Genomic DNA, 144,179 nt, shown 5'->3' with positions numbered 1-144,179 from the left:
CAACTGAATAAACGACTCACTTACTATTTTTTGTCAGTGTTGAACATCTCTAATGGTGAATAAATATGGAAGCATATGGGTATCAAAATTCAGTTTGAAATATACAAATATGGCAATGCAATACATAAAATGGTAATGTAGTTCTGTATTTTAAATGACATTTTACCATACATGTGTCCAAAATTTTGTTCAAAATAAAAATCATGTTATATAACTTACGTTTGCCCTTTTCTACATGTTTTTAAATGTAAATTAAAAACATTTTAATACTTTGTAAGTTGAAAAAATTGAATGTATTACCCAAATTGATTAGATATTTTTAACATGTCCAAGCAAAAACTGTAACAATTTAACACTCCGTGATGACTTTAGTTTAAATCAATGTGGAAAGCCTTTGGTTGACGGTGAATATTGACATATTGTGCATCTTTTTCCCAAGCCCCGCCTTGATATAGCCTAATGATTGACAAGTCAGGACATGTTACATTGACTTTATATTCATTGCAAGGTATTAAATGAAAACGCAATTGAAACATCTCATAAGTAAGTGTCAATGCATTTAAGAAGAATAAAATAAAATTTAAACCACTATTTTGCTACCCTTGTGCTACCACCAATGCATTCTGAAATTCTCACTGCATTTTGCTACAATTATCAACTATGTAAACTATATAATATATATTTGAATTTCCATTTTGCACTAAACATCGCACATATGTATGGAAAAATGTAAAATTAAATACAGAAATACATTGCCATTTTGCCCATTATATTTCTAAATTGATTTTTGATATGCATAGGCTTTCAGAAATTAAAACTGTTAATAAATAAAACAGAATACAAACCCATGATAAGAATGCAGGGGGTGCTTGGGATGAACAGTACAGCAATCAGCAATTACGACCTATCCTTAGAAAAGAAAAGAAACACCATGAACTGCTGTCCCTTTAAAACATGACTCACATGGACGGACATCTGACACATCCCAACTCTTTACATCAGTCAAGACTTTTTAACTTTTTAAATTAACCATTTAACTTAATAGTCATTTTGACAATGTGTGCTTTTGTCTGTTTAAGTGTGAGAGAGAAATAGACGTGCTCCTGGCGCACTGTATGAAGCGGCTTTCTCTGCGCATGCAAAACATGTGTGCATTCACAGACAGCGTGTCAGTAATGTTAAATAATTAACTTATCGTGTGTGTGTGTGTGTGTGTGTGTGTGTGTTTAACATAAACAAGCCAATAAAATGTCTAAATCTACCTCATTTGGAATAAAAGAGGTGTTATCCTTGAAGAACTCTCCAAAGTCAGATCCTCACCTAGTTAATGTACATAATCTTGTTTAAATAAAATAAAATAAAATAAAAAAGTCATAATGGTGTCTTCTTTTCTTGACAATAACTCTGCCAGCTCCTGTTGAAGGCATACAGCTCTCTAAACACAATTGTACAGCACTTCAGATTTATCGTTATAACAGCCGCTTAACATCACCTCAGTAATGTTGATATGCCGGATGCTTTATGACACACTCTTTAACAAATACACCGCATCAACAACAATTAAGTTAATAAACTTTTATATACAAAACTGAAACTGAACACTGTAGCACGTAACGTTATTTTCACATCGAGTAACGTTATGATGTGATAGTATGCTAAAAATGTTGAATGATACAGCTCCGACATTCATTTGCCAAACAAGCCAGGCAGCAACTAAGTTAACGCAACAGTTTTTTACATTTAACAAAATGTTCATTCAAAACAGAATGGTTCACCAAACCTGAAATCCGACTTTAAAGTGAATGTTTGACCGAGACTATCTCCAGGAGTAATGGAGCTTGATCAAAGTACTGTTTTCGCGCTGATTGTCGTCTGAGCTTCTTGTTGCCACAATGCAAGGCATAATTAAAAAAATACGGAAAAACACCTGTAAAAAGAAAATACAGAAAAATCCTTTCAATTATTATGGTATATTTTACTTTATTTTTACGGACTTTTTTCACAGTGTATACTGACCAGAGAATCATTTTGTCTGATAATATTGCAGCAATCAAGTCATGTGCGTTTTCTATCAGTGGTCAAACTTCAGTTTGGGGACAAATTCTCACTATTAATTATGACTTTTGCCTCAATAAACTCCTAATTTGCTGTTTATTAATAGTTAGTAAGGTAGTTGTTAAGGTTAGGTATGGAGAAGGATTAAGGGATCTAAAATATGGTCATGCAGAATAAGGTATTTACAGTACATATGTTTTAAATGTACTGATAAACAGCCAAAATGTTAATAATATGCATGCTAATAAAATTTAGTAAATTGTGACAACTGGTCCATAAGCTAAAGTGTTACCCTGTCAGCTATTTGTGACCAGAACTTACAATGCAAATGCGCAGATTAATCACTCTTTTGATTTAATTGCTCCAACAGGTTTTCAAAAGGGTCTGAAATTGTTTGCAGTTGAGTTGGATTCATTCAGACAGTTCACACATGCACTGAAATAGTAAAAGGATATTTTATAAGAGAGAAAACATTTAATTTTTTTTTTTTTAAAAAGCTAAAGAAGGCAAGAGTATAAAAATATGGGAACACCTTTTTGATGAGGAGCCTGTACCAAGTACTGATGAAATGCTAGAAAATTCTGAATCAGACCTGAGACATAAAAGTGTTGGGAGTGAATTATTTTGACTTGGGTGAGTAAGCAACCACCAAGCAGTGGCCCAACACCCATCCAGAACGCCTTAGCAGCTGCAGAACAATGTGCTAAAAGCAATCCTGAACACTAGAGAAACCAGAGAGCCATTTTCATTCATGTCAGCGGCAGGCCATTGGCTGCCATGTGACACCCTCAGAACCTGCAATATGCAATCTGCCATCTTTGCTAATGGGCACATTTGTTTTGAGCCAATCACCTGAGCTATAAATGCCACAAGAATGCATTCTGTTCCAAGCCCTTCAAGAACAACTATGCTGTTAGTGTATGAGCTGCCATCAAAGACAGCAGGGAAAAATATCAATTTCATACTTTCAATAGCCCTCTGTATTTAACTTGGCTACTGGTAAAACATCTATTATCATAAAACATTCGGAATTTCATCAGAATGCACATTTTTGAATTCACACTAGCATTGGCATTGCTATGCTTAAGCCCTGAATATCTTTACTGAATCCAGCAAATATTTTATTTTATTATTATTAATTACATAAGATTTTGATTTTGCAACAGGTTTTTCACAGATTCGCCATGGTGACCAACAGAAAGCTGCTTGGTGTATAAGTGACCACAGTCAGCTGTGCTTTTTGCATTGCTATACTACTGACAATAGACAGTTTTTTTTCACATCATTATACAGTGTACACCTGACTACGAAAAGCCTGAAAAGACAAACGCCTTGTGTTTTGAAGTTTGGCTGAATTAATTTTTGGGACCTTTGGGATTTTTTTCATTTTATTTTTTTTTATGTTATGATTACAGATTTAAAGGGGGGGTGAAATGCTATTTCATGCATACTGAGTTTTTTACACTGTTAAAGAGTTGGATTCCCATGCTAAACATGCTAAACATGGACAAAGTTTCAGAAATTAAGTTGTACGTTTGTTCCGGTTGGTCACAAGTTTCGGAAAGTTTTTTTCGAGTATGGGTCTGTGTGACGTTAGATGGAGCGGTCCCAGACATTCACAGAGCACAGAGCACAGACATTCACTGATCAGAGCGAGAGTGAAATGTCACAAAAGAAGTGTGTTTTTGGTTGCCAGGGCAAGACAACCCTGCAGTGATTACCCCCCCCCCCCCAAAAAAAAAACAGCATTAAGGGGTTGGAGTGGATGGAGTTTATTTTTACAGAGCATCAATGGAGCTGTGCAAGTGTTTTTGTTTGTTCCCTGCATTTCGAAGATGCTTGTTTTACAAACAAGGCCCAGTTTGACGCTGGATTTGCATATTTCTTAAGGATAATGCAGTCCCAACGAAAAAGGGTCACGATCGTGTGTTGGAACTGCAGGTGGTGAGTAAAACTGCTTCAAATATCTCTGTGATGTTAACTTAGCTATCGGTGTGTAAGCACATCAAGTAAACAACATGCGATGTTGGCATAAAACTGCACTTTCCGAATGTACACCTTAAAAAAAAAAAAAAAAAAAAAAAAAAGACGAAATAAAGTGAAACTTAGTCATTTTCCAAAACCGCTAAGCAAATATATACAGTTTCAGTACATACCACATAGAGACGTCCTGCTGTAGTCGTTGCTGCTGCTGCTATTGTTCAATTTCAGCCTCTGGATCTGATTCTGGATCATAAATAAACGGCTGAATCTGACTGTTAGCCATGGTTTGTTTTGGATGATGTTTTTTCCTCACGGTAATGTCACAGTTTCCAAACGGTCTCAACGCAAAAGCCTACTGGCGCTCGTGATTCTTTAGCTCCACCCACACGTCAATCCTCCAGCCACTCGTGTTTTTCCGGGAAAAAACGGTACAGACTATATTTCTCTTATAAATATAATAAAACTAAAGACTTTTTGGAGTTATGAAGGATGCAGTACTACTCTATAGGTACTCAAGATTAACAGGATATTGAGTGAAAACGAGCATTTCACCCCCCCTTTAACATTTAATGTCTATACAATTGTATTTCCCAGTGGTTCGTAAAAATTTTGTTTCAACGGCTTTCTGATATCTGCAGGCTATTTTCTGTTGTCATTATGACAAAGAATTGTATTAATATTTTGTATTTTTAAATTGCAATAATAATTATTTATTACAGTAACTGACCCTAAAACCCAGTGCCCAGATTGATGTAGTTATGACATCTACCAGCAGGGGCTAACGGCCCAAACCAGCATCCCTATGACCTGCTTTTTCTTTGGTGAGAGCAAGGAGAGCATTTTGGCCGTTTGGACCACACTTAGTAAAAGGGGCATTTTCTCTTTATTTAGAATTTGGGAATTTGGATTTGAGCCATTGGAATAAAAATCATGTGGCTCTTTCTTTGTTTGAAAGTCACTCTAAAGCCCAAGTAAACGCTTAACCTATTAATTTATCTAATGTAGTTTACTAAATCATTGCTTACAATTTTTGGAGCGAAATAGCGCAGACACTGGACAAGGATGAAACTTTCTAATGCACATGTGTCAACCTACTTTGGGCTGTCAGGCACCCAAGAAACTGCATAGACCTTAGTTGGGGTAGAGGCATATTTCATTTTTGACAGGAATGAATGATAGAAGTACAGTTTTTAATGGAGATTACAATTGTTTATTTCAGTGTATGTTTTAATTGTTCCTTTATACAGTGCCTGCCACAGTAAAGACTGTAAGTAAATCCATCCCTCACAGCCTCATTTTTATCCATGTTTAAGTTCATTATGGCATCTATACTGATTAATGTCAGTAGCAATGCATTTAAAACCAAATAGCAGTGCCTTGACAACCACAACACTACAGCAAGTTTCTAGAGATGCGGTCACATGGCAAAATGTCCATTGTCTATCGTCAAAAGCACAGCTCACAAGGAATTCACTTTCAAGCCAAACTGCTTTCTTGTGATCAATGAGGCGAATCGGCATGAACTTGAACTCATTGAAAAATTTGTGTAAGGAAATCTTTCACCCTTGTGTGAAATTCCCATTCGCATAAAAAGACTTGTAAGTGATAATTTGTCGAACAATGATATATGTGACAGCACCTTAAGGTAACATGCACAAGCACGCACAACTCAGAATGTCTTGTGAAACAAGAATAATACACTCAAATTTATTCTTTATTGTTCCGTTTGATAAATTATTTTATTTTTTTATTCCTAGTCAAATAATAATGGTAATATCGGGAAGACATGCTGAAAAGTCATACATATGTTGGCTCTTTCTTTGCCCCTTCTTTCTCTTCCCGTTATATTTGGTGTCTTTTTGCCAGTTGCTTTTGTCCCGTCACCACGAGGGTTCAGGTTTCCTCTGTTTCATCACAGTACAGAGACATTCACTTGATATTTGTGGCTTAGTGCTTATACAGGCCCTGCTGCCTTCTGTGCAGGATTAGGGGCCGGTTGTCAGACACACGTCTTGGAATAACAAAGAGGGCAGCGTGTGGGGTCACTGGAGCAGTTTGGGTTGCTGTACCCTCTGTAAGGCCAGGTGTCACTGAAAATCCCAGCACCACAGTAGGGGTCATGCTGTCATGTGTTTAAACAGAGGCCGGCACAGCCATGTCCAAAATCTGAGGAAGGTGAGGGGTAAGTGTCTAGATCCCTCCCTGACCCTTAGAACTACTGCCACAGACAGCTGTTACAGGAGACACTAGGTTTTTCTTTTAAGGGCGGTGGAGTGTCTCTGGTGTCTAAACAGGTTGTGTTTACTGGGTGTTCTGGCATTAGCACCTACGGCCTCTAAGAGTCTGTATTGTGGTTGAAGTTATGACAGCGAGAAAACATAAACAGCTTTAAAAATGTATTGATACAGCAGCTTTAAATATAAACAGAGACATTTCAAAGTGGTCTGGTGAATTGGAAATTAGTTTTATTGTGGAAAGTGTAAATTATGGCCGCTCCTTGTGTTCACTAGCTGGTTTGTTTATGATTCAACAAACACAGGGCCACATTTATAATTGCCAAATGTCCTTTTTGCTCATCTTTGTTTGTGCTTATGGTGAAAGTGTCTGGGTGGGGGTGTATGAGCTGTTCATATTTTTAGAATGATTGAAGTACATACTTTTTCTTCTTATGAACTCAGTTTGGCATGTTCATAGGTTATAAGAGTGCAGTTTTAGCCTTGGGGAGCACAGCCATAAGTCTGAATGTGTGTGTGTGCTGCAGTTTTAGCCGGCGGGTTAAAGAGACAGGACAGAACAGGTGTTTCTCATGTTTGAGTGAAGAGTTCTTAGCGTTAAACAAAAGGGAAAGTTGCATCCTTACAACACATGAGAACATTTCACAAGAATTATAGTGTCAAATACTTCTGTACTGCATATGAAAGTGACATTTTGAGTGCATACTGCGATTGTGTTCTCTGTAAAGGACACATTTGGCACAAGGCACTTTATAAGGCTAGCACCTTATGGAATGGCCTTTGTGCCAGGAGTGTGTCTATGATGCCTACAAATGCTGCCTAGATAGGCAGCTCACTGGGGTTTGGAATAAAACATTTTACTACAAAAATTAAAGGGGTAGTTTACATGAGAAAAAAAAATAATATTCTGTCATTATTTTTTCACCCTAATGTCAGACCCATATAAACCTGTAAACACTGGTCACTGCGCATATATATATATACCACGTCAAATATGGTAATTGAAGCTCAGTCGTGCAAACCTCATTGGTTACTGTGCATCAAACAAGTATGTTTGAGCTTCTGTTTACAATATTTAATATACAGTATGTGTGTGCAAACCATTTTTTGTTTGTGAATAAAAGCTTTAATTAAATCTGTTCATTATATAAAGTGAATGCATCTTTAAAGAAAGATTTAAATAAACCTAAAAAAGTTATTCAAATGGTTTACTTTAACAAACTCTTTTCAAATTTTTTAAAGGTCCCGTTTTTCGCGCTTTTTTGAAGCTTTGATTGTGTTTACAGTGTGCAATATAACATGTGTTCATGTTTCACGTGTAAAAAAACACAGTATTTTTCACACAATTCACCTATCTGTATACCGCTGTTTTCACTGTCACAAAAATGGGCTGATGACTTCCTTGTTCTATAAAGTCCCTCCTTCAGAAATACGTATCGAGTTCTGATTGGGCCAGTGGTTCCTGTGTTGTGATTCGACAGCTCAGCGCACGCGGCCCTCCTGCAAACGCGATTGGACTAGTTGTGGAGTAGTTTTGAGAAGCAAGTGGGCAGGAGCATGTGCTGGAGATGTACTTATAATCACAGGAGCGTTTTTACTAACCAGATGCACATGAAAATCGCATTCGTTTTTTTGCACACAGCCCTAACATCTAGTTAACAAAGCTACAGCGTTTCCCTTTGTGTAATAAGTTACAGAAACTGTTAAACCCACCAACTTAAATAATAATATACACTTACCGGCTGTGGGTCCATAAACAACGGCTTCTCCAGACAAAGAGGGAACTGCTCCATCTTTCAAGAATAATCTTTTTGCGAATCCGGCATTAAACTGATTAAGGAAGTTGTCCTCAGCAAGCTGTCCTCAGCAAAATGTGCTGCACATAGTTTTACATGTGGATTATAATTTTCGGGAACCGAGTTAAACATAAATTGTAACCATTGATCTCCGAGTACAGCATCCCTGGAAAGCCCAAACAAAGATGACTGAATCTGAGATGAAAATTTCAACGACATGGCAAACACAAACCAGCTCTTCCTTCTTCTCCGTTGGAGTGCAACAAGACCACGCCCCCTTTTTGTGAATTCATGTGGGCGGAGGTCAGTCAAAAAACTGTTTTAGTGATGTCATTGCTGCAGGAACTAGAGGGCTGTAGTCCAAACAGGTCGTTTTTTGTAGGCGAATTCTGTTAAATAAAATATCTCGCTTGGCATTGAACTTTGAGCTTTGGAATTTTACAGATATTATTTATACTCTAACAACAACATTACACACTAACTAAAGTTTAAAACATGGGATCACGAAGATGGGGACCTTTAAGCATGAACGTTTTGTTTGCATTGACTTTCAATTGATATATATATATATATATATATATTAGGGCCGGGACTCGAGTAAAAAAATTAATCTAATTAATTAGATGCTTTGTAATTAATTAATCAAAATTAATCGCATTTTAATCGCATATAAATATTTGACCTGAGAACAGTGAGAAGTATTTTTTTTCACATGGATTTATAGTATACCATTGATTAATGACTAAATACATAAGCTTAAGCAACAAAATATTGTTTATTTTTGTTCAACCAAGTCTAGCAGACCAGTGCAATTTTTGCCATTAAGTGTAGCAATAGCATATTTAGAAACAATTTAGAAATAGTATATTTTAGAAATTCAGGTAGCTTATAGGTGCTGGAACCTTCTGTAAACAGTTTTTTAAGTAAAACACAATACTGTCAAGTACATTCAGAACATTGGAAACCCTGACTATTAGAAAACATCTCTCTGTTGCTTCAGAGGCCATAACATACTCAAGGAACTTTCAATAACCTTGGCCAAAACAATAAAGAGTTCAAAATAATACATAGTTCAACATAAAGTGTGAAGTCCATGCTAGCTGCAATATGTTTTGCGCTGAGGTGATACTTGAGGCTCGATGTGCTGCGGTGATATGCGAACGCTAGTTGGTGCTCCAGTATAATCAGTCTGCCGAACTCATCCAGTGAGAAATGTTCCGCGGTGCAAAATTAAGTTATTAAAAATGCGGGAAATTTTTTCTGTAATTAATTAATCTCAATTAACGCGTTAAAGTCCCGGCCCTAATATACACATATATACTGTGACACGTGTCCACCTCACATCAACGCCAGTTCACCACCCCACCTTTAATAAAATCCACCCTTCGGGGAACCTTCATCCTCGAGTCGTGACCTTCTTCATCCCGCCACACTGGTGGAGAATGCGGGCAGGACAGTGAAGAGGACACCGACGACCCATCCCCACACGTTGTTTCTACTGTTGGACTGGTTTGGTTTATTTTTGTTTGTTTTTTTCTTGTCTCACGCATCTTCTCTGGTTCCCACGTGGCACTCCTCCCCCGATGATGGAAGAACTGCTGAAGCACTTCACCAAGGTGAGCATCCGCCAGCAGCAAATTATGGAGCACATGGCCTCCCGGCAAGGGGAAAACGAGCGTGAGCTGGCCGCGCTCCGTCTCGCCGCTGCCCCGCGAACTCCGCTACCTGACTCCCACATCCAGGCTATGCAGCTATTTCCAAAGATGACAGTGCACGATGACGTAACGATGTATCTCCAGATGTTCGAGACCCAAGGAGGAATAGGCATGCATTGTTGCCCCACTGCTTGCGGGAGAGGCTCAATGGGAGAGGCTCAATGAGCATACTTACCGCTTCCCCTGGAACAAAGCACCTCCTACAAGGACCTACGGAAGGAGATCCTGGGCCAGATGGGGCTATCTCCAATCAGCGCCGCCCAACTCTTCAATGAGTGGACCTTTGACCCGCAGCCGACCTGGGCTCAAGCCGCTAGCCTCTCCCGTTTGGCCCAGCACTGGTTACTGGGCGGGGGTTCCACCATACACCACGTAGCGGAGCGTGTTGTGGCCGATCGCCTCTTGCGGGCCCTTCCCGGCCCTTAGGGGTCCGAGAGATCCCTCAGGCCTCCACAGGCTTTACACCATTCGAGCTGCTCTTCGGCCGACAACCCCGCAGTATGCTTGACGTTGCCTGAGAGGCCTGGGAACAACAGCTGGTGGTACACTGCACCACCGTAGAACACGTGCGCGAGATGCCCAACTCTCGGCCGCCCAGAAGTCAGATCTGCAACACCTGGTCAGTCAGTTTCCGGATGTGTTCTCCCTCCAGCCTGGGCGGACACACGTCTTGGAGCATGACCTCTGCACACCACTGGGGACCATCGTCCTGCAGCAGCCCTACCATGTCCCGGAGGCTCTGTGACATGTCATCGAGGAAGAGGTACAGGAGATGCTGAGGTTTGGGGTAATTGAACCATCACGCAGCCCATGGTCCAGCCCCATCGTCATGGTTCCAAAGCCCGACGGCAACCTCCGCTTCTGTAATGACTTCCGCTGCCTGAACAAAGTCTCCGAATTTGACTGCTACATAATGCCCCATGTCAACGAGTTTTTGGACCACTTGGGAAGGGCCCAGTTAATCTCAACCCTCGACCTCACCAAGGGCTACTGGCAGGTCCCCTTAACGGTACAGGCCAAACCAAAGACGCCCTTCTTTACCCCAAGAGGCCTACCTCGATGATGTTGTCATCCATTCGGAGAATTGGGAGGACTATATCGAGCAGCTGCGGAGGGTGCTGATTGAACTACGCCGGGCTGGCCTGAACGCCAACCCCCGGAAGTGTCATCTGGCCCTCGTCGAAGTGAAGTACCTGGGGTACCAGGTAGGTCTCGGCCTCATCAGACTGCAAGAGAAGAATGTGGCAGCTATTCTCTCCGTGCCGCGGCCCACCTCCAAGACACAGGTACAGGCATTTTTTGGGGGGGTTGGCGGGGTACTACCACTGCTTTATCCCTTACTTCTCCTTCTTAGCTTCTCCCCTGAAAGACCTGACCAGGAAGGGGCAGCCGGAGAAGGTCCGGTGGGCCCCCGAGACAGAAGCGGCGTTCCACCGGATAAGGGCAGCCCTCACGATGGAGCCGGTCCTCTGAGCCCCCAACTTCAACCGCCCTTTCCTGCTGCAGACGGATGCATCCAACACTGGGTTGGGAGCCGTCCTATCGCAGGGCCACGATGGTGAGTAACACCTGATGATATTCATAAGCCGAAAGCTGACCCCTGCGGAGCAACGGTACACCACGGTGGAGAGGGAAGCGCTGGCCGTCAAGTGGGCAGTCCTGGAGCTCAGGTATTACCTTCTCGGCCGCCACTTCACCCTCATAACCGACCACACTCCCCTACAGTGGATGGCCTGGGCCAAGGAGATGAATGCCAGGGTGACACGGTGGTTCCTTGCGCTCCAGGACTTCAACTTTACCGTGCAACACCGAGCGGGAATGGCCAACGTCGACGGACTCCTCCCGGATTTGGCCAGCCTTCGAAGGTCTGTCAGGGTCCACTCCCCAGCCTCCCCCAATCTCCCCGCTTCTCCATAGGAACAGGACGACGCTTGGCGTGGGGGGGGGGGGGGGGGTTTGGGGGTGTGACACGTGTCCCGAGCTCTCGTCAGCATCGCCCTGGAAACAGAGCAGGCTCATCACGGGCTGAGCGGCCACACCTGCGCCCCATCAAGCTCTGGTTAATTAAACCCGGCAAACGAACGCAGAGGTGAGAGATGTCTCCGCTAGACTCGGCTAACCCTTTCTTTCCTTGTGCCTACAGAGAGCAGCGTGTGACCGCCAGCCCCATCGCACACGGGAGAGCACGGACACACACTGCACCAGCACACCACTGTCGAGGAAGCCGAGCACCAAGCCTCCTCACATCAACGCCAGTTCACCACCCCACCTTTAATAAAATCCACCCTTCGGGGAACTTACCTTCATCCTCGTGTCGTGTCCTTCTTTACCCCAACCCACTATATATATATATATATATATATACATATATATATACACACATATATATTCTGCCCATGTGTGGATTCTCTGAGCCCCTGTCCTCAAATAAAGATCTTGTTCTTCAGATACAATGCAAGTGTGTAGTGTGTTGTGTAACGGTGCCCTGCTAGTGTCCTGTTTACACAGTGGGACACAAGCGCTCGTAAATAAGGAGAAGTGGCCTTGCGAGATGAAAGCTACAGTCTGTTGTCTGTTCCCTGCCAACCTCTTATTAAAAGCCTTTTACATGTAAGCAGTCCAGCTTGTAAAACACAAAGCATACCCTTGCCTTTTAATTTGACCTGTTTTCCCCTCATACTAACTTACTTGCTTTTGTTCTTTCCTGATATTTGTAATGTTTGCTCATGGTAAGGTGCAGCAGGCCCTTGCTGGTATGCAAGTTAAAAGAGGGTTTTTAGACATGTATTAGTGGGGGAAATCATGTCCATAGATTATTAAACATCCTACTGATTATAAACTGTTTTTGTGAGAATTTTCTTCTGCTACTTGATAATCATCTGACAAATTTGCTAAGAAAATCACTGATACTTGGTGAACAGGTTTTTGAAAGTAAAGAAAATAAACTGTTTTGCATCTTGACTTTTTCACATGGTAAATTTGGTATGGGAAGAATCGTTTTTCCTCAGCTTTATGCAAAAGAGCCTTCTGCTACTGTCATATATCAAAAAGAAATTATGAATAATGAATATAATATAATCATGTGATAATAATCTATGTCGTTTCTTATGTTTATGGCAGAAGACAAGGCAAACTTGTGTGTAAAGAAAGAACAATTTCCGTTATCTCTCTATGTGTGTGTGGGGTTTTTTTATGCAAATGAAACTGTGAATGAAAGTCAGCAAGATGAGTTGTCAAATATTTTATTCCAATATTCTCACAGTGTCTTGAAGTGTTCATACTTTTCATAAATTCATACTTTTAGTCAATACCAAACCATTCATTATTTATTTCAATTCATTTAAGTTTTATTTTCCAATATATAATTTTCTTCTGTGGAACATCAAATTTGTGTGTGTTCCACAATTTGCTACAGGTTTGAAATGACATGAAAGTAAGTAAATGATAAGGAAATTAGATAATTAGCATTTTGAGGGAAATTTCTATAACATTCCTTTCCTCTCCTTTTTGTCAAAGCATACAACATAGAAATAGAAATAACAAAGGCTACTTACTTACTTAAAGTTTATTAACTACATGAGGACACGGATGTCTGTTGTTTTTATGTAAAACTAATGATAATGATCACAACTCTTACCCTTAATGAAAATAGATATCCTAAAGGGAGTTTTGGTCAGATGTAGGAAACTTCTGGAAACAGATTAAGTAAACCTCCATGCACACACACACACACACACACTACTAGGACTCAATAGGTTGTGTTTATGTGTATGTTTGACCTATATAAGCATGAAAGGGAAAGCATTGATTGGAGTTCACCTGCCCTGACCCATAACAGAAATCACCTTTCCTCATGAAAGCACTCAGTTTTCAGGCCTGGGGCCGAGGGACGTTCTTTGAAGTGACACTCTATCTGTGTATGTTTGTTGCAGGGAGAGAGTGAGAAAGGTAATACATGAGAACACACAAAAAATACATTCTTACATTCTTTCTAAAAGAACAATAAAACGTTCAGGTAAATGTCTTGTCACAAGGTGTATGTGAGTGTGTTGTGTGTGTGTGTGGGAGGTTTAGGGCCCTTTTGTTACGGGCTAATGAATGTGCTTTGTGTGTGGTGGTAGTAATCTGAGTATTTCACACTCTCACACAGGATTGTTTTGCAGAGGAAAATGGAGGTTCTTCCTCCACGTGACCCAGGGTTCACAGATTTCCTCTGATGTGTGTGGCACAATGCATGTGTCTGCCGTGAGTTCAGCCTTTTGCTCAGGCGTGATTAGCGTGATTAGTCAGTAATAGAGACACATCAGGGTAAGGACACATCACACCTGTCCTGAGGACAAGTGATCAGTTATATCAACTCTAAACTTCCAGGCTGACATCTTTCTCCTAGTGTCTGTCTCCTCCGGATGTGCTGATAGGGATGAAGGAGATAGATGGATGAGGGTCAGGAGAATGAAAGAAAGAAGGAAGTGTGTTTCTTTGCTGACAGAAGAGTGATGCACAAACTGAAAGGAGTGGACAACATATCCACAAAATGTGTTTGCATGATTGTTTTAAGTTTTAGTATTGTAGTTATTAGTAGTATTTTTTTTTTTCGTTTCAGGTAATAAAGCTGAATCATCCAGAATAAAAAAATAAAATACATGTGCAGAGTTGTTGTTTTTTATATATTGAAAGCATTATTATTTAAGTTAATGTTGTGGTGCAATTGTTCAAGAACCAAATAGAAATGAAAAATTACAAAATGTTTTTTTTTTCTTCGCAGCAAATGAAGACATTTGCTTAAATCAGATTTTTCTTCAAAGTCAAGATCTCAGTATGAACTCAAACATTTTAAGAACAATTTATTTCATTTGAGGATTTACTTGAAACATTTTTACTCCAATTTTGCTAGTAAATTTCACAAATAACTACAAAAAACTGCAAGTAAATGCATATTAAATGTATGATTTGAAATTAATACAATTAATTAAATGGATACTTACTAAAATAGTAGAGATTTTTTTTGTAAAACTTACTCCAATAATCTTTGTTTTATGTACTTTTCTCTCTCTCTCTCTCTTTCTCTCTCTCTCTCTCTTTCTCTCTCTCTCTCTCTCTCTCTCTCTCTCTATATATATATATATATATATATCAACAATTACCTTGATTTCTGTCTTTTTTGTTCAAACCTGATAATTTTAGAAACTTCTTAGACAAATCTGTTAGTGAAATTACTGGGTACTTTTTTAGCTTTAAACATGAAACCACTGAGAAATAAAACTATCCTTTGAAAAGTACAGTTAAACATGTTTTTGTCATTGTTCATGGTGATTCAAAAAAAGAAAAGCTTATATCTGAGCGCAAGTTTCTTGAGTGTGTGTGCAGTAGCTAAGTGTGTGTTAGTCGTCATGCAGAGATGAGTGTGTGTTCTGCTCTTATCTTAATGGAATCTGAGGGTGGCTGTTTGTTTAGCTGAGGGCTGGGGTGTGGTAGACTCTATTACAGGGCCTTTGTCATGTTAACCCGCGGCTCAGCGCTCAGCTCCCCGCTGGGCCGCAGCTCTTTTGTGTGCACTACACTCTCAGCGGGGCTGTCTACACTGCACGGCAGGGGCAGGCTGGGGGCCGTCGTGCCCCTGCGTCAGGCCCAGGGTCTTGTGTGCTCTGCGGGGTCCCTCTGATTAGCAGCCCCTCGACCTGCCTCTGTCCCCTGGCTCTGAGCGTCCGTGTCCCTCCTTTAGTACTCAGCCCATCCATCACACGCCCTGTTTATCCTCAGATCTCCCTCTCTCTCCTGCCGATCGAATGTGTGAGGTCACTCCGTATGGAGAGCGAGAGCTGTTCTCAGACTAATTTGAGCGATTTAGGGATAAGGATTTGTGTTTGGCTGGATGATGTGCCATTTGGTGCACCCCAATCCCCATTTTAATTCGGTCTGCTTAATAAAGCACAACCAAAACCCTTCAGGATTTGAAGAAGAAACTTTATGGTCTTCTTCACAACTGAGACGGCATATATACTCTAAAACCAAAAGAAAGATTGAACATTTATTTTATTTAAGGAAATAGTTCTTTTAACATTTTTAAATTCCAATTTTATTTGTTTTAAAACATTTAAATACATTTAACCCTCCAAATTATTTTTTCTATAAATTTGTTAAATTTTTTCTTTGCGCAAAACACGTCATTCTCATTACTTTGATGCAAATAATAATTATAATAATAGTAATAATACAATGTTTAAAGTATTTATTCATCATGGTAATATTTGTTGTACAGCAGTTGTTTATACTCAATAAATAAATAAAAACACTATAATACATTAATGATAACCTGATGAGATTCAGCAGTGAAATTGAATTCAAAAGTATTGAAAAGTGAAACAATGAAAAACATTACAAAATTTTAGGGGGGAAATATGTTTCATTTTATTGAAAATTATGTCATGTTACGATGCAAAAATAAAAAAATATATAAAAAATATATATATTTATTTATTTTTTATTTATTGTTTTTAGTTTGATTTGAATCATTTGACCTTGACATGTTTTTGTGAAATTCGTTCATTGTTAAATCCATTGAAAATGACAAATTATGATGCACCAGTTGCACAGATAAGGCCGCCTTATCATTCTGAGGTCGCATTGCTTTCTCTTTCAACTTTGAATTGGAGCAGAATACACAGATAGTGTGTGTGAATAGAACAGCTTAAACCTGTCTCATGGTGTCTATGACTGGAGTAACTGTGTTTGTGAATAAACTTATTTTGCTCTGTTGAATAATGTGTTGCGGTGATTATAATGAGAGGTGTGGTCTTAAGCCGGGCTGGACTGCGGGCCAGATTTGAGGGGGATTTGAGTGGCTGCAGACACTAAAACATATGTCTCTCTAGAGGAGGTAACAATGCTAATTTAAGAACAGTAGCCCATTCCTCGTAAGAGCCCTTTATGATGACCCACAGGCAAGGGACACAGTCAATAAGCCGAGAGAAAGGACTGAAATGAGAAAGAGAGGGAGAGACTATGTTAACAAGTTTCGTCTCAAGGGTAAAAACACCACATTTATTAATGTTTCTTATTATAAGCTTATATTTTCTCATGGGTAAATATCAGGATCAGCATGAGATGAGTAATCAGGCTAATAGTCATAATCCGTCATTTTAATTGAAATTATGAGTTTAAAATGATTTAGGGAAAATAAGTCCATATACAAAAATACACATTATACACAAAAATACTTTTCTGGGATAATTTGATAAAATTTTATTTAATAAACATACAGTATTGTTCAAAATAATAGCAGTACAATGTGACTAACCAGAATAATCAAGGTTTTTAGTATATTTTTTATTGCTACGTGGCAAACAAGTTACCAGTAGGTTCAGTAGATTGTCAGAAAACAAACAAGACCCAGCATTCATGATATGCACGCTCTTAAGGCTGTGCAATTGGGCAATTAGTTGAAAGGGGTTTGTTCAAAAAAATAGCAGTGTCTACCTTTGACTGTACAAACTCAAAACTATTTTGTAAAAACATTTTTTTTTTCTGGGATTTAGCAATCCTGTGAATCACTAAACTAATATTTAGTTGTATGACCACAGTTTTTTAAAACTGCTTGACATCTGTGTGGCATGGAGTCAACCAACTTGTGGCACCTCTCAGCTGTTATTCCACTCCATGATTCTTTAACAACATTCCACAATTCATTCACATTTCTTGGTTTTGCTTCAGAAACAGCATTTTTGATATCACCCCACAAGTTCTCAATTGGATTAAGGTCTGGAGATTGGGCTGGCCACTCCATAACATTAATTTTGTTGGTTTGGAACCAAGACTTTGCCCGTTTACTAGTGTGTTTTGGGTCATTGTCTTGTTGAAACAACCATTTCAAGGGCATGTCCTCTTCAGCATAGGGCAACATGACCTCTTCAAGTATTTTAACATATGCAAACTGATCCATGATCCCTGGTATGCGATAAATAGGCCCAACACCATAGTAGGAGAAACATGCCCATATCATGATGCTTGCACCTCCATGCTTCACTGTCTTCACTGTGTACTGTGGCTTGAATTCAGAGTTTGGGGGTCGTCTCACAAACTGCCTGTGGCCCTTGGACCCAAAAAGAACAATTTTACTCTCATCAGTCCACAAAATGTTCCTCCATTTCTCTTTAGGCCAGTTGATGTGTTCTTTGGCAAATTGGAACCTCTTCTGCACATGCCTTTTTTTTAACAGAGGGACTTTGCGGGGGATTCTTGAAAATAGATTAGCTTCACACAGACGTCTTCTAACTGTCACAGTACTTACAGGTAACTCCAGACTGTCTTTGATCATCCTGGAGGTGATCATTGGCTGAGCCTTTGCCATTCTGGTTATTCTTCTATCCATTTTGATGGTTGTCTTCCGTTTTCTTCCACGTCTCTCTGGTTTTGCTCTCCATTTTAAGGCATTGGAGATCATTTTAGCTGAACAGCCTATCATTTTTTGCACCTCTTTATAGGTTTTCCCCTTTCTAATCAACTTTTTAATCAAAGTACGCTGTTCTTCTGAACAATGTCTTGAACGACCCATTTTCCTCAGCTTTCAAATGCATGTTCAACAAGTGTTGGCTTCATCCTTAAATAGGGGCCACCTGATTCACACCTGTTTCTTCACAAAATTGATGACCTCAGTGATTGAATGCCACACTGCTATTTTTTTGAACACACCCCTTTCAACTAATTCAACTAATTGCCCAATTGCACAGCCTTAAGAGCGTGCATATCATGAATGCTGGGTCTCATTTGTTTTCTGAGAATCTACTGAACCTACTGGTAACTTGTTTGCCACGTAGCAATAAAAAAATATACGAAAAACCTTGATTATTCTGGTTAGTCACATTATACTGCTATTATTTTGAACAATACTGTAAATGATGATTGCTATACACATAAGATTAAAATAATATTTTTATTCATTTGCTAGGAAACAGTTTTACAAAGAAAAGTGCTGTGGACTTTTGTGTGTTTGTTTAATTGTGGCCAGTTCCCCATAGAAACTTACTTCGTACTACATCTCCTAAGACGCTATGGGAAAACTCCTTTTTCTCTGAATACTGAAGCCAGTGAATTAAAAACGAACCAATGGCTTGGCAGCGGATCTTCATGAGCCTATAGTGGCAGAGCCTGCCAAAATGGGCGGGGCAGCTGGCTTTATTAGCGGGCACTTTGCTATAGGATCCTCAAATCTTCGTAAGATCTTCACTCTACGAGAGAAGACCTACTTCCTACCCCTTCTACACTCTTCAGCCACCTTCAGCGTCTGCAGCAGCTGTGGTCTTCTCAGTCCCCTAACACTATCGGCTGATTCTTACAAGAGCAAATTTCTGAGCAATTTCCGGCACTGTTTCAAATGCTGTGCCGCTACTCTCACTCGTGCAGGGCTCCCCTGCACGTCACTGATGATCACAGCGAGACTTACTGAGATGGAATGTCCTCATTGCGAGGATATGGGCCTCAGTTAATAGTCTCATGCTCAGTGCTGACCGCTCTGCCCACTGCTTCAGTCATGACGGGCAGCCTTTTGAGGCTTTGGCCAGCTGTTTGCATTTTCTGAACTTTTGCGATAACCCAGGGCAAAGCCTAATCCAATCAGCAGAAGACCTGTTATCATGGTTCCGATAGGTAGATATCTTCAATGCCCTCCATGGAAAGAACCGCCAGAAACACGACCCATCACCTCTCCCATGCATCCATCATCTAGCCAGCTGTGGGCAGTCAGGTTCCCCCAAACCCAAGCTTCTCGTCGAGAAGATGATGTTATATGCTTTGAGAGACCAGTCGATCAAATCCATGGTTTTCAGTTTTGGAGAGCAGTGCAGAGAGAGTCTCTCAGAGACAATAAATGAGAAGAGAGAGAGAAAGCAGGGAAGGCAAGGTTAGGAGAGGGAGAGAAATGCGCCCGCCTCCATTGAGAGCAAAGAAGAAGAGCTTTTTGGACGATGCAGATGTACTTCCACTAATGCCAACAAAGTTTTCTAGTCTATTCAAAAGAATGTTGTAGTCAATAGCCAGTAGCACTAATAGAGAGATATAAAAAATCACAATCAGGTCATTTGTAACTCTAATGAGAGCAATCTCAGTACTATGATACAGTCTTAATCCTGACTGGAAATCCTCACAGATACCATTTTTTCTCTAAGAAGGAATACAATTATAAAAGGATAAGGAAAAGGATACTACCTTTTCTAGTAGTTTGGACATAAAAAGGAGAATTGAGATCAGTCTGTAATTAACTAGTTTTTTGGGTTCAAGTTGTGTTTTTTTAATGAGAAGCTTAATAACAGCCAGTTTGAAGGTTTTGGGAACATATCCTAATGTAAATGACAAATTAATAATAGTCAAAAGGGGATCTATGACTTCTGGAAGTACCTCTTTTAGGAGCTTAGATGGATAGGGTCTAACATACATGTTGGTTTAGAAAAAGTTTATACAGTTCTTTCTCTCCTATAGTAGACAATTAATGGAATTGTTCTTCAGGGGATCTATAGCACACTATCTGATGTGATACTGTAGCTGACAGATGCATGCATGGATGCAGTTTTATCTCCGATAGTATCGATCTTGGAAGAAAAATAGTTCATAAAGTCATTACTGCTGTGCTGTTGGGAAATATCATCATCAGGTTGATGCTTTATTTTTCATTAATTTAGCCACTGTGTTGAATAAAATCCAGGGGGTATGTTTGTTTTCTTCTTAAATAGACTAAAAGTAATCATATCTAGTGGTTTTAATGCTTTTCTGTAGGATAGGGTACTTTCCTGCCAAGCAATACGAAATACCTCTAGTTTTGTTTTCCTCCAGCTGTGCTCCATTCTCCAGACTGCTCTTCTTTAGGGTATGAGTGTGCTCATTATACCACAGTGTCAGACTGTTTTCCTTATTCTTCCTTAAGGATAAAGGAGCAACCGAATCTAAAATGCTAGAAAAGGGAGTAAAAGTACATAGTTTCTGTTACATCATCAAGTTGTCTTGAAAAAGTCCATGAGTTCTTCCTCATAGTACTTCCCAGAAACTGGTGGCAGCTCACCCTCAGCTGCAGGAGTGTGGGCAGTTGAGCTAAGCCCTTGATCTCCACCAAAACTCCCTCAGGAATGGATGATGTTGCCGGCTCATGCACTTGGTCAGACAATCCGAGAGGCTCTGGATCCAGGGCGACAATAGGCTCAGTAGAAGTTAAGTGAAGTGACATTCAGCCAAGTATGGTGACCCATACTCAGAATTTGTGCTCTGCATTTAACCCATCCAAAGTGCACACACACAGCAGTGAACACACACACACACACACACACTGTGAACATACATCCAGAGCAGTGGCCAGCCATTTATGCAGCTGGCCCGAGATTCGAACCCACAACCCTTGGGGTTAGGAGTCAAACTCTGTAACCACTAGGCCATGACTTCCCCACAGTAGTGGTGATGTGCGCTGGCTCACATGTTGCAGCAGGCTCAGGCTCTCTGTCTGCGGTGGGCTCTGGCTCCGTGCAGGATGACAGCTGGCTGGTCTCTGATTTGGGAGTGGGGTGGAGATGTCCTCACCAGCGGGGCAGACGGAGAAGTATAGTCCATTATTCTCCAGCACCCACACAACACATGCCATGAAGTTGTCCCAAGGACCACTCCCGGAGAGGTGTGCTTTGGACTGCTCGCCGAGGCTCGTGATGTAAAACACACAAAGCAAGTAGTCACGGTAGTGTGTTAGGCAAGCCAACTCCAAAAAATGTGAATCTCTAGGGAGTGGTACCTCTGCTCCAGGCGTAAAAGGGCAACATTTGGATTGTTCATGATGACACCAGGATGAGAAAAAAAAGGGGTGAAAACTGTAACTGCAGTGGGTCCATTCTTCTGTTATGATTTGGTGAAGTACAAATGTACAAGGATGAAGGAGATCAACAAAAAGATATTTTAACTATAATATTCAGGAGACAGATAAATAAATCCATATTAGATCAAGGGATAACCATTAATGAGAATGGACAAAATACCAAACAGGAAGAAGACATTAAATAAAGCAGCTTACGAGGGGAAAACAGGTGGAGGGAGTTAACTAATCATGACTAATGAGCAAATTAACCAAAAACCATAGAAACAAACAAGGCAGGAGAAAGGGAATCACAGAAAACTTAACCACAACAGATCATAACAATATGAAGACTAGATAGATTATGATCTGAGATATCATCACTTGGCTGCATATTTTTAACGCCATTGTTATCTATTCCCTGTGACAATATTTAATCTAGAGTATGAATTCGACAGTGAGTAGGTCCTGAGAAGTGTTGTCTAACCCCAATATAGTTAAAAATTTCTATGAATGCTGACCCCAATACATATTTTTCACTAAAAACATGGATATTAAATTCACCAACAATTAAAACTATATCTGCAGCCGGATAGAAAATCAGCAAATTCTCTATGGTGCCCTGGTGGCCTGTATACAGTAGCCAGTACAAACATCACAGGGGATTTACCATTAAAACTTGTTTCTCTGGATAATGTTATGTGAAGCACCATTTCTTTAAATGAGTTATGCTCTGATAAATACTGAAACTTTTTTATAAATCATAGCAACATCTCCCCTTTGACCTTTTGGACACAGCTCGTGTTTATACAAGTAATCATGTGGGGTAGACTCATTTTATTTGTTGAACATCAATTAAATCAGACAGAACTGAATTTATAATGGTAAATTTGATAAAAGTGTTAACTGTGTTAAACATATTAAAAGAGTGAAGAAATACAAACAAAATCAATGAAGTTGTAAAATAAATAGATAGCATAACTCAAATCTGCAGAGCGAAATGAGACAGAAGGAAAAAATGAGACACAAGGAAAACATTTGTTTCAATACTTCTGTGTTCTCTTGTAAAAGTATTGAATTCCCCTCAGACACTTTACATTTTCTCTCCAAACACTTGCAGTCTCTCAAAAGCATTGCGTGCGCCTGGACTGAAACATATTTTATCTCCCACATCATATTATTTCCATCACAAACATTTTTTTTTTTTCCAGGGAAATCAAAAGTTTTGCAAGAGAATGCAAAAGCACTGAAATTATAATTTCTAGCATTTGTAAATCGCTTCTGAAACTCTGATAAATACACATCTAGGACGTTTTTTTCAAAGCCTCTATTGTTTGTCCATTTAAGTTGTTTTTTGGGCTGTAAAGAGATCCCATTTATAATTGATATATAAATATATATATATATATATATATATATATATATATATATATATATATATATATATATATATATATATATGTGTGTGTGTATATATATAGATATATAGTTATATATATATATATATATATATATATATATATATATATATATATATATATATATAGATATATATAGTGTTTTTTTGTTTTTTTTACAGACAGCCTTGAACACTTTGACCCTAAAATGTCTATAACATTGTTTATTCTTGTAATCTGTGCATGGAGTCATTAGGAAAGCAGGCAGGGTCAGTTTGGGCTCAGTGGCAGTGGAATATTAACTCATTCTTTTGGCGTGTAATTGCACCAGACTTCCACTGTTGAATGGGTGGAGTTCATTGTCTTTGTTTGTCTCGCTCTGGGCATCTGCTTTCGCTGCAGTGTTTTACTCTTTTACAACTTCTGTGGTATTTACAGTGGAGCCACTCAATGCATTCACCACATTCGCTTTGCCACTCTCACCCCTCTTATCTTCCCTCTCTTTGTTTAAGCATTGATTTCAACATTTCTGTTTCTCTCTCACTCTCTTTTTTTCTCACTGTTTCTCTCTTCAGGGCAGGCATTTGGATTTATGGGAGCTGCTCTGTGCCCTGCTGGGCCAACAGCTTGCCCCAGTCTATGTCCACCTTGTCCCCCAGGCCTGCAATTGTCTGTCACTAATTGGACAGAAACTTTGATGCTCCGATCTACTATGGACAACGTAACCCATCCATTGTTCATCCGTCAATCAATACATCCATCAACGAGTAATCCAGCAATCAATCACTCCAGCTACTCACATTCACTCATAGTAGAGACAAACTATAATTTTCTGTCTGGCATTTCATAAGTGGGATGTTTTGCATAGTGGTCTGCTCACATTGAGAATCTTGCTCGTCCAGTGCTACAAATATATAATTAGAGTTTTCTCTTTCAAAGTGCAGACATCCTGGCTACACAGAGTGCTGGAACTATCAGGACAAACTCTTTCACAGTATCGTGTTAGATGTTTCCTGTGTGATTTCCAGTCTTTTTATTTAGAATTTTACTGCCAGTTTATTGAAGGAATACTTCACTCCAAAATGTAAATTCTGGGTAAAACTTTGACACTCACAATCTCACAATGAGACATTGTTAAACATATTGTATGTTCACGCTACATTGTGTCGTTTTGTTACAGATTTTTTTGCGCTGAATATTAATTTGAAGGAATTTTCCATCTTTTTTTTTTTTCAGGTGTTTACCTGTATTTTGAATTTAACACTCCATTGTATTGTGTTTTATAGATAACAGAAATGCACATAAAATTAACAGATAATTTCCCAGTATTGAACAGCCAGTAATTTTTGTTATTTTGTGGATTTATTTCTTACATTGTACTGACTATAGTAATTAAAGGGGGGGTGAAATGTTCTTTTTCACTCAATATCCTGTTAATCTTGAGTACCTATAGAGTAGTACTGCATCCTTCATAACTCCAAAAAGTCTTTAGTTTTATCATATTTATAAGAGAAAGATAGTCTGTACCGTTTTTTCCCGGAAAACACGACCGCCTGGAGGCGTGACGTGTGGGCGGAGCTAAAGAATCACGAGCGCGAGTAGGCTTTTGCATTGAGAGCGTTTGGAAGCTGTGACATTACCGTGAGGGAAAAACCATCATCCAAAACAAACCATGGCTTACAGTGAGATTCAGCCGTTTATTTATGATCCAGAATCAGATCCAGAGGCTGAAATTTAACAAGAGCAGCATCAACAACGACTACAGCAGGACGTCTCTATGTGGTATGTATTGAAACTGTATATATTTGCTTAGCGGTTTTGGAAGATGACTAAGTTCCACTTTATGTCGTCTTTTTTTTTTTTTTTTTTTTTAGCTGTACATGTGGAAAGTGCAGTTTGATGACAACATCACATGTTGTTTACTTGATGTGCTTACGCATCGATAGCTAAGTTAACAACACAGAGATATTTGAAGCAGTTTTACTCACCGCCTGCGGTTCCAACACACGATCGTGACTCTTTTTCGTTGGGACTGCATTATCCTTAAGAAATAAACAATGTGCAAATCCGGCGTCAAACTGGGCCTTGTTTGTAAAACAAGCAACTTCGAAATGCAGGGAACAAACAAAAACACTTGCACAACTCCGTTGATGCTCTATAAAAATAAACTCCATCCACTGGTCCCTTAATGCTGTTTTTTTTTTTTTTTTTGGTAGTCTGTGCAGGGTTGTCTTGCCCTGGCAACCAAAAACACACTTCTTTTGTGACATTTCGGTCTCTCGCTCTGGTCAGTGAATGTCTGTGCTCTGCTATACGGGAGCCCGCGCTCTTCCGGCAGAAGTGCGTCAGGACCCATATAAGGAAATTCTGCTCCATCTAACGTCACACAAAGCCATACTCGAAAAAAACTTTCCGAAACTTGTGACAGACCGGAAGGAGTATTTTTGGAATAAAAATACTCCTTCAAATGTACAACTTAATTTTTGAAAATTTGTCCATGTTTAGCATGGGAATCCAACTCTTTAACAGTGTAAAAACTCAGTAGAACTCAAAAATTAAATAAAATCAGCAAAAATTAAATGCATTAATGAGAATGAGATGCATTCATTAAATAATCAGTTTATTTATTATTTGCATTGAAATAGTATAAATTACAAAAAAAAAAAAATTAAACAAAAATTAAACATCCATTCAAGGTTTATGCTGTAACGGCGAGGGTCAGTAAATAAGAATTTTCATTTTTGTGTTAACCTTGGTTCCTGAAAGTATTGTTCACTGGAAATCTTCACAACATCCAACCTTAACAAATCAGCACAGCATCATTGACACACTTGAGTTCAATTGAGAAATAGCATTGCACTTTTTAGATCCGGTGGCATCGGTTAAAACAGCTCACAGGAGGGAAAAGATTGCCATTAATAAAGAACGTTGCATTTTTGGGAAGAAAGTAAGCCATGAAATGACATAAATAATGAAATAAATTGCATTTTTAAGTGAACGATTCCTTAGAATTAGACATAGATAAAAATGGAATCACACCACTTCCCCTTTGACCTCTCAGTCTGATGCAATGTGGACAGGAAATGCCAGAACAAGCAACAAGTGATAGATATAATCACAGGAGGACATAAACAACAAGCGTGGGAACAAGACGACAAAAGTCTCTCAACCTCATAGAAAGTTGGTAATGATGGTGACTCATTCCTGGCACACCCTTTTCCAAGAATCGTCGCTGTTTGCTGTGTCTTTAATGATGCTGCCCCCACCATCAACCCCGTCCTCCTCTACGTCCCACCCCAAACCTCTACCTCTCCAGCTCCGGGCCCTCGGGTGCGCCTCCAGGCCCCTGCTCGACAAACGGCCTTTTCTGATGTATTTTGAGTTGTCACACCAGCCCCCATTTATCTTCTCCTCTCCTTCCTCCAGTTGATCCATTAATTTGGGATTTGTTTGTAGAACAGGCCCTGTTCATTTCCTATTCTATGCAAACAAAATGTCATTCATTGAAATTAGAGATGAAAGGAAGGCACTTTAATAAATTATCCTTCTTTCTTTCAGAGATAAACCACATTTTTACATACATCATAAATCATTAAACAAATCTGTCCAGGTGAATCCTATAAAGAAGAATACAAATTGAAAAAGAAAGGCAACTGAAGGATATTTTTAGGACCATTACGAAAATTTGAATCTTATTATTTTGATGGCAGCTAAGCACATTCCACATCGAAATCAATTACTATCAACTACACAACTGTAAAACTTTCATTGTTACTTTTAGTATTTTTTAATTTTTTAATTTTATTTTGTATTAAATGTATATATATACTGTATATATATATATATATATATATATATATGTATATATATTTATAATATATATATATATATATATATATTGATTACAGAAAAATGAATTTAATGTGACATAAAACATAAACAATATATATATATATATATATATATATATATATATATATATATATATATATATATATATATATATATATATATATATATATATATATATATATATTTTTTTTTTTTTTTTTTTTTTTTTTTTTTTTTTTTTTTTTACAGTGTGTTTTATCCACAAATGCAGAACACCAAACACAGATACACTGACATACACACTTCATGCTCTGTGGGTGTTCAGGTCAATAGGTTCTAATGTATGAGGTAACTGGATTTAACACGGCTCATGCTCACGATTCTCTCTGAAAGCTTTAGCCCCTTAGCAGCTTAGCGGAGATCTCTTTTTCAATCCAACCGTCCCTCATGACAATGAGGGGCCACATGGGGCCAGCCGGAGCATATGGGTCTTTTTACGTAATAACTCATCCATTCTTTAGTTTCTTGTGATTAAGCTCAATTCTGCGACACAGGTCCTTCATATTTCTATTAATATTTGGTATGATTTTAAGTGGAACCCACTGTATTTTGTCATTGTAAAAGTCTAATAGCGTCTTCAGGCTAGATTTAAATGTTAACCAATCAGAATCCTAACTAGACAGTTATCATCAAGTTTAACTGCTTAATCTCCATTTCCATTTGTTTTTAGAAAAATCATCAGCTACATTTCTTAGGGAAGTTTGCTAACGTGTGTGGCAGTACAGTGGAAATGCAAAACAAGGCAAAGGGTTCAAGGGGTTCAGATGACCTCATGTGTCAGGTCATGTGACCTCTATAACCTTCCAAGCACATTAACCATAAAACCCAACACAGACCTGGTGACTGTTTCTCTCACACTAATCCACACATGAGGTCCATGTCCCTAAAAGTTTGGTTCAAATACAGTGAGCTTCTTGTGCATCTCTTTCCCCTTCATAACACGTATGCACACTCACACTAACTCACATGTGTGTTGTGTGGAGACAGATTGGTGCTTGGGAAGGTTGGGGTGTTTCAGAGGTGATGTTACTCAGATGAGTTTTAATCAGGGAAGGCCTTGTCCTGGACAAATTTGTGGCCCCTCGTCCTAATTCATCTCTCAGACTCCATCCTTGAGTTGTCTCTTGCTCTAATGAAAAGGTTCACTCCAACTGAAGGTCAACAAGACTCGCCTCATCACTCTCTCCTCCCCTCTCCTCTCCTTTCTTTCGCTAAAATGTTATTTTCTCATTTCTGTCTTAAATGCACAAACCCGTTTTTGAGGCTTATCCTGCCATTAAAGGGTTAGTTTAGTGGAATAAGAGACATTCATGAGCAAGTTCATTCGTTTAGCACATTTCCCAAATACCACTAGTTTCACTTTCACTTTGAATACATTTGTTTAGATTAGGCATTTATAATAATTCCACTTTAATATGTGTTTGTTGTATACTTTATTTTATATTCCTGTTCTAATGTAACAATAAAATGTGACTTATCTGTGTTTTGTGTTTTATCTGAACAATGCAATTTCGATTCATCAGCTTATTTTTCTAATAATACGGTAACTGAAATAGATGGAACAAATTAGTATACCATTGCCATGATTTAACTGCAATAAAGGGACAAACCATGGCTATTAATTTGTAAGTAGCCTAATGTAAAATTAATTTGTATGTGATATCTATTTACTTATTCTTTGTATTTTATGTAGGGCTTTGTAGATTTGAGAGGTGCAGTGGAGGGATTTTCAGTGAATAACAAGCAAAATGTAGTTTTGGTGAACACAAAAAATGTATTGTAAATAACGGATAATTGATATTACAATACGTTGTGCTTTTATGATTCATTTCAAATTTGAACTGCCCAGTGATTGTTTGCTTTAGTTGTATAGAAAAGAGATTGCACAGTTTTCAGGAAGATAACTTCAAGCAACATTAAATGAGTAAATAGTGACAGTTTTCATTTTTGTATGAACTATTGATCATGCTTGGTATAATTCTTATTAATGGTAATTGTTATTTTATCGAAGAGAAGAGAAGAGAAGAGAAGAGAAGAGAAGAGAAGAGAAGAGAAGAGAAGAGAAGAGAAGAGAAGAGAAGAGAGATTTCCCCAGAGTTCAATATTTGCTTGATGAACTCCTTAGGGGAGCGATACAGCATCACTAGGGTTCCTCCCACACACACACACACACACACACACACACACGCACACATTAGTCAATATGGCCGTGATAACTGCGGCCCCCATCTGTTGCAGGCTAATCAGACTTCAGCCCCCCTCACAGTGAGATGACTTTATCAATTAGGGGTAACCAACAGTTGTCAGAATGCAAATAAGGACTGGCATCAGAGTTGTTTGTATGTGTACAGTATGTGTGTGATCCCTGGATGATTTTCTGGAGAATATGACACATTATAACACATTGCTGCTGTGAGAAGATTATATTAGAGATTATATTCGTTTTGTCAAACCCTCCCCTTTTCAAATTCTTTACTGCCAGTGTGTGTGTGTGTGTGTGTGTGTGTGTGTGTGTTCAAATGTGTGTGTCTGACCTCCTCTTGACAGTAGGGATACTGATGAAACATTCATCAAGTCCTGCATCCGTCATGATGGCTTCAGAGTTTCTGTAAGGAGAACAGGGACAGGACCAATGAACACACACATCACTGCAGAATGATGAATCCCTGTATGAAACGCAAACACACACACACACACACACACATGCTGCTGCTGATACAGTTGTTTGGCTTGTTTTAGAGTTTGCAGCTTTTACTAAGACTTGATTACCAACCAGAAGAACAATATGGTGAGTCACAGACACCCGCTGCACACACACACACACACACACACACTCACACAATGTTATACACAGGTACATATATACGTGCATATGCACATACCAACAGAACTAGCTGCTACTGATTCCTCGAGCAGTTGTTGCTGGCACAGGTGTCGGTGATTCACGACTAAAAACACAACAGAAGTTTAAGCCGAAGAGTTTTGAACTGTCAACATGTATCTCTGTCATCTTCTTTGGCCTTTTTCTGTTTCACCTTGAGTCGTGGATTTAGTTTCAGTTTTATTGGCTCTAAATTTGGTGTGAAGTGCTGCTGACCTCTGACCCATGAGGTAGGAATAGAGCAGCTGTCAGGGGTCAGGTATTGCAGCTCTATTGTCCCTGTGAGCTTCTGTCTGTGTGGTAGGCCAACACACTAGAGTGTTCACGCTATGCTAAAGTTTTTTCTTTTATTTTGAGATGATGTTAAACATTTTTCAGAATATTCCAAATCGTAGTATTTTCCTATAAAAAAAACACTGTCAGATATTAATACATGTCGTACTGAATGAATGCCATAGTCATATACCATCGTATTTAAGCACTGAAATACCCTGGTTCATATCCAAAACGCCATGGTAGTACAATAGATCTTTTCATACTTTTTTGATTAATAGATAATTCCCAATGACATTTTAATTCCTTAGACATTACCAATAGTTTCATAACCAAGGAAACAAATTCTTAGTTATGTTTTATTCAAATCTCAAACATTTTGCCTAAATATTTTGCCTTAACTTGAGAGGGTGTTATCATTGGTGCTTTTCCAAAAACACCTCACAGAAAAACCTTGGATCAAACATTTGCTGCAAATTCATTCAAATTAACTTGGAACATTATTCCACAAGTTAACCACAAGTGGCTCAACAGAACAGTGCAAGTTTATGGTATTTTGTGTGTGTGTGTGTGTGTGTGTGTGCGTGTGTGTGTGTGTGTGTGTGTGTGCGTGCGTGTGTGCGTGTGTGTGTGTGTATAATGACATGGGTATGACACAGGTATTACAAGGAGAGGGTGACTCATGAGGACATAACCCATGTCCCCATTTTTCAAAACGCTTATAAATCTTTTTTTTTTTTTTTTTTTTTTGGAGAAAGTAAAAATGCACAAAGTTTCCTGTGAGGGTTAGGGTTAGGTGTAGGGTTGGTGTAGGGCAATAGAATATACAGTTTGTACAGTATAAAAACCATTACGCCTATGCCTAAATTGTCCAGCAAAAAGCTTCATTGGCAAACTTCTGTTAAAAATTAAGTTTGCTACTAAAACCTCCAGAGACGAACTTATGTTTGGTTTTCAAAAAGTCTGTAATATACCTTACGACAGATAAATAACTGATATACCAAACAGTCGATCAAATCGCCGTGTTGGTAAGCCTTGGTGTTATCCACCATTTTTTGGTCAAACTTACTAAACATTGTGAAATGTACAGTATATTAAATTTATTTAGCAAATTCCCAACGTTGTCATAAAAAAGTATTGGTATGATTAATAACATATTGCAAATTCTAGATATACTTTTTTGAAAAAGTATTGAAGCATTGCGTAGAACTATGTGTTAGACCACTTGAACAACTAAACTTAAACATTTTCAATGATTGTCCAAAAGATGTTTTTAGAAAGGGGAAAATTTTCATTTTACAATTTATTTTACACTTTTACACACCTTTAAACGAGACTATATACATGCAATCAGTTAACTAAAAAAAAAAAAAAAGCACACATTAATTACCCCATTTTCATATGCAGAATGTGTCTGTTACACAATTTTCAATATTTATGATTAGTCGACCATTCATCTTACTGAAAATTGGGTTGATTTCTTATTGTAAATTCACTGTTGTAAGGACAATTAATTTCAAAACTCTACTCAAATATATTCCAGTTTGTTCTGGCCATTCCAAACAATACCACCATTTTTTTCTTCTTTTTTTTCATGAGATTATAAACAGCATTTGAAGGTAAAATCACCAGGTCGTCATCCTTGCTCACATCAGTGAGCAAACCAACTCAAAACGGCAGTTTTTTTACCGAACATCGATCGAGGACGGACTTATAATCGCTGTCATAAGATCAGTTAACTGCAAAACTTTGCCAGTCTGTGCTAACCATTCCAAACAATGAGTGCCGATTACTCATCTTACTGATTACATAATGATCGTTGTTGTTATGATCCACAATAAAGTATATGATCCGCATTAGTGTACAGTATATTTGTGTATTTCCATGTGTGTTTTTATAATCTGAGCTCTGTAGTGATAACTAGAGGACATGCTAAATTGAAAGTTGATACCAACTGTGGGGTATAATGGTTAAAGAGAGAGAGCGGAGAAAGGAACTCTGTGCGTGCGCACGTGTGTGTGTGTGTGTGTGTGCAGCTTTCACTGCCAGTTATAAGTGTGTGTGAGGGATAGCAGCAGAGAGAGAGAGAGAGAGAGAGAGAGGATTGAAATGAAAAGATGAGAGCTGTGAAGGAGTTGAGTTACAGCACACAACGACAGAAAAGAGAGAAAGAAAAACAATGGCGGTCGTTAAAAGGGAATGTGGCAAGTGTGTGGCAGACGCCCGCTGAACCGGTGACCCTCAGCTGCTGTGGAGCTGGCTGTCTGAGGGCCGCGGGGCGACAGGTGACGCTGCTTACGTTTGCCAGTTTGGGATGGCTGGAGTGGCTCAGGTTTCACACCAATTCACACAAAAGGATGGATCCACCACACACACACACACACACACATACATGCGGGGTGACACTTTCTACAAGCATGGCAACACATGCTAAAAATATAAACATTCACATTAGAACGCGTATGCTGTGTTAATGTGCCACTGGTTTATGGATAGTAAAGCAGAATCACACTCACTTTCAACACCCACACACACACACACACACACACACACCATTGTTTGGCAGTCGTCCAGTGAATACTACAGCGTTTAGTGATAACATTATCACAAGTAGCTCTCGGCAGGGAAAACCAGAGGATGAATGACGTTTTATTACGCCAAAACATGCAGAGCCGTCAATCCACCGTATCTGTGTGTATTCATGTTGAGACACACCTACATGCTATTCTCCGAGAGTTTGACTCTTGGAAATGATGGCAGATAAGTGTGATTTCCTTTCGCAAATTGAAAAGTTCTTAAAAGAACCATTTTTCTAAGTGAAAAATACATGTTCATTATCTGTAAAACCCCCTTTTTTCACTATAAATATCCATTTAATTGAAAGGTTTTATGTGTGTTAAAGATGCCAATATAGAACATCTATTTTTGAGAGTTGTTATGTGTCTTTCTTTAATCAGGTCGTCCATTGAAGGATCTTGTCTTGTGCTCTGTGAGTCACGTTCTCAAGCCTCACTGTTACACGCAGCACACCCATATCACATCTGAGCATATAAAAACTCATGAAATATCTGTATTTCTGATCTTTAGGCTTTGAATCATCTCGGTGTGTGTTCTCTGTAACCATTTGCTCGAACTCTTGTGTGTTCCTCTTTGTGTTTGTCAATTTGAATCAATTTGTAAATTCAGCTGTCAGAGGCATTCTGCCACCCATCAGACACACACACACACACACACACCCTCGCTCTGACTGCCTGCCGGAGTGTGTCGGGCTGCTGTTATTCTAGCGCGTAATGACTTTGTTCAGTGTGTGGGGCAGTTGTCGTCTGTGTGTGGGGTTCTGTGCTGCTTCTGACACTTTTCTCTCTGATTTCTCAAGTTCAGTTAGCTTCACTGACTTGGTTAAATGCTTTGCATTGCTAAAACTTTAGTAGCATTACATAAACACTTCCATTCAAAAGTATGGGGTCAGTATGTGTATTTTTTAAAAAAAACAGTACTTTTATACAGCGAGGATGCATATAATTTAAAAAAACTCCTCATTGGAATTCTGAAAATCCACAAAAGTGTTCACAAAAATATGAAACGACGCAACAGCACACTAAGAAAAGCCATAAAAATATGCTGCATTGTACCGTGTTAATATGAAGGAGCTTTCTGTAGTTAATTTTAAATTTTTGCAGGTAATTTACCCATCATCAAATTTTGAATTACACATTTTATTGTGTTGTGTTTTAGGCTTAAAAAAGAAAAAAATTATTTGAAATAACCCCCCAACCACCCCACCCCCGCAAGCCTGGACATTTTATATGTAATTATCAATGAAGATTCGGGAGGAGCGCGTCAGATACTTAGCCTAATCATCACAGGTGGACCACAATCAAGTAATCAATCCCACAGTATAAATATCGCTGACTTACCTCTATCCATTGACGGTTTATCAGCATGCTGGTTCGCTTCGTCAGTCACCTTATCACAGACCCAATTTTCGTACCAACGAAGAGCGCTAAACAGGGGATTTATAAGACCTGCTGCTTTTGCCGGACCCGAGATCATTTCTACCCAGCCAAACACGGCCGTTGAGCAGCATTAAGCGTCATCGCGACAGCTGCTATCCTCGCCAAGCCACACATCGTGGCCAGTAGACCGTGCAACTCCGAGCTCGTCTTGCTCGATACACGATCGCGCCGCCCGAGACCGAGCTCTCGTAGAGCGCTGGATTGCAGCAGAAAGAATCCAACAACGGCTCAGTCTTTCACCACGGCGTTCCGGCCGAGCGGCAGTGTGAGGCCGCTTCCTCTAGCGGCGCAGACTAATACATTTCCAGGCGAAGACGCTAAAAAAACAGGTTCTTCTTTTTCTTCATTGGATTTTTACGGCAGTTCGCATTCAAAGTGTTGCATCTAAAAGCAGTTTTGCGGCTAAAGTTTTGTTAAACTACGTCTTGACGTAGTTCTGTCTTCTTCTAGTAGCGTTTTATGGCGGTTTTGGCAAACCAACGTAAAGGTGCATTACCGCCACCCGCTGATCCGGGGTGTGGATCCCGCATAGATTTGGACTACAGATCCACCGTTCCGTCGGATGATGATGCCACTTTTAACCACGAAGCCAAAGGCATTAGGTTAGATTATCGTAATGCCTCGTTCTCAGGCCTTCCAGCTAAATCGTTGAGCAAGCTTCAGTATTCTGCCGCACGCTTGTACTTCTCCTCGCGAACACATTACACCGGTTCTTTCACAATTACACGGGCTTCCCGTAAACGTGAGAATTGATTTTAAAATTTCTATCTTAACATACTAGGCACTTCATGGGACTGCACCTGAGCATCTTTGTGAAACTCATCAGTCCTTATATTCCATCACGCTCTCTTCGCTCTACTAACTCTCTTTCACTTCACCAGCCATAATGTGAGCTAAAGACCATGGGGCAAAGAGCCTTTTCATATGAAGCCCTTAAGCTATGGAATGTACTTCTTCTGCACGTCAGATATGCACCTATGTTGGGCGATTTTAAAAAAGTTGATTAAGTCACATTTATTCAAGACTGTCTGTCTCTAATGAATTGTTGTATTGCTTTTGGCGTTTGTTTCTACAAATAAAATGCATTATTATTATTATTATTGTTACATTCGCCTTACCGCGCACGTTTAAACCTCGCCGAAATGATACAGACATAAGTTCTAAAAAAAAAAAAAAAAAAAAAAAAAAAAAAAAAAAGTCTCTGGATAAAAGTGCCTGCTAAATGCTTAATTTAATTTCCATGCAAGTCTTCTGGTAGGACCAAATCATTTAGGGACCTATTTTACCATTCACTGGCGTGATCACTCAAAATTAATCTAAAACGCATCTGCCCTCGTGTTTAGATGCAGGATAGCAAGCGTGAGTAAAATTACCATCGCCTTTTAAGGACCGTAATCCGAAAAAACCGGAAAGTAAATCTCTTTAGAAACCACTTGGAAGCGAATAGCACATAACTGCTGTTAACCCATTTGCTGCAAGCATCGCCAACGGCCCCAGTCTACGTTTCATTTTCACAGCACGTTAAACATCACTCTCTTACTTGATCTGGATAAACCGCGCATCAATTGAAGTCCAAAGACCTTGGCTTTTATATTTGACCAATATTTCGCTAAAACATAATTCCAGTGATTAATTTTCCATCATGTCAGGAAAACTATTCCTATTCCTGAACAGTAAACGTCAAAGTGTTAGCTCGTGGACAAATGTTGATCATGGATCTAGTCAGAAAGAATCATGAAAAGAAACATCTTTTTGGGTATATAATTTCTGCTTCCATGCCAAAAAATGGGGGGTGTCTGGTAAGGGGTTAACGTTACTGCTATAATCATGTCTTTCGGTACAACGCCTTACAAAAAAAAAAAAAAAAAAAAAAAAAAAAAAACATGCTCAATCGTTTCCAAAGGCCTCTGTTTCCACAGTCCATAATACAACGTGGAAACAGCGTTCCAAACGTATCCGCTCGGGAGTCCGTCTAAAGAGCCCGGAGGCCAAATGAGAGGAAAGATGCTTTTCCAACAGGAACATAATAAGGTGGACAAGGCCTGAGGAATTGTCAAATCAGGCAACAAATTGCTAAGCTGGTAACACAGTAGGCTACCCATCCATTTTTAGCTTGCCCCATCAAATATTACTAACACGTTTTACTTTTCCCACAGCCAACATCTACAGCAGCCGAAGCAAGTAGCCTTTTATGTACCTCCTCACTGCCGCAGCGGTGTCTGCTCCCGCAGGAGCCTTTCCTGTACCTCCCCACCGCCACTGCAGTGTCTGCTCCCGCAGGAGCCTTTCCTTTATCTCCCCACTGCCGCTGCAGTGTCTGCTCCCGCAGGAGCCTTCCTGTATCTCCCCACTGCCGCTGCAGTGTCTGCTCCCGCAGGAGCCTTCCTGTATCTCCCCACTGCCGCAACAGTATCTGCTCCCGCAGGAGCCTTTCCCGTTCTCCCCACTGCCACAGTAGTGTCTGCTCCCGCAGGAACCTTTCCTATACCTCCTCACTGCCGCGCAGTGTCTGCTCCCGCAGGAGCCTTCCTACACCTCCTCACTGCCGCGCAGTGTCTGCTCCCGCAGGAGCCTTTCCTATACCTCCTCACTGCCGCGCAGTGTCTGCTCCCGCAGGAGCCTTCCTACACCTCCTCACTGCCGCGCAGTGTCTGCTCCCGCAGGAGCCTTTCCTATACCTCCTCACTGCCGCGCAGTGTCTGCTCCCGCAGGAGCCTTCCTACACCTCCTCACTGCCGCGCAGTGTCTGCTCCCGCAGGAGCCTTTCCTACACCTCCTCACTGCCGTGCAGTGTCTGCTCCCGCAGGAGCCTTTCCTATACCTCCACACTGCCGTAGCAGTGTCTGCTCCCGCAGGAGCCTTTCCCGTTCTCCCCACTGCCGTAGCAGCGTCTGCTCCCGCAGGAGCCTTTCCTACACCTAAATATATAAAAAAAAAAAAAAAAAAAAAAAAAAAAAAAAATACCACACATCACCTCCGCCTAAAGGCATGCCATGCATCCGAGGTTGCGGTGATAGCATCATGTATCGACAATAGCCAAGACGATATTAGGCCCATTTTCCAACCAACGTTTTTTTATAATAATCATTAGGTGGCCTACCTTAAATCGGCTATCAAACCGCTCCGTTATCCCATCTCAGCACTGCATTTCCCGCTCGCCCGTGCTCCCAAAGGATGATGTGAGCCCGTAGGTTTAAAAAAAAAAAAAAAAAAAAAAAAAAATTCACTGGACAAGCGAGATGACCGTAGTGCCGACTACATGAACTAGCAGTATTTAAATATAGTATTTATACTTAATACCAGCGTACCAGTACGTCCGAAAGTATATTTTTTGATTATTGGTGATTCCATAGGCTCTTTTCGTGCACCTGCATGGTCAAAATGGTAAATAGTAAGCTCAGACAGTATAAAGAATCTTTCTCTTACTCCACCCATGCACGATTACATCGTCGATATGTACCATCGATCTCACGTGCTGACAATGACCACATCGCCGATACATGGCACCTATTTGGGGTACACTGGCACAGGAAATCCAATTTATTTTTGCAAGCTTAATTTCGGATACTATGACTGCACCAAGATTTTTTCGGACTCATTATCGGAAGCAGCTCATTGGATTTGCTAAACAATTATGCAAGTAAGCCTCACAGCGTCTACCCTCGTAGACAAATAAATCATCTTTAGTATCGAACTCCCTGCCAGTCCCTGCAAGAGGGCTCCCGGTTGAACCAACCTTTGCCTTCTCCATTCAACTATCAGCAAAGCTTTCTCGTTTGACATCGCAAGTATTAAAATCCTGCCAGATGCTTTCCCACTTAAGCAATCTTGGACTTTCCATCCGACCACCAGCGAAGCTTACCCGATTAAAATAGGCCGATTAACCAAAAATAAATAAATAAATAATAATAAAAAAAAAAAAAAAAAAACGACATTTACCTATCGAACACCAATGAGTACATTGCAGCCCAAACAAATTTTCCCTCCGATGGCAAGATGTACCCATCCAATAGGCTACCGCAAGTTACGCTTTCGCCGAACACTAACAGGCTCTTCGCAGATAAAACAATCTAAATTTTCCCTCCGATGGCTGGAGAGACTACCCATCTGGTGTCGCAAATTTTAATAAATATAATAAATAAAAATAAATATAGAAAATAAATAAATTAATAAATAAAAAGACACCGGATGCTGGCCATAGCCTCCCGACCAGATAACCTTACCTTTTTCAATCCTATGGCCGGCAAGGCTTCTCTCTTCGATGCCAAGAGCTTGAGCTCCCATCGGATGCTGACGAGAGCCTCCCGGCCAGACAACCTCACCTTTTCCATTCTGCGGCCAGCAAGGCTTACCCGTTCGTTGCCAGGAGCTCACACTCCCTTCGGACGTAGGTGAAAGCCCCCGGCTACCTGCTTTGCCATTCTGTCTTACGTACGGAGAGGTTTACCCATCCAATGCACGGAGTCAGGGCTCCCATTGAATGTAGGTGAGAGCTTCCCGGCTAGACAACCTTACCTTTTCCGTCCTTTGGCCAGCGAGGCTTAACCGTTCTATCCGGGAGCTAAGCTCCTGTCGGACGAAGGTAAGAGCCTCCCGGCCGGACAACCTTTTCCGTCTTTCAGCCAGAGAGGTTTACCCGTTCGATTCCTGGAGCTAAGCTCCTATCGGACGTCGGTCCGAGCCTCCCGGCTAGACAACCTGACCTTTTCCACCCTCGGCCAGTGAGGCTTACCCGTCCGATGCGAGTGCTCCCATCGGACGCTGGCGACAGCCTCCTGGCCAGCCAACCACGACCTTACCGCGTGGTTTAGGTTACAAACCTACAAGCAAGCTGTTCAAATGCTGCAAGTACCAAACACACAATAAACTCTCCTTCCTTCCTATGGTCGCCAAGGCTAACCCGTCTCTTGCCGGGAGTAGCAAACTCCCTTAAAACGCCGACGACAGCCTAACGACCACACAAACTTACCTTTTCCATCCTACGGCCTGCGAGGCTCACCCAGTTTTGTCCCTGCCGGACGCTGGCAAGAGCCTCCTGGCCACCTATCGTTACCTTTTCTGTCCGCCATCCGGAGAGGCTTACCCGTTCGATGCGTGTGCTCCCTTCGGACGCCGGCGAGAGCCTCCCGGTTAGACAACCTTACCTTTTCCTTTTCTATGGTCAGCGAGGCTTACCCGTTCGATGTGTGTGCTCCCTTCGGACGCTGGCGAGAGCCTCCTGGACAGACTTGCTTTACGTTTCCACTCTACGGTCGGCGAGGCTTACCCGTTCGATGTGTGTGCTCCCTTCGGACGTCGGTAACAGTCTCTCGGCCACGCAACTTACCTTTCCATTTGACGGTAGGCGAGGCTTAACCGTCCGACGCTACGAGTCTCGTCCTCTCGCCAAATCCTGCAAAAAAAAAAAAAAAAAAAAAAAAAAAAAAAAAAAAAAAAGCTACCCTCAGCTACTCTCACATCTTTTAACCCCGTCTGGCGAGGCTTACCCGTTCGATGTTCTGAGTTAGAGGCCCCATCGGATGCTGCGAGAGTCCTCCCAGTCGGGTTTTCCTTTCCAACCCTCCCCGTCCGCCGAGGCTTACCCGTCTGTCGCGTGTGCTCCCTTCAGACGTCTGGCGAGAGTCTCCCGGACGGGCCTATGCTTGCCAGCCGCAAGCGAGTCTCATCCATCCGATGCCGTGAGTCGGGATCTCCCTTCGGATGTTGCCAGAGTCCTCCTTGTCGGCTAGCCCAAAAGCTTTTTATCTGCCAAACCGAGAGGACCCAGACGTCCGTCATCCTGAGTCTCAATCTCCTGTCGGAGGCTTCATGGGCCCTCTCGGTCAGCGTTAGGCCCTTTCACCCACTGAATAGCAGGGGCTATCAGCCAGTAGGGCCCGTACGCCGACACCGTGACCTATTCCGGTCGAGGCAACTCGGGTCCTCCCGGTCGGGCACCACAACCACGCTGCTCCTCCTCATCGGCCGGTAGGGCTCACCGTTCCAACGCCAAAAAGCTCCAGTTGAGCATCGGCCGAGCCCTACCGACCGGGCGCCAACAACCACGTAGTTCACTAGCTGCAGCCGGTAGGGCCTACTCTCCCAACTCCCATGTCGCTCCCTCCGGAGTACGTAGGCCCTTCCAGCCTGCCAACGAGATGACTTCTCAGAAACCAAATCAGCCCCCGCCAGTACTCTGCTTTTATGGGGGGGCATTCTTTAAACTGGCGGCTGTCCTCTTGTACATTTGCCTTTTTGGGGGGTACTCTAGTTTCGGGCAATTCCCGAGCTCGGAGCCCTTCCCCGGACAGCACGCCAAATACGCATACCATACCTCAGCTAATTATATGTAAGCGTGAACTAGTGAAATGTAATTATCAATGAAGATTCGGGAGGAGCGCGTCAGATACTTAGCCTAATCATCACAGGTGGACCACAATCAAGTAATCAATCCCACAGAATAAATATCGCTGACTTACCTCTATCCATTGACGGTTTATCAGCATCCCTCCTCCACCCCATCTCCTTACTTCAAGTTCACTTTACAATATACGGGGAAGGGGGGGTACTCTAGTTTCGGGCAATTCCCGAGCTCGGAGCCCTTCCCCGGACAGCACGCCAAATACGCATACCATACCTCAGCTAATTATATGTAAGCGTGAACTAGTGAAATATATACTGTATACACACACACACACACACACACACACGTATATATATATATATTATTTCATCTTCTTCAGAATTTTAGTTTTACAGTGCCTTTTCAAAATGTATAATAAATAATACAATGAATATAAATGTTTCTTGAGCAGCATATCAGAATATAAGAATGATTTCTGAAGATCATGTGACACTGAAGACTGGAGGAGTGATGCTGAAAATACAGCTTTGCATCAAACAAATAAATTACATTCTGAAATATATTCAAATAGAAAATCTAATACATTTTGATATTTGACAGTGTATATTTCACTATTATTTCTGTATATTGATCAAATAAATGCAACCTTACTCAACATAAAAAATGTAAATAAACTTTCAAAACCATTTTAAAAAATGTACAGACCCCAAACCTTTAAATGGTAGTGTACACACATATTTATAGATTAATTGTACAAAAACTGTATAGGTGATATTTAACCCTAAAATTTAACTTATGCATATATTTGAATGATACATAACATTATATTTTTTCTTGGAACAATTCTCAGTATGCTGTAATGAGGTAAAATAAAGTAAATCTCCCCTGTGTTACGACGGTAAGTAAGGATAAGCAATGATAAATACATCCAGTTCAGCTGTCAGGTCAAAGGTCACTTTGTTACAGCGTATTAGGTGGTTTATTCCTGATACTTTTGTTTCAGTAAAGAGATCTTTATAAGTGTGTGTTTGTGTGTATGTGACCACAAGCTTGCATTTCTTTGCTCATTTGATCAGGCTTTTGTGAATCACGTCGCTGTAGGTCTGAGCCGCTGACTCACGGGAGATAAAATGGGTGTGTTTTTGTTTTCTGAACTGGTTGCAGGATCAGAATCTGTGTGTTTTTGTCTCAGAGGTCAGACTTCCCTCTGTTCTTTGTTGTAAGGAGTTACATTAATGATTATAGGTTTGCTCCCTTTGACTTCCTGTGTAATTAGGTTGCGGCTAAATCGCCACCAACCATCGGCGTGCGTGTGTGTGTGTGTGTGTGTAAGTCGTCATTTTGTCTCAGATGAGTGGCGTCACTGAGCTGTTCAGGTGAGGTGTGACTCATTCAGAGTCAGGTAGAAGGATGTGTTAAACACAGGGGAGCTGTCGCGTCCAGTCAAACAGTCTCCATGTGTTTGTCAAAGGCTGTCCTCCAACAAAGCAATCAACACTCAAACACACTTACGCTCATTTTCTTCTTTAACTACTGTGAATGCGAGTTCATGCACTGTTGTCCTCAGGTTTTAGAGTCCTGGGTGTGTGTTTGCTGTGTGTTTGACATTTTCCTCTTGTACTGTTATTGATTTTGTCAGGTTAATTGAGTTTTAAAGGGACAGTGACGCTCTATGTCCTCCTCCAGGGCTTACGCTTGGGTTGTGGAGTGCCGCTGTAATTACAGGTCTGTTGTCAATTTTCAACAAATTGTGGGGATCGTAGTCGCTCTCTCTGACACATGCACGTTTATAGTCACGCATGCACACAAATGAAGACTTATGCACACACACAAACAGATATTTTTAGCTACTTGGTTATGTAGACTCTTACTAGACTCTAGAAAACTTTGGCAATCAAAAAAAACCTTGTTCAGACTGTCAGTCCAAGTCTGAGTATTTGTGTATCTGATTGTAATTTGATTTATTTGGTTTGCTGTCCAAACTGTATTGCAACTGCTCAGATTTTAGTCTTTGATGAGTTCATCGGCGTATTCGGTGCGACATTTAGGATATTTCAGCATTTCTAATTGTTTATCTGAATGAGGGTTGCTTCACTGCAGTGTTTCACAATTCCCATTTTATTGTGTCTGTGACAAGGAAATATATTTCTGAAAAATGTGGGTTCAGATCAAGGACAACGAAAGAAGTGGGCAACAAATGGGAGTCACCATTGCACTGTGTGTGTGTGTATCAATGAATTCTTTTTCTGCCATTGCCCGCTAGATGCTCATGATTTGGGGTGACCTGTCGGGTCATAAAGAGGGCATCCAGAGGTGGATGGTGGGGTAAATCAACACCCCACTGCTCCACGCAGCACTTAGAGAGACCCTCGCTGACCACCCTCAGCAGCTGATGGATAGCAGCTATCTGTCTTTATGGTGACATGAGAGTTCCTTTGCATGCCCTCTAAATATTTACTACACCGGCGCCAATCAAAGGACAATGTCACAAGAGCTCCATTGTGCCCATAGAGAGAGAGGATATGGAGTCTGGTTGAGGAACGAAAGGTCACTGATATCATATTAATTAGTTCCTCCTAATTCTGTTTTACAACCCCTAAATTCAAAGCTTGCAACTGTTATAAACACTTTCCCGTCGTAAAAAAAAATCAAAAGTGAGATCTCTAACATCTCAAATATTTCTCCTAGACAGAAATGAGTTTACATTAAGATCAAATGGAGCTTTTTGCTTGAGTGTCCTTCTTCTCAAACGTGTCTCCTTTAAAGATTCAGAAGAGACACACTGTGCTCAGATTTGATGTTTAGGTAACCTCATGTCTGTCTAGCAGAAACATTAAAGAGACACAGATGTGTCCGTGATTGGCTACACTGATCAAAACTGCACAAACACAATGAATTAAAAAACGATTTACAGAATACAAACCATAATGCACTGCATAGTTTTTTTCAAAGAAATTCTATAATTACAGCTTTAACTGAGGGTGCTATTGATTTTGTTTGAGCACTCTCTAGCCCCGCAGTTGAACCGGGCAGGTACACTAGTGTTACATTTGTTAAAAAGAAAGTATTGATCTTATACTAAACATCTTGCCCTTTTAGAAATGTGCTGGATATACAATCGCTGCTATTGTGGAGGAGACATGGAGACGAAGGAGCACGGAGACAGATATGAACAATTAACAAACCAAATATGGAAGTGCATGGAACAGACAGAAACACACACACACACACACACACACACACACACATAGCAGGAGAATTAGACATTCAATTCCTGATAAAGACAGATTGCACAGACTCGAAATTAAATGCACAGGGTACAAGGATAATAACTAGACACACCTGGAACAAATTAGAAACGATTAGGACAGGAACGGGAAGGACCAAATAAGGGCATGGAAACACATGGGGCGTAAAACACACAAAAAACAAGGAACAGAGTCTGACAGTAACCCTTGATTTTCTGAAATGTTCAAATACTATTTTAATTACATAGTATTTACAATATTGGTAAAAGTTTACCGTTTCTCCTAAAATAAAATGGAAGACATCTTAAGACGAAGCTGATTATCTGACTGAGACATATAAGAGATTCAGCTCTTAGTGTCTTGAGTGTAGAGTCACCTGTCAGAGTCAGAGTCTTGTGGGCAGCACATCTGTGTGAAGGCACATCTGTACTGCAGATAACATGAGTTTGAGTCCAGCTAATGGTACTTTCCTGTTCCTTCCTCACCTGTCCAATCGTTTTCCGTCTCTTCTCCTACTGTCCTGACCATGAAAGGTGAAAAACACCAGTGTGATCAAGAGAAAGAGCAACCTGTAAAACATTTTTATAATGGGTTCTTGAGAGAGAGTACAGCAAGACAATGAAGAGATCTCCCGTGTTTCTCTCAGTGCATTCTCATTTTGGATTCCTTTCACTCAGATATTTCTCATGTCTCAGTTGTGTCTACTTTTATTTCTCCTAAAGAATTTGAGGAGAAACATCCTAGACACAGTTGATACTAAAATGAGAAATACATGAGAATCACAACTAAGTCTCCTGAGTTTAGAAAGAGCAACCACTGAGCAATACATTTCTCCTATGGGTTCTTAAAAGGGCATAACATTTATTCAACTCTGCATGGAATTTCTTTATATGTATAAATATATATGTCAGACGTCAGAGTTCATGCCTCCAAAAGGTCTACTTTCCTCAATGACAGAAATGGTCAAAATTGTTTTTGAAAGAACAATCCATAATGATTCAGGCTTTTATAAAAGATCGGCAGGAGGAAGGTTTTACTGAATGGATGGAAATTTACCAGAAGAATTAACCAAATGAAACATTTGTCAAGCAGAACAATGCTGAAGACTGGTTCAAAACACACCTCTGCAGTGACTGATCACATTAAACAGTGCTTGTGCTCATGATTTAAATACAGCCAGAGTCCATTCATTGCCATCAAAACAGTAAACCTTGTGTTTTGCAATGTCAGATGATCCATGAGTGTGTGTGTGTGAGAGAGAGAGATATTATCATTAAAAAAAAAACAAAAAAAAAACAGAAACACATTACTCCAACGTGGAACGTTTACGTTTACATTTCATGTTTTAATTCTATTTTATTATGATTTAATTTGTTAGCCATAGTTTTTTTATTACAATATTATAATCATAATTCTTTTTATAACGTAATGCTGTTTTCTACATTAAAAATTAATACATTCATTTATCACTGTATAATTAGCATATGTTTTAACAAATTCAGTTATATTGGCTAATTAATTTGTTCTATGTTATTGAATAAATCCTTAATCAGCGAGTTGGTGATTTGACGTAGTAGATAGTGTGTGTGTGTGTGTGTGATCTCTCAATAGGAGCCAACGGTGGTTTAAATGGACTCATTGTTCTGGCCATGCTGATGAAACGTGGCTCCTGGTTACACACACACACACACACACTGTCATATCCATCACTTGTTCCATCTATCACACTAACACACAACTCTGATCTCAAACACTCATCATATGTCATTTTAAGCTGATTAATGTGATCTACACTACTATCTACACCAGGAGACTAACAGTAATACTAAACATGTGACATGCAAACATGCAAACAGTCAGCATTTTGAAAGCAACACACGCAAGACACTTCAGAAGATAGTCAGGGACATCTGCTTGATTGCTTTGTGATATAATATAAAGGACATTAAGATTTTGCAGAATTCTGCTTTAACCACATAGTGTAGAACGTATTTGTGACACATGGTTGCTAAAAGAAAACTCTCTAAAAATAAATCTAAAAATAAAACTGCTAAAATAAATCTGTCTGTCTGCAGTGCTTTAAAACCTTTATTGATATGTGACAATGAAAGCCATCATATTTGGTTATCATGGGGATTTGTCTCAAGGCACCTGATCCATATTAAATTAAATTAAAACTAAATGTATGCATTTAGCATATAACAAGTGATGTTTTTTTTCTCACACATGGATGTATTATTTGAACTACAATAACCAGGCAGTGACCCTGAATCCTTCAAATGTGTCATCTCTTAATACTTCCAAAAGTTATAATATACCTCAGTTATTATATTTATTTTAATTAATTCTGTTGCTTTTAATTTCTATTTTTAATAGCTTGCATACAGCATGTTCAATCAAAAAATAAAACATTAAATAAAAGGATCTGGAGTTTTGAGAATTCATTTTACATGTGCACATTGCAACACAAGCGCGCTCTGACTCCATGTCTCAGGTGGAGGTGTGCAGACAGCTTCTCCAAAGACTTGTGTGGCAGAGATCCAAACTAAATATTTCCCAACATTCGCATTCACAGCACTTCACACGGGGTGCTGATGGGCCAAAGGGCTTCCCTACTCACTGTATGAGTGTGTGTGTGTTTTCAGATAAACACTGAAGATAATGGCAGGTCTTTTTCTGATCATCTTTTGCTAATCAGATCTTATTAAAAGGTTAAATGGTTAAAAAGCATTTCCTCCTGAATGTTGATGAAGTCACTGGTGAGTAAAGAGAAGAGCATGTGTGCTTACAGTGTGTCTGACTTTGTTCATCCTACATACGTTTCTCTGTTGCTTTGATGGGGAAGTGTGTGTGTGTGTGTGTGTGTGTGTGTGTGTGTAAGGGGGTGGCCAGGAACATTATGTCTGTTTCGTGTAAAGATCTTAGACGCAGAGAGGAGGGCATGTGTGTCGGTGGGGCAAACTCATTCAACATGAAGTGTATTATCAGCTCAGCAGAACGCTGCAGTTAATGCCTGTGCCAATGTTTGTGTGTCTACAACAAACTCATTTCAGTCAACTACTGTCGGGACGGATTTACATGCCATCATGACAACAATAAAAATGCTAGAATAACTATATATTATGTTTAATACATTATACCAGGTATTGATGATATTTTGTTGATTGTTTTCTCTGGAGCTGAATGGGAAGATAAATGCCTTCAACATTTGCTTTAGCTTGGATTTTGTTCTCCTGCTGAAATGTTTGCTTTCGTAATGTCTTCAGATAATCCTAATGAGGCTGATTTGGGTGGAGGTTTGTGTGTGTGTGTGTGTGTGTGTGAACAGAGATCTCTGAACTCTGTGTATATCTGTAGGATTAAAGCATCGCTATCATTCACCGACGTTTCTGGAAACCAACAGGTTAAACAAACAGATTTCCATTCATTTTAAATGTACTTAAAGTATAAATATATCTATTATTCATTTTATCAATGTGTCAAGTCAATAAACTGATCAAAGCCTAGACACATTTCTAATACTTAATTTCATTTGGTTTTCTAATACATACTATTGAATGGCTTCCTGAAATTAATCATATATAAATGTCATTAAATAAGTGAATGTGTAGTCTTATTTTTGTAATGATTCTTAATGCATGTTACATACATTCCTGACTGTTAAAACGGTTTAATGCACGTCTCACTTTATAAAGATATCTAGAATAACAGAATCAATTCTCCCCAGAGTTTAATGTTTTTATCCCTGGATTCTCTTGAAAGAAGTTTAATTTTCCGTTATCATTACCGTCTAATAAATGAATCAACTGCAATGATTACAATTTCCATGTAGCAACTGTATAAAGTCTAATAATCATTATAGAATGAACGATCTGATCTATATCCATTTACTCATTGTCAGTTACTGGAGCTGATTCATTTATTTTACTATTATTCATTTTTTCCATCTCTCTGAAAAGCAGTAACATTTCCCTGATTTCTGGTTCTTAGGTTCTACCCAAATGGCATGGCATGTAAGCAAACCCTCAATCCACTGTCGCTCTAATCCTGAAAATTGAATCATTAATATAAACAGTTTAATAACACATGTGCCACATTTAGCATGGTCCTCTCTGAGTTTAGATAGTCTCTGTCTGGTTACAGTATTAATCAGCACGCCGCCCCCTCTGCGGTGAACGTTGTAAGGAGACAGACATATCTCCAGATGGCTGGTTTGAGGAAGTGGAGTTGAAGCGGAGGGATTAGAGCTCTGTTGCCCCGTTCCCCCACATGAAAAGGGCTGGGAGGGGTGTCATCTGCGGAACGTGCGGCACACGTGCAGATCAGCTTCTCTGTGGCACGTGTGCACACACACACACACACATGCTCGAACCTTCAGACTTCAGACAGGCTTAATACGCCTTGCCTAATATTTCATTTGTGGTGGGATGTGCTTAGAATAACAGCCACACACACAAGCAGAGGAAACATACACTAGTTTTCTTTTAACTAAGTCATCACTCTATTTAGAGAGAACCCTGATTAAATGATTTAAAGGAAGATAGCCCTGTTTACACTGTTTTAGAAGGGCTGAGAGAAGGAAATTAGATTAAAAAAGCACATTGGTTTCACATATCAGTCTCTGGCTGCTGAGGACTAGCAGAAGATTGGATGTGGTCGTCAGCAACTCCTATGTTTGCGGCTTCAAGGATGTGAGCACTTACACTGCACAAATTTGTCATTCCTAATCTCCAATTGGAACATTTCTATTTGAGCTGCAAGAACTTTCTGCACTTCGTATCTTCCGTTTTTCTTCCTCTGCGGTGCGGGGATGTTATGAGCTGTCTGTAAAACTAACAGCTCTGTTGATGTTCCTCTGCCCGCTATTGTTTTCGCTGGTTTTCTTTCAGGCCACGTTAAACCCTTTATACAGACAGTATAAAGGTCCATTTGAATTCGACTTCAGAGATGAGAGAGTCCTCCCTGCCCCCTGGCCTCAGCTTGTCCAGAGAAAGAGAAGGTGTCTGATCAAGCCCTGGAGGGTTCAGCCCTTTTATGAGTTTGGAGTCTCTTAAAGTGGATCTAATTGGGGATGGCCTTGGCCGAGACCAACTCTCTTCTCTCGGATCCAGCTTTCTGGCAGGTCCCCGTTTCAGCTCTTTCGTTTGAAGGTGGATTTCAGTGTTTTGGTGCTGGTCCTTCCTGGACTTCTCATTGAGTGGGTTTCAGTGTAAACAGCTGTGGACCAGATTGGGGCGGGTTGTGGGCTGAGCGGGTTCTGGGCAGCCCTTGGGGCTACAACAATCTTCTGGGTAGTCTGCTGCCAGGAAATAGTAGGCTGCGACTGATGTGGTCAGCACTTTGTCACCAGCTGAATTTCGGGTGGGTGAGAGTGTTTTTGTGTGTAATGAGGGTTTTTGAGCATGTCTGCTGAGGGACAGGCAAGAATCCTTCAAGAATGTTTCATTACAACTTCATATCCACCTAGAGAAAGAGAAAAGTTTACAAGAGAATGTCTCTGATTTTAAGACTGATCAACATAAGATCCCAGAAAACAGGTTCCTATGAGTTTGTAGTAGCGTTCTTAAGAATTAATAATGTACCGGAGGGGGTAAGTATTGTGGGAAAGAGTGTAAAATGGGAGGTAAAAAAGGAACAGGGACGTCAGTCGGCTCCCAGTAAACGGCCTTAGTGATTGAGTCACCGTCACAGGACGTCCTTCCTTCACAGGATGAGAGCGAGGAAGACGCATAAACATGTTCACTTTCCTCTTCAAACAAGACTTCTGGGGCTTGGGCCAAAACAGTGTCGTGTTGTGCATCGCAATAATTCAAAGACTATTTTGGTCACTTTTTTCTCTTTCATGAGGGTCTGTGTTTGAATTGACTGAATTAAAATGGTACTAAAATAGAATATAATTAATAAAAAAGAAAATGCACACCGATAATAACTGATTTTAATAAGGATTGTTTAGAAAGTACATTTTATAGAAGTATATTTTAATAGAAAAATGCAAAAAAAAAAAAAAAGGTGTCAAAAGAAAGTAAATGTAAAAGAATCTCAGAGATGCAGGGCGGTTAGTGCACACATTTGTTATTATTTGTTATTTTCTCTAATTATTTATCTTCAATAATGTGTGTGTGTGTGTGTGTGTGTGTGTGTGTGTGTGTGTGTAGCAGTGGAGTAATTCTAAGATCTATAGGCGGAGTCAGTAACACCAAGGTGGGAGGAGATAGTGGGCAGGGCCAAAGTGCCTTCAACAAGTCAAACATACATTCTCAGTCAGTCAGTCAATCTCAGGCAGTTGCAGGAGAAGTCACTTACCATCTGGACTAGCAGTGGGACAAGACAGGAGAACTGTGAGCTGCACCTGTCCCATACACACACACAAACTCAGGGGAAAGATCACACACAGCCTCTATGTGTGGCTGGGACCAGAGCGTCCTGGTAAGTGACATTTCTCTAAACTGTATTTCTGTGGTTTTTTTGTTCGTTTGTTTTTTTCTGGTAAAGCAGAGCATGCGTTTTACAATGGAACCAGTTGTTTCTATTATTTCAGAAATGAAATATTTAGTGCTTATTTAGTTATTTAGCAGTTATTAATTATATGTGGTGCCACTGTTTTTTTGTTTTTGTTTTTTGTGAGGTAGAAAAATAGTTTTATTGGTGCTTCCTAGTTTCTAGGTGTTTTCATTTAAAATTCTTGACTGTGATAATTTAGGCATTTCCATTTATTTCAGTTAATTAAAAAAATCGTAGACATTTTTTTCTGTTATGTAATTCTTAGAATTTTTTTTTGTATATTTAATAAGTGTAAGTTTTCAGCTCGAATAAATGTAAACTATACATATTTTTTAAGTATGTTTTCCCTACTCAACATAAAATATAGTGTTATATTATGCATGTATATTTAGTATACATACATCTGATTTCCATGTTTGTTAATGAGGTGCTTTTTAGTTTCAATATGAGTTTTGGTTCTACAGCTGTCCTACACACACGATTCTTTCTAACAAAAAAAAACAAAACTGTTTTCTGATCTTCAAGAAAATTATAAAGTGTTAATTTAATAGACAATGCTCAGCTACAATTTATATTGATCAAAAATCTACTTTTTTTTTTTTACAATCAAATTACAGCTTTGTTAAGTTCACATTACTGTTTGTTTTGGAACATAAATTCTGAAATGATTAATTCTGTAAACTTTAATAAAATGAATTAAAACACTTTGCAATTATAAATACAAACAGTTTTAAATTAAGTTTTTAGTTTAATTGGAAATGTAGTTTTAAATTAAATTAAATTAAAACACTTTTAATCATCACTTTTAAGTGGTTTTAATAAAACAATCTCAAAAAAGTCCTGAAGAGGTAACTACATATTTTACCATTTGAAGTTTGGTTGAAGTTTGGTTGGTTCGCTTTGCGTCAAAGTTTTTCCTCTTTTGTTTCTGTTTCTCACACACACATTCTCTGGGATGGATTGATGTTCTGTTGCTATGCCACTGATTCCAATTTTAGCTACATTCAGATGTAGACGGACTTCCTTCCTCTGTTTTCCTCCATTTGTGACTATTTTTTCACTCAGAGAAGAAAACAGGGAGAGGGTAAGGCGCGTGTTGATAGACAGAAATAAAGAGTAGGACATGAGAAGAGAGATTGTGATCAGTTCTGACCTTATGAACGGCTCGGGACGGCTGTTGTCTTTAATTGACTTCTTTCTAGTTTTTATGGTGTAAACAATTAAGCTCTGATTTTGTCAAAAGTATTTCAATTCTAATGAATTATATGTTTTGGTATAAAAGAATATTTGTGCATCCCGAAAGTTTTAAAAAAACTAGATCATTTATATAGTTTAACCTTCTGATGAGACGACACATTTAATTCCAATGCTTTTTCTTTTCTCAGGCTGCTTCTCATCACAGCTCGGCCATGTTGACTACTGAGGGAGCACCCTACACCGTGGACAATGAGGAGCCCAAGATGGATGTAGAGGATGTAGATATGACAAAATGGACGGAGGACGAGTTCAAAGAGAAGTGCACGTACATTGTAAAGGACCATACGTGGGAGGGTCCTCAGGAGAAGCCAGAACTCACTCGGGCCGAGGCGTCCTTACCCAGAAACCTGGCCTTCAAACACCCAGCAGACTCTAAAGAGGTATGACATGACGCCCGGCATTACGCATGATGAACTCATGGCCTCGAGGCTTCCTTTTTGAAATGTGCCACAAGATTCATCAGGTTACAAACTGCAGTCCTGCATGCATGCCATCTGCTAATAATTGTTGTCTGCTCGTATGAATGTACTGATGATAAATCTACAAACCCGCCTTAGAGTGTCACATTACCGAGAAGCGGGTTTAAGCAGAACTTTGGATGGTTGTGATTCTTGTTTAAACAGCGTGTCCATAAAGCTGCACCTACTGATCATATAACTGGTATTAATCTTCTTTATCAGTACTGTCAGGCCAGTTTTTAAACTTGTTTTGTTGACACGTCTGCGTCCGTGCGCTTTATAATTTCTAGCTCACATTGTTTTACTCAGCTAACACAAACATCCATACATCAGAGCAGCACGTGACAAGCTCCTCAAGCGCCCGAGTGCCATCTATCACACTTGTTTAATCTGCGGCAGACTGCCATGTCTGTGTCCGTGACAATCCACAAACACACTACTTTCCACCTTTCTAGCGCTAATGACGGCAGGAGCTTTGAAAGGGATTAGGGCTCTCTTGTTTTGAAAGTGTTTATAGATCAATGCGAACAGGGTTATAGATTTTTTCATCAGTCGCTCTGTCCGTCTTATCTCTTCCTGTGAGGAAAAAAGCGTGCCTCTTTTATGAGCACGTACTTATGAGGTGATAAAGAGTTGTTCAAGAAACACCTGAGGTTCTTCACCTGAGTGAAGTCATGTGTTTCGCAGACGGAGATTATGATGATGAGAGAGTATTGATGGAGAGATTATTTCATTTAAATTCTTCAGATCTTCTGATAGAAGATCCAAACATATCTATTTAACATATTCAATATTTTGGCTTTGATTTGAAAACTCCCATCTATGTTTAACACATTTACTTATTTGAATCGATTTTGCAGAATCAATTTCATCTAGAAAATCCTGTCTGGTCTAAAATATAGTGATATTTCTATCAAACAAATCACCTGTATGGTTCGGTGTTGTGAAGAGAGGTCAAGCTTCGGCGATCTCCTCAGAAGAAGTGTCTGTGTGGTTAATAAGAGGTGAAGCGGGACAAACCAAAAGTCTCTCTAAGCCTTAGGACACAACCTCGATGACCTTTAGCTTCCTGTAGCTGTCAGGAGATGTGACGGGTGAAGAGAGGCATGGCTCCATGTCTTTCAAGTGCACACATCTGGCTGACTGTCAATTAATTACCCCTCACACACACACACACACACACACACACACACACACTCCTTGTCTTGCTAATACTGTCAAGCTAATTTAATGATGCTTGCAAACTATTTTTCAGAAAATGATCAAATTGTGAACTGTACTGTAACCTACCTCTTTTTTTTAACCACCTGTTTACCTACCTCTTTTTTTATTTTATTTTTTTAACCAGGTTATTGGTGTAGTCAGCAGAGAATACATTCCCAAAGGCACACGGTTTGGCCCCCTTGTGGGAGAAAGTTACACTGCAGAAAATGTCCCCAAAGATGCGAACAGGAAGTACTTCTGGCGGGTGAGTTGTTTGGTTTCAAAATCTTTTAATAAAGTAGGAGCGGACAAGAAAAAAATAAATACCAGGTCACTTCCTGTTCCACTGACTGACTTCCTGTGTGACATCATGGGCTAGATGGTTATGTAGAAGCAGTGAGTTTATATTCTCAGAGCGACCAGAAACTGCTGAGTAAAGATCTGCTGTTTTGGGAACTGCATTGCTGCCCTGGTGCTGAATGACTGAGAGAGCACTGATACGTTCCATCATCTTTATTTGACTGTGCAGCGCTCTGAGCGTGTGGGACAGGAAGTGCTGAATGACTCGAATGCAGTTCTGCTGCTGTGAATATATCTTAAGAATATTTCTGCTTTACAGATCATCTATGTCACTGCAGTTATCCAATGAGTTTGACCAGTGAAAAAAGAGATCGCATTAACTGCTACTACAATTAAAACAAAACAATTCACTCTCACTCCTCTGTGACTCGAAACTGGCGTCACGGAGAAAGTGCAAAGTCAACCCGCTCTGGTTTTGTGTTGACTTGTTTTCTGTCACTTCCATATTGTTGCCAAATCGAAGATCCCCAAGTGGAACAACTCTGGTCTTTACCTACAAGAAACAGAACTGATATCATTCTTTCCTGTGTTACTGTCAGTCCTTAACCATATGGTGCAGGGCAGGTGATTACATAGTCACCGGTTAGAGAAAAAGTGCTACAGGAAGTGTAGTGTCGACATTTCAGAGGGGAACCTTGTTTGTGACGTCTTGAAAGTGTTCCTGGAACTTGAAAGCTTAGTATAAACAACATACTAAGACAGGCGTCCCCCGACCACACTTTAGATGAGACCCAAGATTGCATTAGAGAGCTGGATGGAGATACTCTGAGTCTGTGAATATTAGTGTGGGGGCATTTGCTGACTCACTGTGAGACTTTAAAAGAGCAAACCCCATTCGTCTGTCATGAGAACCTCACTAGAGGACTATAGAACAGAATAGTTGGTAATTCGTAGTAATTGGTCTTAATATATATATATATATATTTTTTTTGTAGATATACTCAGATGGAGAGTTCCATCATTTTGTGGACGGACTGGACGAGGAGAAGAGTAACTGGATGCGTTATGTGAATCCAGCTCATTCCCAGCATGAACAGAACCTTGCTGCCTGCCAAAACGGCATGAACATCTATTTCTACACCGTGAAGGCCATTCCTGCTGATCAGGAACTACTGGTGTGGTACTGCCCTGAGTTTGCCCGCCGTCTCAACTACCCTGCCTCTGGAGAGATTATGATGAAAAAACTCAGTAAGTTCACAAAAATACATATATTTGATGCCTCCCTATTTGCCATAGACCTAAACACAGATATTTGTTCCTTGTTATCTCAGTTTAAGTCAAGAAAAACATGCCTTTTCCACTATAGAGATGGACCCTGTAAGCATGGTGCAAACATACCAGCTTCTTACCTTTCATCTCTGTTAAGATCGGAGTTCTTTGAACTTTTCTCTGCTTTCTTCCACTACAATGTTTTTGTTCAGACTAATTACTAAGAATGGGAGTGTAATGTTGCAGCCATTGGTGTTTGAGAATGTCCTTTAAACATGAAAGTGCAGACTAAGGTTTGTTTTGCCCAACATACGAAACCAGCAATAAAAGTCTCGAAGCTGAAAAAGACAAGACAGAGGGAAAGATTGATAAAGAGGTGAGGGGGGGATTATAGGTAGGTGAACAGGCCAGTCAGTGTGACTCCTCTCCCCAGAGTCATGCGCATACCCTGGGGGCCACTGGATGTAGCCGACCCCTTGAGCTCAACACTCACACATACACAAGTATATAATTACACCTAGTCAGTCATGTCTGCTGCCTCTCTACCTGCAGCCTTAGGAAGGAATAATAGCCACTGCATCTCAAAGCAGAACCTACAGAAACCTGGTGTCTGACTCACTGTAACAGAATGGGCTGATCTGACTGACACAACCTGCCACATGAAACTGATTTAGACACTGACCTTCTATTTCACTAGTCCTGTCTGGTGTAAAATGACGGCAACACCAACATGGATCTTGAGTCCTTTCATTCCTTTGCCTCATGAGGTGTGGGAGGAACCTCTTCATTTGTTTGCCACTTTAAGAGTAAAGAGAGGCTAGTAAGAGCACACAGGAGAGAGAGAGAGAGAGAGAGAGAAAAAAACTCCATTGACTAGTTGAACTTCCTAGCGGCAGGGCTTGTGCTGACAGATTGATATCTCTGTGATCGCCGACTGTTTGTTTTTGGCAAGCTCTCTAGGGAGGAACAGAACTCATACTATCTGTGGAAGAGAGGTGGGAGGGGAGAACTGATAACCTCTCGGTTTGTTTACACGTAGATGCCGGGACAGAAGGATAGGGGAGTAAAGGGTACAGATCTTCTTTTAAGGGATACTTATCATGCACACACTCACATTCACACTTGAATTCTACACAATTAAAGTTCAGTGAACAGGAAGCAGGAAGTTATTTAATTGTTTACATCCTTTTTAAAGAGATTAACAGTGAAGCATTTCAGATATATGGAAAAGTAATTTTCTAATAAGCTGCCCACCTTTCATCAAATGCGAGTGGGTGGAAGGGTCAGGGAGGTTTATGATGGGTCTATTTAGCCTAAATCTGATAAATGTATTACTCCATATATGTTTTATTCATATTTTACTCCTCATCTGATTTTTTTTATGTGAATTCTGTGAAACCTTTTAAGTTTGAGACTTTGCAGAAATTTGGGAACTCTTTTAAGATTAATCACTAAATAGAATCCATCCATGGTCTCTGTGGATAGTAAAAGGGAGGAGATCTAGACTTGTAGATCCCTATTAGCAGGACGCCATCAGTCCCCCAACACCCACCCATGAACCCCATTAGATATTATCAGTGCCTCCATCCCACCCTGGCCGGGGCGGCTGTCAGGCCTCACATCCTGTCTGTAGACCCTAACACAGGATAATTTATCAAACTGTCACACTAAGTGAACCACTGGGGTGCTTTGTTGAAATTTGGTTAAAGAAGAGCTGTATCCTCTGGGACAGTAGAACTGATGTGCCCCTTAAAATAACATTAACTGGAATTGGTCAGGGATTGTGATTGTGACAAGTAATATATGTAAAACATATCACAAACAGACCTGTATCAATGAATGTGAATTAGTGAGAAAATGATTAACATATTGTTTTTATTGTGTGTAAACAGAGCAGAGCCTGATCGAAGCCACACAGCAAGCAACTGAAGTCAAGCACCCAGTGAAAAGAGAGCACAGTGTTTCAGAGATTTTGAAAGATGTACTGAAAGAACCCAGCAGACCACTTCCCACCCGTCCTTGCTGCCCCAGCAGCCCAGACCGACCTCTTTACCCGAGTGCTGTCTATCCACTCCGCCCTTCCCTAAATGGAGACTTTGTAAAGACAACCACAGTATTTGGCCTCCCAAACCGCTCACACAGACAGTGCACAGTGACACCCAGCCCTTCAGCACACAGCAGTCCGGAGAGCAGTCCAGAATGCAGTCCCAAACCAGCATCCCTTGATCCAAGAGACACCCTTCTCTCCTTCTCTCCAGCACTCTACAGTCGTGGCCTGAACCACTACCCAGGCTACTCACCAGCAGGCTCAATGCCATTTTACCCTAACCCGCACTACTCACGCTACCTCATGCCCCATTACCCTGTTAGTAGTTTAAGTGGGTCACCTACTTTAGGTGGTATATTTCCACACATGTACCCCTTTTATAGCAGCATGGTACCTTCTCATGTTCCCTTCCCACATGGCATGCTTCCATCCGAGGGTAGTCGACAATTTCTTCTTCCACCTGACTCTCCGGTTCCCAAGGACATCCTGCTCCCAGCGGCCACTAGTGCCTTTTCTGCAGCCACTTCTCTGAAAGACAGACCGGTCCTTGGTCATGGGCACCCTTACGCTCCCGCTGGTAGGTCTCCAACAGCCGGCTCTGCAGCCTCTACAGGACGTGTTCCTACCAAGCCTACCTCAGCAATTCTGAGTGGCAGCCGCTCAGATGATGAGGTGATCAATCTCAGCAAGATGAAACGAGGTTCTGCAGGATACAAAAGTCTAGATTACCCACTTAAGAAGCAGAATGGGAAGATCAAGTATGAGTGCAATGTCTGCACCAAGACTTTTGGTCAACTTTCTAATCTCAAGGTAAGCAAGAAAACCGTGTCTCCCTTTTAATGAAAAGCATATGTGTAGTACCCAGCTTACCTGTCTTTATTTTCAGGTGCACCTGCGAGTCCATAGTGGTGAACGACCCTTTAAGTGTCAGACCTGCAATAAAGGTTTCACTCAGCTGGCCCACCTGCAGAAACACTATTTGGTCCACACAGGAGAGAAACCCCACGAGTGCCAGGTAAATGATAACAACAATTTCAGTTATAACCAGTCATTTCCTTCTATGAGTACATTTGTAAGGTCTCTGCTCAAATAAGGATGAGATTCTAAAATTCTGCTTTCACCTCACAGGTGTGTCACAAGCGTTTCAGCAGCACTAGCAACTTGAAGACCCATCTGCGACTGCACTCTGGTGAAAAGCCTTACCAGTGCAAGATCTGCCCCGCCAAGTTTACACAGTTTGTCCACCTCAAGCTGCACAAACGGCTGCACACGCGAGAACATCCACACCAATGCCCGCATTGCCACCGCAACTACATCCACCTCAGCAGCCTGCGCCTCCACCTCAAAGGCTACTGCCTAGCAGTCTCTCCTTCTCCCAGCTGCAGCCTTGATGAACTCCACCGCGTCAACGAGGAAATTGAACACTTTGACATCAGCGATAATGCGGACAGACTGGAAGAAATGGAGGGGTTTGACGTGGAGAGCATGGTAGAGAAACAGATCTTTGGCCTGCTCTGGCAGGAGATGGATTTTAAGACGTCTTATCACAAAGGTAGCACTGGAGGAGACCTGCACCCCCCAGCACCTGCATTATCTACATATCGTCTGAACGAGCATGGCAGTGAGGCCTCTGTCATCAAGGTTCATTGCAGCAGCCCTATCCAGCTCCAACCTATCAAAGTTAAAAAGGAGACAGAGGAGGCCATGGAAACCTAGCCAGCTAGAGGCTTGCTGACTGTTTTCCTGACTAGCTGTCTAGGCCAGGTTATGGACAGCCACAAATATACATAATTCTTCTCGAAGAATCAGGCTATGTCCTTTATGTTCAGGGACTTCAGTACTCAGGGCTAAGACATTGATCCAGTTCACCAATGGTCCAGTATGTCCTACACAAATTAAAAAGACAATCATATTCTTTTATTAATATTATTATTATTGCTATTAATATTATTTGCTCTTCTTTGTGTTTATTTTAGTTTGTTAGGTAATCTATTTAATTTATTGTTGAACACGTCATCTTTCGCAACCAATACATGAAAATAATGTTTACAATGACTGGTTAATTTGTTGTAATTTACTGTTTTATATATTTTCTTTTACTATATTCTTTTGTTTATAGTAATTGTAAATAGTGTCCCAGTTGACTGTGATTTCACGTGTGACTGCAAAGAGCTCACCACATTCAGGTTTATTTTTAATGTGGACTGAAGTCAGAGGTAGACCTTTTGTTGAAGGCATTTCTTTTTTCTTGTCTTTTTCTTTTTTTTTTACTATAGGAGAGGTCAGAGAATACATATCTATGTGTACATGTTTTACATAACATTTATAACCTTAATGTTGAGCTCTACACAATTTAATGAATACAAAAAGGGCATATTGTGTATTACCAACAACTGTTACCTCAAATGTCAGAGTGTTTGTGTGTGTGTGTGTATGGTGTGTGCTTGAATTGAGAGACGTCAGAGGCATATGTGATGTTTGTTTTGCTACTTGAAGAGGAAATCAAATGTCCCAATGTGCAGGTCTACATGTGGTCCAAAGAATAGCAGTCTGTCTAGTTGTCACACACAGGCTGTGAGACTGACACCGACTCTGCATTTTCTTACTTATGCGTGGCACATTACTAAAACCAAAATGATAAAGAAATGAGAATGTTGAAAAGATAACCAAAGTGGACTCTATCTTTAATTTTCAGAGATGTGTGCAAATGCAGTGTGTGTTTCTGCAACTGTCTGCTCTGCGGGTCTGTGATGATGTTTATGGACACTCCACATCACTTTGGCCTTTGTATGCACTGGTTCTTTTTTCTTATGTTTGTACTTTTTTCCTTGTTTTTTAATGCGATTCTGTCCAGTGGTATTAGTAGGACAGTTTATCAGCAGCATGTGCTGTGAGGTAGTAGTATCTCATACACTTTCTGTCCTGAAGTATGACCAAAGTCTACACCTCATCTTCAGCTTTAAATTAAAGAAAGAAAGAAAGAAAAAAAAAGACTGTCTTTGTTTACATTCTGGATTATGTAGCTATTTAAGTACAGTTTTGACGAAATGTAAATTATAATATAAATCTTCACTGATCGAATGCATTTTTGTCACTTGTGTGTTTTTTCATTATACATGTAAAACAGGGCTAAAGGCACATATGGCACAAAAACTCACCGCTGTACTTTCTAAAACATCTGATATTCATAATTCATGTGAAAATTTGATGGATTCTTGTAGCGATTGCAGGTAGCAGCATAGTCTTTCTGTGCTAATTTGATCTATTTTAAGTGTATTTATGTAGCAAATGAGAATTGTTACCATTAAAGAATACATTTTGAGGCAAATTCCTTTTTAAAGTTTGTTCAAGTTAATTTAACCAAGTTTTAATAACTGAAGAATATGTAAAAGTATGGTATTTGGGGTAAAACACTAGATATAGTAATGCTAGATATAGTGCGATAAAGTGTAAAAATGATATTTGGCAATTTATCAACCTTTAAACAATTTTCTTATCTTTTTTTTTTCATAATAACACTTCATAATGGCAATTATTTCCAGTAAATGTGTATTTATAAAAGAAACTAGCTAAATAATTTTTTTAATGTATTTGCAATTAAGTGCAATATAAAACACCCACAAATAAATTCAATTTTGAAAATACGGAATGGTTCTGATTCTTAGGTACTGACAAACTATCCTTAACGGTACATTAAAGCAATAGTTCCCAACCCTGGTCCTGGAGGCACCCCAACACTGCAAATTTTGCATATATCCTTTCTCTGAGTCTCTACTAATGAGCCGATGATCTGAATCAGGTGTGTTTGATTAAGGATACAACATGCAGTGTTGGGGTGCCTCCTGGACCAGGGTTGGGAACCACTGCATTAAAGACTCTGGGGTCTGCGGGAGCTCCAGGGGTTAAGTAAGTAAAACAACAACCCCACGATTACAAGATGCTTCATTTGCACTTCCGATGAATAGATCCATGACTAGGCAGACAAAAGAAGTAGTCACCAAATCCAAAGTGTAAAATTCCACACCACACAAATCATGACACTCTTAGTAACACCAGCCACAACAGGCTTATAAATATATCACACTATACACACACTACGTCACTGCAGTAATGAAATATATTAAGAGATCAAGATCTATTATTAATGTAAATAACTGTTTGTCTAGCTGTATAACCATGGAGGTTAAAACAAGAAGTCTATTTCAAAATGTTTTCTGTTTAATGAAAATCTGTCATTTAGCCTACTGATAAAAACTTTCGAATGCTTTGAATGATCAGTTCTAAAGAAATCCAGATAGTAATACAAGTGTAAATAATTGGGTCAGTGACGTGCCGCACTGATTTGGACTTCCACAAGCAATAAATATCATATATTTATATAAAATAGGTTTAAAATTATATATATGCTTTAATCTCACATCATTTGTCCTCCTCACTGTTCATAATTGTGTGAAAAATTCAAAAATAGGTAACTTTTAGACTATTAATGTGGTCAAATGTCATACAGTCAAACGGAATTCACTTAAAGTTATTTAAGAGAATTGCATTTAAAATGATTAAAAATATTAAAAAATTATAAAGTTTTTAATTTTGGCATATTTTTTTAAGTCTTAAGATAAGCATATTAAAGTATCAGTAAGATAGACCTTTAAGAAATGTCATTAGTATCTAAAACAAATTGTTCCGCAAAGACACATTTTCCCTATGTCATACAGTAAAAAAAAGTTTGGAAGCCATTTTGGAACTGAATATTAATGACTTAAGTCATGTGTCATGTGATGACATCACTCAGAGGACCCCTGAAGACCAGCTAAGTTGAATTTAAGTTTAAGATTTTGCTCCCAAATTTCAGGTAATTTCACCTTTTCCAAGTGTGTTACCATGTGTCACAGATTTGGGTGTCATATGGTCAAACGTCAAAAAAAAAATTAAAATTGGAAAAAATATTGATTTACAGATGAAATATAAAGTTTAAAAGTCAAGGTAAAGTGTAATGGTGGAAGGAGGTGGCCAAGCAACTGCCTGTTATAAATGACAAAGCATGAAACTGTCATAAGGGCAAACAAAAAATTTTGTCATGTATTACATACAGTCTTGCCCACAAATATTGGCACCCTTAGCAAATATGATCAAATAAGGCTGTGAAAATTAATCTGCATTGTTAATCCTTTTGATGTTTTATTTGAAAAAATCACAAAAATGTATCTTTTCATTGGATAATAAGAATTTAAAATGGCTGGAAATATCATTATGAAATAAAAGTTTTTCTCTAATACACATTGGCCACAATTAAGGACACCCTTTTATTGAATTATTTTTTAAACCTCCATTTGCCAGTTTCACAGCTCAAAACTGTCTCATATAATGCCTGATGAGGTTAGAGAACACCTGACAAGAGATCAGAGACCATTCCTTCATCCAGAATCACTCCAGACCCTTCAGATTTACAGCTTCTTCTCTTCAGTTCACTCCTCTCATGTTCTGTAGGGTTCAGGTCAGAGGACTGGAATGGCTATAACAGAAGCTTGGTTTTGAGCTCAGTGACCCATTTCTGTGTTGTTTTTGAGGTTTGTGTTTGGATTATTGGACGGTTGAATGATCCAAACATGGCCCATTATAAGATTTCTAACAGAGTCAGTCACTTACTGATTTTTTATCTGTTGGTATTTAATAGAATCCATGATGCCATGTGTCTAAGCAAGATGTCCAGGACCTCCAGCAGAAATATAGGCCCACAACATCAAAAATACAGCTGTATATTTAATTGTACACATGGGGTACTTTTTATCCCTGTTTTCACCAAACCCATCTTGAGTGTTTGCTGCTAAAAAGCTCATTTTTAGTTTCATCTGATCATAGAAGCCAGTCCCATTTGAAGTTCCAGTCGTGTCTGATAACTGAATATGCTTTAGTTTGTTTTTGGATGAGTAGGGGAATTTTTCTTGAAACCCTCCCAAACAACGTGTGTTGATGTAGGTTCTGTTTGACAATTTTTTTAAAGGTTTTCTGAACCAGAGACTCAACTATTTTCTGCAATTCTCCAGCTGTGACCACTGGAGAGGCTTTAGCCACTCAAACTGACCTCCTCACCATGCATTAGGACAATATAGACACACGACCTCTTCCAGGCAGTTTTCTAACATTTTCTGTTGATTGAAAATTCTTAATTTACGTCCTGATGGTGGAAATGGGAATTGTCACTGCTCTAGCTCTTTTCTTAAAGCCACTTCACCAATTTGTGAAGCTCAATCATCTTTTGCTGAACATCAGAAATATATTCTTTGGTTTTTCTGATTGTGATGGATGATTAAGGGTGTTTGGGCTTTGTTTTCCCTCCACTTTATATTTCTGTGAAACAGGAAGCAATGGCTGGATAATTTCATGTTTATAATCATGCTGGAGTGCTCAAAATTGTGAATATGAATGGGAATATACTTCAGAGACATTTTACTCATAAGAATTTCTAGGGCTGCCAATAATTGTGTCCAACAAGTATTTGAGAAAAACATTAATTTCATAATGATATTTCCCCTCCATTTTAAATTCTTATTATCCAATGAAAGGATACATTCTTGTGAATTTTTTTAATAAAAAATCAAAAGGATTAACAATGCAGATGAATTTTCACAGCCTTTTTTGATCATATTTGCCAAGGGTGCCAATATTTGTGGGAATGACTGTATAGCACCGCCTATGTGTTCCTTGTACTGAAAGAGAGTTGAGAAAAGAAATGTTCCAAGTGTTGGGAATATATATTCTATTGTTAATAAAAGGTTCACTTGAGATGCCTTGTGTTTCTTTGAAATCATTCTGAATTGACCTACATCAATTTATTACATTAAAAATGCAATGAAACATTGAAATTGTACTATGTCATACAGTAAAACAAAATATGTCATATGGTAAAACATCGAATTTTAAAATAAATAAAAATAAATACTTTGTTTGTTTACATGGTTCATGAAAATAATGGAGGAGAGCTAGTATGATATATATATATATATATATATATATATATATATATATATATATATATATATATATATATATACATAAGTTCAAGGCATTTTTGACTAATTTCTAGCAAAAGAAAATAGAACAAATGTCCATAGATGACATGCTGTAGTCGTTAAAAAACAAAATATGTAGTATTTGTGGTGTAGGTGTTTATATTTTGCAACTTTTTATAGAATACTTACTGATCAACTATTACATTCTTGGTTGTATTTATTTTGTCATGAATATCAATATTAATTTATTTCTAAAAATCACTTCGTTTTACCGTATGACATTTTCAAGGACTGTATACAAAGAAACACATTAAAATGTCATATATTGTTATTTTTTATAAAGAGCACTTATAAAAACAAAAAATATACACATAGATTTACACAAAAAATGCTAGATTTAATTTGTCTTTTCATTTTTATTTTTTTACTGTAGAATTTTGAAATTCTAAAACGTCACTGACCCAATTGAATCTAGGCTGTGAAACCTGGCTGTCAGAATGGGATGTTTACAATGCGATTTCATTGTTAAGCAGATGTGGTTATACAACGCTTATGCAGTTCTGGTTCATGCGTGTCCTCTTCCTAATCCAGTTCTGAGAACGCTGACTATATCAAATGGAATCCCTTTCAGCTCTACCCAAATTGTACATTTATAGGCCCCATGTGAGTATGTGGATTACATGATAATTGGCTTTCTTCATTTCCCGCTGTAAGATGATGTCTGAACCACTAAAGCTAAAAGGGGAAACACTCAGTTACAGATACAAGCTTGGTTTCAGAACATCAACCAAAGTGAATGAACAGAACAGCAAGTAAGAATCTACTGATGTGGTCATACTGTTTAAACCTAGAAAAACATAAAAAGACAGCACAGGCTTACGGAGTAAAAAAAAAAAAAAAAAAGAGTCTCTACCTGCATTTCTGGAAAAACTCCAAAAACATATCTCCTTTACATAAAAATAACTGCAGTTTCCATCTTAAATGAAGACTAATGGCAATAAACACTTTCATTTCTTTAAAACACAAATTATGACTACAGGGGTAGAATACTCATTAATAGATTTAGTGTGTTTTTTTTTAATGTACTACAAACACTTCCATTTCTATCAAAGAATAAAGCAAAGGAATTACTTTCTTTAGCCAACTATAATAACTGCTGTTAGTTAGCACTGCTTTATTCAGATGTTTTTTTTATTACAGAGATGATTGAAAAACCTATGAACAATTTTTTGTCGCAATCATGTTTTTACGGTCTTCACATTTCATCAGTTCCTTTTTATTTAGCTAAAGCTGTGATTGCTTTGGCTACGGTGATAGGGGAATGCCTTAATTCAAATTTGTTTAGATATACGTTTTTACTTCTACAAGTACGTTTTGGACTTTCTTCCAACTGCAGCTACACCACTGCTTATTTTCACGACTGAATATTAGACTTGTTCTTTTTCAAATTGCCTTGGAATATACAACTAACGTAATAAAACACTGACCATGCTTTTAGTGCCACTCACTAGACAGTTCACTTTGAAAGTGTCACAAAACCTGCAGAAGCAACGGTTAAACAAGTCTTTATACGTAGAAGTTTCAGTGATGTTTTCAAATGGATTTTGCCGTCGGCCCTTGGTTTTAGTGACAGTTGGAATACAAAAACATAATTAATAAATGGATAAAAACATGTCAGCTAAATGGTAAGACTTTTGTAAAACAAATAACCATCTTTGTCTTTACACAACGAGAGTGAACAAAAAACACATCAGGATTGCTGTAAGTCACTTCTGATGAATAAAAAAGAAGGAAAAATGGAAAAGGACATAAAAAAATGCCCAAAATGATCACAGCACCTTGGGGTCCCTCAGCACCTGTCCATTAGGAGCCAAGGTTAATGACAGGTTGGCTCAGTGTGAGCGAGAGGATGAAGGGGGTCTGGAGAAAATTAGAGGGCAGCTCATGTTAAGAGAAGAGAGAGTTTTGTTGTTTGTTCACCAGTGATAACCCCCATCCTCCACTCAGCAGCTCAGTTCCAGGTGTACTTTCGAGTACAAGAAGGCCGTTCTGATCGGACAGAGGGGAAAGTTGTCTTCTGACACCTCATATAACTTAACAGGGCCTGACTGAGTTATGGCCTTTGAGTTGTTCTTTTATATCCCAATCAGCAAGCGTAGGGGAGTGGACGACGCAAGAGTAATGTGGATAAAGTCTGTAAAACACATATGAGAGAGCTGAAGGAGACATGAACCCTGTCCGCTTCCTCATTAAATTAACTTCAAAGCGGGTTCACTGCCTAAAACGGTCAAGTCTTCACCTACTTCCCATTGAGGAAACCAAGAAATGAAGGGAAGGAAGAAATTAGTTTAAAAACAAAAGCAGGACACTTTTACGACATGCATCAGAACAAACGTCTGAAGGAGAGATGACAGAGGAAGACGCAGAGGAGGAGAGTGGCTCCTCTGATCTTTTAAGTGAGGGGTTTACTGGAATCAGCGAGTGGGTCTAGGATAGCTCTTTATTTAATGAACACATGAAGAGTGCTCGGCTTTACTTTGATGTCCACTCCGCCGCCACACAGGAGAGACCGCCTCCCAAGCCTTCTTCCTGCGTGCCTGAGAAAACTAACGGCACTCGGTCCTGCCCCCAGATGAAGACCACGACACTGAATGAGACTGAACTGTAGGTCAGAAAAACTAAAAAATAAAACTGACAGTACACATGGGATATTCAGGAGATTCTTCCCATTGTGAACAACAGAATATGAATTCAGAGCTTTTGTTTTGCAAACCTCAGATTTTTAGTATTATTTTCACACAGCTTGGTAATCTACAAAACGTAAAACTTTGCCATTAATATCACAAAGAATCTGGAATGAAAAGAATCAATAATCTGATTTTACATAGATCAGCATGTAGATTTTCTAAAAAAAAAAACGTAAAAAAAACTTAAGATACTTAATTCGCTAGTTTTAGTTCAATCATGGCCACATTGTAACTAAGTAAAAATGAAGGGAAAAATGTAAAGCATAGCCAAAATTTGACTAAAACAATGGAACAAATTAGTAACACAAGTTAATAAATAGTTCAAACAAATCTGTAGTTAAAGTACTTTTCATGAAATGAAAATGGTATGAGTTAACTCTTTTTAGCTACTACAGACCTCCCTGAATTTTTTTTTTTTTTTTGAATCTCCTTCTTGACCCATTACTTGTGGGATAATAATATAATTAAAAAAAATAATAATATTAAAAAAATTCAGGGAGGTCTGGATGGAGGCAGATCCGAATTTGGCCTCGTTGTCAATTGTAGGAAAGGAGCAGATTTAAGCAGACTAAATGATTGGAGAAGTCTTGTCATTTTTCTAGAAACTGATCAAATTATGAGGTCAAAGAAAGAAAGAGCAGCTAAAATTTTTTACAATAATATAACATTTTATAGAAAGCATATGGTGAATTTTCATTTCATTCAGAAGAAATGACCATTTAGAGCCAACACTGCATAGCTATAAAATATTGTTTTAATTAAATGCATTTAGAATGAATTTAGCAAAGACAATTTAGCAATAACCGCAATTAAAATGGTGCAAGAAAAAGCACATTTGAACCATGTTGTTAACCGTTATTAGTAGTGAGGAGTTGCAGCGTCTTTATTTCTGTGATTATTCAGAATCATACAAGGAATGATATAAACATCTTAAGTTTGTACACAAACAGCACAGTCTGCTGAGAAGTCGCCTGGTGGTGGCGTAAGCTCTGTGGTTTTCCCCACTTCTCGGTTTGGGGTAAAACACTCACCGATTCCTCTAAACGAATAATCACTATCAGCTGTGTGTTGTCTGCAACACTGATCTACAGTCCCCACATCCCCCTAAACACAGACGGCCAGTCTGCCTTCAGGTTGGAAATAAAGGGGGGGAATACTGTAAGGTTAATTTGCTGGAAACAGTCTGAAAATGAAAATGTATTTGTACAGGCTCTGACTTTTATATTATACATACCCATTTCAAAAATCAAATATTGGCTCTAAATGAATAAAACCCTTTCACCAAGCAGATAAAGCCCCCCAGCCACCGGAAATTAGAAGAAAGTAAAGCATATCTTTAACAGTGTCCGGGAAAAGAGTTTCATTTGTGCTATATCCCACCAACATATGTCTGGGACTGTGACTAATCGGCTCGTGGTATCATCACTTCCACCATGTGTGATCCCCAACACAGCTGCCAAAACCAGACACTGACGCATTTAATCCAGTGAATCCAGTCACCGATATTTGTCCCTCAAGTCACCATTTTTCCTGCGTTGGTTTTTATGCAAGAACTCCATCTAAATTTTACACCTCATCTGACCCGGATGCTTGCATAAAACATGTTGATGATCAAGCCCCATGTTGGTCGTGTAGTAACACCAAACAGGATTCCTCCTAATAATGAAGAGAGCTGAGAGTCCAAGCGTACGTTACTCATAAATTTGAGAGTGGGAACGGGAAAGTCAAAGAGTTAATGTGGGAGTATAATCACATCACAAGCTTGTGCAAATGTAAGAATGTAGGAATATTAAAGGCAGCGAGAACACGGGACCAATCTGAGAGCTGGAAATGAACCAAGAGCGTCTCCTTCATGTGAAGTGCACAAGATTCTGATGTTTAATGACCATCACTCTATAAGGCCACTGCAGGGATGAGAATGAGAAAACAGGTGTGCCATCAGAACATTTCTGCAAATCTTTTATCCCTAATTCTCCATCACCGGACGACTGGATCCTCTGGAATCAGTCACTTGGTGCTGGGATGATGCTGATGTGGAGAAAGTTGTCTGGGTGGCTCAAGTGTTCGCTCAACCACTGGATGGGTGTTTCCAGCAGCGGTTCAATGCCGTGAATCATAACTTGGAATTTCTTTGGCTCGTCTGGAATGAGTGTGAAACAGAGAAAATGACAATTATTCATCAAGGGAAGTACTATTCAAGTAAATATGTGTGTTAAAGCTCAAATATACAAGAGGTGCACAGTGCTGCTTTCATGTACAACAATGTAACTCACTGCTTCATCATAGTACGATGCATTTTTTTGAGAAATTAACTAGTTAATCAATTACAGCTTCGATATTAATTTGTTCTTCGTTGAATTTCTATATTTACAGATTTTTCGTCCAATCACAGGTTCCCTCTTACGTCATACTCCTGGTTTCCACCAGGGTAATAAGGCACTTTTATTTTCTTGACAAACTAAAATATGATGAAAATTTGTATCTCTATGGAATGAAAGATATACTGTAGATTACACTGCATCTTAGCTTAACATATGATAAAAACACAATGAGTGTTTCAACAGTGATCAACAAACGTCTTGTTTGTAAAAAAAACAAAAAAAAAAACAAATCCAGCAAGATGTTTTTAACGTCAGACTCTAGCTTCTGGCTAATATACGTGCCCTCTATCCATAATATTGCTTTCTCCAGCTGTCTTGTCTGAATCAGGAGAGAAATATGCACAAGTGAAAACAGTCGAAAAACCGTTCTAGACAAATATGTCCGTGGATTTTGGTGTGAGACAACAACAGGACATTTTCTCTAGAGGGAGCATTATTATCGAATCAAATTTTAGCCAGGATTATTTGGGGATTATTATGATTTTAATCAGCTCTTTGAACTCTCATTCTGACGATACACTTACTCATCCACTGGAGAGAATCCAATGGTGAACAACTGATGTAATACTAAAATTCCCCCAAAACTGTTAAAATGAAGAAACAAACTCATCTACATCTTGGATGGTCTGAGAGGGAGTGCATTTTTAGCACATTTTCATATTTTGTCGAACTATAAATTCTGAACTTTTGACTGGTAATATCATTTTTTGACATTTTACAATTGTTATTTCATGAAATGTGGAAACTGCATAACCAGATATTGTGAGAGGTTCTATTGTCAGAGGAACCGCAGCATGGTAATTACTGCTATTCTCCACTAATTTATCATCTCATGCACAGAACAAATTGACCAAGTTCATACTGTGTAGCTAGTTACATACGACTGGGAAATTGAAGGAAACGCTAGAGGCAGTAACATTACCCTGTTGACCCATGGAGGTTAAATGACTAATGCAGTTGGACGGAAGGAGTTTCAGTTTGACAGCAAGTGATGGTTCAGGCATCAGCATGTGCGCTGGATGACCTTCTCACACTACTGAACTGCACTGTGACCTACTGGATCATTTGCATATTAACACATACAGAAAGTAATGCTGTTTGGCCCTTGAAATCTTTCAGATAAACAAGACACTATCTCACTGCATGAATCGCCATATGAAAAATCATAAAGTTTCACTATAGGACACAAAAAGCGCAAGTAAACACTCTCTCTCAAACACACACGAAAGCAATTCATCATGTCTGCTCAACTTAGTCCATTTATCATGAGTCTGATGAGTTTAGCTCTGGGCTGGAGAGGTTGGGGACACAGATAACGTGGGTGCAGGAAGGAACTTCTCATAATAATGCATTCTTTTGTTTATTAAATGAGTGGTCAAAAAGGCATGGCCTCAGCTTTCCCTCTGTCTGCTGTCAGCTCAATTATCTTTAACTAGATTCATGCATCATTTGTGCTTTCATTAGGCAGAGCTGCCAATAAGGTCAAAAATACAAGTATTTTTCTATTTCTGCATGAATCAAGTAAATCTCTTCATCTTTCAACTAAGGAAATGGTTTGGAGAAGATACTTAAACCTTACTGGATCCCCTGTTTTTTTTTTTTTTTTTTTTTTTGTGACTTACATATAAAAAAAAAAGTAATAATACATTTTTTTTTTTAAAAGATCATCATCATCATAATTAGCAAATCCAATCTGGCCACTATCAGATTTCTATGCAATTATTTATTTCATTACATATTTTACTTTCTTATATTACCTACTGACATTTAGCATTTTTTATTAGGTAATTTGCTATATATACAAATATCTTTAATAATCTTTATTATTTTGGTCAAAATTGAACATTAAAATGTCTTGATGGATTTCTTTCTTCTAAAAACACAACTATACACTTCACAAGATGTTAAATAACGGACACAGACATCACTATACCAATAAATATATATTTCTAATAGCAGATCACATCTGTCCAATATAGGACTTTATCTATATGTCCAATGTTGTTATTTTTATTTATTTATTTTTTGCTGGTGCATATTTTTCATTCTGACATTACTTACAGATAGTTTTTTTTTGGTGTGTATATATATATATATATATATATATATATATATATATATATGTTGCTGTTTTCCATTTAAGATTAGTGGTGGTTGTTAATTACAAAAAGAATGAACAACTAAAGTAAATAAAAGTTTTGTCATATCTTATTATTATTGTTACAAGACACAAAAAGATTCCATGAACAATGTAAGTGAATAATAGCCCATTTAATAAAATCAACTTAACGAGAAACAAATGAGCGTTTTGGTAGGTGTTCATTGTACGCGTTCTTTAAAGTGGATGAAATATTTATTTGATCCCCTGCTGGTTTTGTAAGTTTGCCCACTTACAAAATACATTTTTATGGTAGGTTCACTTTACAAATAGAGACAGAAAACCAACCAAAGAAAAAAAAAAACATAATATAAAGGTTAGAAATTGATTGATGAGTGAAATAAGTATTTGATCCCAAAGCGAAACATGACTTAGTACTTGGTGCAGAAACCCTTGTTGGTAAGCACAGAGGTAATACGTTTTTTATAGTTGGTCACCAGGTTTGCACACATCTCAGGAGAGATTTTGACCCACTCCTCTTTACAGATCCTCACTAAATCCTTAAGGTTTCTTGGCTGTTGTTTGTCTACTCACAGTTTCAGCTCCCTCCACAGATGTTCTATAGGATTGAGGTCTGGAGACTCCATGACCTTAATGTGCTTCTTCTTGAGCCACTCCTTTGTTGTCTTGGCGGTATGTTTCGGATCATTGTCATGCTGGAAGACCCATCCATGACCCATCTTCAGTGTTCTCACTGAGGGAAGGAGGTTCTCCTCCAAGATTTTACAGTACATGGCCCTGTCCCCTTGATCCTCATTGCGGTGAAGTCATCCTGTACCATTAGCAGAAAATCAACCCAAAGCATAATAATGTTTACACCTCCGTGCTTGACTGTAATGATGTTGTTCTTGGGGTCATAGTCAGCATTTATCTCCCTCCAAACACGACGAGTCGAGTTAATGACAAAATGCTGAATTTTGGTCTCATCTGACAACAACACTTTCTCCCAAACCTTCTCTGAATCATTTAGAGGCAAACTTTAAACAGGCCTGTACATGTGCCTTCTTCAGCAGGGGAACCTTGCAAGCACTGCAGGGTTTCAGTCCATTGTGGCATAGCGTGTTATCGATAGTTTGCTTGGGGACTGTGGTCTCAACTTCCTTAAAGGGATCCCAGAGTATTAAGACATGTATAGCTTAATATAACATAAATTATGTCTCTTATTGAAATATGTAATAGAAAACCCATAAAAGACCAATGTTATTTAAAAAAAACGACATCGTTTTTACACTATGGGGGGCGCCATTATTTTATGTGCTACCCTACAACAGGTTTAAATCCTTCTAAGGTCAGAATATACATTTTCTGAGAATATACATTTAATATTAGAGTCATTTGCCAATGATTTTGAAACGATTTGTTCCAAGCAAGTTCGGAGCAAACCCCTCCCTTCCTTTCTGATTAACAACATTACAGATTGTTTAAAGGGTTAGTTTACATACAAATTTTACTCACCGAGTCATCCTAGGTGTATACTACTTTTTTCTTTCAGACGAACCCAGTCTGAGTTATATTAAAAATTGTCTTTGATCTTTCAAGCTCTATCACAGCAGTCAGCGGGTGTTGCATTGCTTCAGTTAAAAAAACGTGAAATAAAAAACGCCCTTCCATTACAAAAAAGAAAAAAGAAAAGTGTCTCACACTGCCCCGGGGGGTGAACAAAAGCCTCCTGTGGCGAATTGATGCATTTTTGTAAGAAAGATATCCATATTCAAAACATAATATAATAACATTGATAACATAATCACTTGAATCTAGCTTGCGCTCACTTTTGTAAACAGAAGCAGTTCCTGGGGAATGACGTATGAGGTCAACTTTGTGCATACGCCGCTCAGAAGTGATGCACTCAGAAACACAGCAGAGAGATCAAAACAAAACAACGGTCACTAATTAGAAGTACAAAACGAGGATTCGCGGATGTTGGTATTCACGAGACTCACATGTGCATGTGCAACACTGACCTTATACATTATCCACCTGGAGCTGCTTCAGTGTACAACTTTTGGCGCAAGCTATTAAAGTGATTAATACGTTTTGAATATGGATATTTTTCTTACAAAAAAGCTCTTTTTATGAAAGGGCGCTTTTTATTAATATTCTTTTGGACTGAAGCAATGCAACACCCCTGACTGCAATGAAAGATCAAAGACAATTTTTAACCCTGACAGGATTCGTCTGAAAGAAGAAAGTCATATACACCTAGGATGCCTCGGGGGTGAGTAAAACGTAGCCTAATTTTAATTTTTGGGTTAACTAACCCTTTAAGGATAGCTACATTTTAAACTGCAGAAGAGATATTTACAAGCTCCTTCTGTGTATTTCTGGGCTGGTCCTTCACCTTTCTCATGATCATCCTTACCCCATGAGGCAAGGTCTTGCACGGAGCTCCAGGCCGAAACAGATTGATGGTTATTTTGTATTTCTTTCATTTCCAAATAATCACACCAAAAGTGGTCTCCTCCTCACCAAGCTTCTTGCCAATGGTCTTGTAGCTCCGTCCACCCTTGTGCAGATCTACAATCTTGTCTCTGACATCCATTGACAGCTCTTTGGTCTTGCCCATGGAGATGGAGAGGTTGGGTGGAAGATACAGATTGTGTGGACAGGTGTCTTATACACCTAACAAGCTGATATTAGGAGGAACTTCTTAAAGTGGCAGGACTAATCTGTGTTCCACTCGCTCACTTCACCAGTCTGTGAGAGCCAGACTTCTTGCTGGTTAAATACAAATTGTCAAATACCTATTTCACTTACTGAAATGGAAAAATAAATCTTTAACCTTTATAGAATGTGTTTTTTTTTCTGGATTTTTGGTTGGTATTCTCTCTCTCTTTATGCATTAAAATAAACCTACCGTAAAAATTACAGACCTTCTTTTTTTTTTTTTTTTTTGTAAGTGGGTAAGCTTACAAAATCAGCAGAGGATCAAATAAATATTTTCCCACTGTATAAATGATGACAGTTGTAGATGTTAATTAGTTTTCTGGGTAAGTCAGCATGGTCTTTTGTGCCTCGCATTAATACCAAGAACATTGAAGCAACAAACACACTGGGACGGAGTTCTATATGTTCTCATATGACTAAACATGACCATTTCAAACACAAGCACACACACTTCCATGAACAAAACATCCACGTAATAAGAGAACTGACTTGAAGCCAGTTTAAGCTGCAGGGCTATTTGGAATTCCTTAAAAAAAATGAGGTTTGGAGATATCTAAAAACCTTTACATGATAACTAAAAACCCGAACACAGCTCTGACCTTGATTTTTTTTTTAATTGTTAACGGTCAAACAGGACTCTCAAAGAGAGGACTAAACAATCCACTGACCCTGATTTTTAAGTCACACAGTAATAGTGTGAGCAGAAGTAGTAGCTCATTCCTTGAAGTCCTGTTTGTGTGTCTGCCCCCGTGGAGATTGTAGGGGTGTAAGGTGGGTGCGTCCCCAGTGAAGTCTCAGAATGACTTTCAGAATGAGGGGAATTCAAACAACACAACCTCAAATAGTAAATGAACACAACATGCTTTCTTCTGGCAGTTATAACATACGCCCACAGAAAAGCCCTAGCGTGGGTTGGCTCTGGACCTCTGCCACTTTGGGAGTATTTCACTCAACCATGACCAACTTCTTTCAAAGCTGGTAGTGAAAAAGCATACATTTCATCAATTCTCGTATTATCTTCTTTGCTGATAAAATATTAATATCTGTTGTAGTGACCTGGCCGTTGACAGTCCCATAGTTTTCTGTTTGAGTTAGAGGGTTTCACTTGGTGCCTATGAAAGATTATGCATGGCTCAACTGCCAAATTTATCCCATTTAACAATCTCTTCTTCACTTTTGGCTTCTAGCTCATTAGAGACGTTCTAATGGGCATAGTACAGGGAGCTGTTTGGAAAAAAGTTACCCCCAGCACTAAGGCGCCATTCATTTATAAATAGGTGGCCACAATCCTTTAAAGCTGCTGGGGGGAAAAAAGAAACATTTTTATATTTATATATATATATTTATATATATATATATTTATATATATATATATATATATTTATATATATATATATATATATATATATATATATATATATATTTATATATATATATATATATATATATATATATATATATATATATATATATATTTATATATATATATATATATATTTATATATATTTATATATATATATATATATTTATATATATTTATATATATATATATATATATATATATATATATATATATATATATATATATTGCTCAGTGTTGTCTGGAGTCCAACATTCTGTGAAATATCTTTGTGTTTGACAGACTTAAGAAATGCAAACAGATTTGGAACGACATGAGGGTTATTTTCATATCTGGGTGAAATGCCCCTTTGATAATACTGTTACATGACTTTTGTCACAGGTTTCTGTAACAACATCCAGTGCAGTTTTTTCTTTCTTTCTTCTAATTATTTTAAAGAGGCAAAAAATTTAACATGACATCACATGAAAACAAAGGGCTGTAAAATCAATTAATCGTGATTAATCACATCCAAAATAAAAGCTTGTCTGTTCATGATTCAAACATGATTTATCATCTGAAACCTGAATAAATAAGCTTTTGATGTATGGTTTGTTAGAATCAGACAATATTTGGCCGAGATACAACTATTTGAATATCTAGAACCCGACGGTGCAAAAAAAACAACAAAAAAAACAAATTGAAATATTGAGAAAATTACCTTTAAAAGTTGTCCAAATGAATTCTTAGCAAAGCATATAACTGATCAAAAATTAAGTTTTGATTACTACAGTTAGAAATTTACAAAATATCTTCATGGAACATGATCTTTAACTAATATCCTTATGATTTTTGTCATACAAGAAAAATCTATAATTTTGGCCCATACGGTGTTTTTTTTTTTTTTTGTGGCTATTGCTAAAAATATACACCAGCGACATGGCACTGGTTTTGTGGTCCGGGGTCCATTATGTGTACTTTGTATATTTATATGTATATATAAAAACACACATACATGTATATATTTAAGAAATTCAATATTTTTATGTATATATATATATATATATATATATATATATATATATATATATATATATATATATATATATATATATATATATAAAGAAATATGTAACATATTAATAACATACATGTAAATATGTCTTAAATATACACATGTGTATGTATTTATATATTCATATAAATATTGACAGTACATACAAATATATTATGTAAACAAACTTTATATTTGATGCTATTTATCAATTTGACAGCCCTAGGAAACATTAGTTATTGAAAATCCTTTCTGGTAAATCTTTTAAGTCCATGACTGAGCGTAATTCTTGAAAAAGGTTTTCATGTGGTAAACAGAAACTCGAGCATGCTTGCCTGACTCACAAGAACTAACAAGATTTGTTCTCATGTAACACAAGTACAGCTGAGCTTCCGTTTACCAAATGAGATGTGCTCGATCTATGTGAACTGATTAATTTTTACATGTAAATAAAAGCATAATTTACACCTGTTCATCATGTAAATCAGCCATGGCTCTTTCTGAAGTCTTGGATTAAATATGGATTACGTTTACAATGCAATTATGAAATCAAAGTTTTTAAGAGAACGGATAGGCAAATTGATCAATGGATAGACAAAGCTCTTAGATTTCAAAAAGATTTCTAAATCTTTGGTTCAAAGATGAACAAAAGTCTAGAGTGAGACTATGACAATTTTTACTTTTTCAAAATATTGCAAAATATGACCTAATGTATTTGCTTTTCCATTCATTTATAGTTAATAATAATAATAATAATCCATTAACACATCGTATAAACTGCCTAGAAGTACAAAGACCTGTATATCCAACATATCAACTTCCTTAATCTAAGCTATTCAATTCTTAAAAAAGGTCTCTGATTTCTAACTTTAAGATGAATCAGTCATTAATCAGTCTACAGAGTTCATAAATTTTTGAGTCACTGACCCTTTTTTTTAACCACGGGATCACAGCCACTGAAAGTGTTATTCAATGTCTGTAATGGGTTGAGTAGCGAGATGTGCTGGGGGTGATGGAGGTGGGCGGGCCAGCTGGAGGTTTCCCCACTCGCAGAGTGGGTTGACACGAAGGGCTGATGGGTGGGGGTTTTCTAAGCAATTCATTTATTTGAAATAATACCACACATACTCTTCTTCACTATAAAACCTCTAAAACAGAACACGGGGAAATTTTAGACTACCATGTATTGCCGTTTCGATATATATATATATATAAAATCTTTATCTTATTGTGAAAAGCGTAGGAGAGACAGCACCATATGAGCATGTCTCCATGTTTACCAAAAGTTGTCAAAATCTAGCGATAGATTCCATTCCACTCAGTGTCTGAGACATACAGATCGCTATAGTATGGCACTGACAATACATGTCAGTCTGGCTAAAGCATTTTCTTTCGATTTGTGGGAATCCCCACTTCATTGCAACTATAACAGTACTGTAAATCATCTGTGGCATTAAGCCTTTATAAAACAGAAAACCTCATCTGCTGATAAAAGAGAACCTTTAAGTCACAAAATGCAGTTTTTCACTCATGTGTAACTGATAAATGATTAATCAAGTCAACACTGTGATAAGCAGCTATGATTCGAGACCATCTCGAGAAAAGGTATTTCCCCAAGCAGAGATGTATTTCCTTGTAATCTCAACACTTCGCTCTGAGCCGTTGTCAAAGCAAATCCCATATCTGGAAGAGACAGACTGATAACAAAAAAAGAGCAGCACTTTCTCTTCAACCAAACCACCAGGCTGCTCAGACTAAGCATGCAGGTCTTGAATTGGGATGGAAGCAGCACAGGTGTGCTCCGTCATGCGGGCATCTCCACCAGCAGGTGCTCTGTTTGTCACTGCTATTGTCTGCTTATCTACTTTTCTCTCAGGAGAAACCAAGACTCCCCCTGTTTTGGCTGTGGATTTCATTCATGCAACCCTGATTTTTCTTTTTCTGTCTTTTCCTATTTCTCATCTCTACTGTAAATCTCTAGATGTTAAAGATTTGTTTTCCTCTGGTGTCTTTTCCTCACATCTCTGATTCCAACCTCCTGTGAGATGTAAGTCTAAGCTGCAAACACGTTTTCATCAAATAATATCAGTGTGAATTTTTGTCATGTGGATCACCTTCCGCACTTATGGCAGCAGGAAACAGCTCCTTCAGCAGGTCTCCCAACGTAAGCGTGTGGCCCTCAGGAGACACTGGTCGGAAGAGCTTTTGGATGAACGGTCTGTCACTCATCGTCTAAAATGAGACAAATATGAAACCTGTTAGAATGATTATGACAGTGCAAAGTTCTCAAAAAATACAGGATCTGAAGATTGTGGAAGAATGCCTATAATGGCATTTTTTTATTACTTATTTTGATTTCGTTTTTAAGGCATCTGTTTGTATTAGTGATGACTGGATCCTGGTTATATCCACAGATGATATACGGGGTTGGGCGTAATTGTAATAAAAGTATGAAAATATAACATTCTCATTAGTTGCAGTTCCCGGGTGCATGAGACAAATTATTAAAAGGGTTAGTTCATCCAAAAATGAAAATAAGGCTGCATTTTACTTCAACCTCGTGGCATCCTAAGCCCATTTTACACTGCACGTTGGACCCGGAAAATTGCCAGGTCGCCTTCTGTGTGAACGCAAACACCTAGTAACATTGCCGCGTTCAGTCCCGGAATGAGCGCAGTGTGAACAAAAGCCAGAACTAATGCCGTAAAGGGTGTGTCGTAGTGATGACGCAGGTTATCACGTGACTCTTTTACCAGGTGTTTTGAAGTAAGATCAACGTTCGCGCTTAAAAAAAAAATATGTGCAAACTGTAATGAAGCAGAGATCAGTTAGTTCCTCACTTTCCACGCTGACGCTGAGATTGTTCACCAGCTTAAGTGAAAGTTAACGTGTCTAGCGTTTTCGACTCGTACATTACATGTCACATCCTGATGTCACGTGTCGTTACGGGACCTTTATGGGTTGAGTGTGAACGCACGCACATATTCCGGCTAATCACTGGCAGTGTGAAAGTGCAAAATCTAGCCACCCGGGAATAATTTCGGGGACGCATTATCCGTGCATTTTCAGGAATCGCAGTGTGAAAGGGGCTCTAGATGTATATGGCTATCATTTTTCAGATATATTAATACATGCGCAAAGCTGAACTCAAACATCATGCTCCCGGAACTACTGTTGTGCACAACTGTTGGCGCACGCTAGATTAAAGTGATAATTACGTTTTGAACAAGGATATTTTTCTTACGCATTTTGTAACGTTTTTTTAATGGATGGGTGATTTTTATTTAACTTCTTTTGGACTGAAGCAATGCAACACCTGCAGACTGCAATGACAGAGCTTTTTTTTTTTTATATAACTCCACCTAGATTTGTCTGAAAGAAGAAAGTCATTTACACCTAGGATACCTCAGGGGTGAGTAAAAAGCAGCCAAATTTTCATTTTTGGGTGAACTAACCCTTTAATAATGGAAATATTAACTACATTCTCTAAAACTTAATTAACTATTGCTGCATAATAAATTCATCAAAGTGGTACTGTAATAAAGTAATTTCATGTCAACATTTTGCTTTACTCATCACATACCAGGGCATGTAGGTGGCACTTGGATTCATTTAACTGTGATCGTTCATCAAACAGTAAACAGTAAATCAGTATGCATGTAAAGTATGTAAATCATTCAATTAATAACTTCTGCTAACAAAAAACTGAAAACACAGTCTACATATGTCTACACAGTTTTCAACCAGACTGGGAAATTACCACTCCGCTTCACATTATCAATTGAAAATGAAATTTGAGCTTATTTGAGCAAGACGCACCCAACCCACAGCAATGTGTAAGGCCAACAGCATCTCAGAATGACTGATCCGAAAAAAGAAACAGGAATTTTCAGACTGTTGAGCGATTCGTTACTGTTTTTTTACACACTGTCATATTAAATATAAATCAAATACATTTTATTGAACACAATATTACTGTGAGACGGGATCTCAAGAACTATATATAACTGTAATGTGATGATCATAAAAGGGTCTGTGTGGATATCTAAATCAGAGAAAATCATAGGTTTATGTGGGTGGATGATTTATTTTCAACAGAGGAATTGGGTGATGTTAAAAATGAACGGTGCATCTCTAGTTTGTATGTATCTATGCCCTGTATATGCTGAAATTCTGAAACAATAAAAATGGTGATCACAAAAAATAAAATAAATTTTTTTTTACCGGTATATTTCTTACCAATATTGGAAAGTTAAACTTTCAGATCATCAAATAGCACATATATATAGCACACCCTAACACAATGACTACACACACCGACCACCTACACTCAAGTGAGTACACTTTTCCTTTGAGTTTTTTCTCAATTTCCATTTAGTTTATATGTTATTATAAGCTAGTCAGCATCCGAGAAATGGCATCTACATAATTTCAGGGTACCCACTGTTCACACTAATTACAAAGTGCTGACAGAAAAATAATTCATTCGTTAACTTCGACAGTTAGAGCTGTTTTTAACCCACACTAGTTGGGTGTAATGTTGTGAATTGCTGAATAAGATATTGAGTGGATTGACAGCCGGCAGTCACGCATAGTCTTTCCTATGGCCTTGTGCGAGCAGGCAAGGTGTCGAATGCTGGACAGGATCCAGTTTTCAAACACAACTTGCATGTGGTCATTGATGCAGGGTATCATTCTGTAAGATCTGGACCTGTGGTGACAAACAGCGGCCTGACGAACAATAGGAGTCAATCTTGGGGCTGTGAAAAGGAAACTAGTGACAACGGCTCAGGTAGTCCAGCTGACACTGACACCCTCAGGTATCAGGAAGAGAAGGTGTCTCAGGATGCTACGGTCTCGATCAGGTTACCAGAAAAACTGACTCACTGCTCACTTGCACCAAGATCATCTCTACAGTCAGAGAAGAGAGAGTGTGAGAAGTGACAGCTACTACGTTGCATTTTTAAACAGCCGCATTAATTATTGACCCCAGCATTATCCAAAAGGCTCCTGATACTGATGAGAAGTGTGATACTCTGGGTGCCGACACTTTCTTTTCAACTCCTCTGACACCCTAGCTGGCAAACCAGCACATGAAGCACACAACAGACATCATTAGCCTTTCTCCAAAAGCAAGAGGCCAGAGAAGAGAGATGCTCTCAGGTCTCAGAGCTTATGATCAGAGGCTGTATCTACATTTTGAGAGTATGCAGATAGTTATAGGTTCTTTAAGCAGTAATCGGACTGTAAAATAAAGTAAGTCACTCAGGCAAGGCAGTACCCCTGAAACTTGTTTTAAAGGAATACCCCACCCCATAATGAAACTTTTGTCATCAATCACTTTACCGCCATGTCGTTCAAAAACTCATAAAAGCTTTTTCCTTATCGAAACACAATTTAAGATATTTTAGATGAAAACCGGGACTTTCTGAGAGCTTGTGACTTTCCCATGGATTGCCAAGTAAAATACACTGTCAAGTAGGGCTGCACGATATTGGGAAAAATTTACATTGCGAAATGTAATCTAATTTTTTCTTACAAACAAAAATGGGGTGAACACACTTACATTCTCATTTTAAATGATTTAAACATTGACACCATCATGCCAATTGATTAATATGCGCGAGGGAGAGAGAGCAAGACTGTTGTTTGAAGATGGTGAGCTTGCGGCCGGAGCTCGCTCGCTCGCTCTCTCTCTCTTTCGCACTCTCTATCTCTCTCTCTCTCTCTCCACGAATCACATTCGCCAAGGGCCGGGGAGCAGCTGGTCCGTACAGTTAATGAATAACGGATCAACTACGACAGCCTGCATCGCACATCCTGTGATGTGACTATCGTGGATTCGTACATCACGATATCGATGCTTAAACGACACATCGTGCAGCCCTACTGTCAAGTTTCAGAAAAGTATGAAAGACATCGTCAGAATAGTCCATCTGTAGGGCTGGGATAAACTATTATTTTTTAAACGATTAATCTAGCGATTATTTTTTCAATGCATCGATTAATCTAACGGTTAATTTTTCCAGACCGATTCGATTTCGATTATCTCCCCATTAATTGACTACTTAAAATTTATACATGTTGATTTTCATATCTGAATGAAAAAAACATGAATTCCTTAACATTGCAATATATGTTTATTGCTCTTAAAATTACAAAATAAAAGACTGACTAAGAATGCATTACTTTGCACTTGTATAGAGATAGCATTCAATAAAACCTTGAAGCCTTGAAAACACATAGTTACTGAAACAAGCTTACTGAACACATAGGGCCTAGGTTACTGAAAAAAAGTTCTTCTTTCAGTTGAAAATAACAACAACTCGATGTCTAGCATTCAATAAAAAAGGTCATCCAAAATACTTGTTTAGAGCAATTGAAAGAACACAGTAACCAATGTAAACCTGAGGGCTTTAAGCTAATACGGAGAGTGCTATTCCCAAAAAAAAAAAAAAACAGTGGGAGCCAGCAGCCTGTCATGGAGAAGAAAAAAAATCTCTGAATGCTCCACGTGAAACTTTGGCGTTCCGCCCTTTTTCTGTCGTGTTTAATGATTTTGATTAATATGCACAAGGGAGAGAGAGAGAGAGAGACTGCCATCAGTGGTTCAACTGTAACGTTATGAAGTGACAAGAATACTTTTTGTATGTGAAGAAAACAAAAAATAATGACTTTATTCAACAATCAGTCTCCACTGTGTCTCTCCACATCAATGTAGTAACATTTTGGAGAATATGAGCTGAACGCAGGCAGTGTACGCTCTTCTGTGTCAGCCGTGCCACAAGAATATGTTTTCTGCAAGTATTTATGCTTTAATTTTAATGAAAAGAGTGCAGCTGACAGATTTCTCGCCGCTTCATAACGTTACGGTTGAACCACTGATTTTGGGGTGGAGTATCCCTTTAGTGAGATGAATGGTAATAGTAAACTGAAACAACCATGTCATTTTTAAACATCAAAGTTAAAACATTAAAGTGCTGAATTATTTGAATATTAAATATATATATATATATAAAAAGACATACATTTTGAATGGAAATATTCAAGTTCATATATATATATATATATATATTAGGGGTGTAACGGTTCACAAAATTCACGGTTCGGTTCGATACGATTCACTGATGTCACGGTTCGGTTCGGTACGGTTCGGTACGTTTTAGATACAGCAAAAAGAACAAATTGGCAACAAAGTATGTTTTTTGTTTTTTTTTACATTTAACAATGATCTATTCTTTACCCATCTTCTATGGTGTTTTCTTAGCAGCATACTGTATAAAACAAAAACAGCTCCTTATTAAAAAAAATTGTAAATGTTATATTGTTGTAGTAGTTATGAACAAATACAAAGATGTAACTTTTCATATGGAACTCTATAACTCTTTATATTGAGTCGTGTGTTTTTACTCAATTGGTTCTCTATAGGGCTTATGTTTTTTGGAACAAAGCAGGAATTACGGTCTGGCTGAAATGGGCTCGTGAAGGAATATAGTAACGGGGCGAAATTACATTAAGAATGTTCTTAAAACATGCGTTTTCCACTATAGGCGCTCGCTCACTCAGCACACGCTGAAGGCTCGTTGCAAAATGACTAAAGGGTCTTTCACACAGGACGCGATACGCGCGGCGCTGGATCCTGGGCTCAGCGTTGCCCTTCAGATACAACGCGATTTGCGCTGCACTATGCCAAGAGCAAAGTAGGTGGAGTTTTCAAAACTGCCCGTGCATACGTTCTATTTATAACAGTTCTTCTATAACATGCAGGCCTGTTAATTGAATCGTACTGCTCAGGAAATTCCGACACAGTACAGTACTAGTCCATTTTGATTACCGTTCTTGTTTGGATGCCCCGATCGATTGGTAAAGTGCACCCAAACACCAGACCTGTTGGTTATTGGAGGATCTTCTATTTGTGGTCTGTTAAACGCATTGGCCATTTTGCAACGAGCCTTCAGCGCGTACTGAGTGAGCGAGCGCCATAGACAGTAAAAGAAATGGACACAGCGACCCCATTGGAACTTAATTGAGACAAATGAAGCCCAGTTTTAGCGTTTTTTAGCACTTCCGTTTCTGACGCGCAGACTCAAACTAAGCTTGACGACGTCAGCAACCTGTCTGCCAGATGTAAATCTTCTAGTAGCTGTGCGTGAAAACTGCCATCGTTAATCTTGCAGAGACGGCGAGCTTGAGCGGGGAGTTCTTTGTTGTGAGTGAGCAGGAGTAAGTATTCTGATTAATTATTTTGTATAGTATTTTAAAATGTAACGCCAGTACGCCATATTAAGTTAATTGTCTGCGAGCTTCTCCTCCTGTCTGTACGGTAATGCGACAGAGAGCCGAGTGGTTATGACGCAATCGTTAGCCTATTTTTTACAAAAACTGTTTATACGGGGCCATAATGTAACATAGAAGTTAATGGAGCCCTTTATACATTGTCGTGTATCTTTAGAAATAAATAATGGACAAACAGAGTCTTTAAACGCCTCAGATGTAAAGTTATTCGCTGTCAAAGTGACGCCAAAATGAATGGGAGTCAATGGGAATGCTAACGCAAGTGAAGTTCTGCTAAAAGATGGCAGCCCCCACCCGACTTCAACTTCCGGTCGAGTTCCTTGCCCCTTGGCGAGCGCCTGCTGAGTAGCCTAACATAAACATATAAGCTGGTGTTTTTTTTTCTTGTTCGGGAGTGTCAGGGGCGTTGCCTGTTACGTCGTTTGGGTTATTGGGCTACCTTGTTGAACGCATATCATTATATTTCACAATTTTTTCTTTATTTTCCAAATATAATTAATTAGTCCAACGAACCGTTCGGTACATAATGCGTACCGCGTACCGAACCGAAAGCCTCGTACCGAACGGTTCAATACGAATACGCGTATCGTTACACCCCTAATATATATATATATATATATATATATATATATATATATATATATATATATATATATATATAGGTTCATATATAAGGTGTTTAATTCAAAAACAAACAAAAAAATTGTTTGAAAATGTCAACCAAAATATCAATCCATCATTAAAATGTACAAATTGTGAATTCAAATATTCAAATAAACATTTAAATGACTATCAAATAAAAACAAATGTTTGCACTGTGGATTTAAAATATTTAAGCTCTCAATTTAATTAAATACTGAAATTGTCAAATCCAACATTCTAACGGCTGACTTCAAGGTAATTAGCTGAATGTAGCATTCTGGGGCAATTCATTTAACTACAATTTAAAGAATTCATTTACAACAGCTTTGTTTTAAAACATAACCAATAGAGCAGGGCTACAGGGTATAGATATAAATATATCTTTGCAATTGTTATATATATATATATATATATATATATATATATATATATATTTTTTTTTTTTAGATTTATGTTTGCTATGGTCTCCCACATTCTCCTATAGAAATTTACCCTGCTATAGTTTACTAACCTGCTCCAAATCTGGGCATGTTAAAAGGGTCTAAAGGACAAAGTAATCAAAAGCATTTGAAAACATTTTGATCATTAGGTGGTGTTGCCCCAAATTTTTCGGGTACTTTCAAAGCATTACACATGAGTTTCAATATCATGATTTTAGGCCAAACATTTTAAGCTATTTGCCATATTTTTTGAACAGCAGGTGATGATTTTCCAGTGTTTAGAAAATGACGAAGCTGGTAGAAACAGACACAACATGATAATTCCTTCAAACATAAAAAAAATGAATAAATAAAAAAGCAATTATTTTACATCTTTTACATCTACATACTGCTGTTTATTGAGTTCATTGTCATTTCATGTGTCTCCATTTTGTTGCGGCCAAGATTTCAGATCATAAAAAATAATAAAGCCTTTCAAACTAAACATAACTGTCATTTATTATAATAATAATAATAATAATAATAATAATAATAATAATAAAAGATCACTCTCCTAAACGTTTTTGAATGTTTTTCACATACACAAAAAAACATGTTAAAAAAAAAAAACCTCATAAATTGTGACCCTGGAGCACAAAACCAGTCTAAAACTGCTGGGGTATATTTTCAGAAATAGCCAAAAAGAAAAACTGCAACAACATTGTATGGGTCAAATTTATGGATTTTTATTTTAAGCCAGAAATCATTAGGATATTAAGTAAAGATCATATTCTATGAAAATATTTTGTACATTTTCTACCATAAATATATCCAAACTTCATTTTTGATCAATAATATGCATTGCTAAGAATTCATTTGGACAACATTAAAGGTGATGTTCTCAGTATTTAGATTTTTATGCACCCTCAGATTCCAGATTTTAAAACAGTTGAATCTTGGCTAAATATTGTCCGATCTTAATAAAACATAAATCAATGGAAAGCTTATTTATCAAATTGATAAATCATATCATATACATTATGATGTATAAATCTCAATTTTGAACAACTGACACTTAAGTCTGGTTTTGTGGTCCAGAGTCACAATTGTCTTATAAAGTCATAAAGATTTCCAATTCACTTAAAATTTCTACCATTTCAGCTACTTAAGTAACTTTTTGTCCCATCAGTGTAACCATTTACCGTACTGTAGAAAGTAAATAAATGAGGAAATACCTGATATATTCTAAAGGGGATATAGCGGAAGCCTCCCTCTTCGGTAGGATACTCCATGAGTTTACGATTCATGGCCCAGAACTGGTCGAATTTATCTGATAAAAGCAAGCAATTGTTTTAGTCAATGACAGTAACACATGTTTCACGTTGATTCTCTTTCAAATTATGCAGCACAGTAATGTACAAACCCCTGTGAATTTCTTTCTTCCGTAGGACACCCTTAGTCACCATTTACTTTCAATGTAAGGAACCAAGATGCAATGTAAGTGAATGGTGACTAAGAGTGTCAGTCGCTAACATCTGCTTAGCATCTCTTCTTGTGCTCCACAGAAGAGTCAAAGTGAGTCCGAGTCAAGGCCCATTAACAATACAAAATATCTTCAGCTATTTTAGCATCCACAACAACGGACAATAACATTCTGTTTATTATAAGTGCATGGGGTAGTTTTGCTGTCTGGCCCTTTAAACGCTTGAGCACTCGGACAAACTCTGACTGACTGTCACTTAAACAGCTAACGTGTTTACTGTTAATCAGCTGGAAAAAATCACTCTGAAAATGATCCCAACATTATCATTCCTCTGTGTTATCATCATTACAGCTGTGATGAACAGAACTGTAATGATTTATGAAGTTGTATATAATAGCGTCGAACTTTAGAATAAACAGGCATGAGATTTCTGAGCAGAGCCGTGTGTGTTCGGTCACATGTGCAGGTGAAACTGTTACTTTCTCTCATCAGAGAGGACAGCTGTGACAGTGCGTTATCAAAACATCTCTGCTTCTGAAACTTACACCTCTCTCAGTTTATCTGCAGCTTCACATTTTCACCTTTAAATTAACTACTGAAACCACTGCCTGCATCGCACACACTAATTTTAAGATGAAAGTGTGGGTTTGAAGTTACTGATGGCATTATGTTTAAAAGAACACTCCACTATTTTTGAAAATAGGCTCATTTTCCAACTCCCGCTAGCACTTTTAACTTAGCTTAGCATAGATCATTGAATCTGATTAGACCGTTAGCATCTCGCTCAAAAATGGCCAAAGAGTTTCGATATTTTTCCTATTTGTCGCACCCATGGTACAGCAGCCAGAAAATGTTTTGTTACCCGCATTCTTCAAAATATCTTCTGTGTTCAACAGAATAAATAAATTCATACAGGTTTGGATCATGTTAAGGGTGATTAAATGATGACAATTTTTGGGGTAGCCTATACCTTTAAGGCAAGACACTACAAGTAAAACCTTTTTCTTTTCAGAAACAAGACAATTTTAAGGGTTTTGGGCTATTTTGCTTCCCTAGCATTTCTTTTGTACAACTAGTGGAAAGACAACATCCACTTTGCACATTTCAGTGATTCTTTTATTACACTATCTATTTGGATCTGTAGATTTCTATTGCAATACATATTTTTAAAGGCAGTTTTCTTAAAATAAGTATTTTCTCCTGCACTAAGCCAGAAATCTCCTTTTCCATAATGCAACAAGCTTTACAGTTTTATATATTATGAAGGTTTGTACAGATTTGTTATCTTAACGAGGTTAAGGTTAAAAATAATAAATTTTATATATATATATATAAATATATATATATATTTTTTTTTTCCAGCTGTTGAAAGTGTTCATGAAACACCCTATACCCACCCAAGCCCCCCACAAAAAAAAAAAAAAAAAAAAAAACACAGACCAACTTTAACTTTAATAGGCAATCAAAATGAAATGAGTTGAATTTTGAACCTGGCTTTATCCAATGTTCAGATTTCTGTTCAAATTAGAGCATATTTAATTAAACAATGTCTAATTTCTGTAACATTTCAGAAAACCTCAAAAAAAAAAAGAATTGTTTTACTCTACAGTGATTAACCCACTGGGAAAACGTGGTTGTGTCTTGCCTTAACACAGAGTATGTGAATGAGGAGTGTTATCCGGTCAGCAGTTCTTACCGTTCTGCAGACCCATCCACAGTTGTTTATGGTCTTTTTTCTGCATGTCGTTGATGACCTGGCTTTTGTGTTTGAGTGCATCTGCCTCTTTAATGCATGACATGAAATGCGCTTCTATCACTGAGTTCGATGCGCAGTGAAGCAAGTCGCGTTCTGGGAAGTTCTGCAAAATAAAGGAGATCGCAACTGTGGCATATCAATAACATAACAGAAAAAAAAACTGAATGAATGAATCAGTCTACACACCTTAAAGTGCACTGTGACGTTCCAGGGCAGAGCTGTGTTTGAAGCATGAAGATCGAACAACACGCCAATGGGATAGTGCCTTCAAATGATGAAAATAGCACGTTTATAGTCCACAAAGCAAACACATGAGCAAAATCAATCACTGAGTAACTCAAAATATGGCAAAAATCAAACAGCTCTCATTCCTCAAGCAAGCAGATCTCATCTATAAGCCTTGTTTTATCCTGCCACCTAGTGGTGCAAGACAAAAGTACACCTAAAACTCAGAGTATAAACAGACTAACAAATAAAGAGCTGCAAGGATTTGAGAGTTTATAAATCTATAACAAAGAATAAACCAGATCTATTAAAAGTGCTGGGTGAGATTTTTTGTAATAATTACATCTATGCACCAGCTAAGAAACTGCCATTGAGACAGTAATGTACACGGCAAAAACAAGTCCAGGGAGTAGGGAGGTTCATTTCTGTTATTTTTCCTAACCGACAACCGACGCTCATTAACTGATTATTAACCATTAACCGACAAGATTATTTTAAATAAGAAAGGATAAGTGTCTGTGACCCATTAAAAATACGAACGTTTGTTTCCCGGGGATAATTTTACATGCGCAAAAAGCAACAAACAACAGAAAATGAGGATTCAAATCACATCACGCACCTACAGCGCTTCTGCAAAACATTTAAAAGCTAGGCTATAAATAGCAAATAAATAGGCCTATACAAGAAATATAGTTTTACTCAAATAATAAATTACGAAAATGAGCGAAAAACAAGTCAAGTGTTATCACCTTACTGCCAAGATGTAATGAAAAACATTTTGTTTAACGTGGATACTGGAACGCGAGTGAAGAGGGGTATAATAATAATTTAGTATTCAAATACATTGCGATTATGGAAACATTTGATTTTGTGTCGAATGAGAGACACAACGTTGGTTTCAGCTTCATTTTAGCCTAAAATTGAATTGTTTTGGCTTTATGTAGCTATAATGTCTTATATTTTTTAGATAGGCTGTTAATTGAAAGGATTTGTTGTGGAGTGAGGGGAACTAAAACAGCAGAGCTATGTTTACAGTGTTTCTTATAATGTTTGTAAACATTTCATGTTGGCATTAGGCCTATTTATGAAATAAATAATAAAATGTGACTTATTAATAGGCTTATGTTTTTCTTTCTCTCTAAAACCAATTTTTTTATACACGTACCGTAGCCTGTTTTTGACTATGCGGCAAACCTTTATAAATATTTGGATAAATTGCTGAAAATAAATAAATAAATGAGTTTTTAAACCATTCAACTGATTGTATTAATTGGTCAAAATTCTTTACGCTTTGTTAACGGTTAACTGGTTAAAATGAACATCGCTACAAGGGAGCGTCCCACAAACCAAAATCTATATTGTGGTTTGCTGATATGTTTTCGGAGAGTAGCCAGTCTTGTGTAAGTTGAAAAGCTGAAATTGCTTACAAAACCTTTCATAAAAGTACAAGAATGTATCAATTATATTGAACATAGTAGACTTTTAATTTTGCTGCAACTTATTAACCCTATAAAGCCTAGTGTATCATATTACACACATTTCTAGGGCCTCTAATCAAATACGTCCATCAGGCTTTTGAGGAACATATATTTGTACACCTCTCAATCATCAACGTACTGCGTCACATTATGTGTTTTGAAACTACAAAACTTTGATCATAAAACGAAGCATTTCTTCTTAACAAGACGTATTATTGGGAGTAACCGATTGCTTCTGTACCTCAATTAGCTGAGTAGCTGTGTAAGTGGTTTTGGATAAAATACATGAATGTGGAAATGAAAGTCATGTGCAAAAGTTAGTTTAGATTAAACACATTGACAACTCGACTTACCACTTGAGAGGCGTTCCCTCATATTCAAACCACATCTCCTCCACGTCTTCAGTCTTCATGACTCGGAGGAAGTGTTTCTTGACTTTATCAGTGACTAGCGTCAGGTAACTGACCCGTGGGAGGAGCAGCTGACAGATTGACAGAGAGAAGCAGCACAGGTCAGGTGACATGAGACGAACCGCTCTACAGCTGAGAGAAAGAAAGTCGGACACTTAACTGACATAGTAGGGTTCAGCCTCTCTCTCTGTGGTTTCCTCTGGAGACAGGGTGAAACAGGCCGGGATCCTGCCGAACCACACATCTCGGAGCACATCCTTGTCATCTGCCATTATCGTCTTTCTCCAGGTGACACATATAATGTCTTCAGGTGCCGAGCTGTTTGAAACACAGAACTTCATCAAGATATCAAGCCGTTCTGACACTAGGTGTTTATATATGATTAAACACTTTATCTGTCTAAACATGCAGAAACAACTCAAAGGAAGCCACGTGCACTTAAGAGTCCCAAAAGCAGATAGGTGGAAAAGTGATTCTTTTTTGCAACTCAGATTTCTAAATAATACAGAAAAATATTAAGAAGTAACCTAAGAACACCAATCAGAATCTGAAAATGGTTATTCATATGGCCACGAATAATTTGTGCTTGATAATTAACAATTTTATTTTTTATTAACTTTACTACTTTTTTTTTTTTTTTACTACTGATGGAACCTTTGAGGAATTGTACACATACACACACACACACACACACATATACATATATATATATATATAATTACATTTAATTTAATAGAAGGGTTGTCAGAGTTGTTCATTTGAGATATTTAGTCAAATGTTTTAACATTTTTACTGAATTTCGACACTACAATTTTATAAACACTCATTGAAAACCATGGCAAAAGCAATTATTTTATTCTATTGATAACCCAAGTCTTTAAATAGGCTAGATGATTTTAAACATAATAAACAATACCTTTCTGAGACAAAAAAAAATTATCTGGGAAGAGCCATAAACATAAATACGTATAAAAGTCTATTTTCATATCTCTTCACGTGCTCTAAAGAATACAGAAAGCACATAACGTATTCATCTAACGTTAAATGGCTGCAGAAGTTGTTATGTTTAGAGGAAATGAAATGTAACGTTAAACATCAGATTTAATAAGTGAAATAGGCCTAACGTTACTAGCTCTGCTAACATTTGGCTAATGTTAGCATTTAACACTATTTACCATGACAATCGACAAACTGTAAATATATCTTCTGTAATCAGTTATTAGAGATATTTACTCGTCTTTCTGAGGCTGTAATTATGATAATGTGAGTAAATAAAGCTAGCACCGACAGAACAGCATTACACACGGTGAGACACCTTTGGAGCTATAAACGATACCAAAACTGTCTCGAATTCATAAACTACTGCATCCAAACCTTAATAACAGACAGAAAACAAAATAATAAATTACATTCATTAGATGTCGACAGAAAGCACTGGAGTTGAGATCATCTTCAACGCCAAGAAGCGATGTCAAGATGGCACAGAGCTTCAAATTAAAAGTCTCTACATGTTCATTTATTTTCTAAATAAACGTCACGGTGCGTTCAGTGTGTTTCACAATAAAAGTCCCAGCCGGTGCGTTCATTATAATTGTCTGCCATACCTTTACACAGTTCTGTTCTGCATATAGTGGTTGTTTTATTTATTTATTTATTTTTAAAGGCGCTGTCGAATGACTGATTCAGTACCGATTTGGATGAGACTAACATCTCACAAGAAGTTCATGAGCTATGATTGCTTGAATGTTTTAATGACTTTTAATTATTTATCTATTTTAACAGATAATTTTAATAATAATTATTATATATATATATATATATATATATATATATATATATATATATATATATATATATATATATATATATATAATCGTACCCATGAGCATCAGGGAAAGTAAGCCATATCCTTATATTTCCCATCATACCTACAGGTTTTAATTTAGTTTTAACCTAAAACTTATTTATTTCAGTTTTCTAAGTTTTTAAGTTCACATTTTTCATCTAATATTTACATTTTTATTTTATTTCAGCTTTATTCCAATTATTTAAAACTGGTTTAATATGTTTAGTGAAGAAATTATACAACAACCTCCAATGTTAGATTTTAATAATGGATTTCAATAATAAAAAAAATTATTAATCAAAGTATTTTCATTTTGAGAAGCTGTTACTTTTAATTCTCTACAGCTCAAAGCAAAAGATCTGACATTTATAAATTATGATTTATTTTTAGTGGGCAGAACTGATTAAAACTGACATGCGTACCTTCTTCAACAGGTAAAACTACCAGAATTGTTTCATTTATGCCTATTAATATTTGTGCAACACTCAACATTATGTTGGAGAACGTAACGGAGAACTGTATTAATATTATAAAGACATAAACATAAAAGTCTCATAAATGTCATTTGAGTAATAAATGTTGTAAGAATTAATGGTATGATGAGATCCCTTCAATCCGGGAGATGGCGCTAAATGAATGGATGAAACAACCATAGACAGTAAAAGAAATGGACACAGCGACCCCATTGGAACTCAATTGAGACGAATGAAGCCCAGTTTTAGCGTTTTTTAGCACTTCCGTTTCTGACGCGCAGACTCAAACGAAGCTTGACGACGTCAGCAACCTGTCTGCCAGATGTAAATCTTCTAAGTGGCTGTGCGTGCAAACTGCCATCGTTAATCTTGTAGAGACGGCGAGCTTGAGCGGGGAGTTCTTTGTCGTGAGTGAGCAGGAGTAAGTATTCTGATTAATTATTTTGTATAGTATTTTAAAATGTAATGCCAGTACGCCATATTAAGTTAATTGCCTGCGAGCTTCTCCTCCTGTCTGTACGGTAATGCGACAGAGAGCCGAGTGGTTATGACGCAATCGTTAGCCTATTTTTTACAAAAACTGTTTATACGGGGCCATAATGTAACATAGAAGGTAATGGAGCCCTTTATATATTGTCGTGTATCTTTAGAAATAAATAATGGACAAACAGAGTCTTTAAACGCCTCAGATGTAAAGTTATTCGCTGTCAAAGTGACGCCAAAATGAATGGGAGTCAATGGGAATGCTAACGCAAGTGAAGTTCTGCTAAAAGATGGCAGCCCCCACCCGACTTCAACTTCCGGTCGAGTTCCTTGCCCCTTGGAAACAACGAGCATGCGCTGTAATTTCAACCGACACTGCGCATGCGTGTTTTGCACATGGAGTAAATTGCCGATAGTATTTTACCGAAACATAAGACGTTCCGATTTTGTTTTCTAATAAGAGATCAAAACATTTTATTTTGCATTGAACATTCAGACTGAGTATTTTATTGGCTGGGGTGTTGTGTAGTTAATATCTTACTATCTCTGCAGGTCTTTTGTGCGCATTGATCTACGGTTCATTTGAATTTCTGTTTTAACCAGCTATATTTCACTAGTAAGAAAGTTCAGAGGAGTAATGGAGGCTCCTCCGGTCACCGTGATGCCCGTCACGGGTGGAGCCATTAATATGATGGAGTATCTCCTGCAAGGTAAACTTTTACTGGTTTAGAAATATAGCCTCATTACTGTTACTATATACTTCTCAGACTTCTAGAGATTATACTGTTCTGGACAATATTTCGTGTTATTGTTTTTTTTTTCATTTGTAAATATTTTGGATAAAAGAGTTATAAAGTCATTTTATGCACCTATTAAGACTTTTTAACCGTGATTGGTCATATACAACTTTAATTTAATGTCGTTATGTTGAGATTATATGAAAATAAATTTTGGATTGATTTGAACAGAAGCATGTATGGAAGCCTGTTTCCGCCCTGGGGGAAAAATACATTCACAAATAACTAAATAAAGCCAATTTTGACTTGTCATCTCACAATTCTGACATTTTTTCTCTCAAAATGTTTTGTTTATATTTAATTCTGCAAAACATTTAATTTATTAAATTCAGAGAAGAAAAGCCAGAATTGTGAGAGGAAAGAATCAGAATTGTAAGTTGAATTGGCTTTATTTATTTACGTTTATTATTATTATACTTTATAGTTTTGATGTACTCTGCTTGACTGAAACCTGGCTAAAACCAAATGATTATTTTGGTCTAAATGGGTCTACTCCACCAAACTACTGTTAAAAGTATAATAAGTATAATAATATATTATTATTGTGAAAAATTAACTTTTAAATTTTTATTCTGTTGCCGAAGAGAGAGTGAGAGAGTACGAGAGAGATACAAAAAAAAAAAAAAACAATTGTGAGATGTAAACTTGAAATTGTGAGAAAAAGTCAGAACTGTGAGTTTATATCTCACTGTTAATTTTTCGCAGAATTGCACACCAGTAAGTTGATAACGCACAAATATCAGCTTATTAAAATAACCAGGTTAACATGACTTTATCAGTTTAAATTAGGTTATTTCCCTTTAGTGATGTCAAAATATAATCCTTTGCGTTTCTGACTCTGACAAATAAAACTTGTAACATGTCTGCATGTAATTTACAGCTCATATTATCCTCTCATTATATAGCAATGTTTTGACTGAACCACTTCTACTTCTGCTGCATGAGAGAACACTTTTATCATTTTATGAGTCATGAAAGAGTGCTTTTGTGATGTACTGTATTTCCTTCTTTAATTTCTGCAAAACTTTTGCTATATCTAGATGCACTTAAATCTGCACTAACAAATGCGTTCCTTTATCGTATCACACATGCTAACTTCAATAAGCCGACAGAAAGCAGGTTATTGCATTTACATGTTGGGCAAAATCGGGGTAAGAGGCAAAAATATTACCTGTGTTGACTGGTTTATGGTTAAACCATTTATGAGCTTACTCTGATAAAAGAAAACGGGTTACTGTGTAGGGCTGCACGACAAATTGAAATGGAATCGAAATCGCGATTCGGCAGAAGCTGATATTGTCATGCGTATCTTTCAGTGGCTATGTTTACATGCACAATTTTTGGTTCAGTCGGATTGGATTCATTCCGATTGATGAATCTAATTGTAGTGTTTACATGAACACAAAATAAAGTGATCGGGTTGATGTGCGCGTTTATATGTTGCAAGCTTCAAATCTGAATGTTGTTTTTTTTTTTTACATGCTCACACAGCACAAATATAGATTTTCTCACTGTTTGCAGATAACCACTCTCCTACACGGATTCTTTATTTGTTTTTAACAGCAGAATTAATATTTATTTATTACAAGAAGGATTTTTATCCATTTATGGATAAATATAGGCATGTAAACCGCCATGCCCTGCTGCTTATATTTATCACGCAAAATAAAAAAAAAATCAGTTTGGCTCCACTTAACAGTTGCCAAGTAATTGGAGAGTTTTATAATGACAGGACACACATTTATACAACACTTTATTCAAAAGTAAGAGCGCTTGTTTCGCGTGTCACATGCGCAGACCTTTCAGTTTCGTGGTTCAATCCGATCGAGTGTTTACATGCACTCAATCGTATTAGAAGAGGAATAAAGCACCCCCTTCAATCCGATCAAAATTGAATTGAATTCGGATCGATTAAGGTGTTTACATGAAGGCTTTTCAGTCCAACTGAGCCGTCAATCTGATTACAAAGGGATTATTTGGTTGCATATAAACGTAGCCAGTGAAGCACAGTTCTGTGATCAGTTAATCTCCCCCAAAGGCCAGAGGGCGCTCTCCCACTGAAACTCCAAATACACCTTGCAGAAGAAACCCAGGAAATGCCTATAGCGGTAGCTGGATTAACAGAAGATTTAACTGCTTTTATTAATTCAACGTGACTAATAAACACACAATTATGATAACATTTGATTAATTTGAGTTATTATTGTTATAACTTTCATTAAAATAAAGCATATTTATAATGCAATGCCTTTATCACAGCTTAGAATGCTATCAAATATGCTTTGTGCCTTATTCTATGTAAGAAGCCACATCATCTCACAGAAAGGTTTATTTCAAACACTCGATTGACGTTATGAAGTGAGTTTGAAGTAAAAATATGTTATTAAATGGGGTATTTTCACATGCTTTCAGATGGAGCAGCATTTACCACACAGAGCCGTAGTTCACGGAGAACCTATGCAAACCGGTGTCATTATCGCGAACAATTTCTTAGATTTAATAATCGTGCAATAAAATCTTTTGCGATTTGTTTTCCATGCAACTTGTCAGTGAACTACGTCTCTGTGTAGTAAATGCTGCTCCATCTGAAAGCACATGATGATGATGATTTACTGTTAATTACAGAACCGGCTTTTCTAACAAAATGTGCATGACAATCGCATTTGTTTAATCATACAGCCCTATTACTGTTTACATGACCATGTTTATGCTTCATAACCGGTTTAAGAAGGTGCATGTAAATGTGCTCACTGTCACATTAGTTATGTGCTTTTAAATTTAAGTAAGCTGTGTTAAGTTATGTCTTCTGATTTACCATTATGTTGATTTGTTTGGCACAGGCAGTGTACTGGATCAGGCTCTGGAGAGCCTCCTACATCGACTCAGAGGTCTGTGTGATAACATGGAGCCTGAGAGCTTTGCTGATCATGAGCTGGTGTTTCTGCTGAAGGGTCAGCAGGGCAACCCGTTCATGCTGCGTGCCCGCCGCTCGCTTCTTCACCCCACTGCCCCTTGGCATCTGCGCTATCTAGGTCAGCCTGAGGTGGGCGACAAAAGCCGGCATGCCCTGGTGCGAAACTGTGTGGATGTGGCTGCATCACACAGCTTACCGGAGTTTCTCAACGAGATGGGTTTCCGCATGGACCATGAGTTCGTGGCCAAGGGTCAGGTGTTCCGGAAGGGTGCGATGAAGGTGGTAGTGAGCAAACTGTTACGTGTCCTTGCGTCAGGAAACACGGAGAACACAGAGCCGCTGTCTCTGTCGTATCTTGTGGAGCTGAGCGTACTGGCTCCTGCGGGACAGGACACTGTGTCTGAGGACATGAGAAGCTTCGCAGAACAGCTGAAACCTCTGCTGCACCTGGAGAAAATTGACCCTAAAAGACTCATGTAGTGTGACTTGGCTTTTGCTTGTATTATGATGATAATGGGTATGTTATGCTATTGATTGATAAACATTCAAAAACATTTATTTTTAGTAACGAAATCAAATTCCGTAATAAGGAAAAAAGTGACAAATAAACCTCTCATTTGATATTTTTCAGGGGAGAAATGTAGTGTATTAAAAACTAAGTAAATAGTATGGTTTGATAAAAACACTACATTGTTGTAGTTTTTTGTAAAAACAGTTTTGTTTGGTTCAAATCAATGGCATGTATTAAAACAGTAGAGCTACAGCGCCCCCTGAATGATGTCAGATAACTTGCGCTGGTGTTCAGAAAAGTTGTGTTAAGTCTGTTAATAAATTTCACATTCTTGACATGAAGCTGCTTCAGTGAGTTCTTAAACTGACTTTTTCTCATCCCAGGAAGAAAATTTGGCTGCTCAGCCACAACAGAACATATACATTGTTGTATATTGTATTTGATTTTCATTTTACATTAGATTTTATGTAGCTGACGTCAGTTAATAAATAATCTTTAATTTATTTTGTATGATGCATGATAAGGTTCTTCACCTTATTATTTGCAGAGAAACAAAAGTACCATTCCATAAGATGCATTCCACGGCAAAACCCAACTTAATCAATTGAGTTTTATTTATCTAATACATTTTATTTCTTTGTCTTTCAATGTATTCATTTAGTTGTTTAATGTTTTGTTAACAACATTTCTTTTATTACACTTGTGTGTTCCTTGTGTTGATAATACAGTAAGAGTCTCTACAAGTCAATGATATTGCTTCATAAGTAAAGCGTGATTTAAAGTCAGAACATCATTGGTTACGTGAATACCAATTGATACAATGCCCTGAGCAGGATAATATCATAAGAGTGAGATCACGGTTATTGGTGCACATTTCTTGGTTTCTGTGGGTGTATTGTGTAATGTTAATGTGTTGGGTGGAGACAATAAAATACTTGTATGTGGATGTTTTAAGGATTTGGATTGTGGTGAATTATGTCACTCTTGGGATGTCTAATTGTGTTTCTACCCTTAATCCTTTAATTCTATCCTTTTTTGCATGACTGATCTAGATGTTAAACAAGGCCATCTTCTGTTTTAGCAAACAGTAAAGACTGTATTTGGAATGAACACAACTGTCATGCCAAAACAAAGAAGAAATTGACTCACATTTCCTCTTTTTTCTCATAAATGAACACATTGGATCATTGTTTTCCTTAATAGCACAAAAATGTATTACATGTTCCATTTAACTGAAATAGGTGACAACTGAGAAAATGTGTGTATTTTATTAGTATCAACACTATATATAGAAAAGCAGAATTACACCAAAATTGTTAGTTATTTGATTTTATAGTTATAATATCTCTACTATTATAATTATATGATTCCATACCTTTTAGGAATTCTATTGTGACACCATGAGAAACAGGTAAAGAAACACTGAAAGGAAGAAGCTGAATGTTTAGAAATGATCATTTCAAGAAATCTGAAGCACTCTTGCATACTCCTCTATTTGTTGAGAGCTGTGTGTGTTTTTCTGAATGTGTGAATGTGTTCATTAATTTGTACTCATTGATTTGAACTATGCTGAACTATCCAAAATGAGTTACATTTTAATTAAAAAAAAGTTTTATTTTGTACGAAAAGTTAAAAAAAATTTTTTTAGTGTTTTTTTTTATTTGTCTTGATATATATATATATATATATATATATATATATATATATATATATATATATATATATAAATCAGACAACATTTTAAGCTGTCAAACACATGGGGCATGTTGTCACATTTCACTTTCATTCTTTCAATTTCTTTAAATTCGGGATTAATAAAGAAAAAGTATACACTGGTGAAATAAGACCACAGACATGCGAAATTAATGTGGAAAATACTTTGAACTTAACTTACACAAACTAAAAAAAAAGCCAAAAAGGTGTTATGTGTATTACTGGAAAAGACACAAATCTGACACGCACCTTTGACCTTTGACTAAACATCGTCTCAGGTCCTACTTTGTAGTTTAGCCTATTTGTGGAAAGTGCCAGAATATAACAGAATATATACAACTGAAACAATGCAACAGAACCGGTTGCCTTGATCTGAAAATAAACAGAATCAGGTTAACGCTAGAAGAATAGCCTGCAATATAAATGAGTAAAACAGAATATGTTGGGGACTTTCCCAAATATGCACCACTGTTACGACTTTCATGATGCATTGTGAAGTTTTTAGCTCTCAGTACAATGCGAAGATCTGTCATCTGTTGCTGCTATAGTTTTGCTTGTAATAACCTCCATCGACGAGGAGGAGGACTCTGCTGCTGCTGCGGTCGGACTGAGTTAAAGCTGGGATGGAAATAGAATACGAGCCGCTGTCTAAACACATGCATCCATTATTTCTGCAAGCCAGTCTCACTTCAACATGATGCGCGCTCGTCTACAGCATCCTTCTCTCTCCTCCTCTGTGAGGTGGACCCAATGAGGCGTTTCTGAGAATACAGTATCACCTGACGACGTCTACCTGGCATCGGCTTATTAAGAACAGATGAAGATGATGATAGAGGAGGATGAAGCGGAGGCTCATCAGGTGGATATGGAGTCGGATTTGCTCAGCAGACCTCGTTCATGCATCTGGACGAACGACTTCTCATGTGAGGTGAACGCGGATCTGTCGCTTAATTTCTCCATATTTAAAGTAGATTCGGATCATGTTCCGCCACCGGCGTGCAGAAGGAGGAGGATGATGCTGGACGCCGGAGGATTTCACGACTTCACGGGAGCCGCGCTGCGCAAAACCAAGGCGTCCTCGCGACGCAACGCGTGGGGAAACCAGTCGTACGTGGAGCTCATCACCCGAGCCATCGAGAGCACACCCGAGAAAAGACTCACCCTGTCTCAGATCTACGACTGGATGGTCCGATATGTGCCCTATTTCCAAGATAAAGGAGACAGCAACAGCTCTGCCGGATGGAAGGTAACGCAGGATACATGCGTGCACACAACAACCCCAAGTCACGTTTGCAGGTCAACTTACACTAACAAGGTTCTTGACCTGATGATTTGCTCTAAAAATAGTTAACACTCCACGTGAATTTGCCATACAATTACATGAAATGTAATACGTGCACTATTCAATATGTATTTTATATAAACTCACATACTACTGTATATAATAATACAGTACACAATTTGTAATAATACAGGGTGCATAATGAGTAAAAATTGTTCTTACCGTATTATTGTAAACTCATCTGTATTAAGAACCCCATATATTCCAGAAACTTTTATTCATTTGAGATTCATTCATTCTGGATAGATTGAGTCTTGTTCTTAAACTCTGCTTGTTCCATACAGAGAGAAAAATATAGATATATATAGTGGGTGTTAGAAAGATAGGATGTATGCAAAATATTGGAGTATGATACAATGCATATTTTATGATACACATACAATTGTTCGAGTATGTTTAAGTGGATGATGATGGAGGACAAAGCATTTCAGGAGGGAAACCTCTGCATAATGCACTCATGCACTGTCAGTCTCCCACTGCTCCAATACTCTTCGACCAGACTGATTCATTCCAAACACGTTATAATGTGACACCTTTGTAGTTTTCTTTTATTTCATATTGGAACTTCACACTTTATTGATTTACAGTTACAAGCACCATATTTCAATTATAATTTCAATAATTCAGATTAATAATTCAAGTGCCTCTCAGTTAGAATTTTCCATGAGAAAGGATTTTTTTTCTAAGAGTTGTAGGGCTGTCTGTTGTTTGTTCGGTTTTATTTTGTCTGGCCCGGGTTGTCTTTTGGCACTTCTTCAAAACAAGAATTTCAAGAATTTTTAAGGCATAGTTTGTAAAGTTATGTAACCCAATCCAAATGGTCAGCTAACGTCTTTTGTAGTATTTGAAAGTTGCACTTTGTCAGTGTTTCATCCAATAATGATTCTAGCAGAAAATATTTGAGCATGTTTCAATTTTAAATTAATTAATAAATTAATAGCACACTCGGAAACTAACCTTTATGCAGGTAAGTGAAACCCTATTGAAGCATTTAACCATCCAGTTTCCTAACGATTGTTCTGTGTTGGGTTGTAAAGATGCTGGAGCCCATCCTAGACAGGGAAACACCATGGATAGGCTGCTATTGAATCTTATTGCCAATCATATTTGTGGTTGCATGTAAATAATAAAAAGGTTTACTTTTAAAGCTCTCCTAACTATTTGTTTTGGCTTAATTGCGATGGGGAACAATTTGCATCCCTGATATATTGTGAAACAGGCCACAAATATAACATATTATATTATTTCATATGCTTATGACAAAAGTACTGTTTGTCAGAAACACATTGTCTTAGATTAACTGTGCTGAACTGAGTGTCAACAAAAGACACACTGAGGATCCCTTGATAGCATCAATACTATGGTTCACCACTCGGAATGTGCTAGAAAAAGAATGAGTTAGTAGCCTCACAAAGGATCCTCAGTCTGCTCAGCCCTCATACAGTAGTTCAGGGCTAATGTAAGCCCATATCATTAAAATGAGGTCTTCAGAGGCGTGTTGAGAGGGAATTAGCTGCATTATCATAGTATCAGCCACTGCCTACACTGTAAAAACCTGATGAGACATGTCCCACATGATGGAGGCGATCTTTATGCCTTTCTTAGCTCAAACCTGACATAAAAAAGCATATCCTACTGTCTTCAAATTTCATGAAAATACATTTTTTAATCACACAGTGACTATACATTCATAGACAGTTCTTGTTTAGGTATCAATATATCATTGAAAGTCTCATAGATATTACTTATTAATAATATATATACATACAGTGCCAATGTGTGAACTGCCGACACAGTTCTACTGATTTAAGAGGAAAATAAAAAAAGAGATAAAAATGTTTATTTTAATTAACACATATTTTATATTTATTTAAATCGTTATAACAGTGTTACTATTATATTTATAAAAGTGTTTTTTAAATATAAAAATGTTGTCCTGAAAGAATCAGAATGACAAACAATAATTTTAGTGACAGCATCTGATTATAAAACAGAAATTAGACTTGTGTTACCCGAACCAGTTTTTCCTGAATATTTTTGAATATTGTGATGAACTATAGTATAAAACAATTGGTCGTAGTTTCTAAATAATTAGACATCATCACTGTTATGAACTTTAAAGTCTGTTGAGTGATACTTTCAAATACTCGTAAATGATGACAAAAAGATGCTCTTTCATTTATTTGCTCTTTCGCTGTGGTCTGGTTTAGTTAGTTAAATAGTATATGAAGAGAAATGATAACATGACTTGAGGCTGCTATAGCAAGCGGGCAAACCCCATATGATAGAGACAGAGACTATAAGTTATTTTGCTCTGTCTTGCCTCATTGCCTCAAAACAGTGATTTTGGGGCACCTTGTACAATAGATTTGTGTGAGGAACAGATGCCTTCAGTGCGATGACACTGAAGAAGAAAAAAAGAGGGCACCACTAAATAATGGCAAGAAAACACATCTTTCTATAAGCTGTCCTTGTGTGCTGCACATCCACGCACACACTTGTCCAGTGTGGTCAGCTTTACTGACTCTAACGACTCCTAAATGAGCCAGTTCTTTTTGGTGAGTCAAAAATGCACATTGCAGTCAGTATAGCCCAATTCCATTCATTTGTGAATCATAAAATTACTACTTCTCAGCTTATTCAGAGGAACTCTGGGAAATCTAATCCATCTGTATAAGATGTCTGGGATTGCCTTATTATTTTCTACATTCTGTTTATCTGTACCTTTGTTGAGTAAAGTAACATTTGCGTGATAATTCTCTGACTGCCTGCTCCAATTTATTCAAGGATATAGACTTTTCTAAAAAATAAAATAAAAAACATTGCTATCATGGGAATTAATAACAGAATTAGGTAATAACAGAATTAGGTAGACTCTACGCTTCATTTATTAGATTGAAACGTTTGTCAAACAAATTTTATGTTGGTTTGGAAAAATATTTTCTTAAAATGAAAACAGTTTGATGTTAAACTGTCTGGATAGATAGATAGATAGATAGATAGATAGATAGATAGATAGATAGATAGATAGATAGATAGATAGATAGATAGATAGATAGATAGATAGATAGATAGATAGATAGATAGATAGTAAAACAGTAAAAAAATCTAACATTTTACAGTCTGATTTTTTCTGCAGCTATCACTCGTTTTCTTTTTGCATTTTTAATAATTATTTTTATTTATGTATTGAGAAATTAATACTTTTATTCAGCAAAGAAGCATTTAGTAGATTAAGAATGACAATAAAGACACTTACAATGTTACAAAAGGTTTGCATTTCAAATAAGTGCTGATCTTTTGAACTGTCTATTTGCAGAAAAATACTAAGAAGCAACAACTTTTATTATTATTATTATTTAAACAGTTTTAATTATTTAAATAAAATGATTTATTCATTTCAAACTAAGTGCAAAAAAATGGATATGCATAACAGTAATTGCCTGTCACAAAAGAAAATTACTCTCTCCTCATTATTGCATTTAAAAAAAATGATTTTAATGCCCTTGTGGGTGTGTGCATTAAGGCTTTTGTGATTTTTAATCCACCATTTGAAAGAATGTTATATTGATATTCTTTTCAGAAACAGGGAAGGAAGGTGTCAGTGTGTGTGTGTGTGTATGTGTGTGTGTGTGTGTGTGCGTGTGTGTACGTGTGCGTGTGCGTGTGTGTGCGTGCGTGGTGCGTGGTGCATGCGTGCGTGTGTGTGTGTATGTGTGAGAGAGATGGCTGGTAATGTGCTGCCAGGGTATTGCGTGGTGGGTCAGTATGGGTGCCAGGCAGTCAGTCAGACTGTAATGTGAAGTGACTAGAGTGTTATTTATAACATGTCTTTGAGGTCTTTAATGGTGCAAGGCAGCTGGGCAAAGAGTCAGGAGCCAATGAGAGAGAGAGAGATGACAGACACTGGAATAAAGAGAGAGCAAGCAGTTTCACGTTTTATATGTATAAATACAAAAACAGTTATAACATCTGTTATAACATCCTGCAGTAGCAACACAAGGTCATGGCTTCAGTTCAGTTGTGTACCTTCAGATAAAAGCATTTGCCAAACACAAATGCACAGACACTATTGGAAGAGAACTGAACTGAGCTGGACGATGACATCACTGAATTAACAAAGAACTGTTTTTAACTGATAAACTGAAAAAAATGTCCTCTTGAAATATCAGCACATTTTTTCTGTTTAACACTGTATAAGCTGCTTGACATTATCTATATTGTATACAGCGCTTTAAAAGTGACTTGACTTGAGAAAATGTAAGATCTGTAATTGTCAAAAATTTACTTTCACAGAAATACAGCTGAATGTTGTTCTTCAACCAACTCAACTGTTTTGTATTTTTATATATTTATCAACATATATAACCAATAAGCTACATTTTATCAAATTATGATGCATTGCAAACCCTAATAAGTTACATCACAAAAAATATTAAGTTAACAAACTCAAAGATAAAATTGTTAGAACTTTGGATTTTGATTTTGTACACAAGCATTTGCACATAAATATTGAGTTTACTAACTAAATACAATTTGATTGCAGTCATTATGGTACTGGGGGTAGGCTTCAGTTCCCATTATCTCTCAACCTGTTGATTGGTGGTTGCCTTATATTTGCAAGTTAATCCATAACATGTATCCATGCATGTGTTTAATCTATAAATGTATGCCTGTCTTCGTGGTCCGCGTTTTAGTGGTTCTTTATGAAATGTGTCTCGCCGCATGTAAGCATACATCCAGTGTGTGTTGAGTGTCTGTGTGTGTGCTGATGAACTCAGTTGGAGACTGAGTCCTCAGGGAACAGCTCCTGTTAATAATTCAGACATGGCTTATTATCAAGCAAGTGCAGATTTCATCTTAATTGCAGGCAGTCTGTTCTGCTTCGTATCTCAGGAAAGCATGTATGCCTAAATGTTCAGCTCTGCACACACAAGAAACGGCCTCCTAATCTTCACAGACCTTTCAGAGGCAGAATAAAATAACTCCCTTGCAATGACAAACTGATGTTAATTGATAAAAATGTCTAACAAGTCACACGCCATTGTGAAGTTTAGTGGAGTGTAATCTTTCGCACTTTAAAGTGTATATGTATATAATTTAAATACATACAGTAATTCTTCTTAAAGAGGCAAACAGACACAGGAAGTGTGCATATAGCCATGTGCCTGTATGATGGGACCCATTGAGTGTATATGGAGAAGAGGAGGGGTCAAAGAACTGATCCCTGAGGAACCCCAGTGACCAGTTGATGTGCTTTGGATACCTCCCCTCCCCAGGCAACCCTGAATGACCTAACAGTGAGATAGGATTCAAACCAGCGAAGTGGAATACCTGTGATGCCCAGTGATAGAGGGCAGACAGGAGGATCTGATGATTGACAATCTCAAAAGAAGCAAATATATCCAGTAGAGACAATAATAAGCCATTCCTGAAGAGAGTAAACACTTCCAACACATTGCTCCATTTGAACCCTGACATGTCTATATCTTGCCCCACCAATGCCATGAGTTTTGGATAGCACAGTTGTTTGTTAGAAGATGAGGAGGTGGTAGGAGTGTTAGAGAAAGCTGTTTGGTTAAAATCATAAGTCCTTTAAAAAATAAATATACATTCAGCAGACTTTAATCAAGGGAAGGAAATGGTCAAAACCATTTATAAGAACTATAATAATAAAAACAGAAGATGTGGTTGACAGGAATTAACCATACAAATATGGTGATGATGTTTCCGGTATTATAGGATGGCATATCTGCGCATGTATATTTATGACTTGAGGCCTGTTCACACCAAGGAAGATCACTATAATGATACTGAAATTGTTTTAAAATCATAATTTTAAAGAACAGCACACACAACTATCCACACCACAACTATAATGATAATGGCACAAAGGGATGATAGCGTTGGAAACACTTTCCAACTGATGAACAATAAAAAACACTGACAGCCAATCAGAATCCATCCTGCTTTAAATAAATGAAGGCAAACAACACAACTCCAGCACATGCTTTAAAAAAAAAAAAAAAAAAAAAAAAAAAGAAAGTCATTGTGTGTTGGTGTGGACCCTAATGTAGTATTATAGTTATTGTTTGTGGTGTGAACAGGCCTTTATAACCATAATCACAATCCCATAAAAACTCAGACAGGAAAGTTGATCTGCTGACACTCAGTAAATTAAGGAACACAGACACAGCTGGACATATTTGACTAATTCTACTGAGGGTTAAGACATTTTATTTATTTATTATTTTAAATAATGGCGCAAATATAAGATTAAATTTACTTCTGCAAATCTTAGTAAATCATGTTGCTTGATTTATTTAAAGGGGGGGTGAAATGCTATTTCATGCATACTGAGTTTTTTACACTGTTAAAGAGTTGGATTCCCATGCTAAACATGGACAAAGTTTCAAAAATTAAGTTGAACGTTTGAAGGAGTATTTTTGGAACAACAACTTCCGGTAGGTCACAAGTTTCGGAAAGTTTTTTTTGAGTATGGGTCTGTGTGACGTTAGATGGAGCGGAATTTCCTTATATGGGTCCTAAGGGCACGTCTGCCGGCTCCCGTATAGCGAGGCTGAGCACAGACATTTCACTGATCAGAGCTAGACACTGAATTGTCACAAAAGAAGTGTGTTTTTGGTTGCCAGGGCAAGACAACCCTGCACAGATTACCCCCCCCCCCCCCCCCCCAAAAAAAAAAAACAGCATTAAGGGACCAGTGGATGGAGTTTATTTTTACAGAGCATCAACGGAGTTGTGCAAGTGTTTTTGTTTGTTCCCTGCATTTCGAAGATGCTTGTTTTACAAACAAGGCCTAGTTTTACGCCGGATATTCATATCGTTTATTTCTTAAGGATAATGCAGTCCCAACGAAAAAGGGTCACGATCGTGTGTTGGAACCACATGTACAGCTTAAAAAAAAAAAAAAAAAAAAAAAAAAGTGGAACTTAGTCATTTTCCAAAAACGCTAAGCAAATATATACAGTTTCAATACATACCACATAGAGACGTCCTGCTGTAGTCGTTGCTGCTGCTGCTCTTGTTAAATTTCAGCCTCGGGATCTGATTCTGGATCATAAATATACGGCTGAATCTGACTGTTAGCCAGGGTTTGTTTTGGATGATGGTTTTTTCCTCACGGTAATGTCACTCAGACGCTCTTAATGCAAAAGCCTTCTCGCGCTCGTGATTCTTTAGCTCCACCCACACGTCACGCCTCCAGCCGCTCGTGTTTTTCCGGGAAAAAATGGTACAGACTATCTTTCTCTTTTAAATATAATAAAACTAAAGACTTTTTGGAATTATTAAGGATGTAGTACTACTCTATAGGTACTCAAGATTAACAGGATATTGAGTGAAAATGAGCATTTCACCGCCCCCCTTTAAATAATCCCCGCCCTGTAAATTTTGTGTCTGAAACGGAAACACTTACAAATGACAAAGAAAACCTAAAAGTTTCATATAATAATGTCATTTATCATGCAGAATATGTTGGGTATGTCCTTTTACTGTTTTCATTGTAAATTATTTTATTTTATTTTTGCAAAACTATACATTTATACATGGTACGGTAACTTACATTTAACAAGCTAACTAGATCTAGCATGTGTCTTTTTGTTAAATCCATGTGAACATAGAGTGTCCCATTTGTTATTTTATGATTCAGAAGTGTGCTCATAAGTGCCCTGTTTGCACTATCCACCCTTCTGTAAAGCCTGCACTGGTAGACTTTATAGCAAACGACTATCTGACAGTGAGGACAGCGAGTGCTGTGGGCATCAGGATCTTTGAGACAAGGCAAAATATGTGTGCTGCATCTTTAATGTGCACTAACTCAGAGCTGTCCAGGTGACAGGTGAAAATTTGGTTAGGAGCTGAGCGGTAGAGTAGAGCAATAGACCTAACAGACAGACAGGCTATGCTACAGATAGTCAAGGATATATAAGAATGGAAGAAAGCTGACATAGATTTACGATTTAAGACTTTAAGTATAGGGATTATTATTCACTATGGAGACTCAGACTTGTTCTGGATTTGACATACAATGGTGACATACAATAGCTTTTTAGATCCAAAGGGTGACATCTATCAGTGTCAATTAGGAAAGGGTTTATTAACCAAGTACTTAATATGAAGTCAAACCAAATCCAAAACCATAGGAAAGACACCATAGAACTAGAAATGCAGAACTGCAGCAGTGGGAACTAGATTTGAACAGTGTTCAGCAGGGGTAAAACGAGGTGCTGAGGGAGGTACACACCGTTGAGATGTGGCCATGTGCTTTTTTATGAAAGTAGGTCAGTCTGAAGGCTGAATGTTTGCTATTCCATCCATGTAAACTCTGAGCTCAGAGTCGCAGATAGCCCCACATGAACCCATGCTTTTTATCTCTCCCGTTATACAATTCTTTGTTCCATCTTTCATTTGTTCTCTTCATCTCTTTTTCCCCAAACCTCTCTGCTGTTTTTTTTTTCACTGGCACATTTAAGATTCAGCCTTTTCCAAAATTACTCAGTCTTGTTTCTATTTAACCGCTATGTATGTCGCATGAATAGCTCTCAAACAAACATGACAATTAAGATGTCATTCGTGCACCACATGTGTTCCAAGCCAGGGTGCCTTTCTTTCATCTGCTAAACATAAACAAAACATTTAGCAAATTGTTCACTCTGCTTGTTTCCATACAAATAAAGTGAATTTTGACCAGGAGAAAACAGGCTCCAAAAAGGAACAAACTAAACATTTATTTTTAAGTGATACAGTTGGTTTAGTAAGCGACCGACTGAAATGTAGGTCTTTTAAACCTAAACTTGGGTGAGTTTTCCGATAACGTTTTCTCTTAGAAGACTCTGAAGGTATACAGTATCTTAACTAAAGGTATAACTTTTCTAGGCGTGTTCCCCGATCTATACCTTAGGAAGCTGCTTGAGGTACAGTATACCTTCTTATGTGTGCTGTCCATGGTAGTGGTGCTGAATTGGTTGATATCAGTGGCTCGATGGATTATTCAATGGATTATTCACTCTATGCAGGGGCTGTGCAGTACATGAGAAAGCAGTGTTCTTTATAAAATAAGCTTTGATTTTAAACAAAGGCACAGAAGTCTTTCATGTTAGAATGCAACAAACTTGCGTTAAACTCCCTACCAAATTAATTCCCTTTAAATAGACTCCTATAAGCCTTTACTGCCTAATGAGTTGCCAGCTGATATATTTTTGGACAATATAATAAGAAATCTAACAACCATAAGTCTAATGGCAATTTAATTATTTGCATGAAAACACTTCAGTCAGCCTTATTGAACAATGGGTGTATTACAACTTTAGAATTATATTTGTTTAGGCTGAGATGTAAGGAACTGTGAACTGTCAGCAGTGATAAGGTGTAGCTAAGACTGTCTAAGAAAGTTTGGGAAACACGTATTAACGATAAGGTACAACTAAGGTATAACTTAAGAATGACGTAGTGTTAAGAAGGTTTCGAAAAACACAGCCCTGTGCTACATTTCCTGATAGCATTGTCTCTTAGTGTGCTATGAAGATTCTTAACGTATATCTTGACTAAAGGTATACAAATTCTAGGCGTGTTGCCTGAGCTATACCTTAGGAGGTTGCTTTCTTATGTGCAACGTTACCAGGTACTGTCTATGGGGGTGGTGCTCAATTGGTTTTAAATAAATACAACAAACTCTTTCTGTTAGAATGCAACAAACTTGCTTGAAATTTTTACTTCTGCTTTGTGACATGAAGTACATTACATCAGGGAATAAACCAATAAAGAAAAAATATACACCCAGTTCACCTCCAAGTGGTCACCACATAAAATAATGCTTAATAATTTAACAGCTTTTAACAAAAGAAAGAAAGAAAGAAAGAAAGAAAGAAAGTATATAATTTACAAGTTGAGGTATAACTTAAGAACAACTTAGCGTTAAGAAGGTTTCGGGAAATGTAGCCCTGGTCTGTTCATCATATACAGCTTTCTTATGTAAATTGATGTAACACATTTAGTGTTCTGTTCTACAGACGAAACAAAGTCTTACCAGTTTGGAATAACATCAGGATGAATAAATAATTGAGTAAAAGAGTTTTCAGTTTTGGGTGACCTATTTTTTACAATAATTCTCATACTTGCATATGAGTCATGCATCCTAAACTTAATCAGATTATTGCCTTTCTTCCCAGAAATATTCACTGGTATTTGCCCAAGTCATTCAACTTGGTACTTATTCGTGATTCTGAAGTCAAGTCTTGAGTAAACGTCTGAGTGGTGCGTATGCGATCATTGTTGGCTCGGTTGACAATATGACAGTTGCTGCTCTACCTTGCATTACCTCTACCCTTTTCTTCTTTTCTTTTCTTTAATATTTTATTTTTACAGAAAGAGAGAGAGAGAAATGATGGAAAGTAGAACAGGGAATCCATGATTCCCGTGCCACCTTTCATTAGATGCAATTTGTCCTTTTTGACATCCAGAATGTTTCAGTTATGGATAATAAAATAAAATGCAGGGTTCAACAGCTTATCCTATACCACAACATTGCTATTAGAGAAGCCCCCCAAAGATACTACTTTTGATTTAGAGAAAAATATATGAATATAGATAGCAATTTTAAAATGAAGACATAAATAAATTGAATGCAACCTCATGGTATTTGAAAGCTAGATGAAGTAACTGGAGCTAGTGCGGTATGCTGCTTGGTCATAATGGTCATAAATTAAGAAGAACAACAAAAGTGAACTAAAAAAAAATAATACTGCTCAATAACCGTACAAATCTAAAACTTTTATTAAAAGCTTGTTAAAATGTAAACTTTACTCACTTGCATTATTTTAAACTGGAAGGTCCAAAACCTGGAAACCCGGAGTATGCATTTTAACATTCCCTCTTATATCTTATATAAAAAATGAGGTATATTTATAATGCAATGCTAATTGTTTGGGGGAAAAGAGCCTGTATCACAGTATAGAATTTGATCAAATAATATATTTTCTGTCTCATTCTGTCATAAGAAGAAATAAATTAGCAATTTCACAAATAAATACAACTGAACAAATTAATTAATTAAGGAAAAATGTATTCAGTCAAGAACAGAGAGTAAATTTTCTGTCTTTTGTTTTATTATAGAGACAACAGCATTCACATTTTCTTAAGACACAACGGCTGTGTACAAGGACATTTTGGCATATTTTTGTGTCTATCTGTCCTATCAAATGATAAAATCCATAGAAGAGGACTCAGTATCATGCACTTTATGGGTGTAACGATTCACTCGTTTTCTCGATGCATCGATTACAAACCCTGACGATTCATATGCATCGATCTTAAAAACATGATTTTGAATCGTAAATCGCCGATCTCGGACAGCAATCGATTTAAAACGCTAAGAATCAAATGAATCGAGATTTCAATGCTTTCAAAATATATACACATTTAATTACTACAAGCACTGACGTGTGATCTCTCCTCAGGACTCGTGGCCAGTAATATGAAAGTGAAGTAGTTTTACTTTCCTGTAGTTTGTCAATGGCTCTCTGCATCTTACCGACAGTGTTACATTACATGAGCAGTCGAAAGCTGTATTTATTGCATGGACAGAGCACAAATGTATCCCATGTTTGGTTTGATTAGTTCCCAGGTGTGTCTTTTCTATTCCCCATGTGTTCCATGTCCCTGTTAATTTAGTCATTCTATCCTCGGCTCCGTGTTCCTTCCGGCAGTGTAAAACTGTAACAGAAGACCGACCTTAAAAAGTTTAAAACTGCGTGTTTTCCCTCCATTTTGTTTTCTGTTTTTTCAGTCTTTTCTTTCCGTAGTATGTCGATGGATCCCCTCTATAGCCCCAAATTCCTCCTCCTCCTGCTGGAGCAGGAAGGACGTTCTCTTGAGGACCATACCAGACGGTTTCTTCTGCTAGCTAATGCCACCAGCTACCCGGACCACATGCTCTGCTCCTTCTATAACGCCAGCCTGAACTCCAAGTGCAGAGCGTTGTCGCCCGAAGATGGTACTCGGGAGGAATTCGCCGCATTCGTAGAGTGGACTCTGGTGAGAAATGGGTCACCTCTCACTGTCTGCCCAATGGAGGATCTTGCCAGGTCCACTCTGGACCCAGAGCCCAGCCTACCATCTCCCCACGGTACGGGGCATAAGCCCGAGCCCACCGATGACGGAGAGCCAGAGAGCAACCCATCAGACCAGGTGCGAGAGCCGGCGACACTGCCCACCATGAGTTAACTTTAATCAAAAGTTAAATGGCTATTTTGTGAAAATGAGATGAAGTTTTCACACTGAAAGGGAAGTGCCCGCGCTCTCATAGATGTGCTAGGCTTTATCTGCAGCTTAACTGAATAAAAGCAGAATGAACTGAAACATTAAGAAAAAAAAAAAACTATAAATAAAGTTTATGAATGATGCAGTGCTAATTGACAATTTAATTACAGTACAGAAACTATAAATTCCTAGTAAAAAAAAAAAAAAATTATAATTATGATAATACATAGGCTCCATACATAAAATTATTTTATTTGACATTTCTGTCACTTCTGAAATGATGGGTACACCCCTGGTGTGACAAAATGTTAGCTTATACATAATACTTTTAAAGCTCTTTTTTTAAATGTTGGCTTAGTATCTAGCTTAAACTAGTATCTAACAATGGACAAAATGTATGTTTTTTTTTTTTCTAAACTATGGTTCTCTAACCATAAAGGCTGGTGTAATTTGCCCCCTGACTAAGCATTTAAAGAATTTAGGAGAAGCATTTAAATAATCCTGTGAATGCACTTAGAGTGCAGAATTAAATAGTTATAATCAAATCGATATCGAATTTAATTGTGAATCGAATCAAATTTAATTGTGAATCAAATCGAAAACCTATGAATCGTGAATCAAATTGCTGCCTACCCAAAGATTCACAGCCCTAACTATACAGTATGAGAGGTGGCTTTCTGTGTGCATATCTTGGATGTATGTGCAGCAGAGAAAACGGCACACAAGTCTTCTTGACTTGAATGGTTTACAAATCACATTAAGATCACCTTTTTTGTCCACACTTTTGTCCACGAAATAAATCAACTAATACAAGGATTTAAAGAATCACATGTGCCACAATAATGTTGAATCTTCAAATTCAAGACCTCACAAAATAATCTACTAGTTCCAGATATACTGACTGGCAACTTCCAGGGAATCAGGATTCACAGGATATGTACATCGTTTGGGAAGCAAAATTATCAGATTAGCAAAAATAACTTTTCTAAATTAAAATAATCAATGGATTCACATATTTTTGGAAGGTTCAACTTTCACTTTACCTTAAATGAGACTCAATAGAAGTCAAAACCTGCCACAGCATTCTTTTTTTAAACATGCACTACCAAAATTTCCCCCAGCCATGTAGCAGCCATTTATGCTTTAACTTATTAGAGCTTTTACTGCAGACACTGGACTCAGCAGTCTGAGCCGAAATGCACATTAATATTTCAGTGTCTCGTGTCCAGGATCTCAGAGATGAATGCATCTCATTTGTTTCTCTTCTTAATCTCTAAAAGTATCTGCCCTTACTTTCTACTTTGCCTTCTTCACTCTCTCTCTCTCTCTCTCTGCCGCACTAACTCGAAATGACTTAATAGGGCTTTTGTTTTGTTTCGGGAAATAGCTGGCTGTTGGTGAGAGGGACGGACATCTGTAATTAGGCAAGTCAAGGCAAGTTTATTTATATAGCACATTTCGTACACAATGGTAATTCAAAGTGCTTCACATAAAAGAGAGTAAAATAATAATGAAGAAAAATAATAACAAGAATAAAACAAAAATGTACTTATTTAATACATTTAAAACAGTTAGAAAATGATTTTACATTTAAAAAAAGTGCAAATATAGTGCAATCAGTTCGGACATTGCACAGTGCTCATTCATTAAATGCACAGCTAAACAGATGAGTTTTAAGTCTAGATTTAATTGTGACTACTGTTTTAGCACATCTGATCTCTTCTGGAAGCTGATTCTAACTGAAAAAGAAATAGAAAAAGAAAATTCTGGCACATCCAGCTATTAATTTCATCAATTCATCAATAGAGTCTATGGGGCTGTTCATTTTTTTTTACATTGATGTGTAGATAATGGTCGTCACACCAGCCCACAAACGCTTCTATAGCAGCTTTGTTGTCATCAATACTGCAGTCTCTTGTCAACAATTGCAATATTACTATGTCATCTGAACACTGTATAATAAATTGATTTGATTGCTGACTAATGCAGTCGTTTGTGTACAAAGGAACCAGAAGTGGTGAACATACGCATCCTTGAGGGGCCCCTGTACTATTTACTACAACATCCGACAACACTGAGTTAAATTTCACCTGTTGTGTCCTGTTTGTTAAAAAGTAATAATACCAATTAACTATAAAAGGATTAACTTGTAGATTTATCAATTTCTCTAACAGTTTATGCGGTTGGATGGAGTTGAACGCAGAACCAACATCAATAAAAAGCAGCCTGAGGGCATGATTTTTTTGGAATTGGGATTACAATAGATTTTCTCCAAAGCTCTGGTACATTATCAGTATCAATTGAGAGCTGGAAAAGGCGATGCCAGGCTGATGTGAGCTCCTCAGCAAATCTCTTTAAAAGAAAGCATGACATCCCATCTGGTCCTGTTGCTTTACTAGAGCATACATTTTTTTTAAAACCCTTGTAACATCCCCTGAATATTTTAATATTCTATCATCATTGATGTTACAGTTTACATTCCCTAAAATATCATGACATTCCTTAAAAGTGTCTGTCTCAAATCTCATTTAAAAATTATTCAATTCATTTGCTTTATCAATTTCAATGATGGCGAACAATGGCTTCTTTTTCGGGGTCATGTTGGTCATTCCTCGAATTTAATTCCATAGTTCATTACATTAGTATTACATCTTGCCAACTGTTGTTCAGCCAGTATATTGTATTTGTGCTACCCTTAGTTGCTGGTTAAGTTTCTTTTGTGCTGCTTTAAGTCCCATTGTATCCCCCAACCTATAGGCCATTTTTTCTTTTTAATGCAATGTTCAGTTCCCCCTGTAACGTATGGTTTGTTATTCGGATACTTCTTAATAGTTCTTTGAGGGATAACTAGATCCACACAAAAGGAAATATATGCGTAATTGTTTCAGTGACCATATCTATATTTGCATTTTGATAAAAAATTTCCCACATCCCTTCAGCTCCTCTATACTATCACTTGGCCACACCTTAACCACCTTTGTAACTGGTTTACTTGTCTTAAAAACTGACTACATAAGCATCCTTAATATTGCCATAACACTTGTCAAGGATGTTATTTTTCCTCGTTCCACACTTCACATATTGAAAAATCCCTGGTAAGGATCTCTCCAAACCACATTGATTAAAATCACCCAGAATCTATACAGGTGCATCAGGCTTAATCTGTAACTGCTTATGAGCACAATCAGCAATTTGACTAGCTGCCCTATGAATGTTCCCACTAGGTGGAATGCGCACTGCACAGACAAATATATTAGTGAACTCCCTTGGCAAATAATACGGCCGCAAAGTAATACACAGTAATGCAAGATCAGGATTGCAAATGCTTTCCCCAACCACAAAATTACGGCACCAGCTTTAATTAATATAAATACAGATACCCCCTCTTCTTTTCTTTCCAGAGTTTGCATCTCTGTCCAAGCGTAAGTGGGAAAACCCTGTCAATTTGTATTAAACTGTCTGGTACATCATTACACAGCCACGTTTCTGTAAGGACCATCAGTCCAGACTCACGCTACTCATAGCAGACTCCAGCTTGTGTACGCAGCTCTTCCATCTTGTTCCGCAAGGAGCGAGGATTACAGCGTAACACTGGCGGCAAAGGTAGTTTGGAAGCTCTCCTGACACGTTGCCTGACACCTCCTCTCTTGCCCCGCTTCCTAACCTGACAAGACACTGGCACGCCACTACTCCGCAAATCCAAAAGCTCCAATCTGCTGTATATCAGCTGTCCAGTATCCACAATCCTGTTTTTAATTCCTTGCACCATGCAGCTAGTCAAAATTAGCCCCATTACGGTGAGCAGTTTCCTATTTATCAGTCTTTGTGGTCCCCTGTTCGGGCCAGCTCTCTCACATAATAATTTAAATGGCCACTGTACGATCAGAAAACTAAGGTTAAACAAAGCCGACAGAAACAAACAGGACAGAAACACATTCAGTGATGTCATCATCTCAGTTCAGTTTAAATAGTATCTGTGCAATCATTGGCAATCAAGTCAACAATATTGTTGTAAATGAAGTGTCCCAAACTAAGCAAGCCAGAGGCGACAGCGGCAAGGAACCAAAACTCCATCGGTGACAGAATGGAGAAAAAATACCAGGCTGCAGCAACGTCAGATTGTGCAGAAGAAACATTTGTTTCCTGTGGTCTTGTCCTGGTGGTCATCTGAGACAAAGTCTTTACAGGGGATCTGTCTCTGCGGCTCATGTAGTTGTCCTGGTCTCCGCTGACTTTCAGTGCTGTAGAGGTCCTTTCTAGGTGCTGATCCACCATCTGGGCTGGATACGTACAGCATCCGGGTGACGGCAGGGACCATCTTAAATGGATACAGACTGGATCTGGTGGCTACGGTGACCGCCTCCATCTCTACCTGCAGACTGAGCTTGTGCGTCATCTTCGCGCCAATTATTCAGCCAATAAAGTGTAGGCCTATCTATTTCAAAATTATAATACTATATTAATTAAAAAGGTTTAATTGGCATCTTTATTTCAAACGACTCGATATTTATATGTGTATATATATATATATATATATATATATATATATATAATATTATTATTATTATAATTTTTTTTTTTTCGCATGTAGCATTGTTTGCAAAGGGTGTAATTTGTATAATAGAATAAAAAGTTGTCTGCATAATCATGTAGCCTAAATATCTATAATAGCCTATACACCAGACACTGTAACAGAGCCTCTTTATTTGAATAACCGCTTAGACGCAAAGTACTCTAGGGAATTAGTTTTTGCATCTTGGGTGTTGAAACAGACATGACATGGGGCACATGGTACAGCACCACCGAGTGTAAACCCTTCTGATATTGAGTCATATTCAGGGTCGTTTCTGATCACTCTCTTTCTTTTTTCCGCTTCCTCCGATAAATCCCTTTTTGGTTTCTTTGCTGGCCCTGCCATGACTTTGGTTTTATGGCTTGCACATTAGATTGTTTCATCTTATAGTTAGTTGTTGGATAACTAAACCCTGGCTATGAGTAAAGTATGTTACAAAAGCCGTAAAACAGGTTGCAATCTTCCGCTGGCAGGACATGGGCAGGGCAGTGTGTACCAACCTGAACATGAAAGAGTGTGGTTCTAGCGGCTAGGAGGATGATCAGGTAGCAGTGGTAATATAGTTAATCTGGTTAAGAGGTGTTTTACCGCTGAAATAATTTTAGAGACATTATTTTAAGGTAAAAAAAAAACTACATAGTGATGCTTTAAAACTTTGTGATCATTGTTTGGTTGGCAGCTCATTTCTTTAAAGCTAGTGTTATACTCACAAATGAATCATTGATTGATTTACCCTTACCACATTTTTGTCTACCCCATATTTTAGCCTGTTTAAATCCCTAACATGCTAATTAATCTATTTGAAATGAATCCCAAAATCATTCCTTTCTCAGCTATTACTCAAGTCAAGCAAACCTGTATTTTTTGCTTTCTCCCATCATGCTTGAGTGAATCCCAGACCCTCCCCCTAAATTCACCCATGTTACTTCCACAGGGATGAGAAACTGGGTAGGAGAAGAAAGGCTGCTATAGCAACAAGAACCCTCCCTTTCTCATGGGTCTCCTTAGCAACTGGTTGCTTAGAAGTATAGCTCCAAGTGTGCCCAGTGTGGCTAGCTTGCATATGAGTGTGGGTTATTACTCTGCATAGCATGACTGGAGCATGGCATATAGCCTGAATGTGGCCTTTAAAGTGTCTGAGTTTTATTTATTTATAGGATGACTGACTTTAAAATGAGAGCTGACAATGTCCAAATGGTGTGTGTTCATATGTAAAATGTACACATGCAGTTTTGTATGATTGAATAGACATAAAATCTGAATTCTGACAGAATCTAAAATGTAAACACTTTCATCTATATACAACTTTATATGTATAAATCTATATGAATCCTCAGTACTGAATCCCAAGAAGCTAGGTTACTGCTGATTGTAACCAAGTTCATTAATCAAACACCATCTCTTTATCAAACCATTTCTGAGAAAGATATTTTTAATGGCAAATTTATTCTTAAAGTTCAGTTCAAAAAACACATTATGTGTATATTATTATAATATAAATTCTTCCAAATGTACATCAGCCAAGGGTTTTTGCATTGACATACAGAAGAGTGCACGTCACACTGATAATTCTCCATTTTCCATGCTAAACACACACCTCACATATTTGCTTTTATAGAATTAAATAATAAATTATGTGTATTAAATTGTGATTAGAGGTGCACTGACCTTTACGATTAAGGAAATCAGATTATTATTATTACTTTAAATGAGATTATAAAATATAAAAAGGGATGCCTGTATTAGTTCTTACACTGTCAGAAATAAAGGTACAAAAGCTAGTACACCATTGCACCTTATTTATCCCTAAAGGGTGCATATTGGTACTTAAAGTGTCTGTACTGGTATCTAAATGATACATTTTGCACCCATAAGGATGAGCCAAACTGGCACAGGATTCAGGATTTTCCAATCTGTCTGCTTCTCAGATGCTCAGTTTATTTGGTGGCACTATTTATACCTACCTAACCCACGATGACTAGCACCCACACCCACAGCTCCTGCGGGAAACACAGTCTGCTCATGGTAATTAACATACATCCAGCTAAGAATCACCCACCACTTCCATTACCCCTTCAGCAGACACTGGAGGGAGCACATTTCTCTTCTAGGGCTGTTAATATTATTGTGGTTCCATGCATTTCAGAATAAAAGGGCTGTATTATGTTGCTGTTTGGTGTGCAGTCAGTGTTAAATCTTGACCACACTTTTTTATTAGTGTCTTTAAAGGCAAGGGGACACTGTATATTTTTATTGCCCTACTATAATACATAAATTATCTCAGTATTATTTTTTTTGTGGTCGGCAATTTATTTTAAACCATTTGGCAGTAGATTGAAAATCCATGTTGATTTCTTGGAAAGATATATAAATAGTTATTTTAATATTAATTTATTTATCATTTAATAATCTTGTAGTTATTTGAAGATCCTACTTCATGAAAGTATTGTCATTAATTATATATTTGTTACGTCTGCTATATATATTTTTGGTTCTTCCCTGTAAATTCTAGTTTCTTGGAGAAGTGTCTTGGAGACATTGGCACAGTTCTTCTGGATTTAGTCTGTGACAGTTTGTTCTGTTTCTTCATGTTATTCCAGACAGACTGATGATGATGGTGAGATCAGATATCTGTGTGGAGCACTGGCTGCTGTCAGACTCTTTTGTGCAAACATTACTAGATTATTTGAATTAATGGCAAAAAATAATGTTTGTAAGTGTAAACTGATATTTCCTACTGGCACACTACTCCAAAACATAGAAATAACTGACTTAAAAATATTTTTTGTTGGTGAAAATACTGGTGGCCTAAGACTTTTACACTTTTTCCTGGTTTAAGAGATTTTCTCCATACTGACCGTCCATAACGGTATTATTGTATTGTAATGTAAATCCAGTTTTATTTAAATCTCACATAAAAAAGTTTAATAAGAGTGTCACAGAAATCTGCAAAAAATGCACATCCTTATTTATTTAATGCAAAACTGATGGTATAATTATCTAGTGAATTATAAGCAGCTAATGTATTTGCATATTTAGAATGGTAATCTCTTCTGTATCGTCAATGGATAAGAAAACAAGTGTTAATTCCCATCAGCGTTAGCCTTTTTCATTTGCTTTGGGCCCTCCAAACCCCAAAGTCTTCCTGGACCTCAAAACTCCTTATTTCCTTTTATAAGCACAGATGCACAAATCTTTTTGCATATTTTTTTCTCCAACCACATGATTTGAAACTTTTTGTTTGTTTGTTTTTATAAAAACTGGAAAATTTGTCAGAAGCCTAATGAATGTCTTGTTGCTTGTTTAGAGCCTATAGTTAGGCTATAGTTTTTGTAATTCTGCCAGCTGTAATTAGGCTTCAAAATGTAATTAGGATTCAAAACACCAACCAGTTGGCCAACCCAAAATACTTTAAAAAATATATACGTTATTTCACTCTATGGTTTAGAAGGATAGTGAGCAGGTCAATGAAGATTGCCAGCCTCAAGAGATCATCATAATAAAGATGCAGGCTGGGTGTGGCTGGAGCAGACAGATGGGTGGTAAATGGTGTCAAGATGGTGGAGTCCCATGGTGGTGCTTGTATCTGGACCTCTGGGACACATTCCCTAGAGCAAATGAAGAGCAGCCGATTCATTAGCAACTAAGCACAAAAAAAAGAGCTCCAGCTGTTGTAAAGCAATCTACTTAACGCAGCGTGAAAGTAGGGAAATTCATAGATGTTAGCTTTCTCAATAGCAAACTGCTCTCTCGTCCTCAGAAAAAAAAAAAAAAATCTGTTGTAGTATGAGTGCTGTATTAACAGCAACCACCTCTTACTTACCTCTTACTGGAATTCACTGTTATAAAGATATCTTAAAGTGAGTAGCTGTACACTTGCTTTTGTTACTGCTGTAAAGCTTTTTGTGGAATTACATACCAGGTCACCCAACTTACATATTTCCAGAACATAACATTTGTACGGTGTGTGGGAAAGAAACAGAATCAAGTTGCCTTTATTAGAAGTCAAAATGTCAAAATGATTTTGACAATTTTTATTTCAAGCTAAAATTCGCATATACAGATGATTTAAGCATACAGAAAAAAACTAAAACACATTTAGTAAACTTTTAGTAACTTACCGTGACATTATTCCTAGACTAAGAAACCATTGTTTACTCGCAGCTAATGGTTCCAAAAACACAGTTTAGAGTTAGTTCAGTTTAGGCATGTGCAGATTGAGAAAAGTTTCTCAGAGCAACGAATCAAGGAATTCTCATGCCGCTGCCCGAGCAACGAGCCATTGCTAGAGAGAGCGACAGAGCTGTGGATCACCTCTCTCCTCACTCCTAGAATGTGTCCTCCAGTGCCCGCTTCTTGAAAATGACCACTCTCCCACCTGTCCAGCCTCCCACAACGCTGTCATCCTCTCTGCTCGCCCTCAGCCCACCATCATTGTGGTGCGAACCCCGAAGGACTGCCATCCTCCTACTGTAATGCTACTGTAATTAGCATTTAAAGCAGTTAAAGAATTTAGTAGTAGAATGTCATGGATGTCCTGAATACATCTGAAACTAAGAGACGTTTATCTGAAGTAATTTAATTTAGCAACATAACCTATTCTTGATCACAAAGTACAGTAAGTTTCTGTGGTTAACATACCCTAACATTTACCCTTGTAATTGGCACTGAAAGTTTACTTTATAAGTTACTGTATATTAATATGAGGAAATGTTTTTCTTGTTAAAGCACTGGGAAAGGATATCAAGTGAGACATATGCCAAAGCTACCTGCACACTGGAAAACTAACAACAAAAACACTCTAAGTTGTCTAACCATATTTGAAGACTTTAAACTCTTAATCAACAAATAAATGAACTCTGGTTAGAAGATGTACCAGTACATTTCAGTCATAAATAAATTATGAACTCTGAAAATTTTATTTGCAAAAGATGAGGTATTTTGTTCTTTCCGGGCGTACCATGAGCTGTTATTAATTAAAAGTCCCTGTAAGTGTTCTAGTTGAGCTGCAGAAAGTGGAAATGTTGACTTTATAGCCTTTGACACAGCCTCTCTTCTCTTGTCTAACAGGAGCAGACACAGCATCAATGCCAGTTAGTTTTCCCCAGCAGTTCTTTTCTACTGGTGGGGCAGGAGAAAGTATACAAGAAATGCCTTGGAGAGAAACTGCATGATATCTTACCTCTGGGCTGCACCCATGCTGTCTAAATGAACATTCAATATATCCCATTATTGAACAATCTGTTAACAACCATTAACTATTCAACACATATTCAAAGTCATTGTCATAGTACCCTCTAATGAGTACAATCTTTGCTTTGGCAGTGAGTAATTCACCCAATTTAGTAATAAGTATTAGCATTGAATTATATGTAATACCCAGGACAATTATTTGGAATATCATAGAGAGATAGTGTTGGCAGTTATTTTCTAGAGGTGTTATTCACATGAACATCTGAAAATTACTGCAGCTCAATAATAAGGATTCCTGTCTGTCTGTCTAAAACCACCACAGATGACTCAATCTTGTTTCTTCGTGTTTCCATGGCTACCCTCCTTGTATTGTTACCTTAGGAAACCTTTTGTGTCAGATGTACCTCTATGAGACCTAATTCTTTACTTGAAATGACCAGAAGATTATGCTCTAAATGAAAATAGCGTAAAGAATTAAACATTTATTTTCTGTAAATTCAGATTAAAGTGTTGTATTTGTATTGTTTTAATACCAAACATTATGTATATACAGTATATAATGTTTAAGTAACTCAGATATTTTCTTGTAAATGAAAAAGTAGTCTGATTACATAACTTGCGTTGCCCCCAACTCTGATCATGAACAGTTCAGAAACCTTAATGACTTCCCAATGGCTTTTCCAGTGTCCCAAATGTCAACATTTGTTCTTACTCTGGATGACAAGCTTGGCTTCGAACAATGTTGATATTTATGCCATTACTAGATTAATTAGCATAAAAACAATTAAATTCAAGTTTATTTGAATAATGCTTTTCACGATACAAATCGTTGCAAAGCAGCTTTATAGATTATTAAATTTCTATAGTATATTCAGTAGTAGCTTGTCAGTGGTGATGTGAAATTGATGTACATAAGGCAGAAATGTACAGTAAAATTCAGTTAATGACGCAATCCAACAGACAATGAACACTATTAACAGCAATGATTATATGTTGCAATCAAACTTGTAGCAAAATTTGGTATTTTATGTCATCTCAGTTCTTTGTAGGGGCTGGATCTAGACTGAAGCTTCCTTCTATATTGTCTGAACCCCGAACGTATAGGTTCAGTGAATGGCATAAGTTGGGGGTGAGTCTGTCTGTTTATCTCACCAATGGCCTGTATAGTTGTGTTTACTCCTTTAACCCCGAGTGGCTAATCCATTTTTTTTTCACATATATTTGCTTTTTTGAGGAAGTACTCATGTAAACTTACATGTTCAAGTTTATTATAAGAAAACTGTTTTAGAATAAATAGTTTAGAATAAAATAGAATAAAAAGCTTAGAATAAATAGTGCGTGAGTAAAACGGAACCTGTCGATTCTAACTATATAAATTAATACCTAAATAGATTTTTAGTTCTTAAACATCTAGGAACAGTTTTCGTGCACATGCTTTGAGTGTGCTCAGAAAAACCACATGTCAGAACAGTCAGAACAGAACAGAACACAAATATAATGTTTGAATAACCAGCAAGGCTTTAAAGCGGATGCAATTTTTTTTTTACTTTTGTAAATAAGTGCAGTGCCCCATGGCAGATTGGACCTCAAGGGCACTTTAGTGCAAGACCACAAAGGGTCAGGAGCTCAATCCCCTCTCACCCACTGATTGTGTCTGAACTTGCAATTCATCTTTCCAATACTTGTCCAAAAGTGTATAGATTTCCAAAACTAGTGATGCATAGGTAAACTGAAAATGTCAATATTTCATTGAATATACTTTAATATCCCTAAATTATTATCTTGTTCATAGGATACACACTATATTATATAAACAAGTACATTAAAAATATCTATTTTTCAATGACGTGCTACAGCGATTTTAACATTGTACTGAACTTAACATGATACATGTTGTGAGTATATTTTATATTTCTGTTTTAACTATATTGTTCTAAAACTCTTGTCTTTTTTGTTTCTTTCTTTTTCTAGAACTCCATCCGCCACAATTTGTCCCTTCACACACGTTTCATCCGTGTGCAGAATGAGGGAACTGGCAAGAGTTCCTGGTGGATGCTGAATCCGGATGGAGGGAAGCTGGGAAAATCTTCCCGCCGTAGAGCTGTCTCAATGGACAATGGCAACAAGCACTTAAAGAGAAAAGGGCGAGTAAAGCGTAAGAAAATGGCTGGCAAAGCAGAGCAGGGTACAGAGGCATTTTTGGGGTTCTGTAGCTCTCCAGAGCATTGCAGTCCCACTAGGAAGTCTGGAGCAGGTGGTGTGGGGGCTGGGGAGGAGTTTGAGACCTGGACAGATCTCCATTCACTAGGCAGCTCTTCAGCTTCAACTCTTAGTGGTCGTCAATCACCAATTCTAGCCAAGGTGGAATTGGGGGAACCTGAAACAGAGAGGATATCCTGTTCAGCATCTCCACACCTGTACCCCAGTCCCTCCTGTGCCACCTCACCTGCATCACACTGTCCTGCAGATCTCAGAGCAACAGTCAGCTACCAGCAGCACTCATCCCCATGTCATAAACAGCCTTCTTACCAATACACCAGTGGAATGAAGGGCCAGGGCTCTAGCTGCGAGACAGTTTATGGCCAGCCAGATGTGAGCATGGTTCGGCACAATTCCTCCATGCAGAATATTGAGGAGAACTCCAGTAGTATGCAGGCCTACAAGGACACTCTCCAGGGTTTTCTGACCACAGGACCCCAGTTCCTTGTCAAGGACATGATACTTGGAAAAGAGAATGGGGTCCACTCAATGTTGGTTGCTCAAGGATCCAGGGATCTGAATCACAGTGAGAATAATGACCCGACCACTAACCCTTCCTCCAAACCATTTCACAGACACAGCATTATTCAGAATTTGACCCAGAACCATCAGCCTGCATTGGTCCACTCTCAGCCCAGTGATGGACACATGCAGTCTTACATACATAAAGCCCCTTACCTAAATAGTCCCACAGTCAATGCACATCTTTCAGCATCCACCACTCTTCCCCCAAGCCCTGCAAGCATCTCACATGACTCCTGCCACCTTGCTACAGCTCCATACCCACAATGCCATCCCTATATTTACACAGATCCATATCAACACAGTATGGCATATGAACTGTACCGCCAACCTCAGGGGACGGGGACAAGTTACCACAACTACCACCACCCTCATCAGGTCTATCCACATGAATGGCTGCCAGCAGACCTGGATATGGATGTATTCTACAGCAGCCTAGACTGTGACATGGAGTCTATACTTTTACATGACATTATGGACCCAGGAGAAGAAATTGATTTCAATTTTGATTCCTCACTGGCTCAAGGAATGGGCATGGGATTTGGTTTTATGGGCACACAGCAGAGCCACAGCAAACAGAGCTGGGTTCCTGGATAAATGCCACAGAATCACTGAAGAATGTTTTCTTAAGACATAACTACCTACATGCCAGCCAGCAGTGGAGTCCAAACACTCCACCAAAATTCAGGTGAATACACTGTGCTGATTCTGAAATGAAATCAAGGTAGAAGTATCTCTTTTGAAAACTGACTTTGAATTTATGTTGTCTGTTTAATACTGCTTGTATGTCCATGTTCTATGTTGTGTGTCCATGTATTGAAAACTACTCTGTTCCATTTTCTGTGAGATTTGCTGACTGAACCATGGTGACAATCTAAGCTATGTTACCCAAACACTGTTTTGTTCTTCAGTCAAAACTATCTTGTGCACTTTAACTACATTGAAAAAATCCATGTTTATAATTTCACCCTTAAAAAGAAGGAAAGCTGGGGACTCAAGTGTAGCAAAACCTGGACCCGTATCAATTTTTGTAAACAATTCCTCATGGGTGCTACAGTACATACTGCCATGTGTATGTGGTGTTTCAACGATTACTCATTCTTATTCTCCATCCCAAATGTGTCTCTTGTCTTGAATAAAGCTGGTGGATATTTAGCGGGGTCTGCCATTGTGTCAAGAATTCTTATTTTATTCCTCTAAGTTTGGATGTCTAAACACCATGCTTCATTCAGAAATGCTTAATGCATTATATCATTATTATTATTATTATTATTATTATTTTATTTGCTTATTTTAGTTAGTTAATTAGATTTTTGTGACTTTAAACCCACAAGCATAGACCATATACTGTTAATGCTTTATGACTATAGTACTGTGCTAAATAGCTCACTGTATTACACAATTATAAAAGGAAACTCTACTATGAGGGTCATAAACTACTAGTATGTTGATACAGACTTATGATAAATAAAAGGCTACAGTCTATGAAACTGATGAATTAGAGAGATTATTTCGAAAGCTTTATGTATATGTGTCCTGATACTTCATGTTGCTTTCTGAGTTTGCAAAATAATCATTGTTTTGTCACTGTATTCTGACTCTTATTTTGTACAAACAATATATTGAGAATATTGTTTTATAGTTTTTAAAACTTTAAAAGATGTTTATTGATTTTGTTGCTTATTTCTTTTTTAAGAGAATGTTTTCATCATTTGTTGACTGCTAAATAAATGAGAAGATAATGCTGCCACATGGCTTAATCAGTTTGTGAATTTCTTTTCTGTGCAATAATACATCAGGCCTTTAAGAAGCTCAGATATGTTTATGTGTGATCATACAGTAGAGTATGTGAAACTGACATGTACAACTCAAAGAATTAAAGAACATAATAGAAAGAATAATTCAAAACGGTTAATGCACATTGGTTGCATGTGCAGAGGATTGTACACACACATGATTAGGGAGTTATGTAGTGTTACTGTAAATAAGCTATTTTACACATTTAAATTTATATGATCGATATATAATGTGTAGAATAGAATGAGTGATGCTGCTGATGGGGGTGGGGTGGTAAGCAACTGATGAAGCTTATTATCTCCTCTGAAGCTGGAGTTTGGTCACATCTGTCATACTCCTGTCTGAGGAAGTCACAGAGGGAGTGTGTTTCTCAGTACAGCCATACTGTCTTCTCACTAGGGAACTTCAATCCCTCCCTTTTTGTCAGAGACTTGTGCTTTAAATTTACTCAATGCTGTCTATCCCTCAAAAGCAAGGAGAGGAAGGCTCAGATGTGCAGGAAAATGTTGAGAGAACATCCTACAGTTTATTATGATTTTACAGTGTACTTACACATCTGTAGTGCACAACTTATGAAGGAGAAAAGTGTTAGGGCAATCTTTTAGGCTTTATATGTATTGTATTTTGAATTATTGAGTAACAAGAAAAGTTCAACCAATTGCAAAAAGATCTACCAAAAATTACAATTCTCTATCCAATTGCATCCTTGTGTGGTTTAAACAGTTTTTCTTTTTTTTTTTTAGAAAATGTTTTGAAGAATGTTCACAATGTTCTTTTTCACACAATGGAATGGATATCACAAAAGTGATCCATAAATTGTCACTAATTGAAAATACTCTGCCATAACTCTAAAACATCACTTGTATCTCTGATACTCTTAATGAGAACCAGTAGTCTTTGATTTATTTTTGGCTTCAGGCTGTTTCTCACACAAAGCTACTGCATGGCTTCAAAAATCTTGGAATACAGTGCTCGAGTCATATGAACCATGCTTATGATAATTTAGGGTGCTTTTTTGTTCGTAATGGGCTAAACAGCATCTGTCCAACCACTCTATGGGTTTACAATTAGGATAGTGAGTAAATGATGATTATTTTCATTACTGAATTTTTCATGAGTCAAAAGAAAGAATTAAACAATTATTATTTTGAGGAGAAAAGCAAGACAGAACAAAGAAAGTATGAATGTTTTTCCTAACTCAAACAATATATTTCCTAATATATGAATGATCAATATATTAAATAACAGTATATTAGAAAGTGTAAAGAATACAATGTGTGATATATTTACTTATACATCACAATGTATGTAATGTTTACCATATAGGCTATGTAACTGTATTATGTCAAGTCAAGTCACCTTTATTTATATAGTGCTTTATACAATACGGATTGTGTCGAAGCAGCTTTACAGTGTTTAATATGACAAAACATGTGCTGACAATGCAAGAAGACAATAGAAAACAGTCAGTTTATCAGTTAAAGTCAGTACATTGTTGATTCAGTTATGTCATCATCCTGCTCAGTTCAGTTCTCTTCCAGTAGTGTCTGTTCAATCAGGTCAATAATGTTGCCAGAAATTGTGTCACCAGATAAGCAAACCAAAGGCGACAGTGGCAGGGAACCAAAACTCCACAGGGGAACTGTCTCTAGGGTTCGTCTAGTTGAGATGGTTTCAGATGACAAGGCTGTAGAGGTCATCTCTAGGTATGTAATATATTGCATTATATTTTTCAGTACATTCCCATATATTTTTGTTATGTACAGGTTTAGTATATGGTAGTGTGTGGAATTGTGTTATTTTATCCAGACAGCAGTCCAACATTATTCACTGTTATTATCCATAATAATCCTCTTTAATTTTATAGTGCTTTATACAATACTGATTGTGTCAAAACAGCTTTACAGTGTCAAACAGGAAAAGTCAGTTCATTGATGATTCAGTAATGTCATCATCCAATTCAGCTCTCTTTCAAATGTGTCTGTGCAAATCAATCAAGTGTCCCCAATTAAGCAAGCCAAAGGCTACAGTGGCAAGGAACAAAAACTCCATCAGTTACAAAAATTGAGAAAAAAAACCAAGCAGGTTAAGTTGGGGGGGGGGGGGGGGCGATGTAAAACCAGCATGGCGTGGTTAAATTCCAGGCTGCAACACAGGTGCAGAGGATTCATCTGGTTCTCGTGGTCTTGTGCCTATGGTCGTCGAGGTGATGAGGTGTACACACGGGATCGGTCTCTGGGGTGCATCTAGTTGACATGGTCTTCACTGACATTCAGGTTTGCAGAGGTCGTCTCTAGGTGCTGGTCCACCATGTGGCCTAGATATGGACTGGATCTGGGTGGCTACGGTGACCATCTGATCTGGATATAGACTGGATACATATGGCTACAGTGACCTCAGAATAAGAATGAAAAAGATTGCATTTAAGTTTTGAGATTGTAGCAGACATAAAGGACTATAATGCGATATGAGCTTGCTCAAGTATTGAGGAGCTAAACCATTCAGGGATTTATAAGTAATTATCAAGATTTTACATTTTTGCTGCATTTTGGACCAGCTGGAGTTTGTTTAGTGTGCAGAGCAACCACCAAATAAATCAATATAATAAATCTAACCTTGAGGTCACAAACGCATGAATTAATGTTTTTTTTTGTTGTTGTTTTTGTTTTTTGAATTTTGTAGTAGGAAATCATTGATTAACTATTGATTAACTATGTATTCAATTAGTTTTGCAAATTTGTAGGTTTCATCAAGCCGTGAAGAAATATACAGCTGAGTATCATTAGCATAACAGTGAAAGCTAAACACCATGTTTCTTGATGATATCTCCCAAGGATAACATGTAAAGTGTGAAAAGCAATAGTCCTAGTACTGAGCCTTTTGGCACTCCATACTGTAGTTGTGATCAATATGATATCTAATAATTTACTGATACTAATTGATGATGGCCAGATAAGTAGGATTTGAACCATGAAAATGCAATTCCACTAATGGCAAAATAATTTTGTTTTCTACTCAAAATAATTTTGTGGTTGCTAGTGTCAAATGCAGTACTTTGCATTTAATATCGCTTTTGTGCAACTTATTTTCAAAGAACTAAAAAGAAAAGTTTCAGTAGAAGAAATTAAGACAAAGACAAAGTTTCTTTAAAGTGGGAAATGTCCAGTACCTGATGGTCCTGTTTGAATTTTCTAATCATCCATTTCCTTACGAACAACCTTGTTGATCGTTGACTGTAATGGAAAGAAAAAAATTTTTTGCAACAGATTAGTTTTTTTTTCCATTTACAAAGAAATGCATTTTGATTTAAGATGCTCTGGGGTGTGTTTCCCAAAAGCATCGTTAGCCAACTATGGTCGCAAATTCCGTCGTTACCAATGTAGTTCAACGATTATGTGTTTCCCAAAAGCATAGTTCAAACGAACATTTGCAAACTGCATTGCAAACTTGTTTCGTTGGAATGACCCTGGTGTGTTTCTGGGTGCGGTCAATATATCTCTCCTCATGATGGCCGTGATCGCTGTGTCCCGTGTCTGGGCTATCAGCACAATGACACTAAAACCAGAATGACGTGGTTTAATTCCAGGCTGCAACACAGGTGCAGAGGATTCATCTGGTTCCCGTGGTCTTGTGCCTATGGTCGTCGAGGTGATGAGGTCTACACAGGGGATCTGTCTCTGGGACGCTGTCGATTCCAACAACACTGCATTCGTGGATGACTTATGTTCTCATTGCGGGGACATGATCAACTCGGCATTAAGATTGAGACTCGATTACCTTAAAGGTACAGAGTCTCCTCTGCCACACTCCGTTCTAGTTTCCCTTCTCGTAAGAGGGCTACTTCGGTTAGTGGCCAGGGTAATCTGAGGGTTACCGTGTGGGGTTCCCCGGCGAGCCAGCCTCCTCAGCCGGCTGGACCTGGTTGTACTCCTCGCGACAGCCCCTCCCCGGCCAATTCCTCTGAGGAAGCATCTTCTTTCTCTGAGATGGGGCAACCTCTGGCACCAACGTCCCGATCTGTGGAACCTACATGTGTGGGTTCTAGATGGTTCACGGAAGGTTTAGGTACCTTGCCACCACAGGTGGTAGCTACCATCACTTCAGCTAGAGCCGTCTCCACCAGACATGCCTATGCTTTGAAGTGGAATCTCTTCATCACTTGGTGTTCTTCATGGCGTGAGGACCTCTGGAAATGCCTGATAAGGTCAGTGCTTTCCTTTCTTCAGGAGGGGTTAGAACAAAGGCTGTCTCCTTCCATCCCTCAAGGTCTTTGTGGCTGCCATTTCGGCTCACGATGACCATGTTGAAGGTAAGTCTCTTGGGAGGCATGATCTAATCATCAGGTTCCTGAAAGGAGCAAGGAGGCTCAATCAATCTGGAATTCGGGCCAGCTAACTCTCACGTTGTCTTGAAACCCCGGCCTGGGTACGTGCCAAAAGTTCCCACCACTCCTTTTAGGGAACAGGTGGTGAACTTGCAAGCGCTGCCCCTGGAGGAGGCAGACCCAGCCCGGTCACTGCTCTGTCCAGTACGTGCGCTCCGCACCTACATGGACAGAACTCAGTGCCTTAGGACTTCTGACCAGCTCTTTGTCTCTTACGGAGGCCAGCAGAAGGGAAAGGCTGTCTCTAAGCAGAGGTTATCCCACTGGATAGTGGATAATATTGTCCTGGCCTATCAGGCTCAAGACCTGCCATGCCCCCTAGGGCTGAGAGCTCAGGAGTTTAGCTTCCTCCTGGGCACTGGCACATGATGCCCCGCTAACAGACATTTGTAGAGCTGCGGGCTGGGCGACACCTAACATATTTGCGAGATTGTATAATCTCGGTGTAGAGCCTGTGTTCTCCGTTCAGGCCAGTAAGGACCTGATCGGTGTCAATCCGCTTGCTGCGCCATTCCACTCCACGGACTGCATAAGTGCGCTATTCCCTTCAGGTGAGTTCCTCAGTTCAGAACCCTGGGTTCCTCCAGCACTGTTGATGTCCAGCACTTGCGTACATGCCCTTTGGTCAGCCCTGTGTGGGACTAGGTGCCTCAATGTGTTGTGATTCCCCTTTCTGGGCAATCCCACATGTGTATCTCCACAGTAAGTCTTTTCGTAGCATGTGTCTTTCCCTTGGCAAGCCCCTTGCCAGCTCTGTCGTTGAAACTTCCACCCTGCGGGCTGGGTACCTCAGAGTTCATGTGTATCACCACCTTTTGGTTGATACCTGCCTTTGTAAGTCCTCCTACGAGCAGACAGCCTGCTAACATACGTCCAGCTGGAATATACTACTCAGGGTATTCTGTGTTAGCTATAGGCCCTCACTCATGCTGGCCTCACGGCAGGGTGCTATCACTCAAACGGGTAACTGGAAGACAGCCATGTGGCGTTTTGTAAGGGATCCCATTTGTCTCTTTCTGACGTAACGTAGAACGTGGCCGACTGAAAGGAAACGTCTCGGTTACATATGTAACCCTCGTTCCCTGAAGGAGGGAACGGAGACTCTAACGTCCCCTTGCCACATCGCTGTTCCGCTGAACAGCCGGGTCAGTGGCTCGGCTCCTCACGAAGACTTGAATGCGAGTTGCTCACGCTGCTCCTTATATACCTGCTCTGCGGGGTGGAACTTGTGATGCAAATTTCGAAGACCAAGGTACTCGGCATACCATTGGCTCATTTTGTAACCACTCAAAGGTGATTGGGTCTTTCGGGCAAGATCCCATTCATCAGTCTCCATTCCCTCCTTCAGGGAAAGAGGGTTACATATGTAACCGAGACGTTTTTATTTATAGGTGTTAAGATCTTTGTTAAAACATTCCAAAAGGCATATTTCTCATATAACAATATTGGTAAAACATTGTGTTAGAGCTTTTCACTTATATTAAATGGTAACACTCAAATCACAGTATTTTTATAGTAAATGAATGTACCCAAATAAAGTCTGTATAAATAAGTGAGTGATTTTGTTGTTTTTACAGAATTGTGGTTTTTTAATATATAGAATACTCTCTGCAAATGTGTTTGTGTGTGAATGTACGTATATATAGAGAGAGAGGGAGAGAGAGACACACACACACACAGTATATGAACAAAAGTGTGCAAAAGTATTTTGTTTAATGTTTTTTAATTTAATGCATATCTGCAAATAAACCAAATATTTAACAGAAATTAGGTCAGATTAAACAAATGGATTAAACTGCAATGGTGGCGAAGAGGATATCCACTGTCTCCCAGCAGCCAGCTATCACCAAATCCAAGCACCTTCTTCAGCCACCTGGCAAACTGAAGAAGTGGACCACACAAAAGAGTCATGTGTGCTTCCATCACCCACCGTCCCACCCATCAGGCCATCACCCACCACCTCCATAAATTTCCAACAGCATAATAATGCGGAGCAGCTAACAACTGAATTTAAAGCATTGTTTCTTCTTACTGGCCTCTGAAGATGTGAAGCCTGATTCAAGAGGACCAGGCAGGAGGGGGCCTAATGTTGAAGGGCCAGACTGGAGAGGGTCTGATATTAGAGGCCCAGGGTGGAAAGGGCCTGATGTTGGAGGGCCAGACTGGAGAGTGTCTGATATTAGAAGCCCAGGGAGGAAAGGGCCTGATGTTGAAGGGCCAGGCTGGAGAGGTACCGATGTTGGAGGCCTGAACTTTGAAGGCAAAGGCCTGGTTGATGCACATGTATCTATACCTCCAAGGATCCTTCCATTGCAACAGGGCCCAGGATGGCCAAAACTTTATCTTCCTCTGTAGGGAGAGGAGGAACTGAATTTATACCCCATCAGTCTTGTTTACTTCCCTCTTTCATGCCGCAGCCCTCCGTTTTGTCACACTTGCAAAGTCCCTCACTTATTCCTGACTTCTTCTGGGCTTTGTTCGTATCCATAGCCAGCATCATATACTGTATATTTGAGTGATTTCTGCCTAGATTAAATTTTTGTCAGCATTTGTAATGATGTTTTGAAAATACCTAGACTTTATTATTTTCCACCTCCAAAAGAACTCCAGTTTTATGCTTTCAAAATTGTTGTTTTCGTGTAATTTCGTGTAACACATGGCAGAATGGCAAGGAGAATTAAATAAGAAAAATTGAGCAAAATAAGCAACAGGTGTCCACAACACTACATCACAGTTTTTCAAAACCCATCTTTTTTTAAGTAGTTTTTTAATAGGTTAAGTAGCCTATCAATATTAAATAAGAAATAGTATTTATATGAAATAGTGAAATTATTGACATTGGGATCAGAAAAGAGCACATTTTTAACTCTGTGTATACAGTATAATGTATTGCAGAACAAATGAATGATTCGTTATTACTCGACTCCTACGTAACGTCATTTCGAGTCGAAGAAAAGAGAAAATAAAACCAAATTACTGTAGGTGGCGGTATGTGGTCATGGCACCAGTCAGCCATTAGATCAAAGAAGAAGAAGAAGAACATTGGCTCAAACCAACGTAGTTTGAACCATGGATCTGCGACTCTGCGACCATGGTTCCGGGAAACAGCTGTGACTATATAGTTCATTTCCATAACGATGCATCGTACTATGTTGGTTAATCAGGGAGTTACGTAGTTGTATGGGATGCGCAACCCTGGTCATCCCATCAAGTTTCAGATAAAATAACATTCAGTAAAACAAAAAAAAATACAACTTTTGTTACATTACTACCCAAATTCCAGCAGATTATTAATTGGAGGTCACAATTTCCCTGTCTCAAACTTATTTCACTTTATTCGTGCTTAGAAAAGGTTAAGGTAGACTTTCTAAGATGTTCCTCAAAAAGTTCCATAAAATATGAATATATGAATATGCCCAGATCCAGCGGTGTGGGATTTCATATCCGTTCCCCAACCACCATAGAGGAGCGGATTGGGGAGACTGTTGAACCTAACCACCCTCCGTCAAAAGGGGAGTGAGGTGGATGGTTTGGCTCAAGTCTTTTGGACAATGGCAGTGAGGCTGGGTTATAATGATGAGGCCCTGAAGGACCTATTTAACAACTGCCTGGATGACCCTTTGCCTGGGTGGGAGATGAAGGGGCTGGAGGTCCTGGACTTTTGGGGGTTCACCAGTTACCTTCAACATCGTAGTCAATGGTATGCACAGACCACAGCCGTCTCTCCAGACACGATGGCCGACAGCCCAACGCCACTGCACAAGATGGCCGCCAGCCCAGTGCCACAGCACCAGGTGACTGCCAGGCTAGAGCCACTGCCCAAGATGGCCGCTGGCCCAGCGCCACAGCACCAGATGAGCGCCAGGCCAGAACCACTGCCCAAGATGGCCGCCGGCCCAGCGCCACAGCACAAGATAGCATCTGGCCAAGCGCCACTGCACAAAATGGCCACTGGCACAGTGCCACTGCACCAGATGGCAGCCACAGGTGACCGTACAGAGTTGAGTCAGGTCCCCACTGACCAGGTCCCCGTGGTCCCTCCAGAGTCAAGTCAGGTACCCATGGTCCCTTCAGAGTCGAGTCAGGTCCCCGTGGTCCCTCCAGAGTCAGGTCAAGTCACCATTAACACTCATGAGTCAAGCCCAACCACAGTTAGTCCTCATGAGTCAAGTCAAGTCACCCTTGATCTTCCTGAACCCAGTCAAATCACCACGGATCTACCAGAGCCTCTTCACATCTCTGCTGAACTACCACAGCCTCTTCACGTCTCTGCTGAACTACCAGAGCCTCGTCATGTCTCTGCCGAACTCCCTGAGCGTTCGTCCTATCCTGTCATGGCCATGGAGGCCATCCAGGAACTCACCGCCTTCCTGTCATGGCCATGGAGACCATCTACCATCTCATCAGGGCCACGGAGGCCACCCTTAACCTGTTCATGTTCTCTATGTCAGGCTTACCTAACCAGACTCTCCTGTGCAATCAATCCTACTGTGGTGGTTTTCTGCGCCGCCCTGGTGGGCTTCTGTCTTGTCTGTTCGGCTGTGGTGGCCCTCTGCGCTGCCCTGGTGGGCCTCTGTCTCGACCTCAAGGCGGTGGTGGTTCTCTGCACCACCCAGTCCCATCTGCTAGGCTGTGGTGGGCTCCAGTTCCATCTGTGCCATCCCGGTGGGCTCCAGTTCCACCTGCTCCACCCTGGATTTCATCACCAACACGATATTCCAACTACCAAAGCATAAGAAAACTTCATGGATGTATGAGAGGACTGGCATCAAGCAGGAGACAAAACTGAAGGTCTACCGGGCTGTTGTCTTACCAACTCTTCTGTATGGGTGCGAAGGTGCGAAGCCTGGACAGTCTACCAGCGCCATGCCAAAAAATTTAATCATATCCACCTGACCTGACTGAGGAAACTGCTGAGGATCAAGTGGCAAGACAGAATCCCTGACACGGAAGTCCTCAGAAAGGCAAATATCCCCAGCACCTACACCATGCTTGCGAAGGAACAGCTTAGATGGACTGGCCACGTGACCAGAATGCCCTAAGTGAGACTTCAAAAACAAGTCTTTTTTTGTCGAGCTGAAAAATGGCAAGCGAGCACAAGGTGGCCCAAAAAGCGCTACAAGGACACCCTTAAAACTTCCTTGAAGAGCTTTGAACTCAACCTGAAAAGCTGGGAATCCCTAGCACATGACCGACCTGCCTGGAGAAGAAAAGTCCAGGACGGTGCAGTGCTATGTGAGAGCAGGAGAAGCTCCTGTGCTATCTTGAAGAGGCAGCAGTGCAAATCTACCAAGGAAGGACATGTGGCTGTACCTCAGAGCTCTACATCCTCCCTGACCTGTCCAGTGTGCCACAGGGAATTCCGGGCTCGGATTGGCCTCTTCAGTCATCTGCGCACTCATCAAAACCCAACAAAATGACAAAACGTGCCATGGTCATCATCAACTGTGATGGATGAACAAGAAGAGAAAGAAGATATGAGTACAATAATTATATACAATGGCATTTATGGTAGGCTACTCAAAAGTACTTCAAAGTATAAAATAAGTATTTCTGGTTTGTCGTTGCATAAGTATTTTTTATTCTTTCTTTTTTCAGGCCCTCATTTTTGTTCTGCCATGATTCGTGGTTTATTCTTTAATCCTCCAGACTCCTTAATCACCTATGAGTGTTTGCAATAACTGCTGGTAGATTAGAAGAGAAGCCTCTGAATGACTGATTATGATTAAAAGAAGAAAATAAGCAGTAAATGTGTCTCTTGCTGAGCAGATCGACAGCAGGGTTACTTCACAGCATATAGATATAGTATGCTGAATATAGAGTAACACACTATCTGCTTTAATTGCTGCCCAGTGACATGAAGAATTATTTTATGTTATAACGAAGAATCATTATTTTGGCCAAATTTTAAGGAAGCATCACATGTCTCCTTTAAAGAAAGAAGACAAACTCCACTTTACAAGCTCAGTGAACATATGTACATATGTGGTACAATGTAGTACCATTTTGTGAGTTCCTGCAGAGAATTCCAAATCAGTCATTTATAAGATTTAATGATGCTGCTTTAATCTAGCTACATAGGCGTTAAAGGTGCCATCTATCATGTCTGGCAAAAAAATCAAGTCCTACTCCACATTCCATACCAGATGTGGGCAGTATGCCTCAATAAAGTGAATTGGTCTACTCTAGAGTAACAAACGAGAAACGGCATAGTCTCTATGCTCCGCCCCTACCTTCACAACAACCCTACAGCCATAGCCGAAGCCTAAGAGGACGTTTTGCCTCCAGAGGAACGTTGGGTGATGTGAAGTGATTTTGAAACATGACATCTTCAAGCTACTCCCCTTTACCAGTGAATATGTTCCTATTCGTTTTATTCATATAACATTTTGAGTTGTATATACACATTATTTGAATTAAATTAATTTGACAGACAGCATTCTGTCAACATCATTGGTCAACATCAGACAGCTAATGTTGACCAAGCTCGCGCCAACCAACGTAACCAGAGCTGCTAACTCTCAAGCATTCACCGTGAGACACACGCTTTCACGCCACACATCAATTTTCATACGCACAGAAAAAAAACGAAGCAAAGAGGACACGAAGACCAACAGAATAGACAGAGCAGGTTAGTTATGATATAAAAAAATAGGTAAGTTATAGCTAGCTAATTTTCAAACGCAGCTACGGTTAGCCATCGCTAACATTAGCACATTTACCGAACAGCCTTCGATACATTTCTGTTATAACTTCCCGAAAAAAAATACACAAACATATAAAACAAACTTCTAGCGAAATACTAACAGCATCTAACTTACCAATCCAAAATAAATGTTGCAAGTTCGGAGTCAAACCTCATTTCTTTCAGGTCCATCAGTTGTCTCCATCGATTGAAAGCAGTGCCGATGTTTACTCTGGTTCACCCTTTTCTTATCGGATTTGTTTTGTGATTCCAAGCGCGGTTGTTTCCCTGTAGCAGGTGGTGGTCTCTTGCCTGAAATGAACTAGTGGGCTGTACTTTCCACATGATTGACATCAGGTTCAAGTACGCCCACAAGCCGTGCAAGTTATTAGTGTATTGCAGGTTGGCTGGTGGTTATGTTGCCCGCATACCGCCTCCCATGGCCGAAACTGGTATTACGACACCTGTCGGGCCGGGGCTCGTAATGCTAATTCTAATTAAGGTTAATATCTCTGCAGCACTACAACTTGACATTTTTTTTTTATGACATCATTGCCCTTATTTCTTCTCATTCTTTTGATGCGTGTAGGTCATTTTTTGGATATTTTTACCTCAATTTTTGCACATGGCACCTTTAAGCAACAAGACAGTTTTCTAAGATTTGGAACAGAGCCCATCTTAGTCTGTGAGGATCTAACTGTGATGTTAAGCAACATTAACGCACTCTAATCGTATCTCCCTACCTTAGAGCAGTATCTCCCAACCACTGCACCGCGGCACACTAGTGACTCTATTATATTTTGTTCCTTTTATGTTAAATCAGTGCTGGTTATCATTACACCTGTTTGTGGGTTTTTACATATATATAACCCATGAAAAGCATTCAAAAGAGCTTGTGACTTAACCTTGTAACGGCATTGCATCCTAAAACTGCAAGCGAAACCTCATAACTCAACCGCCTCCATTCAGACTGAAGCGCTGTGCGCGGTCTGGAGATGGATCTCTGCTCATTCAAGATGCAAGGGTAAATAAAGAACTGATGTTTAAATAAGTAAAGCATTTTTTTTTACTCAAGAAACAATATGTTTTTTGTGTGTTTGAAGAGTGAGAAGAATCTTACCATTTGCCATCTAGATGTAACATTAGCTAATATGTGGTTTCATATATCCTGTGCATTGCGCTTCATTTTTCATATTACAAGATTTTGGCAAAATGTATATAAAAAAAACTGAGCGCACATATAGCTACAATAAACTTTATAACCTGTAAGTTGATGAAAATGTAATGCAATGCGATTTCTGCCTCAGATGTGGCCATGCAAGTGTCTGATCGTATAAAAAGCCACAATACAAACTCTGAACGTGCTATTTAATTATTTAAAAAATTATACATATATACATATATAGTGGCATGCAAACGTTTGGAAACCCCTTGCAGAATCTGTGAAAATATGAATAATTTTAACAAAAAAAAGAGAGATCATACAAAATGCATGTTATTTTTTATTTAGTACTGTCCTGAGTAAGATATTTTACATGAAATATGTTTACATTTAGTCCACAAGAAAAAAAAATAGCTGAATTATTAAAGTAACCCTATTCAAACTTTTGGGAACCCTTGGTTCTTAATACTGTTACCTTCATGATCCACAAATTTAATTTAATTTTATTTTATTTTATTTAGTTTTTTTTTTTTTTTGTCCGATGGTTGTTCTCAAATTGTTCACATTTTCCGCATACTGTACATTATTGTTTCTCTTCTATGCCCTGCCTTTCTGAAACGTGTTGCTTTTTACAAAGCTCATCGTTCTGAAAAGCGAGGTGTGCTCTGATTGGCCAGCTATCCAGTGCTTTGTGTTTGGCAGAATGCCTGAAGCGTGTAACGGAAATGTTACGCCCCTTACGATACTGTGATGCGTGCCCCGGTCAGAACACTGGTGCAACAAGATAAAAACAATAAAACCATTACAAACAAGCCATTTGTTGTATCTAGTGATTACATAATTTCAGATTATAATGACTTATACTGTGTTTTTACACATTGCAACGCACCGTGTAAACATAAAACCATGTCTCTATTTGTGATTGGAGAAACGTCAAACAACAAGCGCTACTCTACACCAGCGGTTCTCAATTCCAGTCCTTGCGCCCCTCGACATGGTCCCTACACAGTGTTCATTGCTCCCTACTCCCTGAGCAGGGGAAATCTGTTGAAGTTTCCCTCACTTCGGAACATCCATCCATGAATTTGTGCTGGCAATGTCTTCAAACATGGACAAGTACAATTTAAATTCACATTTCACACACTTCAATGTGTGACATATACATTTGCTTCAAACTGGAATCAAGGCAGAATATCCTGTGATGTCCACTTCTCAGGGCACTTATGTTTGAATAGAACAAACTTCTGAAGCCATAAGAGAAACATACAAAATTTGCAGAGCAGGAGAGCGTGAGGATGCCCGCCGAGTTATTAGGCCATGTTTTCTCTCTTTTTTTTTCCAAACCATAAAACACACCATTCTCCTTTCTCTGCAGAATGCGATATATGTGCTCAACCAATCACAGTGCACCATTCCACACACTCTAAACAGTAATGGCGGCGCTTTGAATACACCCGGCATCCTACTGTAGTTTTACTCATTTTTGATCAACAAACCAGGGCTGCACAATAAATCACATGTGATTGTCATGCGCATCTCATCAGTAAAGCCAGTTCTGTGATTAATATACCGATAAATCTCCATTATGTGCTTTCAGATATAGTGCCATTTAATACACTGAACCGTAGATCACCAACAAGCTACACAAAATCGTGTTCATTAGATGAATCTTATTCGTTATGAATACGATATTACATAGCTTGTCAGAGTTAGTGTTTTTATTAATCCCATTTATGTTTTTGTTAATACAGCATATAGCATTATTCAACTTAATAAATATAACATGGTAAATATGAATGCACTTTTGGAAGTTATATGTAAGGGAAATGTCATTCTGGAATTTCTTTGGTCTAATGTGATGTTGTTAATGTTCTTGTTCATGCTGAATTTTTATTTTATTATTGCAATGATGACTGATGAATGTATTTTTAGTACCTATATATAAGATTAGAAAAATATCCAAGTTCAGAGGCTGTAATAAGTGGATCAACTTACTATGTTGTGTATTTTCAACAGTTTTAATATGAAAAATAACTTTCATATTGATTCAATGGATTTATAGCATTCTGAAAAAAGAAAAACCTATCATGGATTTATTGCATTTTGGGGAAAAACATTTTTTTATATATTAAATCTTTGTTAATCTAAATCTTTATTTGAATATTTAATGTTATTATAACCTAAATATACTATGTGAAAGTTTGAAACAGAAAATGGTAGTTTTCATCTTGCTACCTTCTTGGTAAAGAAAATAAATTTTTACATAAATTAATCAAAATGAATTTATAGCGTTTTGGAAACCAAACTCTTCATATATTTCCTGAAAGTAGTAGTGGTTTTGGGCATACAAAAGGTTGCTGTCTGAAAATAGTAAATTTGTTGTTTTATCATCACCAAGAACATTAAGGGTACCTTTGACATTGTGTACCTGACTTCACTCAAGTTTCGCATTAATTGTAAGTACTACTTTTAATATAATATCCAGTTTTAATGTGCCATTTGAAGCAATGATGTTTATGTAATTTTTCTATATTTCAGAACTTTTTTTACTGATCAAAACTGTCGTGGCTGCAAAAAAGTAAGGAAACACTGCCCTAGAGAACACACATACATACAGAGCGCTTCATCTTCTGCCACACACACGCTAGCCCAACTGTCATTTCCATTGCTGAGGCTCTCAAAAAGAGAGGTATGATTGTGCTCCCCTGCAATAAGTGGCCTGAACTGAAAGCTTCAGTCTAGACTGAGGTGATAGACGTCTCGTTAGACTTCTTCCCCACACAGCTGCAAGTGCACAGTGTTATCACAGCTAGAGGAGAAAGAGGGAATTCTGTGAAGTGATAGTTGTGGGCTAGGTAGAGTCAGATGATGATAGTTGACATCATTGACAACATTTACACTCCATGGATCTGGAAGAGTCAAACACTGTGAAACTCGTGTTATTAGGGTCAAACTTAAAATAAAGTATTTTCTATTTCTGCTTATTCTGACCGAGAACTACCTACTTAGAAAGTAGGAGGATGGCCAAAATAGTGTTGTAGCAGGGATGTTTTGTTAAAATTGCACTTGAGATCCTGGTATCAGGGTGTCAGAAAACTAAGAATCTGGAGTACTAGACTCCGGCTAGACTATCCTTTCTCAGATCTTAGCTTTAATAGCTGTTAATAAGCAAATTCCATGTACTGCAAAACATAATTAGAGAAAACTAATGTGTAATTAATCATTGACATAAAAAAGTGCTTAAAGAAAACATAATGACAATATCAAAAATCTAAAAGATAAACTTACACTTAACATTTCCATAAATGTAATGCAAGTCAAATAACATGAGAATGAGAGTGATGCAACTATCTTCTTTTATAATCTGATTCTTATAGTGCACTGTTTTTTGTTTTTTGAGGAACCTTCTATGTCAATTAGGATCTTTTAATACCTATTGAATGTCTTTTGTAGTTTTGATAACATATGTCTTCAAAACCCCAATCCCACCTAGAAGTCATGTTACCATCTATGTTACCATGTATAATCTGTGAGTGGAATGAATGGATTGATGATGTTAGCCATGGGCTGAAAGATACCATACGAACATAGTCAATGTTAAACTGTTACTTTTTTCAAGACTTTATTTGGAATATCCTCTGAAGCTGGAGGCATGTGTTTGGACATTCAGAAACCATAGAACTCTCTCTGTAACTAAAGGACTTTTCACTGAATGTGAAAATTCTGTGCAATGATGCTTCTGAATTGAATTAGATCCCTATTGGGCTATTCACACTAGACACAATTATTTGTGGCGCAAAAAAAGTTTTTTTCATCCTGTGTGGGTTTTTTTTTTTTTACCCCCCGTCGCTCTGCAATGAAACGGGTCATCCAATTATCCAGCCCAGATCCCCAGTAAAGAACTTGTCTCCTAGACAGCCACAGGAACCAGATGAGTCCTATGCACAGTGTGACTTTGCTGCAGCCTGGAATTGATTGGTTGGTTTTGTTTTTCCTTGAGGAGGATTGGCCCCCTGACTGAGCCTGGTTTCTCCCAAGGTTTTTTCTCCATTCTGTTACTGATGGAGTTTTGGTTCCTTGCCGCTGTCGCCTCTGGCTTGCTTAGTTGGGGACATTTAATGTCCAGCAATATCGTCAACTTGATTGCACAGATACTATTTAAACTGAACTGAGCTGGATGATGCCATCACTGAATTCAATGTTAAACTGCTTTTAACTGAAAATTGAGTGACTAAAATAAAGGTGACTTGTCAATAAAGGTGTCAGTGGTCGTCTTTTGGACAACTGTCAAGTCAGCAGACTTACAAGTCAGCTTAAAGAACTAGACTGAGAGATCATTTAAAGGCCTTTGCAGGTGTTTTGAGTTAATTAGCTGATTAGAGTGTGGCACCAGGTGTCTTCAATATTGAACCTTTTCATAATATTCACATTTTCTGAGATACTGAATTTGGGACTTTCCTTAGTTGTCAGTTATAATCATCAAAACTAAAAGAAACAAA

At 38.3% G+C, this 144,179-nt stretch overlaps 4 protein-coding genes across 4 annotated transcripts; 3 read left to right on the top strand and 1 right to left on the bottom strand.

Annotated features, from left to right (window-relative positions):
* Positions 1 to 49,801: 49,801 nt before the first annotated feature.
* On the top strand, positions 49,802 to 59,770 carry LOC128030063 (PR domain zinc finger protein 1). Its single transcript, XM_052617547.1, has 7 exons — positions 49,802 to 50,076; positions 51,537 to 51,788; positions 53,215 to 53,334; positions 54,365 to 54,617; positions 56,531 to 57,495; positions 57,572 to 57,700; positions 57,814 to 59,770. Exons 1-7 carry the CDS (start codon positions 50,050 to 50,052, stop codon positions 58,399 to 58,401), a joined length of 2,334 nt encoding a protein of 777 aa, XP_052473507.1. The 5' UTR covers positions 49,802 to 50,049; the 3' UTR covers positions 58,402 to 59,770.
* A 7,412-nt stretch (positions 59,771 to 67,182) lies between these two features.
* Positions 67,183 to 92,307, bottom strand: LOC128030067 (autophagy protein 5). The gene is made up of 8 exons (XM_052617556.1): positions 92,157 to 92,307; positions 90,912 to 91,065; positions 90,691 to 90,818; positions 88,821 to 88,899; positions 88,575 to 88,737; positions 86,631 to 86,725; positions 78,154 to 78,271; positions 67,183 to 68,582 (listed from the first exon to the last, which is right to left on the bottom strand). Exons 2-8 carry the CDS (start codon positions 91,017 to 91,019, stop codon positions 68,446 to 68,448), a joined length of 828 nt encoding a protein of 275 aa, XP_052473516.1. The 5' UTR covers positions 91,020 to 91,065; positions 92,157 to 92,307; the 3' UTR covers positions 67,183 to 68,445.
* A 1,612-nt stretch (positions 92,308 to 93,919) lies between these two features.
* LOC128030071 (mediator of RNA polymerase II transcription subunit 18) lies at positions 93,920 to 98,728 on the top strand. Its single transcript, XM_052617560.1, has 2 exons — positions 93,920 to 94,259; positions 97,187 to 98,728. The coding sequence occupies exons 1-2, from the start codon at positions 94,187 to 94,189 to the stop codon at positions 97,738 to 97,740; spliced, it is 627 nt and encodes a 208-aa protein (XP_052473520.1). The 5' UTR covers positions 93,920 to 94,186; the 3' UTR covers positions 97,741 to 98,728.
* Positions 98,729 to 99,962: 1,234 nt separating this feature from the next.
* On the top strand, positions 99,963 to 126,963 carry LOC128030065 (forkhead box protein O6-like). The gene is made up of 2 exons (XM_052617550.1): positions 99,963 to 100,730; positions 124,843 to 126,963. Exons 1-2 carry the CDS (start codon positions 100,302 to 100,304, stop codon positions 126,247 to 126,249), a joined length of 1,836 nt encoding a protein of 611 aa, XP_052473510.1. The 5' UTR covers positions 99,963 to 100,301; the 3' UTR covers positions 126,250 to 126,963.
* The last annotated feature ends 17,216 nt before the right edge of the window (positions 126,964 to 144,179 follow it).

Source organism: Carassius gibelio, chromosome A16 (assembly GCF_023724105.1).
Source record: "Carassius gibelio isolate Cgi1373 ecotype wild population from Czech Republic chromosome A16, carGib1.2-hapl.c, whole genome shotgun sequence".
Lineage (NCBI taxonomy): Eukaryota > Metazoa > Chordata > Actinopteri > Cypriniformes > Cyprinidae > Carassius > Carassius gibelio.
This window is presented reverse-complemented; position numbering and strand designations above follow the sequence as displayed.

Excerpts from the sequence above, each read along its gene's own strand:
- LOC128030063 (XM_052617547.1), top strand. The coding sequence starts at position 50,050 with ATGTGTGGCTGGGACCAGAGCGTCCTG. Across the intron at positions 53,335-54,364 it reads ACAGGAAGTACTTCTGGCGG|ATATACTCAGATGGAGAGTT; the intron begins GTGAGTTGTTTG and ends TTTTTTTTGTAG. Across the intron at positions 57,701-57,813 it reads AGAAACCCCACGAGTGCCAG|GTGTGTCACAAGCGTTTCAG; the intron begins GTAAATGATAAC and ends TTCACCTCACAG.
- LOC128030067 (XM_052617556.1), bottom strand. The coding sequence starts at position 91,019 with ATGGCAGATGACAAGGATGTGCTCCGAGATGTGTGGTTCGGCAGGATC. Across the intron at positions 88,738-88,820 it reads ACGTCACAGTGCACTTTAAG|AACTTCCCAGAACGCGACTT; the intron begins GTGTGTAGACTG and ends TTTATTTTGCAG. Across the intron at positions 78,272-86,630 it reads TCCCCTTTAGAATATATCAG|ACGATGAGTGACAGACCGTT; the intron begins GTATTTCCTCAT and ends GTCTCATTTTAG.
- LOC128030071 (XM_052617560.1), top strand. The coding sequence starts at position 94,187 with ATGGAGGCTCCTCCGGTCACCGTGATGCCCGTCACGGGTGGAGCCATT. Across the intron at positions 94,260-97,186 it reads GATGGAGTATCTCCTGCAAG|GCAGTGTACTGGATCAGGCT; the intron begins GTAAACTTTTAC and ends TGTTTGGCACAG.
- LOC128030065 (XM_052617550.1), top strand. The coding sequence starts at position 100,302 with ATGAAGATGATGATAGAGGAGGATGAAGCGGAGGCTCATCAGGTGGAT. Across the intron at positions 100,731-124,842 it reads ACAGCTCTGCCGGATGGAAG|AACTCCATCCGCCACAATTT; the intron begins GTAACGCAGGAT and ends TTCTTTTTCTAG.